Genomic DNA, 124761 nt, shown 5'->3' with positions numbered 1-124761 from the left:
GATGGATAAATCGTAGTCACGGAAAAAATGTCACAATTGTCCGAGGAGCTCAGAGAAGGCATTCATGGGCTCGTTCTCAAAAGTAGCCATTGGTTTTTAATGTCTTGGCTAAAAGCTGTGACACTCTGATTCCAGTCTGGAGAACAGCAGGCCATCTCGGATACATTGGCTTCTCAAACACCCAGCATGCAGAGGTACTTTTGACATTTTTAGTTTTCATCTATTTGTGTATCAGTTCTCCTATAACTGCTTGTAAGTCTTAATTCATGATTCATGTAAAGTATCATCACATGCTCAAATAGAAAGTTTTCTGAATGTGCAAAATATGTGTTTTATAAGCTAATGACTGCTTTTCTTTTGGTAGTTCCTACTCTTTCAGAGATAACCAGAAACACATTCTTTAGTTCTATCATAATGTTCAGTACTAAATGTCCTCTGCCGTTACTATGATTATTCAGTCTAGTAGAAGTAATTCATATACTTATACTTTGGAAATTATTTTCCTGAAGTGCATGGGGAAATTACTTGTGGAAATTACTTTTTTCAGGGTAATTTAATCTGCATTTGGTTTGTATTCATACATGATTTATTGTTGTACAGATGGTTTATATTTAGTGGGTTTCAATATTAAGAAATAAAAAGATTACATGATAAACTAAGATATTAATTCTACTTTTTGTGTAAGAAGGATGCTTACACTGTGCACCGTGCACTGCTTACACTGTGCATGATGAATGAATGGCATATAACCAAAAAAGTATTATCATGATGATGTTGCTAAATTATAAAATGTTTGATGTTTTATTAGCATATTTGGTAAAGAAATAAGATTTTGTTACAGAGAAGTTATGTGAGAAATGAATATCAAGAAAGATTTATTTTCAGAATATAGCAAGTCCTGTGTTTTGATTTACTGTAGGGTCCCAAACAAGAAGGAGGTTTTAAACTGCTCGAGGCAGGGATTAAGCAACTTCTTTCTTGCTTCTTTAATCTCTCTACAGGTAAAAGGATCTGGATTTATAATGCATCACTCATTCAACCAGTGGCTGGAGGGTAGACAGCACTAGTACGTGATTTTTCAAGTCATCGCAGGTCCATGGGTTGTCATTCTTAGGACCAAGGCTTATCTTTAACACACATAAAGGACAGAAGTTACTAGCACTTCAGTATATATATACACATAGATACCAACCAGCAATGAGGAAAGAGAAAATGAGTAAAGGCAGGGCTGATGGGCTTTAAAAACACCCTAACAGTATTTTGTATCAATGTTGTAAATGTGATATAAAAGTTTGAACGGCACAAACACCGTACCACCAGGCACTGAGGGAAGGAACAGAGGAGGACGTATCCCCGCAGAAGGACTCCTCCAGCGGGCTCTGCTGCCCCTTGGGCTTCCACCCTCACTGGCAGGTCGGACGTTTCAGCCGGTTTAGCTCTTACTGAAGCCCCAAAGTGATGACCCAAGTCGATGTTAAAACGCCCAGTGCAGCTTTGGGGAAGCATGCGTGTATGAGCTGCAGTTAACGGCGTGGCCCCAAGCTGGGTGGACAGGCAGCACCAGCCCTTGTGGGTGGTAGCTTTCTTCTTAAGACCACATGAAGATTGTCTGATGAATGTGTTAAATAAAAATGTCTCTTTGGGTAAATGGAATTTTTTCACCTTTTGTCAATATCTGGGAGGATTTCAACGAAAAAAGAAAACTCCTCAAACTCCAAAATAAAAAAGTGAAAATTGTTTTTTTTTTCTTTTAATGAAAATGTGAAAAATGTCAGAAAAATTAAAAATAATTCTGCTTTTATGTAAAGTTTTGATGAGAAATAAAACTATTTGAGCATGGGATTATTCTTGACATGTGAAAAATAACTGCATAATTTAAACTAATTATCTGGGCTTCCTTTAGAGTCAATGGAGAAAGAGAGCAACTCCAGAGGGCCTGTCCTCCCACCTACTTTCAATACCTACCTTAAAGAGAAAAATCACTCTTTGGAGATATCTCCTGCTTTCTTTTGGTTACGGACAGCCCAATTCCCTGGCTTAGACCAGATGACTGTATTTTAAGCAGCTAAAATGCAGTGAGATGAAACCCATCCATAAAAAAATAGCTAAAATCGTAAATAAAATCTAATGGTCTGTAAAGCAAAACCATCTTGCTACATTTCTGTCTTTTCCCTTTTGTTACTGCTCTCGTTTCTTCAAGCATATCTTATGTTCAGAATGCAATTTCTCAAAGGCAGAGAGTATGTATTTTTTGGTTTTCCATGAAGTGCGTACCACACATCACACAATGTAACACAGAATAATAACAGAATAAAGTATAAGTTCACAAACAGTAACAAAAGTATTTTGTTTGACAGATTTGATCAGGAAAGCACAAAGGACAGCACAAGAATATGGATTTTCATCTGCTTTGGAAAGCAATAATGATATAAGGCTAAATTTGTTCCCAAGACAAAAGAAGACAAAGATCTGAGTTTCAACAAAACACAATGAAAATCTACATTCATGGCCCACTGTCCCACAGCGTTTGTGCACACGAGTAAGGCTATAGTGCTGATGTCTCTGCAGCACCAGGTATTGGCGCTGGCATCAGGCTGTGGGAATGAACGGCATGAAGCTGCCTGTGCGTTAGTAGATGTCTGAAAGGCTAATTCTCTTTGCATCCCTGTACGTAACTCCCCTCTACCTTGAGTAATCCCAGCTGTTTAGTGCTAAATTCAGTGGCAGACACAAACAGTTTCTTGACAACTCCATGAGGTGTGTGCACGCAGATTGGGTGCATATCTTGGTGAAGGAGCCCAGGGCACAGACAAAAATAACGTTGTTATGATTAGGCACAGCGCAAGATGAAATGATTGACCAACAGGTAAGTTTAGCAATTCATGCTCTTAGCTTTGACACATCATGAGGAAAGCTGAGGAGATGCAAACAACTGCAGGGGCCAGTGCAGAAGGAAAGGGAATTCTGATCCCCAGACCTCCTCGCTTTTGTGCTACACCTGCCAGCTGCTCCTCGATACTTTGCATCTCATGCAACCTGGAGCAAATAGGTTATTTTTAAATTTTACTTAATCACTGCTTAAACCAGCTTTTCCATATTTAAAAAGGATGTAAATCATACTTACAATTTATGAGAAGGTTCTTCAATTTCTAACAGTCATGGCATCCATAGTGTCCTTCACCTTTTGCATGTGCAAGTCTGGTATTTGAAGTCTTTGGTTTCTCCACCACAAACAGGAATTCTAGATTTAACCTGAATGTTATCTTTTTGGCAAGCACAGTATTCATGATTGTTGTAATCAACACTACAGAGAAAAAAGACAGAGAGAAAGAGAGGATGATGAACTATATTCTTTTAAAATATCAGTGCAATTTTCAAGATGCTATTGAAGATGTAAAATTTCATGATATTTCCTAAGGTCTTGATGTTTCCAAGCTGAAAATAAGACTGTTGGCCAGGATGAGAAGTCTGGCACACACCTTATTATGAATCTTGTATTTGTTTATTCAGAATTGGTGAGTTTATGCAGTACAATTGGAAAATGATATTTCCAAGAACCTTCTAACATCAATAAACAAGTCCTGGAGATTTTTCACTGTTCTTTTCACTACTTCTTGACTTATAAGTCATAAAAAAGTATTCTCTCTACATGCAAGAGTAGAATTGATTATTACGTATGAAATCACAGCAGAGGGAATATGCAAAAAGAAAGGGAATATGCTCAATAATAAACAATTCAAGAAAGGTGTAACAGAAAGAAAGCAAAAAGCTTTTCCTACCTCCAAATGTTTAAGCTGTACAGGAAAATTTGACTAAATTGAAGTCTAATAATTCATCTTCTGTTGCAAGAAAAGCAAAGGCAGAAGCATCCAGAAGCCACAGCCACACAGTGAAGCTGAACTTCTATGGACCTTGAATTACCTCCTGAAGGGGCCTGTCCCCTGTCACAGTCCTTGTGAACATTGCTCCCTCTGTGGCAGTAACTGCGGCTTCTCAGGGCTTTAGATACAGCCCCGCTCTTCGTTTTGTACTTTGTTAGGATAGTTACTGTGAGTCTGTAGACACATTTTTCTAGTGAGGATTTATTATACGCAAATAATAAATAATAAAAGCCCATCCTGCATCCCCATAAAAGCTGCCCTCCATGTGGGGAAGGCAAAGAGCGATCCAGCTCATGAAGCTCCCCTCCCTCTGCCACAGCAGATTACAGCAAATAATTCTTCCCCCTTAATCTGCCTCTCTTTTTCCCTCCTCTTTTCTCTATTTACCTTGCATATCTCACTATTTTAGCTATACTGAAGGGGCTGATTTTCAGAGAACTGGTGCTCATTTCAAAACATCCAAGCCAAGGTGCTTCACAGTAGTCACACAAATTCCACTATTTTTAAAGACAATTTGACCATCTACTGAAAGGTATTTGTTAAACTGTTTTCTTACAGAAAACAAAAACTGCAAAACAACAAAAAAGTAAATGCAACAAAAAGGCCAGAGAGTAAGGTCCCTCCAACTTTGCCAACAAATTTACTGAGAATGCAGACTTGAGCACCGCGAAGAACAGTTATTGAACTAGATTTACGGATATGCTTTTAAAGAGTCAATCATACTTCATTTTAAAATGATCAACCCATATTTCAACAGAAACATGAAGGTTCAAAACCCCCTTAGTAAACCAGTGATTAAAATTCTATTATCCCTTTGAGTACTATCCATATGAGGACAATATACATAGAGCTAGAATGACAGCAAGTTTTTCACATAACTGCCACTGCCTTGTAACATAACGAAGCTCTCAGCGGAAAGCTGTTTCTATCACAGCATCTGTTAACAGGGCATAACAGGGCTCTTATTTTACTAACATTTGCTCTACCGTTGAAAGAGCTCTTCATTCTACCATTCTATTTTTATCCATCCAAATTTGCAGCAATGTTCTGTTTTAAATCTGTATTATTAGATTTTCCATACCTGTCAGCCTAAACTAGCCTAAGGTTTTTGTCTAGGTTAAAATAAGTCCTTTGGCAAAGGTTAAACCAATCATGTTTAGAAATTACAAACTACCCTAGGTTCAGAAAATGCGACTGGCACCTGAGGAGTCTTTGTGACCTACTGGCTTATAAAAGTTTTATTACCAACACAGGAAACTTTCCATTGTATAGTTTATTTGGAACTAAGGCATAGGGGTTTTGGGGGTGTGTGTGTGTGTGTGTGTGTGTGCGTGTGTGGAATAAACAAAATTGAAAACCTAGGAGCATAGTTTAGAGAAGAAACAATGGGAAACCAGTGGATTCACTGAGTTTTGGAAAAAAAATAAAAAGGAAATGTAGAACACTGGGAGCAGAACCTGACAGACAAAAAGCACAACAACTTTAATCTGAGGCAGAGAGAAAAGAGTAGAGAGAAAAATGAGTCAGCTACAGGACAACAGTAGCAGCAGCAGCAGCAAGATCACCCACTGGAGAACCACCAAAACCCGGCGGCTAGAGAGCTCTTCTGGGAGCTGCTGGCTCCAGTCCCTCAGTCAGGGGCAGAAAGGGAAACCAGCTCTTTCACAGTCCAGGGGTGTCTGAACTACTGGTCTCCAAAATGAAAGAGGAGTCTGTCCTCATAGTCCCCCTCCCATCCTTTTTTTTAAGAGCTGAAAAGTGAAGTATTTTGTTTTAGAGTGGCCTCGAATAAAAATGTTGATTTCAGTTAGTAAAAATGAAAGGGAATGAAAACTACTTTTCTCTGTCTTGCTGCTTTGTCAACTGGAAAAAAAAAAGGTTTCTTTCTCATACAGTCAGAATACAAAAGTAGCACTAAAGGACTAGAAAGCTGAAAGTACATTTAGATTGAAATGGATGACTTTGGACACTAAGTGCGCTTCAGAAAGCTAGGAGAATAGGATGGTCTGCATGGTGAAATAACTGGTAAATATGAAGTTTTCCATTTGTAGTTGCCAAAACAACACTATTCTGTCAAAATGGCCCCCATCTCCTGTAGTTACTGATAAGGTTGTTGGATCTCTCTCAGAACACTGCTTGCAAAGCAGACAGGAGTTAATTCAACCAGATCTCAGTCAAAAGCCTCTTACATATAAGCTACATGTAACTTATTTTGCCTAACTTGGCAATATAAACAGCTAAACTGACATTTTGGAGATTTTCCATTTTCAGTTCCAAGTGAAATGTAATATAAAGGTTTCTGGGGAGTATTTAAATCTATCAACATATACATGTTAATTACCTGAAAGTATGATAGAATGATGACTGGCTGACTATCAGTTGTTTAATTTTCTCTGTGACTATCCTGTAACATCTGGAACTTGTACAGACACAGGAAGCATCACACAAGTCATGCATGAAATAACTGAGGAGAATGAATAGATTTTTGTCGTGGTCCCTACATAACCCCTGTAGCAATAGCACATTGATAATACAACATGCTAACAGTTTGGGAACTGCGCATATATTTATATAATTTGCCCAGGATCATGAATAACAACCTCCACTTTATCTTTCTCTCAGGTACTTTAATTATACCAGATCAAAAAAGAAACAGAATTAATGTCTCCCTTCACTCTCCTGTTCTCCCCCTGTCATAGGGGAGCGTCGTCACTGCCAATCTGGAGCAGCCAAGCACAGAAAAAGCCAGCAGCAAACCTGGAGAGAAGAAAACACCTCTTGCTTTCAAATGCTATTGTTGAGGCAGTTTGTTTTTGGTGGAAAGAGATGGGAAGCAATCTTTGCCTTGCTGACCATCTGCGCAATCGCATTTCAACAGAAATTGCTTTGCTTGCACATTGCCTGCTCTTTCTCACCAGACAGTTTGTGAGCGTTACGCCAAGCTCCCTTCAGTGGAGTCAAGTGAGTAGGTGTCTACAAACACCTCGTCAGCTACCGCGAGTCTCTCTGCTACACCTTGCAGGGGAAGCAGCCTGCCTCAGAAAATGGGGGAGAGAAGGACTGACAGGAGCTTTCGGGAAGCCAGGGCCAATGAGAATGGATTTGAAGCTGGGGATCAAGGGGGTGGGAGAGACAAGCGAAGCTGTGGATCCAGGCACCCTGGCAGGGAAACGATTTAAGGTTTTGAGAAAGCCCACAGGTACTCATGGGGAAACAGACTGGGCAAGGAAGATGCGGAGAGAGCTGCTGGATAGGGGATTACAGAGGACGAGAGTTTGGAAGTAGTAGCTTAGTCAGATGGACATGAAAGAAGTGCCTTATGTCAGGAGTTAGGAAAAAATGTAGTATCAACTAGGAAGAGAGGCTGAAAAACAGGGCTATTCACAAGTGTGGCTATAGGGTCTCTCCTCACTGCCTGCACAGGCCTGTGCAGAAATACTGCATTGCTACAAAGCTTGGGCTATTAAAGAGACTGGATGCATCGGACCTATCGTGCATGTTGAGGTGCTGCCCTAAGAGTACTCTGACCTGCTCAGATTTGCCTTTCAGAGGGGCCCTGAGAGCTGGCGAAAAATTAACTGAAACCATGATCCTTGGTGACTGCCAGATTACACTCAGACTAGATCAAGCTTAATTAACATTTGTTATTTTTGCTAGGTTCAGCTCTCACCAATCATACTTAACTTGTTATAGAAAGCAATAGGCATAGGAAAGCAAAGAAGTTAATATTAATGGAGTTAATGTTCTTAATCATTGAAATCGAAACAGCATTCTTATAAAGCCAAACCATTCTAGCAATTTGTCATGATTTTGTTACTCACAACCTGTTTGGCCTGGCAGAACATCAAAGGAATAATTTTTGAGAAGTCTCTGAAGTATTATTTCTTAGGTATGCCCATTTAGAGTCCAAACAATCAAATGTACACACTTATCTATATAGATTTCACAATAAATTTGGGGAACCTTATCCTACTGGTTAAGCATCAATTTACTCACATTAATGCTATGAGGATATTTGTAGCACCACTAGGGTCACAACAACTTACAAATATTTTATCAAAATGTTTTAAAATTATGGCAAACATTAATATTTTATCAATATCCTAGAATCAATGTAAGCTCACATACAGCTTATCCACACTTTCCCCTGATCCCTGAAATAGACTTAATGCCTTTCATGTAATTAACAAATAGAAGTTCCTATATGAAAGGCAAACCATAGGTAGCCCTATAGAAACCCAAATTCTTCCTACCATCAAGAGAAAAGCTTTTAAGACTATGGATACTTTTCAAGACTAGATCTTTAGGCTGGGACACAGAAAACTTGTAGTAAATGAGAACCCCCCCCCCCACACACACACACACTGTTTGTCATGATTTGTGAATGCAATTTCAAAGAAACTTTGAGAAACCATATTTATTAATGGTCATGTGTTTATTCAGGAAAACCGCATTCCACAGAATGGAGAATGGAACATGAACATCAAAGAAATACTGAAGGTCATAATCTGCACTAGCATAAATATCTTTGTCTCCTAGATAGTTGCTGGCCTTGTGCTAAGTGTTTAGACAATTCAAGAAGCCTCTATACCAAAGGATTAATGTACTTCTGTAACATAATCAAATATCAAAATATTTCTCTTTTGTAATAATCATCTAATTACTAAAAATAGCCAAGCGGTGATGGATCAGGATTTATTACTAACCAGATAATCATCTCACTAACTGACATTTGTAACCCAGACAGGAATTCAGCTCAGTGACTTATGCTCCCTTCCCCTCTGCCACATGCCATACACTGTATCAACAATATATAGCAAATCTGTGCTGAATGAAAGACATAACTTTGAATTAGTTATCTGTCTACACCAAACAATTTAAATTCTTGGGAAAAGGAAAAAAACAAGATTACACAGCAACATCTTTAGCTACAGCTTCCACAGTACTTCACACAAGTATAGTATTTATCCCAGCTTTCGTGAGTGAAGTATGAGCCTCACTAAGCAGCTGTATTAAATTGCATTTAAAAATCTTGGCTAAATCACAGAAATATTCAAAAAGAAGTAGGATTGATTTTCCCTAAAAGGATTTGCAGTGATAAATAATTCTGTATTCCGAATTAAACTACTAAAACAGCAGTGATTTCATAGAACAGAGTTGTCCTATTTACACCATGAATGCATTTTAGCTGTGATATTTTCAGACAGCATAAGCAGCTATAACATTTTTCCCTTTGGTGAAGTGGATCCTTCTGCATTCTGAGATCATACGGAAAGAAGTTTCCATAAAGATCATTTAAAAAAGGACCTCCCAAAAGACCATGAGTGGGACCAAACTGAAAAATTAATGTAAAAGAATAAATACCATGGTCTCCTTCTTTAATTGCCGTTTTGTTTTTTATTTGGTTTTAAACTAGCTACAGATATCCCAGGTAAGTGGAAGACTTAGAAGACTATGAATAAATAACACTAAGATGATGGTAACTACCTGTATTACTGTATTGCAACAATCACAAGTCCTATTTATGAAGGGATGGTGATTCCCTCCAGGTTTCAGGCAAAGAAGCAGAGAGTGCTTCTGGCCATGGAACTCCAGAAGTGCCGCACCAGTGTGCTATACGTTTGCTACACTGGTTTAAGTAAAATGATCACATTATAGAATTGAGAATGCTGCACCCTAGTGAAAGAGGAGCATCCAGAAATCTTTCTTGACCCTCTCATTTGTAAGAAGAGACCTGCCCAGCAGTCAGCAGTGGACCAAAAACTTCAGCAGTCCCAAAAGCAGAACTGCCAATCAGAGGCCTATGGGGAACACAAGCCGAGGCCTTTGACGCGTGCTAAAAATGTCATCCTGAGATGTCCAACCGACAGCAACCATTTCCTCCCAGAGAGTAGTTTCAGGTATCTGGCAGACTGCTGTGTGTATCAGGAGCATGGTTTTGCAAGCTCTGAGCCTGTAATGGTTTCCCAGTATACGCGGGCACACATTTAATAAGTTTAAGAAGCAAAGTTGCCAGAGAAAGAGAACCAATTCCATGACTAAAAGAATTTGCATGGCCAGTTTCCTGTGGTTCTCTTCATGTGGCTTCCCTACTGCCTGAAGATACGGTTGAGCTCACACTGCTGCCTCCCCTGCAATGAAAGCACAGATGCACTACTCTGCTCTCCAGCTCACCACCCATTTTCACAAAACTTGAGGAACTAACTCCTAGAGCTCTGCACCTTCATCAAATTGACTTAAATGGCACAACTTCACAAGTTATTGAGAAGGGACTGTGTGACAGACTTGTAACAAACTGTGATTGCTAAACCTTATTCACTTGAGAAACCAGCAAAAAAATCCCAAATGCAATTACTTACAGAGACACAGAAAGGCACAAAAAATTGTCAGCTGCTGCCAAGACCCCTCTTGGTACTCCTTCCACTTTGGCTTTCCATGACATAGTTACACAAACACTACCCAGAAGCTCTCTTTCCTCTCTCTCCTTGCTTCCCAGCTCCTTTGCTCTCCCTGCCCTCTCCCACTCCCCAGCTAAGGCCCTGGTGCTGCTGACCCATGCTCCCCCCCTTACAGGGCTCAATAAAAGATACAGAGAAAACCCCACACATTTACTCCCTACGTATCACTTGGGCTCACCTTTCTGAGCACCAGCTAAAATGAGGACGTGTCACCTTTCCCGAAAGGAAAGCCGAGAGCCTCACGGGACCAAACGGCCTTAGGGACAGGGAGAAGCCACCCGACCCAACTGCCCCGAGGCCACGCACCGCGGCGCGGCCCCACCAGGGCAGCGCATAGCGCCGCTCCGGGAGGCCCCCCCTTGGCCCCGAGCCCCCGTGGGCAGCACCGCGGCCCCCCCGACAGAGGGAGCCGGGCCAGGACACCCGCAGGGCCGCGGCAGCGGCGCCGCCACGACGCGCCCAACCGGGGCCCGGCCGGCGGCTCGGTGTGGAAGGAGGACGGGGGACCATAGAGTCCAGGGTCCTCCCGCACCGCTCGAGAGCTAGAAAGGCACAGCTGCGACCCCCTCCAGCTGCTTTGTCTCTCTGGTTCCTGGAGGCGCGGCCTTTCGATTGGCCCGGGAGACCCTCCCGCTCGCGCTCGCGCCCCCGCCCGCTAGCGCCGCTCTGTGCCGCCCGGCGGCTGCCCCGTGGGTCTCGGTGCCGCCTCCCGCGGTCCTAGAGCCCCGTCGCGGTGCCCCCTCCCCCAGCCCTGGGGCTCCCGTGGCGCCGCCGCTTCCTGCCCCTCATCCCTCTGTAGCGCTCCCGCCCGTGACCACAGCCGCTGTGGCACCCGCCGCCCCTGCCTGCCCCGCGCGGTGCCCCCGGCCCCCCTGCCCGGCCCCAGGACTCATCTTCCTCCCCTCCGCCTCCTCTCCAGCCACTCCCAGCCCTCAGCTCCCTACTCGCGCCCTTGCACCTGTGTTCCCTCCCTCTCCTCCTCTCCAAATGCCACCTCGACCCTTCGGCGCTCCGGTAAACGCCTGCTCCCCCCGGGCTCCCCCCGGCCCCTCTGCCCCGCGTGCTGCCCGCGGCACCGGCTGCTCCTCTCGCTCCGCCGTTCCCAGCGGCGGCGACAAGCCGCTCCGCAGCGGCCGCGGACCCGGCGAGCGACGCGGGCGGGGGTTTGGCCTCCCCATGCTCCAGGCAGACTCTGAATCTCGTGTCTTTGCATCCTGGGGTACGGTTTGTACGGGTGCCAGCACACTAACGCCGAAGTGCGTGGGCGCGCAGGTGCGGAGTCTGCGCGTGTTTGCACGCGCTCCGTTTGTTTGATCTGCCGCCTGTCTCTGTTACTGTCTTTGGTATCGGATGTGCTCAATAGTACACTATGCTTGGGGAAGGGCTTTTTTTCCTGTCCTAGTTCATTTGCGGTTTGCTAACCTGTATAGATACGAGGCATCTTAGGTGGTTTTCCCCTCTTAAGGGACTTTGCAAATCACTAGTATTCGGTGCTGTTTGTTTGGCGAGGCAGATGAGGTGCATAATGACTGAACTCAGGTCTAGAAGTGCTTTGCGATCTTGTTAAATACTGTAGCGAAATACATTTGCACAGAACAGTAGCTAAGGAGCAGTCCTTTGCCCGGAGCATACTAAACCTGCGCGGTTTGCGTTTGACAGCCGGACTTCCTCTTCCTTCCCCGTTCCCTTGCGGGAACGGGCTCCTGAAGGTAATCTGGCAGGTGCTGATAGGCTGTCACCCTACAGACGCGTCATCAGGTAGGCATAAAATAAGCACACAGGTGCTTAAGGAAAGGAGTACTGTGATATGTCAGGAATGCAATATGGGCAGTGCTATGTTGAGTTAGCACAGCCGAATACTATAGTATTGGTATAATGCAACAAGTTATCATTATATAATTTTATCTGTTTTTCTTAAATTCTGAAAAATGTTTACCTCATTTTTTCCCTTAAAATCCTATAGAGACATCTGTAGTTAAAAATTTGACTATAATGGTGCAAAGCTGCAAGCTTGTCCCATGGTACTCCTTGCCTCTAAGAGACATCTCAATGTGGTGTTGAGCAGTAATGCCAAAACCCTTTTTTGGCTGTGAGCAGAATGCATCACTTTGCTTTATAGCGTGCGGGAACATCTGTTGAGCATCTCTGATGCACAGCTAATAACCAGACCTGCCAGTTGCTCTTTCCAGCCCTCAGCGTTGAAAGCATTTCAAGGGAAAAGAGAGCTTAGCTAGCAAAATCCCTGGCTGCAGAATGATGCTTTACAGCCATTGGCATGTGGACTTAAGAGCTTTAAGTGCTGTAGCTAAAGCTGCTTGGTGTTGTTTCTGAGTTGAGGGAACAAATGCACAGATAAACTTATTTTTGGCCCAGTTATTTGCCTCTTGTAGTATCGTTCTCCCACCCTCTTCTTCTTTCTGATCTAAAGCTGTCCAGTTATCCTAGTTGCCAAACTGATCAAAACAGACTAATCAGAAATGAAGGAGAACGTAAGTGTGTTGCTCTGTCTTTTCTTCTTCCGGACCCAATCTCTGCTTATCCCTAAAAAGCAAAAGTTGCTCCTTGCATCTGTTCATATTTCATATTCCTGTCTCATTTCTAGGTTCCTTTCTTTCTTAAATGCTGTAAATACCAAGACAAACTCGATTGTTTTCTGCAAATTGTACGTACTTTGGCATGCTGGTTGAGATTCTTTTGTCATGGATCTACTTTTTCCTTCTAAAACATTAAAAAGAACAAATCTGTGTTCAGGCTGTGAAGCTCATCTCTTTCTGTGTGTTTCTGAGGTTATGCATAGGTTGTATTTGTTTGTCCTGCTATAAGAAAATACTGGAGTCTTCAATCTTTCTCTGTTCTGCTCTATAGATGTTATAACCTTTGGTATAATGATTTTGATTTCTGTTGAACTCTTGCATACTGGACAATTCTTTGAAGCAATCTGAATGTTAGCATCTTCCAGAATCTGAGACCTCCCCTTTTGGCTGTAGAAGTTGTTAGATTGGCTCAGCTGCTCATGAACTTGCAGTCACTGACAGTAGGGTGAACCAGCTGTAACCACATTATAATTGACTTTGGAAGTCTGTTTTGGTAGCAGCAGAGTTGTAAATGAGTACAGAGGACACTGGAGTAGAGGAGAATGAATTGCTGTGACTGTGAGGAAAAATCTGGAGAAGGAAGAACATCTGGGCTTCTAAGGGGAAAAGGTTTGTGGTTGAGAGGTAGTATTTTTCTACTAGGTCAACCAATAGAATGAAAAAAACAGAGAAGCTTTCAGGCATAAATCAGCACTTTTTTCCCCCCTCAAGTCTGAAGACTGACTTGTGAGCCTCAAATCTTCTGTTTTTTTTTTTCCCCATTATTATTTTCCCCACCGTTAGTCTAATACAAGATATTACCTCTCTTCAAACCTTGCCTCTGTTTATATCTATAGACCCATAGTGTCCAAAACAGTATTACTACTTCAAGCCAGGTAATTAGTGCTTTTTCTAGTTCACTTTTAAAGATACTTGGCATGCATCCCTTTTTTCTAATGATAATTCATTGCAGTAATTCTCAGTTTGACAAAATTATTCTTGATACCTACTTTCTCCTCTCTGGATTACTATATTCCTTCTGTTTATATATAATTATTTTGGTGGCTTTTCATCCTAACACTGCAGGAAGCTACTTAGGCTCGAGAGCATAAGTAACCTGCAGGATTTAATGCTGAGCCGGTGCACGAAGTTTTTCGGAACGGGAGTCGTAAGCTGAAGCCTGTGTATGATATGGGATATGCCATGCGTTACGGTTTTTGGCAGGCTCGGCGCCCTCGACGCGCTGTTCCCTGAGACTCCCACACCCCGGCGCCATGCCGTGCTCCGGGCTGCAGGAGGGCCTGGCCGGCCACTTCGCATTTTGCGGGAATCACACTTAAATCCGAAGAGCGCTGGCGGGCAGAGAGGGGAGAAGATTCGCTTTTCCTCCTCTGCGTGTATTCCCGCCTGCTCTCCGCGGCGGGGAGGCCGCGCAGCGCTCGCGGGCGGCCCCTCCCCCGCGCGAGCCGCCCCTCAGCCGTTAGCTCGGGCACGCAGCGGCCCCGGCGCGCGGCCGCCTGCGCAGGCGCGGGGGGGGGGGGGATCTTGCGCATGCGCGGCGACGGGGCTGCGCGGCGGCGGGCGGGGCTCCCGTCGGCCCTGTGCCTGCCGGCGCCGGGGCGTCCGCGGCGGAGCGCGCCCGGCCGGCCGCCCGCGCGCTTGCTGCTGTGGGGCCACGCGCGCGGCCATGCTGAGCGGGGCGGGCGCCGAGCAGGGCGTTGCGGCTCCCGCCTCCTCGCAGGCCCGGCCCGCGGTGCTGAGGGACGGCGAGAGACGCGAGGGGTAGAGGTGAGGGAGGGCGCGCGGCGGCGGCGGCGGCGTGGCCTGTCCCCGCGCCGGGCCGCGGCCCCCTTCCCGGCCTCGCCGCGGCGGCCGTTGCCGGGGGCCGAGCGCGGTGCGTGGCCGCCGGCGGCCGGGCTGCGCTGCCGGGCCCGGAGCGGCAGCTGTACCGCCGCCCGGCGCAGGGAGGGCGGCCCGGGGCCCGCGGGGCAGGCGGAGCTGGCGGCTGCGTGTTGAACGGCACTTGCGCTGTGCTGGGCTCGCTTGCAGCGATAACTTTCCCTCCCGCGCGAGCATCGTGGGTTCATACTGCGTCGCTTCTCTAGCGATACCCTCCACACGCGGCGCCTGGTGTCTCCGAGGCACGTGTGCCGAGATGGGCAGGACGGGGGCGAGGCAGGGATGTCTCTCACTTTCTAACGGAAAGTGAATCTGTGTTTGGGAGTAAAGCAGCTCATGAATAAATGAGGGGTTTTTAGCTAAATCAGAAAAACCCACGTGCCCGCTAGCACAGAAAGCGCTCTCAAATTCTCTTAAGTTTAGAGAAGAAAACTTTCTCTAAATTACTTCTTTAAGTAGGTATGTTCCTATATGTGTAATTGCAGAGAAAACATGAAGAGTGCAAAACAGTGCTAAACTGATTCAGTCCTGTCTTGCTAGGATACGAAGCAACCACTTCCAGCATCTTTCCCTGCTTTTCTATAAACTTCTTTGAGTGGAGTTGGGAGGATTCTTTGAAACAGTTACATGGTGTAGTGAGGATAGGACCTTTTTTTTTTTTTTATGCTGTATAACCAAGCTTCTGTTACAGGACCCGTCTTCTCTGCTGACTTTAACTGCATTTTCTTTGATCTTGTGCAGCCTACACAATATTATTTTGTTTCTCCCTGCAGGCTGATTTGACTGTTACTGCCAAATAGCAGAACAAGTGAATGAAATATTTTAAAGAAAATTCTTTCTTCCTTTTATTTTTCATTTTTTAAACAAGTGCGAGGTCTGTATACTCTTACTGAGGTTTGAAGTAATTCTGTGTAGTGAGGAAACTGCAGACATAGATTGTGATTCTTCGTGTGTGAACTTTCATTTCCAGTAAAGCCTATTCCTTTGTTATTTTACAATAGCAAAGTCTGTTTAGCACCAGAGAGGGGCAGAAAAGGGAATACCTCTTGAATAATTTCTCTGGGCCGTTCTGGAGGGTTAACATGCTTCCAGAATGGAGGAGAATAATTAACAGACTTTTCTGCAAGATGCTGACGAGGAACTTCTCACATGTCAAGAGTGTAGATTAGCTTGCCTGCCTTGGTGTCATTAAATAGGGGATGATAATAAAACATATTCTCAGAATACAGTAAGTGTATGACGATCAAGTGGTTTTCTCTTGCTTCAGAATTCTGGGCAAAGTGCAGCGTTTCCTCAGAAGGAAAATAGCAATGCCAACTTGTTAAAACATGCAACATATTGGCAGGGCAAGGTTGTGAGCACATTTGCATGATTTGGAAACAGTTTAAGGCTGTATTTCCTGGACAGGCTCCTTCTCTTGGCATCATGCTGTTTAATGTATTAGTGACTTCTTCGAGTGAAACAGAGATCACTTCTGTGGACAAAAAAAAGGATTCTGAAGGCTGGAACTAGGATTTGATGCTTAATTTGCTTTGGGGAGTGTTTTTATATATCTATAAATTTATATATACATAATTTTATATATTAAAAAAACAAACAAAAACTAATATTATTATCATAAAATTCAAAAAATGTAAAAGTAAATGTTCAAAATATGTGGTTTTTCCTTTAGCATATAGTATATATTTTTCTTTAGCATATAGCCCACCTTGGCCGAATAAAGGATTGCAAAGCAGTTTGAAAACCTCCTGAGTTTATGCAACGTATTAGATATTCGTTACCAAGTCGGTGACTTTCATGCGTTGTCAGGTCTGTATAGCAAGCTTACTTCAGGACTCAGTTTGTTTTTTAAATTTAAAATTCAGTATATCCAATAGCAATAAGAATTTCATTGAGAAAGAAATGCATCATAGTAATTCAAGGTTGAATGTGCTGGATATGGCTGGAATGTAAGCAGCAGTGTACAGTCCAATTTTAACAGATTTTTGAAGCAAGAATAACTGTCTAGCATGTGTTCCCAGAAAACCCCTTTCTTAGGCTTTCATTTCCTTATTATTGTACTCTAAGCTGTGCGTTTTGAGCTTTATGATTATGGTTAGTTGGTTTTAGGTGTGAGCAATATTATTTGTAACTCTTAATCACAGCCACGTATTCTCTCATCAGAGGGAATATATGAAGGAAGAAGTGGAGGAGTGTGCTGAAGATGAGGCGACTGAATCGGAAGAAGACCCTGAATTTGATGAAAGAATTGGATGCCTTTCCAAAGGTTCCTGAAAGCTATGTAGAGACTTCAGCAAGCGGAGGCACAGGTAGGCCTTACTGAGTTGCTGGCATGATTCGTGTTGGCTCTTGACTCAGTCTAGCATGCTATTCTGGGAATAGAAACTTCATTAGGAAGAAGATGGGCATCTGTGTTTGTTTGAAAATAGCCAGGGTTGCTATCTTGATTACTTTTATGGTCTGACAGAGCTGGTTTCTTGCAGATGATGACATATTATCTTCTCCTCTTAGACAGAGTACATTCCTCTTAAGTGAGATTTTGTCTACAGCAATTAAGATTCAAACCAATGTAAATGTGCACTGTAAACATGTCTAAACAATTACAAGTGAAGTGCGCTGTGCTAAAGCCATAATAAAACTCCTTGTTTGTGGAGTTCCACTAAGTCTTATTCTTTTCACTGTACAAAGCTTCTGGGTGAGACACTAACAGCATGGCCTGAAATGCAGATTGCATTCAGCACTATACTTCATATAAGAGGGGAAGAAACTTCTGAGGTGTTTGAGAGCTGGCTGAGTTCAGCAGCAGGATGAAGAGCTGCTCTCCAACTTTTTATCTTCAAGATGCAGTAGACTTTCAAAGAGAATAAGGGAAGCCCTTTGAAGAACTAGACACTTCTTTACTCCAGGGTGTGGGCTTGTACTGTCCCTAGTAGTCACTTGAGCTTCTGTCAAACTCTGTAGCTGAAAGAAGTAACTTTTCAATTGTATCTGACCAGAAAATTGTGCCTCTAGTTTGGCTGGGTAAGAGCTGACTTGATCCAGAGATAGTGACTTCACCTGTTGTAGTGTTGCAATTGGTTGCAGTTAGGTATCTAACTGCTAGCTGTTAGTTTGAACAACAGAACAAAAATCTTTTTCTTATGTGCAATTAGGTTTGAAACTCAGTGGAATAAAAAGTACAAGAAGCAATTGCAATTGACAGATAAGCCTTTAAAGTCATTACGCTGTTTGTAATGTAGAAGTAAATATTGCAAGTATCTGTAATATTTTGCTATGTTTCCTGAATTGCACTATTAATATTTAAAGGCTTATTGTACATAAAATAACCTCTAAGAACTGATTAAATAACCTTTTATTAATGTTAACAAAAAAAAAAAGTTCCTGAGAAAGCCAGTGAGTTGTTTCTTATATTGTAATTCACAGAAAGAAAGAAATGCTTAAGAATTCTTTTGTAGTATGGCACTGTCCTTTGTGAGAGCTTCACTTTGGTGAATGGCGCCTTAAGGCTGTCTCAGCATCACAAGGTACTTTAGAGTTCTTTGTCCAGCTTATCCCAGTAGCATTATGAATGACAATATAGGATTCTCTTGTTCAAATTTTGTAATGGCATAGAATATAGTGTTCCCATTTCACTCGGAATTAAAGCATCAGGCTTATTTTTTGGCATGGTAGGGATGGAAACATACCAAGATTCTATTTTCAGACTGTGTCTTAAAACTCCACTGCAAAAGAAAAATCAGACTCTCACACTGATTTTTGTACTTTTAGATTTTTGACTTGTGCTGTCAAGCTGGCAAAGCCTTCACAAAAGGATGCAACTTCTGAATTCTACAGACTCTCTTTTCCTGCTCAAATTCACAAATACCTTTGCTTAGAATTACCCCAAAAGCAGCAACTACTCAAGTCATTTCCTGGTGACTTTTGATAGTGTGGCTCCAGCTGTCATATTGCTTAGCTGGGGTGAGTCTGACCTCCAGGGCTCCAAAAGTAAATTAATAGCCAGAAAAGTTAACAACTGATTAGTGCATCTGCTTTCTCGGTATAATGCGTTGACATGAAGGTTTTCATATATATATACGATCATTTATATAGCATTCAAGTGAATGCTTGAACTTAAAATGTTACTGGCTTGACCACAATCAGTGACTTCTTTTCTGATCCTATAGAACTGTAGCATTATTCCCCCTGCTATCACTTGTGGGTTGTAGACCACTGTATAAAGAATTGGAGCCTATCAACAGCAGGCTTGTTTTTCTCAAGTTGCCTTTCACAGAGTCCATAGAAATAATCCATGGAATGCAGGTGGAAAGCAACTGTTGTAAATAAGCTGTAAAAATCAATACAGTGCTGCATAACTGAAGTTTTTTTCAATTTAAAGCCAAGATTTAATAAAAGGTGCATAGCAAGTGCCTCTGTACAACTGTTAACTATGTTTCTGGCTCTAAGCGCGATGGGATGATCTTCCCTTCACGTGTACAACTTTGCAAGCATGATGAACAGGCTGCTTTGGAGATATGTAAGGCACATCTGACATTAGAATATACCATTTAATTTTCTTGAAGATAATTTCAAATTGGTTCTTTATTTCCTCAGGTGTTGGTAGAATGGATAGCTACACATATCTCCAGAGGGAATTGTTCCAGATATTGGGGTTGGCAGTTCTGACTGTGTTGCTATGCACAAGTAACTTAATAAGGGCACCTTTATAACTGAACAGTGAATATAATGCATATTATTTCTGTTTGCTATTTTCTTGTCTCTGAAACTAGATAAAAAAATTTTTGTTGTTAGAAACTCATATTGTTGAGATGTGGAGGCTTGAAGGGACTTCAAGATGCACCTACTCCTTTCTTCATGTTTGAAGTTAGAATTAAGTTTGCCTAGACCATCTCTGACAGTGATTTGTCTGCGTTTTGTTTTATATGCTCAGGAGGATCTGACCTGTTCTTAAAGCCTCCATGATGGGGATTTCACAACCTCCCCATCATTCCAGTATTTGACTGTACTTTATGTAAAAAGACTTTTCTTGATGCAAAGGTATTTCTTGAAATAGTCTTAAACTGGTGTAACTGGGGTGAAGGGGTTTTACTTTTATCTGAGCTATTTCTAGAATAGAACCTCTTAACTAAATACTGAAAACTGCAACAGACTTGCCATTTACTATGTGAGAGGTCTTGGTTTGATTCTTGAGAGCCGGTCCTCCACTTCTTTAATGAAATGTCATGTCTTTGCTACTGGCTATATAGTATGCCAAGTCTTTAGGAGAAGGCTAAACACCTGGGTAGCATATTTTCAGGGAATCTTTATGAATAAAATAGGTGGGAAGCTCACGTTATTCTATTTCAGTATTTGAAAGAGAAGCAGTACTGATGAAGTACACATCGTCTTGCCAGCTCTCTCCTACCAAGAAAAAAATCATTGTGCCCGGCAAGGGAAGAAGGTCTGTTAAGTTGTCTGAGAGCACAGCCGCTGTTATGTCAACGGCACTTGAGAAATTAGGACTTGTTCTTTTGCCCTCCTCTGTAAAAGTAAATACTGTAGATATGAGAACCTTTTTTTTAAGAGCAGCTTATGGATTTACAAGTGAATTAAAGATGCTGGTATTTTACCAGTAATACTCAGATGCTGGAATGTTAGAATTTTCTCCTGCTTATGCTTCTGAATAATATTTCTCATTTTCTAACCTTTGTTTTTTTTTAATTTTGACCCTCAGTTTCTCTAATAGCATTTACAACTATAGCTTTCCTGACTATAATGGAGTTTATGGTGTATCGGGACACATGGATGAAATATGAATATGAAGTAGACAAGGATTTTACTAGGTAATTTTTACTTACTGTATTTCCTTTGAAAGTTTCAGTTGTTGCCTTTAAGGAAAGAATAGCTTTTAAATGTTCCTATGAGTTGCAAGCAATTAGTGGTTGAAATTGAAAATGAAATAGTAAAGGAACTTAACTTTTCTTTTGTTGGTTGATTTGAGATTTTTCTGGAATCTCTGAAAAAGAAACAGATCCTTCCGCGGTATGGAAGTCATAATAGGGTGGGCATGTTGGCAAAGGAGACCTGTGAAGAATTATTTACTGACATCCAGAAGGCATTTTAGTATGTAACTCCACATCAAATGTGGGTTTTTTGACTCTTATCCTAGTTTATGCAGATAATATATTGGCATTATACCAGAGGTGAAACTTAAGCACTCAGAGCTTGGACTGGGTTATCCGGAGGTTGCGACTGATCTTATCTCCTCTTGTGGCCACCAAAATTGATACATTTGCTGTTGGTTTCAGTTGTGTTTGCCCTTCTTCCTGAGGTGAAGCCAGGTACCCATGATTCCACTGAAGTTAATGGAGATATTGTATACTGAGCACCTCTAAATATCACACTTCTTGCATTGAAATAATTTTAAAAGCTCTGGTTAGCTAGTTGCTATGGTAATAAGCTAAATATACGTATATTAATTGGCTGTCTTGTATACCAGAAAGACTAAAAATTCCTGCTGTGAAAAAAATACAGAATATGAGAATTTAAGGGAGAAGCATCACAAAAAAAAGTTTTGTGAAAAGACTTTTTTAAAGAAATGGTTCTGGCAAAAACAACAGTCTTTATTAGACGACAGTGTTTTCTGGGAACTGAATTCAGCTACTTCTCTGCGTGATCCTGAATGTCACTGCTCTTTTTGAGGATTCTGATTAGGAAATAGAATGGGCCGTCTTAAGGACATAGCAAGAGGAAGGTGCTCAGATATTTATAGTTTCAGATTTGTAACTTCTGCATTGTCCTGATCCACTGAATTCTGTGGAATTTAGTGCACTGTTATAGTTGCAAGAAAAAATTACATGTAAATTATTATTGAAAACCATATGCTCTTAATAAGAGACTGCCAAACTCTTGGACCAGTATTATTTCAACAAATCTGTTATTAACTTGAAAGTAAAATTCAACAGAGAAATCTGGAAATCCAGTGCTTTTAGCTCTTAACTCATGAGTGGTCATCACTGTTTTAATAATTAAAACTCTTTCTCAGTTCACCCAAATTTTAAATGGCTCATATTTGTATCTGTTGGTGTAAATTTTGTCCTTCAAATATATTTCTGTAAATCATCTGAGAATTTTAGTAACCTTGATATGTTTATTTGGTGTTATTTACTACCTTTTTGCCTTTTTCTCCTTTTCAGTAAATTAAGAATCAATATTGATATTACAGTTGCCATGAGGTGTCAATGTAAGTATTCCATCAGTGAAAGTTTAAAAAAGCTTTTGCTTGCAATATAATTGGATATTTTTTGAAGTATTTTAACAGTGAAATTTCTTCTGATCTTGATAACATGATGTATCTTTATATCTCTTATTGAAAGAATGAAATTGGTATGAGATTTGAAAAAAGTATTTATGCTGTCTTATACACAGCTCACAGAACTTTTGTTTGCCTCTCAGCAAGAAGATCATCTGTTGTTCCAGTTCCTTTCTAGCTGGAATATTCTTGTGAGACACAACTAATCCCCAGGCCAGAACTTATCACAGTCATGAATTTGGCAAATATTAATCTGGTCTGCTGCTTAACGGTATTTGAACTATCAAGTAATTTCATCCTCTGGATGAACATATGGGTGCCTTCCCAGTTAAAGGGAACACTTATTATGCTTTTGACAGAATTTAGTAATGAACCATTATTTGTATGCACTGGTTCTGGTTCTCTTGAGAGACTGAGAGAGGGAATACTGCTTTTATCAGGCATGAAAGCAAGATTTAAAGTGTCTCTCTTTTTGACTGTATTAAACCTTGTATTAATTGTACAGCACTTATGTTTGGCTCACGAGTATTAGTTCACAAGTCATCTTTTCTTTTAAAATTTATTTCTTTAAATTCTCTTCCAGTTAGCATCAAATAGTTTGAAAATTCTGTTTTGGATTTTTTTTTTTTTTTTAATTACGAGAAGTAAACAGAACTTTACCCTCTGTTTTGACTAGTCTTGGTTTAGATTCAGTGCTTGTGGAACAGGTAAAAAGTTATTTAACTGCATGTAACAGGTCATAGAAGTCTTGTATGTGTATGGATCATATAACATCTCTGAAAGTGTTACATCAGTGAGAAAATACTGTAACTAGTATAAATTTTTGTCTTGTGACTGTGCATCAGTCCATGATATTTTGAAGTTGGATATATTGTAAAGTAGGTTTGTGGGATTTTGGAGATGGATTTTTTTTTTCCTTCTTTTTAAATGGTAATCAACTTCTTGCCAGATTTGTTTCTCTGCTGGTTAGGACTTTGTTAACAGGGAAAATAGATTTTTCCACAGTAATTTATTTTGAAACTTTATTTTGGGGTTTAAAGAGTGCAGTGAAATTTAATTTCAATATAACATTCTTTTTGTTTATGATCATCATCTGCCTCTGAATATTTGTTTCCCTATTTGAAATAGATGTGGGGGCTGATGTTCTGGATTTAGCAGAAACAATGGTTGCCTCTGCAGATGGGCTCATCTATGAACCAGTAAGTTTATTCTGCCTCTGTTTGAAAGGAAATTGCTTTTTACTTGATGTGATGCACAGCTGGGTTGGTTTGCTTGTTTGTAGTTTTTTCCCACATTTGGGCTACGCAGAACCTCCCCAAGTTTTAATTTCTATATTACAAACTAAAGGCTATGGTTGTATGTAAGCCTATGCTCTTAAAGCAATACCATATGCTTTGAAATAGTTATACTGAATGAAAGTACTTTATCATTTGCAGGAAGAATAATAGAGAATGCAAGTTCAGCAGTAGTAACTGAACCTTATTGAGAAATAATTCTTACTAGTTCACCCCCCCCCCCATTCCTACTCGCATCGTGTGTATTTGTTAGCAAGAGGAGGTGGCTGAAGGGAAGGGGGTGTTTGGAATGGGGAAGGAGCTTGTTCGTTTTTTCTTCCTTGGAACATTTCCTCTTTCCTTCTGAACCTTCATCTCTACCGTGCTGTTGCTGCTGAATATTACCAGTTGCCCTGACAATTATAATCTTAGAAGGAGCTCCCTGTAATTAATCTCTTTTTGGCTGTAGCTCTGGGTAGGCTTGAGCATTCATTGTAACTGAATTAACTGTTCTGGAGAACATCGGTGTTAACGGATATATAGACTTGAATTCAGCACACAACGTGACTGGTGAGAATCTTGTGCTGACTCAAGTATAAGTGGTCTAGTAGCTTGTATTACTGAAATGCTTAAGGAGGGATGACCCTAGAAATTAACAGGCTGCACCTGGGCACTTGTTTCTCAAAGATTGCTCCTCTGCTCTTTTCATCATGGCTGCTTGCATCAAAACCATGTATATAAATTACATCCCTTAGAATTAAATTGTCACTCACTGCTTCTTCTAGTCCTTATTAGTCAAAGGCTAGAAAGGGAGAGACTGCTAATCCAAGTTACAAGAGCTTTAGCAAATATACTGAAGTCATAAATGTAAACAAGTGGAAGAAACTGGGGGGGTGACCAGAAATTTACATACTTTCAACACTAAATGTATTATTTGAAGTGCAAAGTCCTTTCCTGAGCTTGAGTATGTGGTACTAAATGCGATGTTGTTTATAATCCCTCCATGATTCTCTTCTGAGTTTCACAGGTGGGACTTTGATGCTTCCTGACAGTGTGTTTTATTAGATGTGTTACTTTTGTTTCAGGTAGTATTTGAACTCAGCCCCCAACAAAAAGAGTGGCAAAGGTAACAGATAACTCTAAAGCACTGATATGCTTATAGTTTGGGCAGTGGTTTGTTTGCATTTATTTATACTGGAAATGACCTTAAGGTACTCCAGAGTTACATGACAGAGCTATGTCTTGGGTTTGACAGCTCCTGCTTTTAATTTAAGAGTGTGAACCATTGTAAAGAAATTAGTTCACTTTTCTCATCATTTGAGATCTCTGCTGTAAATAAACTGTCTCACTGTAAATTTTTTAATAAACTGCCGTGTTCTTAGGCTTTTTTAATTAACCGATAGTAACATATTTGGGGCTTGGTTTAAACTTTGTGTGCAGTAACGTTTTTTTTCCCCCCTTTATAAATCTGTTCATTTGCTGTCATGAGATGAATATGAATTTTGTTTACCAGAAAAGCTCACCCTCTTCAACTGATAAATGTATTATTATTTGAACTATATTGTTCCAAAAAATTCTTGAAACATCTGAAAAAAAGGCTGTGAGAAATGCTTCATTATACTGTTTTACACAAGACTGGGCATATAAACGCCCACGTGCTTTTATGTGAGGCCTGTAGACTGCTCCAATAACTGAGTTTGATAAGAGTTCCTGCATTGGGTTTGGACTTATTTCCGGAATGAGGTCATGCAATTGCAAGCCAAGATGTATACATTGACTCATAAATACCAACTTCCGGTTCCAGACAAAGATTAGGTAACACAAGTTTTAATTGTGGGTTCAAATGTGTGATGGAGATAGCTTGACATCTAATCTCAAAGATGAACCATAGTAGCAAACCATGGCACCCTGATGCAAAAACAAGTAAGTTTCAATCTCTCTCATGTAACTCAGTTGACATGTTAACTCAATTTAATGAGTGACTTCATTAAAAACTCAGTTATGCGTTTGATCCCTATACTGATAGCCCTCTAACAAAACCTGAAGCTTATTTGGGAGTCTGTGTAGTTTTAGTAATACACTGTACTGAACACCAGAGCTTGAATTATATTTACATTAATATATTTTTGAATTGTATAGAATGTTCTCCAAGTTCAATGCAATGCTTCTGATGCTGACATGAGGTTTTGCAGACTTCGCTAGTTAAAAACTGTAACTGTAGCTGATAATTAATTGTCAAGTTATCTTCTGTTTCACTGTTGCATGCTTTCACACTTTTCTGTATAATCTTTAGGATGTTGCAGTTAATTCAGAACAGGCTGCAGGAAGAACACTCTCTTCAAGATGTGATATTCAAAAGTGCTTTTAAAAGTGCTTCGACAGCACTGCCACCACGGTAAGAAGAGGTTGGGGTATTTCCCTCTGCCCCGTTTAATTAGAGTTAACATTTTGTTATGGTTATGGGGTTTTTTCTGTTTTTTTTTTTCTCTGAAGAGAAGGTTATAAGAAAAAAAGACCTAACTGCTTTTTCATTGCTTCTGATATCCCGAATCCAAAATTCTTATCTTAAAGCTTTGCTTGCTTTTTGTAGATGTTGAAAAAGCCATGACATTTCTGAATTAGTTTTTATCAGTTGACAAATTTGAGTTGCTAATGTATTTCTGGACAAAAAGGTTACTTTTAGATTGACAATTTTTTTTTTCTGTATTTGTGTGATACTTAGGCATAATTTATTTTATATTGTTTATTTAAGCAGAAACTATACATTTTACAATAGTATTTTTCATACTTGTTTTGGAGAGCTCTTGTTTTATGAAAACCTTTTGGGGTTTCCAACCTGATGAGGGTTTACGGTTTTATTTATTTTATAAAATATATATGCCTGTTTTATCTGATACTTCCTTTCTAATGTGAATTAGTAATGCCAAAGCAATACTAAATAGTCTTCTTTAAATAAAAGAATATTATCTTCCAGCAGTTTTAAAAAAAATCCTCTTTTTAGCAGTGACTTAGTATTTCAGGCTTTTACAAGAATCAGTCTTTGAATAAAAATATATTTTATTGGTAAATGCCCTGTTCTGAGATAGCAGTGTTAAAACTGTGCTGAGAAATCTTGCTATTTTCACTTTGTTCCAACTATACACACACAAAATACTGAGAGACTAATGCATAGAAAGCTTGTTCTGCCTGAACCTAGATGCTATGTGATTTTTTCAGGGAAAAACGCTTTCCACATGGAAGCTGAAATTCCTTCATGCTTTAAAAAGCAAAACAAAATATAAGTAAAACAGAAAACCACTACCAAAAATGCTATATGTACTTTCCATGTTGTAATCTCCTTGTTTGAGGGCTAAATACAATCTTTCTTCCTAAGGCAAGGCTGAAGAGGGCTCAAAAATAGTTTGGTTTCCCCCTCCCCACCATTTAATTGATGTCTTCAGATTCATTAAATCCTCCTTCACTGCCTCTGTGACACTTGTTAGTGCAGAATTTGAGTTGCTATTTATACTTGAGGCATATTTAACAATTTTTTTTTTTCCTTTCTCTCTGAGGAGCAGATATGGAAATCTGTTGTGGGTTGTGGACACCCCAACAAGTGTGTGAAGAGGCGGGCTTCTTAAAAATTAAATGTTGAAAGCTATTTTTGCTAGTGTTATATGACTATATATTTTGTTCTTTTCATTTGATTTCATTTGACAATAAAACTTCACTGTCTGAACAAACCATTTTCTGTAGAAGTAATTCAAAATATCTCATAGGATAGCAAGATATTCTTAAAGTCGTATGTCTGCTTTGTAACCCTTCTAGTAATTGTCTGTTCAAATATTCAGATGTCAAAAGTTAGCTTTGTAGGCCAGATCGCTGTATACAGGTGTGAATGAAAGCTTATGGATTTCATCAGACAGACCTGGAAGGAAAGTCTTTATTTGTTCCCCTCCCTTCTACCATCCCTATAATTCAAGGAGAATATGTTGAGGAGAGGTGGATGGTAATGCTATACCTTTATGCCAGGAAAAAGAAATGTAGTTCTACTTCTGTTAGAAAATATTTTCTAAGTACACTTTTTTTGTTTCCATACAGGGAAGATAATTCATTACAGTCTCCAGATGCATGCAGAATTCATGGTCATCTCTATGTCAATAAAGTGGCAGGGAACTTTCACATAACTGTGGGCAAGTATGTTCTGTTCAATTCCTGGAAATAAAAAAAATTGACCATTACATAGTACATGCATGTATATGTGTATGCATTTACATTTTTCTATTAATGACTTTTTGTTGTTTTTATTCATCTTCCCACACACGTGATTAATATTATTTTTCATGCAGTTTCTCTTCTTTGTGAGTTATTAAAATGAGTTCTTTCTTCTTGCATGCAGTGTAGTCGTAATGAATTCCAATGTCTTATGAGATGAAAACCCTTGAAAACTGGTCCTTCGAAAATGTATGACATAGAGTAGACTGCTTGTACTTGCCTCTGTTCTTTGGGCCTGTCCAACTATCCACCTTTCTGTTAGGACACAGTTAACCAACACAGCTAAGGTGTAGATATGTCTCATTTCACTGCTGAGATATCATAGTTCCAGAACCATAGCTGGGGAGCTAAATGCCAGTTCATCTTGATTTGAGAGACTTTCTGATATGCTTCTACTATGGTATTGGCTTATGTACACAGCATACAAATTTGTATTAACTTTTTTTCTCTGGGCTCTCCAAATCTGCTGTCCTCGTTTGCCTTCCTGCCACCTCTTTCAGCATCAGTATATTTCTTTTATATTGTTCCTCATCATCCTGGCTGATGTCTCCCTTAGAGATCTTAGCATGCAATCTGTGCTCTCCAATCTGTCCACATGTAATTTCATCTGCTGTCTGTGTGGACATTTCTCCAAATATCCCTTTTGTCTGGGCTTGTACTACCTCTTGTATTTGCCCCTAGATGTCCAACTTCTTAAGCAGTTTTCAAACCTGATTACTTCAGCCTTACATCTGTATCACCATCACTTCTGTCTTCCTATCTCTAAGATCTGCAGTACTGAATAATCTCTTGGCTTCCTTTTGCTCATCTTCATATCTGTACTTTTACTAAACATGTTGCCCTTTCTCTTCTGGCATTTTTTGGAATGATGATATCGCTGACCACCTGATTAGGATGACTGCTTGGTAACTTATTGTTGGCCCCTCTTGACTGATGGTGTTTTTCTCCACCTTCCGTCTTCCTAAAACTTGCGTGCATTTGTTAACGATTTAACTTGAATAGGAAAAGTTTCTTGCATTATTGACTGGTGGGGATGAAGGGTGGCTGACGGACTGTTTTACTTTCCAGTTGCTCTTTTTTATTTTCCTCTTGCTCTTACCAGCCTCTGCATTGTACTTTCTATGCAGGACTGTAAACAAGTGTCCAGACCTGAAGTTAATTTGCTTAGTCATACAGCAAGTACAGAGCGTAGATAACGTGCTTAGTCCTAGAGCAAAGACAGTGAAGTTTACATTAATCACTTGAGCAGTTTTGCAGCTTTTCTTGTCATAGAGTTCAATAGCTCTTCTCCTTGTAGCCTCCTGGCTTCACATGTTTTTAGCATTTCTAAAAATACAAGATACTGGTTTTGTGTAAGAGGATTTTCATGAGTCTGATGTCTGTACCACGTCACTCAGGCTGTCTATACTCAGCAGTAATAAAAATGTCATGGTTTTATACATATAAAAGTATTTGGTGAAATAAATGGGGAGAGGAAATTTTTCCACCTAGTCCTCTTTATGAAAACTGTGTCTTTCTATGATGTGTTTCATAAAACATTTTGCTTTCTTCAGGGCAATACCACACCCTCGAGGCCATGCACACTTGGCAGCCCTTGTGAGCCATGAGTGTAAGTTCTTCTAGCATCTTCATATGAACCAGTATTGTTTCTTTCAGCCTGCTGTCTTCTGATTTGTATGTTAGTGTAGGTTGGACTTCTGCTGCAGAGATATTCTGGCTGGACAATTCCATTGCAGAAGACAGTGGAGAATATTTTTCAGGGTGTTAGAACTCAGCAGTGACTTAACCTTTTTCATACCTTGAACACTGTCAATATCTATCTTTTGGTTGGTTCTATGGTAGTGATAATATAATGATATCACAGGAATCTCAGATGTGTTTTGTTATAACACAGATACTGTGTGACATTCCTGTATTTCAGTCTATAGTACTTACTTTCTGCAAAATTTATTTTTTAGAAGGTTAAAAATGTCTGACCTGTGTCCCTAGGAACTTTATTTTTTAGGTTATGAGTCTAGATACTAAATCTGTGTTGCTGCAGTGCTTAATGTGTGGTTGAGGGTGGTTTACTGTGAAAAAAGAAACGTTGGTGTTCAGTTGGTTAAACTTCCAAATGTCTGCAGATAAATTTACGTTAACATAAGTGTATAATATTGTTGAACTTAAATATATCTTTGCAAAATAAGGAAATGTTATAACTTTGTAGTTGCCTCATGCTTCCTCTGTATGTTTAATTTATAAAATTTTAGTCTTTCTAATACCATTAGGTTATGAGAACCTGATTTGTAGAATAACTTCAGTATTTGGCCAGCTAGAATTTTTTAGTCATGAAACTTTAACTCTCTTCAGTTCCTGGGCTGGTTCAAATGTGGGTATATTTTGTTTTAGAATATCTTTTCTACAGAAGTTGAACTCTTCTGTTAAATATTCTTAATGTGACTTTTGCTTGAAACATGCCTGTGGATTTATGGATATATTCAAAGTGCAAATCTAATGAAATGCACTTCAGTGGTGTTTGAAGTATTCTAACTGATATTTCTTGATGTGAGAAGCAGTTTTGTTTTTTTTCCCCTCTGAGAAAGATAGAGTTTCATATTTTGTTTAAAAACTTTGTTTCATTCCTCTGTATTGTCTTTCAGCCTATAACTTCTCTCACAGAATAGATCATTTGTCATTTGGAGAGCTTATTCCAGGAATTATTAATCCTTTGGATGGAACAGAAAAAATTGCATCAGATCGTAAGTGTTGAGTATTTTTGTATTCTATAGTGTTCCATTTATTACCTTTAAAATATTGTCATGTTTCATGAATGCTGTGATTTACAAGTAGCATGCTTTGATAAATTTGGTAGTGAACAGTGCATTGTTCACTTACCTACATGGCATCTTGAATGGACGGTTTCTTTTTAATACTGGTACTGCTGTCCTTCACTGTTTTGCTGAAGTTGATTTGCAGTTTCTTCCAGACTTGTGTCGAAGTTGCAGTATGTTTGGAAAAAACTGAAGAATTTTGCAGCTCTGTATTAAAATGGAGATTCATAGATCCCATTATTGTCATAAGAGGAGCAAAAAATCTGGTGAATTGGTTACAAATCTAGCATCAGGAGTCAGATTCTGTGCCTGAATCTGGTTTGCCACTTCCCTGTTGCATGTTGTGAGAGGGCTACACGAAGGGTTTGTATATTGCTTTGCTTCCTCATGTATAAATAAAGGACTGTAGTAACCTGCTTTACATAGAAAGAGATACCTATGCCTCACCCCTGACTTTTTCCATTCCTCCTACAAGTGATTCCCAGAACCTTCGAAAGCTACTGCTGTTTCAAAGCCAGTTGGTCTGTTGGCTGTTCCAGCCAGAATGCAACTGAAATGCTTACAGATTCAACTCTGATTTTGTGTATTTGAAATAAATTGCTTCAGTTCATCGGTCTTTGTTCTCTTAGGGTGTTGAATGAAGAGGGAGTAATCATAAATGTATAAATATGCTTATTGCTTTAGAAGAATTCTCTAGAGATCTGTCTAATCAAGAGAGAAACTGTAACCAGTTTAGAAGGGCTTCCAGCATTGTCCACACAATTCAGTGGCTAAAATCTAATTAAACCACTGTCAAGATAGACCTGTCTTTGGCAGTATGTATTATTTCAGATATGACAGTGTGAAACTTGTTCGTTCTGATCCCCTGGAAGAATCTATCTGCAAATTTCATTTTAAGCACTGACTTCAGTGAACTTTTCTGTTACATGAGTAAAGTGTAAATGTCTGTCTGAGTAAAAATGTGATGTAGGTTTTGCCTATGGAAAGTAACCTTGTTCATGCAGATGAAGCTGAAGTAGTCGTGGCAGTTCCTTGAAGAATGTCTCTAGTGTAAAAGGATTAGTTGATTAACTTTATTTTAAACAGTATTTGTTTGACTTCTTTGCAAATATGTGTCTGATGGTCTTTTATCCTGTACTTAATTCAACAGTGAGATTTGTTTTATTTTAGACAACCAGATGTTCCAATATTTTATCACAGTTGTGCCAACCAAACTCCATACGTATAAAATTTCAGCAGAAACTCATCAGTTTTCAGTGACAGAAAGGGTGAGTAGAAATAAGAAAACAATGCACAGAAAAATCTAGTAGTGTTCTTAACAAAATCTCAGATTTGAAAACTGAGACTAAATTGTACCTTGCTTCTGAAAACTCCTCAGGCATGAACAGAGACTCCTTAGAATATTCCAGTGCACCAGATTTATTTGTAAACAGTGTAATACTGATGGTAAAATACCTATGCTTGGTGACACATGCTAACTTCTTGTATTAGTGTCTTGCATCCATAAATCTAGAGTCTGATATTAGAATTAATGATAGGTATCCAGTCATTACTGCTTCACTGGATGTTAAGGGGCGGAGGAATCCATAAATTATAGGTCTGTGCTCTTGTGCATAGCATTACAAATATTTAATCTGCTTCTAGCTTCTTATCCATTTGGGAAACAAAACAAAAAACCCCAGTTCACTTGAATGAGACACACTTGGTTGTGGAGTGTTTGAATGGTAGAAACAAAGGTAGCCTGTATGAAAAAAAACTAAACACACAGAAAGCTTTTTTTTTTTTTTTTTTTTTTGGTCACTTTCTCACCTGCCTTGTTTCGCCTTTGCTGTACTACTGACTTTAATTAGTCTCTAGGCTGGAGAGCTTCCACTTCTATGCTTGGAGAGACTTTTAATTCTGAATCTGTAAAGGAAGAATGTAGTTATTGCAGTGTAGTACATGGCCAAATCGTAAGGTACCAGTTTTAAAGACTGATGCAAATAAGAAAAAGGCCTTGTGTTACGTACCACTTATGTGCCTCATCATTTCTAGACGCTGAACTCTGTTTTGATCTTTTATTCGTAAGCCAAAGAAAAAACTTTGCAAAAAGCTTAATTAAAAAGAACAGCTAAAGAGAGAGGTAAGGAGGAAGCCTTGCTTGAAAGGATATTAATATATTAGGATGGCAGTTTACAGTAATACAGTTTATAGTGTTCTCAGAGGGATAAAAATCTGTATTTCCTCACAATTCCATGCTGCACTTAAAAATAGACTGCTAGGGGAAATAGAGAAGACAATGTCTTGATGTTCAAGCTGGGACATGCAGACTAATAAAGGGAAAGGTTTGCTCTCAGAGTTCATGTAAGCTGGAGTAAGGAGAGGAATGAACAGGGTTTTCATAAGGCAAGATATACGCCCTTCTCCTACTGGTCTAGCAGTGTGCTTCATCTGTTTGCTTTGCACAGTCTCTGTACCAGCTAAAGTACTCCTTGAATTTCTGTACATCTTCAACTGCTCGTCTCATTCCACATTGCATCTTTTCATCTGGTATTATGTTTTTCTCTCCTGCTGTAAAGATGGTTTTTGTAGATAAACTGTGCAGTTTTAGTTATCTCTTTAATTTTTTGGTAGGGATTCATTTTGTTTGAAAGATGCAACACAATCACAAGCTGCCTAGGGAAAAAGCTTGTGAGTAATGGAGGTAGAGTGGGATTATGCATTCACTTGCTCAGTAGGTAACCCTGGTAAAGGCTATTAAGACCAGTTATTCACTGAAGGTGTTTTAGCATTTATTTTATCAGAGTAGGCACATGTGCAGAGCTTGTAAAAAGGCAGTCAGCTAGCCATGGCTGAAACTTGATTGCAGTAAGGTTTAATTGCCAGTGGGCAACGTACGGGGAAGCAGAGCTTGGAAGGTGTGATCAGAATCATCTCAACTACTGTTGGTATTTGGGATACTGTGTTTAGCTATGTTTAAAAGATTTAATCCCAGCAAGGCTTCACTGACAACTAACCCTGTATCAAATACCTCAGATACTTTCAGCAACTTTTAGCAATTAAATCTGCAGCACTGGAATCTAGAAATAGACCAAAATGGTCTGAGGAGGAAGGATTATGCATCGTCTGAGGGTGGACTTCTGCGAGTTTTATTTAACTCAGTATTCTTTTTTTCATCTTTTAGCTCAAAAGACCAAGTAGGCTTAGGCCAACAGTAGCAGGGAAAAACCAACAAAAAGTCATTAAGGGTCCCTAGGCAAAGGCAAGAGTCTGTTTAACTAGCTTCAGTTTTCTCTTCCGTGTTAGTATGCCTGACCCTCCATCTTTTAATGCTGAATGCTGCCTTGCTCTTGAAATATAGAAAGCATTCTGTACTGTTTTTGGTGGATTTTTGGTGTGTGTGGGGGGGTTTGTTTGTTTGTTTTTTTAACCATTGCAAAGTTTGTGTGGCTGGTATCATAAATGATATATTATTTTGGCACCAAATTACTTTGATTAGGTAGCAACAGCAAAAATATGGTATATGTCCATGTTAGTTGACTGTGGAAAAGTTGCCCAGTCTGAAGTTCCTGAAGTGGTAGTCTGCTTGCTGCTTTTTTTTTTTTTTTTAACCTGTATTCTGCATATTTTTTGAGCACAGAATGTGTTAAATCTATAGATGAAATGGAACTGTGATATATTGCCTTTCTGTTCAGTTTTGCTCCCCTGTCTTCTGTATTCTTATTAGGCATGTCTTCAGGGAATTAGGTTCTTTGCTGCTGCCCTTACCTCAGCAAGCCTTACCTGGCAGTGTATTTATCAACAGCTCTCGCTAACAGCCAAACAATAGCAAACTTGAAAGAAACTAGGGATTGGATTTTTGTCCTGAAAATTTTTTTTAAAAGTACAAGTTTATAGCAGCCACATTCTCTACTTTTGGGGTCTTCTAGCTTTTTTTTTTTTTTTTGGCAAATTAGAAGAAACTGTAAAAGTGAGGATGGAAGGATTTCAAAGAACAGATTAGAACTAAAAAGTCTGATCTGTTTAGTTGTGGGAGTTAATCACTATTTTTATCTATATATTCTTTTCTCTGTAACTGTTACCAGTCAGGTCATTTCAGACAAAAATTTGGAAGGAGGTACTTGATAACTGGGCTGGTCATCACACCACAGAAATTTTAAAACTTAAGAATCTGATAAATTTTTTTTTTTGATAGTCATGGATTTTGGCACATGTGTAAGTATGCAGTGAGCAAAAAATTGCATTGGACTAATTTCACTTGAGCTTCTGACTGTGTAGTCTAGTTCAGGATCTTCCGTGATGGTTTTAAGAGGCAGCAACTGAATCCTCTGTGGTGGACGAATCCAGAGATAAGCTCCAAGGAGGGAGAAAGGATGAGGCCTAAGGAGTCTCAGATGCTTTATGTAGATATCTATGCTCCTTTTCAAAAACTGCCATAACTAAGGCTGTTCAACAACTTAAATGTGATTAGTAGCAATGCATTAAGTATGAAGACTTGGGATATTGTATTTACCAGTACACTTTACTTGAATTCATGGGCTAGACCCAGACCATAACCCTTATCTTTTTCCCCACTCCTCCCCCTGGACTCCCCCCCAACAACTACAGAATCCTAGGCAGGGAAGTCTTTGGTTTCTTAGGTGCAAGAACATCAGCTGTTCCTCGCTGGAGCTGGTGCGTAAGGTGGGGAGAGGGTGCTTATTTGTGCCGTGCTCAGCTTTGTAGATACCAAAAGTAACCTAGTTATAAACATGCTTGTTTAAAGGACCACATAGGTTAATCTTGAGAGGATAGTACCAGAGCATGTTTGAGAACAAAGATATGTAGTGCAGAAGACCAGTGACGAGGAAAGTGAGTTGCTATTTCGTGATGCTTGCTTTTTTGCTTTTTTGTTGTTGTTGTTGTTGTTTTGGGGGGGGGGTTGAAGGTATTAGCCAAAGTTATCTTGATGTTCCCTGTTCTTCTGTTGATTGCTAACTCTGATAAAGTAGCTGTTTGTCAACACATCTATTAAAATTGTTTTCCTTGTGATTACTATGATGTGAGTAATGTGTGTTTCTCTCCCATCTTCCTCCCAGGAAAGAGTAATTAACCATGCAGCTGGCAGCCATGGGGTGTCAGGAATATTCATGAAATATGACATCAGTTCACTTATGGTGACAGTGACAGAAGAACACATGCCTTTTTGGCAGTTTTTAGTGAGGCTTTGTGGCATTATTGGGGGGATTTTTTCAACTACAGGTAACTGTTGGTGCTTTCTCTCATATATCCTGTTAGAATTCTTTTGATCACTGCAATTATATTATGTATAAATTGACTTAATAAATTACTGGGAAGTACTAAACTTCTAGCAGATTATACGACAAACAAAGTTCTGGTTGCTGTATGAAACAATGAAGGTTCTTCGTTTTTGGTGTCCCAGTATGCTCTTTCCGGAGAGTGCTTGCTGTGTCCTTTTTGATAACTATAATATAATTTGGTTACTTCTGGAAGAGCAAGGATATATACTGCCTCTTGATATTCTGTGCATTTTCTATAGTTAGGATGCAGTTGTGCTAAACCAGGTCCAAAAGTTGAGATAAAATTTCAGACTGAATTCACTGTGAGGATTATCCTTGTGTAACTTGTGTAACCTGCAGAATTTGGTCCTCAGAGGACATAAACTAAGTTGAAAAGGCACGATTCACTTACTAGTTAAGGCACAATAGGGAATCTTGCTTACAAGTTATGTTTTCTTGATTTTTCACTTGAAAAGAATTCAAAGTAGGTGTTTTTGTCCCACAGAATGTATTTTCACCTGTAAAAGCCATGGAAAGGGTCTGATATTTGTTTGGATAGCTTTGTTTTCACTTTTATTGATGCACTTCAGAATATGTTAGATATTCTCTCTCCGATGCTTCCTTTTTTTCTATAGTTAATTTCTCAGTGTTTACATAGTGGTTTATTGCACTGTATCATGTTTAAGTATTGGATAGTTTTGCTGTCATCTTGCTGTAAGTGTTATGGTCTTGTGACAATTTAAATTTTGTTTGATAATACAGGAATTTTACATGGCTTTGGAAGATTTGTAGCAGAAGTTGTTTTTTGCCGTTTCAGACTGGGCTCTTACAGATCTACATCAGTAAGAAAAACTACATTTTATAAGTATTAAATAAATGGTACAGCTAGCTGAGGATGGATGATAAGATTTTGGAGTGTAGTTGTTGCAACTTAAGGACTCAGTCCCAGTCCAGTTTGATACTTGCAATAACTCCCCCCTTCACACGAGCAGAGATTCAGCAGCTTTTAAAAACAGTCAGGAAACCTAACACATAAGGAGGAAAGGTGTTCTTCTAAGAAGCTGAATTAATGAAATCAAGTCTCTTTCATCTTTCTTTGCTACGTTCCCTCCATTATCCTTGCAATATTCCTTTTGTTTTCATGTTGCTACAAAAATTCCTTGTTTTCTCAGACCTTGTCCCACTCCCTCACTTGCTCTTCTTCTGCTTGGCCTGCTGAGTGCAGAAGAGGCACTATGTACAGCAGCAGTTCAGTGTTGGGTTTGCTTCAGGCTACTTCAGGCCAAACAGAGTGAAAAAGCCAAGTAGTCTTTACCTTTCCCTCCTTTGGGCGTTATAGGATTACTCCTCTACCAATCACTTAATTTTATTTTACTTTTAATTTTTCCATGAAATGTCTTTAAGACTTCTGTCCATCTCTTCAAATTTGCTTGAAGTTTGCCAGCTGGCAAGGTTAAGGGAGTGAGAGGAGAGGAGGGAAGGCAAGCACATATATAATTTTTGTTTGGGACACCAGGCCAAAGGCATATAGGAAAAATGGAAGAATAAGGAAATGTGGTGGGGAGAGAGGGGGGGTGGAATTCACTTCCTGAACAAGCCATTAATAACACTTTATTTTTGTCTGACTAGGTCCCGCTGCCTGATGGCCACACAAGCAACCACTTACCTCTAATAACAGACAATAGTACACATTAGCGCCTCCTGAGGAAAATTTTCTTTCTTTCTGCCTGATACAGAAGACTTTTTTTTTAAATAAAGAAAACATTGTGCAATATGTTGAGACAGTGCTGATAGGCAGCAAAAAATCAAGCCTCTACAAAAACAAAACAAAACAAAAAACAACAAAACAATTTGTGTAACTTTTTGTCTTTTTAAGTGCAAATGGAGTTCATAGGAGGTTGTCAGACTGGTGAAGTGGACCATCTTCTGGAGATTAAAGGAGCATTCCTGCCAATACAGTATTCATGGTCAAGCTGAATATCTTTGCGATGACTGCCATCAACCACTGAAGCATCTGCTTAGTGATCTTGTTTCCGTGCCTCGGAAGGCTAGCAGACTCCAATGAGAACAAGAGTATATATGTGGGATGCGTGGAAGGGACAGGCAGCAGGCAAAGGGTGACAGTAATTAATAAAGCTGATGTTTTCTCTTAGATTTACAGTCTGAGGCCTGGGGTTGGTCGTCTTGTTCTTTGTAATGGTGGGGGGGTAGGCACTAAGATATTCTGACACATAGGGAGAGATTCTAGAAAATCCTGAAAGAGAGAGAGGAGGGAGAACTCAGGGAGTAAGATGGAGCCCAAGCCATAATGTTGGTTGCAGCTGCTGCCTCTCGAGTCCCACCATTGCCTAGTGGAGGAAATGGTGCAGAGCAGGGGCGTTCCTCTGTTTCCGCACAGCTGCGTAGCCAACAGAATATTACTTCTGGTGTTTCTTATGGAAGTGCCCGAAGCTTCTTTGAGAATGGACCGCACTGTGCCAGGTGCTATGCTTTTGGGTTGAAGTAAGTCTTTTGAAGAAGGCATTTGACCATAGTTTTGACATAGAGCAAGACTCCCTAGCAGAAGATCAGGACGTTTCTTTCTATGCCTCTTTCTTTAGTACAGAAGGTGCTTTGAGACAACCTTTGTTGTATCCCTGCTTTTAATATGTAAACCATGGTATGCAAATCCTGGAGATGGAAAGGAAAAAGATCAAGAAACTGCCTTGCTTTGCTTCAGCTAAATACTGTAGAAACAAAGAATTCAAGCCAGTGGAGAAGTCTGCTAGCCAAGGCAGGGAATGCTGGAGTTGATCTCCAGGCAGTAGGTGACTTCAGGGAATCTGAGTCATTTTGCTGCAGACAGATGTTGAGGGATCTGTAAAGTTAATCATTATTGTTCATGAAGGTTTTTGTAAAAATAAATGAAAAGAGCAATATCAGTTTTATATTGTAAATATGCTACTGAGAATGAATGCTATTAATACAGAAGGTGCTTTGAGAAACTGAAGAACATCCTTTTATTGCTGAACTACTGGCACACACCAGTGGTTAAACAGTTACTCCACCAGGGTCAAAATAAAAAAAAACTAGTATGATTCGTTCTCAACAAAACTGATTTAATAATATATATGTTAGGAGATTATGCTGACTCTGGCCTTATTCACCATGGAATGAATATTACAATTGAGAGGACTAACTATGGAAAAATAAAAGTTTCTGTGGCATTGTCAGATTTTGCTGACTTTTGTTAATATACTTTGTAAGGCACTTGAATCTTGGTGATGACCACAGCATAAGTAATTTAGCTGATTTGCTATGAAAAGCAAAGGGCTTTCTGAACTGAGAAGTTACATGAAATACCATTAAAGTGTGGGAAATGTGGAAGGACCTTTTTTTAGTTTGACTATTGAGAAAGACTGAAGTTCAAGGAAGCCAGGTCCTTGGGGTTGACGGTCAGATTTGGTGTTTTTCTATTCTAGAAGTCTGGATTTTTCTCCCAGTTTTTGCCTTTTTTTTTTTTTTTTTTTAACACTGATTAAACTCCAGCGACTTGGGAAACAGATTTTTGTCTTAAGTGAGCAAGAAAATCAGAAGCTGTAAATCTTTGGTTCCCCCTTCTCTTTGCGATTTCCAGCTGAAGTTTCTTTCCTACTTATGCCTAGACTGGATTTGCTTTAGGCTTTGCCCTAAAGCTTGTTTCTTATCTGTTTGGAACAGACTGTACTGGTGGGAGATTAGGGTGACAGAGCACTGGCACAGGTTGCCCAGAGAGGTGGTGGAGTCTCCTTCTCTGGAGATATTCAAAACCCGCCTGGACGCGATCCTGTGCAATGTGCTGTAGGTGACCCTGCTAGAGCAGGGGGATTGGGCTAGATGATCTCCAGAGGTCCCTTCCAACCTCAGCCATTCTGTGATTCTGTGAGATTTTGATCTCAGTTGACTTTCTGTACCAGAACTTAAATATTATTTTCTAATCTCACATAAAAGAGTTAAGTGGTTTGCTGTGTCTTAAATCCTCATGTAGTGTATTCATATTGTTCTATGTAGAGCAACGCTTGTGTGACAGCTGGTTGCTGATGGAAGAAACATGGGGTTAATTCCAGATGTGAGATGCCACATTGCGGAGTGAATACAGGATCATTTGAACCTTTGTTTGTTGTGCTGGCTGCTTTCTCTCCAGAGTTTAGTTGTTGTAGGTAGTACTACTCAGACTTGCACCACTGTTGTAATTAGCTTGACAAAGGTGTGCAAGGGAGTTCCACAGAAAATAGTTTATTGCAGTGATTTTTTTGTAATGTTACTTTTTGCTCGCAATGTAAAGAAAGAGCATAGTATGGAAAAATGAAAGGAATGGGCCTCCCAAGGGAAATAGAAATCTTGAAGGTGCTTTATGTGTATTTTCTCAAAGGGGGATTGCATGAATAGCTGATGAAGAGTATTGTTTTCTGGATCAGGAAAGATGGCCAAAATAACATTTTTATCTTTGACTCTAATATGATGCTGAAAAGAGAGAACACAGAGGAAGAAATTCTTAAACTTCCTAAGACGTGTTCATGATGGGTCATTTTGTAGACTTCTCTCATTCCCCTGCCCTCTACGCTGTCTTTCTGGGCACTAAGGTCTGTCTGTGTTTCAGCTGGAGCGGTTTGGGTTTGACTCTGCTGCTGTCCTTATATCTGATAGATTGTGTTAGTGAGAACAGTTTTCTTGACTGCCTGTCCAAGAACTTGAATGTTGTTTCTGGATGTAGGTGTTTCTCCAGGTCTCCCTCCGTTCGCTAAAAGCCAGCGTGCACCCGAAGGAGCTGCTTCTCCGAGTGCCCCTACGTGGAACCAGCCCTGTGTCCTGCGAGGTGAGGAGGAGAGAGAGGAATGGCAAACCTGTTATGGCTGTAAAACTGTGCCCCCCAAACTGCATTATGGGCCTATCTGCAGTCAGAAAAGGAACTAAGGCACTTCTTTCCATTTAGTTGTAGAAGAGGAGGTGGGAAATGGGAGCAGATATACCTCAAGTAACCCTGCTGGTTTTTAGGGCTCAAGATAAAACGGTGATCTGGGTTTTTTAACGGCAGAGCACTTCCAGGCCCTGTCGCCTGCGAGCCAGAGCTGTACAGCGCTGAAAAGAGCTCTGCGTAAGATCTCCGAAGCAGAGCACTTCATTACTGTATTTCTTAAAATGTTTGGCAACAGTTTGCTAAGTAAAGACAGACAAACAAAAACGATGATGTAGCCAGACCTATTATTTACAGAAATTCAGTCAGGGTGCTTGTTTGCTCTATTACATAAGTACAAGAAAAATGAATACTTGAATGGTGAGATAATTCAGTGGTCAGGGGAAGGTCATGCAAGATGTACCTGCTTTACTGAAGAGAACTGCAGAAGGAAGCTGGCAGGATAAAAGTTGAATGTGTAATCAAAATTCACAGTTGCGAGAGAATTCTCGGGGAAAAATGATCATGAGGTGGCATAAGAAATAAATCCAGGCTGACTGTAATAATGCTATCTTCTAGCTGAGTTATCGGCCGTTTGCTCCTCCTCTGCATCACGCGGGAACGCCAACAGAAGCAGGGTATGTTGTGGCACGCATGAGCAAACGGGCTGATGGGGGAGCCATGGAAGTTAGACTGTGAAAAGCTCTTACAGTACGTTGTGGCTGCTTCCTTGGTGCAGGGTTTTGCTCCATCTTTCTTACCACCTTCTTCAGTGTGTGTATGAGTACCTACTGCAGGGTGGACCATGAGAAGAGAGTAAAGTCAGTGTATGGACAGAAAAGGAAAATTGGACTCCTTCTACTCCGGCTTTTCTAGCAGATGACTGGGGGCTCTTGCTAGCATGGAATTGAGGAGGGCAGAAGATAAATTTGTGTTCTATAGCGGAAGAGGGTTTGGATTAACTGAAGTAGCAGACTCCTGGGAAGCTGTTCTGCGTCACTGAGGTGGTTCACAGCGGCCGCCCGGCCAGGGCTGTGCCAGGTTGGCTCTGCTTTTTGCTGCCCTGCTCGAGACGCTCTTAAGCTTTTCAGGGACTTCTTTGACAAACTGAGCTCTCAGCAGGCAGCAGAGTTGCTTGGGAACTGTCAGGGGCAGATACGCATTTTGTGTAAATTCAGCTGTGATTAACTGTACATGCAAAGCCAAGGTTGGGGAGTCCGAACTAAGTGGTAAAATGACAAGCTGCAAGCTGCATGAGAAGGTCCAGTACTAACGATGTCTTGTACAGTATATTACTTACACCACGTAAAGCAGGAGGGATGTAATCACGCTGATCACATCTCCAATCATTCTGATGTTACTAAAATTCCCTGCTCTGCTGCTTCTTTCCAGTACAACCAAATGCCACAACTTTTTCTGTGGAGGTGTGAAATTGTTTGGGGATGCTTTGAAGGATCTCAGTCCCTATCTTTAAAAGGTATTGCAGAAAGTGGAAATGTGGGAGGATACATCTACTATATGCATCTCTTCTTGGATTCATGCTTAATTGCAAAGTTGTTTTGCATAAAGACTTTTTTTTCCTCTGCCAACTCTCCGTTAATGCAAGTTGCATCTAGTATTTGGCCTTGGTGGTTGTGGGATTTCCCCCCACCACCACCACCTTCCTGCCTTCCCTGCTCTGTCGAAGGTCTGGCATGGCAGGTCTGCTGTGTGCCGTGTGCGCTCAGTGGGCCAAATTACAGTGATGAGAAGTGCTTCCTCTCTCCCACCGCGGCTTAGTGCCCTTTCTGAGCACTTCCAGTTCCGGCTGGCCCAGGAGCAAGTCAGTGTCGCCTTTTCCCGTCTTGCAAGTCTAAGGTACTTTGAGGCTACAGCAGCGTGTTCCTGTTCCTACACATTTGCGTGCACAGCTTCCTCTTTTCAGCTGCTATGAGATGGTCATTTTGCTGAGGGAGTTAATGTTCAGCCTTGGCACAGAGCATCTTCTCCACTGCCTTTTCCTTGGCAGCGCAGTGATGTAAGCTAATTCCAGCACGCTGGAAGAGGCAGCTCGGCACAGGTATCACGCTTTTCTGCAGGGCGTGCTGACCAGTTCTTCCCTTCAGGATGGGGAGATGAGCATATTTCTCTAAGACCTTCGTTCCTCTTGATGCGGGCTTTCTGCTTTGACCACTCATGTTTCGAGCACCCACTATCAGCAATTATTTTGTGTTGAGTACCAGATTCAGAAGCTGCTTGTTGCTGGCTAATAAGTTCTCCAGTGTAATCGTGTGACCAGGAGAATTTTTTTCTGGTCTGGTGTGACCAGAAGAAATTGTAAGCAATTTACTCTGTCCTCCAACTACAGGGTCCCTTTACATGGAGGAGGTATGATTTAAATCCCTCCCTCCGCCTTCCTCCTTGAAGCTCGCTGTGGGGACTATAAGGTGGAACTAAAGTACTAAGTATTATTCCTTTTTTTCTTTTTTTTTTTTCCACCTGATCAGTAGTCTTTTCTGCTTGTGGGTCTTTATCACTGAAAGTGGGCAAGACCCAGGCTTTGTAGTCACGTTTTTATTTACAAATGCATCCACAGTGATGGAGATTTCTCTCCATCTTATGCATGCACTCTGAATAAATAACAAGTTATGGTTTGTATAATGATGCTTTGTGCAGCATATTGCTGTCTGTCTTGTGATACCTGCAGCTGGACCTTTGAATTTCCTAAGTATTTGCTGAAATGTTGCTGTGCACAAGCGTCACGATCATTCCCGGTCTCCTGCGGGAATGGACAAGCATGTGAGGAAAAGTGCAAGAGCATCTTCAGGGCTGGTTACAGTCCCCACGTTGAGACCGATGCTCCCTGTTGCCCTTTAAGTCTGCACAATGTGGTCTCTCTTCTCTTGGGGTTAATGAGCCATACTTGGGATGGGATAGTAATTACACTTGGAAGGACAAGAGCCTGCCCATACTAGGGAGCTGTTTGATTTTGGGGCTGAGTAGAAGGGTGTCTGGGACCTATTTGTGCTCAGTTTCCCTCCAGGGATCTGGAAACGAGTCACCCCTTGGCCCTTGCTAGAAGTTACCAGACATTATCCGCTGATGCTTGTGCTGAGTTTTTGATGATATGACTGCTTTGAGTTCCACGGCATGTCCAAAGCAGAGGCTGTAAGCTGAAGATAGATGTTTGCACAGTGTTTTCAGACTGTTTTGAGTATTTCCAGCAGAATTCCTGCTCCCATGTTACATTCCCAGGAAAGTTTCTATTTTGTAACCCTCAGTAGTGCTATACCAGAACTTTGGGGTGTCACTTCAGGAAAACGAAGGTAGCAGGTGCACCAGCTTGTGTAAAAGTGCTCCTTTGGAGATGATGAAATAGCTCCCTTCCTAACTAGAGTTTAGCCAGCAGGCGCTGTTTGTGAAGTCTAATGGAAAAATTGCAGAAACTACAGGAATTTGAAAATAGAGGTGGTGGTGGTGGTGGTGGTTGTTTTTTAACACACACCACTAGGTGGCTGCAAGAGGGAGTTGTCTTCCAGCAACAGTTAAACTGAGGAGAAAGTCTCTCCTGCTTAGCTGGATATCGGGGGGAGGTTACGTGCGGCGCCAGTAGCAGCAGTTCGTGCTGCCTGGGCCCCAGTGCTGCCAGCGGTCCTCGCTCGGCGTGGATCGATGTCATTGTGCTGAATTCGGTGGAATGAGACCAATTTATCCCAAATACATGTTATGTTATATTTCTGTTCTGCTGGTCCCATTCCAAGGTCTTTAATTAAAACCCTGGCAAGGACAAAAATCAGTGGAAACATTGCTGTGTCAGGACTTCAGCTGAGGCGTAATTATCCGTGCTGAGTCTTTTCACTGTGAAAGTCCTGCCCTGGCTGCCAGGACACTCAAAACCACAAGTGTTCAGGAGCATTTGCTGTATGCGCATGCTGGGCTCTGGGCTGGCACCGGACAAAGCTGTTTCCTCCAGCTCTGCCTGCTCCATCCCGTACTGCCTACACGGGAAACCTGAAAGCCCTGGGGGTGGGCTTGGGTGATCTGCGGGCGCAGGAGCCTCCACGTGCCCAAAGCGAGGTGGGTGGGTGGGAGGCCGGATGCGCACACCTGCAGTGAGCACCAGCCCTGGCCCATGCCTTGAGGGAGCTCCTGCCTGAAGCAGTGACATCTTCCACTTTCACAGCGACATCCCATGGCTTTTCCCACAGTAGCAAATGGCAGACCTTGGGTGAAACCTGGGCACCGCAGTATTTTAATCTGAATTTAAGTGGCGATGGGGCAATCAAATAGCAGCAGCAATTTTGCACTTTGTTCTGCTGAGGTCTTTGAGGATGCCCCCATGGAGGAAAGCTGCATCCGTCAAAGTGGAGGCTCTTGAGGACCAAAGGGCTTTTAAACAAAAAAGCAAGGTTTGCCCAGGGTAAAGCCTTTAACTAGAGAGAAGTGCCTACATAAGACAGACCGGAGCTAATGGCAGGCTGTAATGAGCTTCCCCTGCCTGCCAGGTCTGTGCAGGGTTGGTCCTTGTTCGCAGGCCTGGTTTGGGGTGAGCGGGTGCCTCTGCAGTCCTGCTGGAAGCTCCCGGCCCCTTTCCAGGCTGTGGTGCTGGAGCTGGGATAAGCCTGGGCTCGTGCCCCTTCCCCAGCCACCTGCATGGCGTCGGGGCTGCCCCCTTCCCCTGTGCTGGCAGAGAAAGGCCTCGCCAGCAAACGCACTGGTCCAGCGAGCCCCCCAGGAGGAATCTGGCATGGGAGGATCTGGCGGAGCTGGCGGGGCCGCTCGGTCACCCAGGGCTCGGATTTGGCGCCCAGGGTCGCCTCAAGGCCGGGCAGTTGCTGCTTCAAGACCAGCCTGCTCCAGCGCCCGCGTCCCTCTGGGTGCAAGCGGCCAGCGCTGCGCTCCGAAGGTTGCCGATGGCTTTAAACACGCTGCTGGCAGTCGGCCCCACGGCCGCGTAGGCAGTGCTGCCGCCGCTTTGCTTCTGCCGACCGGGTCTGCGGCTCGTCCGGCACGTGGCCCTGCTGGCCGGGGCTGGCTGCCCGGCACAGCCCCGGCGGTGGTGCCTCTCGGCCAGGCCAGCTGCGTTTAGCTCTGATAACTGTAATGTCAGGGAACTGAATGCTGTTAATTTTTCCTTGCAAGCCTCTCTGTAATTAAAAATGATGAGGTGAGAGCTTGTTTCATCATGAGATTTTTCCAGTTGCAGTGTGTGTGCAGCACGTGCAATTATTTTGGAGAAAAAAACGATGGCGGTGAATTTTGACGCACAGAAAATATTTTGCAAATTATTGTTTACTGAAGATTAATTATCTGGCTAGGAGTTAGCACGTTTGCTTATACTTGTTTTTAATAACTATTTAAAAACGAATTCGCGTGGGGTGAAGGAAGGCAGTGTGGGCTGTGGGCCGCAGCCGGGAGGGAGGCGGCGGGGCCGGAGCCACCGAACCGATGGCTGCTCCCGGGGCCTTTGCCTCTTCGCCCGTTAGGTGATGCTGTTGCTCTACTGCGCTTCAGCTGGAAGCCTCTGCTCTAAAGAGGGATTTTTTTAAAAAAAAAATAAGTAAGTAAGTTTGGAAATTCACCCTTCAAATTTCCACTTCTCCTATGTAATAAGAAACTCATTTAAACCTCCAGTTGTTCACATGCAATTCAACAACATCCTTTTAATTTAAGCTGACTGCCAGGCACCAGGCACTGTCGGGATGAGACCGGGGGAAAAGGCTGTTGGCGCAGCGGGGAGAGGGGACGTCTGCCCCGGCGCTGCTGGCGAAAACACGGGTGGGCTTTCGGTCGGCCGTGCAGCACCGAGAGGGCCGGGGAGCAGGCCCGGGGGCGAGCGCCGGGCCCCGCCGTGGGGCGAGGGCACCCGGGCCTTGGGCTGCTCCGCGGCCTGCAGGCCATGGCCACGAGCCGAGGGGCCCGGGGCAGGCTAGGCTGGGCTGGGCTGGGCTGGGCCAGGGCAGGCCGGGCCCCCTTCGGAGCCAGGTGGTTGCCACCATGCTACGTTGCCATGACGACCTGCATTTTTCAGACCCTGAGCTAGCTCGGCCTGTGGCATCTGTCTGAGAAAGCCGGGGAAGGACACGGCAGGCAGAAACCGTGGGCCCGGGTGTCCCGCGGGTGGGTGCCGTGGGGCGGGCGCACGGGTGGGTCCCCAGGAAGCCGATTCTGCCCCGAGAAGCTGCGATGAGGAGGTGGGGTTTGATGCCCCTCAGCCCCCCCCCCCGCCCCACTGGATTTACTGAAAAAAATTTAAGCAGTTTTCTGATCCTTTTCACACTCTTTTGGGCTGCTGCAGCCTTGTGAGCAGATGAACTTCAATGAGCAGCGCCAGGGAGGGGGCGAATGGAGGAGCCACGAACAGCTTGGGATCGCCGTGGGGGGCTGTTGCTCTTATTGCAGAACTAATAAAATAATTCAGGCCGCTGCTTTGGGAGCGATAAATGCTCCCTCCGGTACTGGGAGAGGACGTAGCGCGGCGAGCAGCCCCGCCACCCGCCTCTGTTCACCGCGGCCGCCGACGCCAGCGGCACGAAGCCGATGTTTTCCTGGGTCCCAGCTGCGGCTCAGTCAGCCTAAAGACATTCAAACAGCGAAGCCAAGGCCAGCTTGTCAGTCCGGCAGGGATTGGTGGCTGTTTCTGCTGGTCCTGGGCACAGCTCAGCAGAGAGCAGATGGTTTCAAGGCTACCGAGGAGGATTCGAGGGAAAAAACAAAAAAAAGCAGCCAGGCCGAGACGAGCAGGAGCGGTAGTGGCCTGAAGTTGATGCACTGCTGCTGTGTGAAGGGCTCTCTGAGCTAAAACGTTCTCCTCCCTGTGGCACCTCGCGGGCCGCGAGGGCGGCGCTGCCGAAAGGCCAGGCAGGGACGCGGGGACATGGGGACGCAGGGCAGGTCAGTCCCTTGTGAGCAGGGGGCGCTGCTTGTCCCGGCCCTGTGCCCGGCTGCCCCGCGTCCCTCGGGGGTGTCCACAGCCTCCTGTTAGGTCCCCGGTTAGCTACAGGTCACCCTCTGCCTGTGAGCGCTCATTTAAATGGGGCGTTTGCCATGAACTGCGCTGGGTGTTGCACAGATGGCACGCCATGAGCTTTTTCCTTTTTATCCTCTTTTTTCTTCCTTTTTTCTCCCCCCCCCCCCCCCCAAACTGCAGAATGGTTCCTGCGCTTCTGCCCTGGCTATGGGCAGGGGGTCCAGTCTCCCCCCACCCGAGCAGAAGGCCGGCCCATGTCCCCAGCACACAGCTGCAAGGTTGGAGGGCTGCACCGCCAGGTGACATGGGCAACGCACAACAGCAGGCAGACAGGCGAGCGGTGCAGAAAACACTGTGCAAGGGAATTGCTACAGAAAGAATTCAGTTTCTTTCCCTCTTTCTTTCCCTTTTAACTTTCAGGTTGTTGACACTACAAAGTGAAGCAAATAAATAACCACGTATACCAGAGACATAACATTGACTTTAAATCTCATCTCTTTAATTAGTGACAGCCTTTCTAGGGGTTGTCTCTAGTGTTTAGCAAGCTGGACGTCTTCTCCTTTCACCTTCTCAGGCAGCAAGAAAAATCAAAGCTACACACACATGCATGCATGCCTTACTATGCCTTTACTTCTGTAATGGTTTTAGCAGTACAGTATTAGGACAATCTTAAGAAATTACTGTTTTCTATGAGGTGGTATATAGTATTTTCTGAAAACTATTTTTAAATAGTTACAGTTTACTACTCGGTTCAAATAAACTCCTCTGTAAACTGTACATACCAGTCATTATAAAGTCACTGCAGTGTGCTCTGCAGGGAAAAAAGTTGTCTCATGATTCAATAATTCTTGTACTTCTATTACTTAACCGAATGGGAAATAATAGTCTAAGTATTAAGGAGTCTCACAGATGTGCCAATGGATACAGACACTGGCATCTTCATACAGTACACATTTAGCCCATAAACACAGTGAAGAACATTCTTTAAGGTGAACTCAGGACATTTCACATGTATTCACTTCTACATTTTCTTTGGATTAGTTTTGGATTACATTTTGTTATATTTTTTCTCAAAAATCATCAATTTTAAAATATAGGTATGCAATAAATGTGATTCTCAGATTACATCCATAATCATCTTCACATTATTACTCCACTCCATATTAATAAACCAATAATATTGTTAGAAAGATACATGCCTATCTAACCAAATAAAATGATTCAGAAAAGTTAACAAAATGATAAAGCAATGGCCAGCCAATAAATATACTTATTTACACTTTTGAGAGGCTTTGAAAAAGCCTTAGGTAAGAAAATGTGCAAATAGGTACAGGTCTGAGATAAGTTCATAATACGGATGAGAAACTAATTCAGACAGAAAAAAACAGAGTAACTGCCAATTCTGATCAGAAAAATACCTCTTTAAACAGGTAATGGAGGCTGTCTTCAGATTTAAATGGATGACCTAAAGGCTAGAAAAAACTCAAGGTACATTTCAAAAACTCAAGGTACATAAATTGGTACAGTTAGTAAGTGACAGTAATGACAAATGCCCATGTTTGGGGATCAAGTTGTCCAGGAGGTCTTTTTCTCTCTTCCCCCTTATGACATGTCCCAGTCTTGCCCAGAAACTGTGCATCAAGAAATATTAGTATTCCCCACTTTTCAGATCACTGGGAGAGCCAGGTGTAAGGGACACAAGAGGAAGTTTGAGATATTAGTGTATGAGGAGTGTTGAGATAGAAGACAGAAAATATGTGAAATCAGGCTGCCATGGAATAACTTGTTTACAATGAGATTAACCTGGAAAAACTGCTTGTAAAAGAAATAAGGCAAAATTAATGTACCGATAAATCGGCTCTATGGAATTTGCCAGAGCAAGCAACGAATAAAAAGACTGGACCTAATTCAAAGCCAATAGCCTGGGAAGGGAAAGATATTAAAAAAAAATCAGTATCTAGTCAAGATCCAGTTCATTCTGTACAGTATGCCTGCTTGTAGTAAGTCTTTAAATATTTAGAATATTTAAGTATGTCTAAAACCCAGCATCAGTTAGCTGCAAAGTTCTGAGGAACATGGGGTTAATCACAAGTTTCAGTGCAGGTGTTAAATCACAGCCAAACCATACTGCTTGCTTCCCATGAGCAAACAGTTGCTTTTTTTTGGAAGCAAGGGTCATCCTTTGGTTTTCAGATGCTGGATGTTATCTCAAATACGGAGATAATAATAACAAAAGTATACAGGCACCATTGTACTTGATAGAGCTTATATTCTGATGAAATCACAGCCTACTGGTTTCACTTATCCAAACAGTTCCCCTAAAACCAGCAAGAACACAGAGTTTTTACAGTGAGAGAAGTCTGCAGCTTTTTTTTCTTTTTCCTTATAGTTTGTCAACAGAGATTTTTCTGGAAAATTAAGATGTATATTTTATTTCTAGAACATTATAAAAGAGTTACACTGTTCAGGTTGTTGTCGCAGGTGGAACATGGGTAGTTCTTATCATGGGAAAATGTTTCCTCATGAGGCCAGGCTTAAATTTTTGTGACACACAAATATTGTTGTTTGGAGCGCTCCTAAATTGGACCCACACACTTACTGTTTGCCAGGTCTTCGTTTCTGGCCAAACATTATTGCAGCCACCTCCTTCCACAGCTTCCCTACACTCGAGAAAGAGATGGATGCTGAGGGCTGTCCACTTCGTTTGATAGGATATCCCCTGTCACTGCTCTCTCCATGAAATACCAAACTCAGCAGGCAGGCAGTGGCACAGCATTAGCTGAATAGGGCACAGGACCGCCAGAGATGCACTTTTAGACTGTGTCAGATGGCAGAGAACGATGAGAAGTGCCAACACAAGGTCTTTTCCAAATCTCTTCCTACAGTACCAAAAAGCAGTTGTTTGGAGAGGATGTAGTAGGTTCATATTAACATGTACTGCCTTCCTTAGTGATAGTGGGTTACCGTGGTTAACAAAATTTTACCCTCTAAACACTGACAACTCAACAGCAGCCAACTTAGACAGCTTTGGTAATCACCTCCTCTGTTCAGTGGCTGCTATTCTCTCTTTCGTTCTTTGTCACCTCAGTAGTACTTACCATGTAGCTTGGCTGCTGACCTGCAGGAAAGATTCAGTCCATGAGTTGTTTTCATCCAGAGAATCTCAGAAGAGGTGAATAATTGACTGCAGGGACAACAATCCTGCTTACAGGTCACTTCCCGCGCCTAGGAACCGCCCTTCCCAGGACAGCTGCCCTCCTCCTTGTAGGAAACATGAAATGCAGCAGAAGCTGGGGAAAGCTGAACACATGCAGCATGTGACAGAAAGCAAGTGGGAATGCAGCTGTGTCAACAAAACTCACAAAACTAATCTTGGATCATCCTGATGGAAGCGATTAAACTCAACAAAAATTGCATGCCAAAGCTCCTCCTTGGAAATTCAGCAATGAGAAAGTGGACTATGTTATTAACAAAGCAGAGTTTTAATAAAAAGGAGTAAGGCTTACATTTCAAAACAACTTCTTATAAATAGACATCATCATATTACATATATTCTTATATATTTTTAAAATGTCTTCATTACAAACATAATATCTATTTTCTGAGTTATAAAATCCAATATAAATAGCAAATTATTCTCAATATGCAGAATACAAGAATACATAAAAAACTAGGGTGGATGTCTGAAAGGAATCCTGAGTACTCAACGCAATAAAAGGCAGAAAATTGAACAAAGTACAGTTGAATCTAACAAATACAGTTGAACGCAGTTCAGTAAATGCTGTTGTCCTACTACACAAATTCTTCAAAACTGCAAAAATGGGACAGAGAACTTTTTGGTTGCTGCACCTTATTCAGCTCCATAGGAAACAAACTCAGGAATGGCTTTGGATATTCCACTCCTTGACATTCCAGGAACATTTTACAGATTCTTTTGGTATCAGAAGAAGAAAATGACACCTGTCCTCTGATGGACAGAAATAAGGCACTTAATGCAGGTCAGTGCAGGCTATCAGAAGAAGCCTGGACTAACAACCAGAGAGCAGTAAAAGGCCTCTCTTGAATGAAGATATGTTGCAACAAATTCTGGTGGAGTTATACACAAGAGGTAGCCAGTTCTTAAACACCTCAAGGTGGCATTGCTTACCCCCCAAAATAATGATATAAATTAAAACAAGAATAACTGACAACTTTGTACATGCTCTAAATATCAAAATGAAAGTTCCCATTTTTTTCTTTCATACTGAGATAAGCAAACCAGCAGGCTATATTAAGAACTAGCAGTGTGATTACAGCAGCATGCTTCTTTCTTTGTGGTGCAAGTTATAGCAGCATTGAGATAGGAGTTTTCACCCTGTGTTTTTTCTTTGCTTTCCAGGGTCAGCTGTACAACACAGGTACGTGAATAGTAAAGTTCACAACTATGAGACTACATGGCCCAGAACAAGGCAGACTGCAGGGCTGCAAGAGGACACCAACTTGCAGAGGCCTGTCAGTGTATTTGAATTCTGAATTCTGAGATACTTTATTATTTTAGTACAATTTTTTTTTCTGATCATAATGAAAAATGTCAACTATTCATGGAAGAAATAAAGACTCTATTCTGCCTGTTGTTTTCAAGGAGTAATGTAGTCAGTTTATGCTCCTTTAAACAATGCTATTGTATAAAATATAATGTTTTCTTTCATATACTCAAGGTCATGAGCTCTGAATTACTACTGAAACATGAATCATCAGGGAAATCTCATACACACAAACTGCAATAAGCATACAGAGGTTGAAATTTTGCTTTTCTTTACAGCGTCAACTCAGTAGAGATAATGAAGTAAGTAAGAGTGATTTATTGTCTCCTGGTTTATTTCCAATTTAACTGGGATCAGAAACTGGATGAAAGAAGTTATCCTGAAGTTGAGCCAAAGTTGGTGAGAGCAGAACTTGGTCACAAGTACACAGACTCCGGATGGCACTTAACATCCTGAAATTCTCAGTAATTTTCAGTCCTTTCAAATTTACAAATAATATTCTTCTTTCTTCATGTTATCCCATGATTTGGGGAGTTGCTCTCTTAAGGCTTTCTCCTGGTTTTCTGTTAAAAACTCCAGTAACACAAAGTTGTAAATATTGCACAAAGTTAAGGTGATGGAAGACTAGAAAAGAGAATGACACTTGCAAGGTGACTCTTCAGTCTAAAGAAAAACTCTTCATTTTTTCTGCTAGTTCCTGTCTCATTTCTATATGTTTTTTCAGGTTTTGCACTTCATGAGGCAGATTAATGTCCCAGACTGACACACAGGATTTTAATTCTGAAAAAATTAATGTGAAAACATTGAAAACTGCTACAGTGAGAAGAATCACTGTATGTCAGAAATTATTTGCTTATTTGCTTAATTTTTAATTACTCTTAAGTTTTCTCTATGAAGTAACATGATGCTTAGGACCTGGAGGACAGAGTGTGACTCCTTCTGTGTGAGGTAATACAGTTTGGGCTAGAAGCTGCTTGTCCTTGCAAGAGGTTTGGCTTCCAGCTCCCAAACTTAAGAGTACACCATTTCAAAGCACTTCTAGTGCTTTTGGGCCATAAGGTGCTGACCCCTAAGCTACTAGCTGCTAATACTAGTACTGAGGTGCCTATATAAAAAACTCATCTTTATTTTCCTGAGCAGATATACCCTACATGCTTAGAAGACTCAAATCCCACTCACTGTAAACCAAAAATAAAAACTAATTTCCTATGCTACTGAGTATACCACAGAAAAGATCACTTCTTTAACTTTTACTCATGCAAACAACCCTTTCTTCAAGGAGAAGTCACGTTTTTTTAATGGAATAAGGCAAATTGGGAACGCTTGCATGAGTACGGCTCACAAAAAAGGCCCCAAGGCTTCTGAAACTCTGATTGCTCTCTGTATAATTACTGGCACTCTTAAATACAATAAAAAGGCAATAAGTGTTCTTATGATAAAAATCAGGGGATGTCAAAATGTAAAAACACTGCTGCCAGCTTGATTCTTATTTTATCCCAAACAATCAGCTCATCTTCACCTGCCACCTTTAACTTTAGATTGTCAGAGTCACATTTTTAGGAGTCACAAAAAGTGGGATGGGAGAAAAGTCAAGAAAGGCACCAGTCACAGCATCATCTGTAACTCTTCTTAGAAATCCCCAGGAATGGAGATTCGGATCTCTCCATTCCAGCACTTCACTATCTTTATTGTCAGGAAGCATTTCCTGATGTCTGACCAAAATCTCTCTTGCTGTAATATAAACCTGCACTTCTTTATCCTGCCCACAGGGGATATGTACAGGTGTTTACTCCCTTCCTCTCTATAGCTGTGTTTACATACTTGAAGCCCATTATCATGTCTTTCTTTACACTGAACTACTTAAATTCCTTCAGCATTTCCTCGTAGGTCACGTTTCTCTCCTCTGGACTATTCCTAATAGTCCAGATTAGGTCTCTGGATTGTTCCTAATAGTCTAGATCATTGAGCAGTGTCCTAAATGGACAGGCTGCTGCGGCAGAGGCCGTATCTGCACTCAGCCGAGTGAAAGAATTAGTTCACGTGTCTCACAGACACCACTTTTCAGTCGGTGTGAGAACAGCGTTTGCCTCTTCTGCCAGAGCATGACACTGTTGACTCATGTTTAGCCTGCAATCGATTATAACCCCTTTGCTGCAGCATTATTGTCCAAGCCAATCATTTCCTAATATTGGTACAACTGATAATTTCTAATTAAGTGAAAAGTCATGTATCTGTCCTTACTGAATTGCATCCTATTTCCTTCCAGACAACTTGTTCTATTTGTCAAGGTAATTTTGAATTCTAATACCGTCCCAGGGTGCTTGAGACTTCTCTTAGCTGAGTGCTGTCTGCAGATTTGAAAAGCATACTCACTATTCCCTCATACACATCACTAATGAAAACATTGAGTGTTCCTGGCCCAGCACAGACCCCTCTGGAAATCCATTTGATACATTCTCCAGCTAGACAATGACAATTACTCTCCAAATACAGTTTTCCAGCTAATTATATGCCCTACAAAGAGCAGCTACATCAGGTCCATTTCTGCAACTTACTGTTAGTTTGCATGGAATCCAGAAATGCAACAGACAACAAAAAATAATAATGGTGTTTCAATAAAATTATATCAAATGGTGATCATCAACTCTCCAAACATATCTCTGTGGGTATCCAAGCATAATACTGTCTACTCCATCAACAATACAAATTAATAAAACCCAGCTCACGTACCTTTGTGATATTTGTTGTCTTCAGTGTCACTTTTATAGCAATACCCCAAAACCAGCACCACATTCTTGAAAGACCCTTTTTCAAAGAAATAAAATGTCAAATTTTAATTTTAACGAGAACTTTGTAATTTAAGCTCATTAGAGTAGATTATGTGACGCTACTGACAGGACAGAAAGCAGAGTTCAGTAAACTGGACCCAATGTCCATGATCAGTAACCATGGGGAAAAAAAAAAAGACAGATATGAAAAACATACAGTTCAAATCTCCACTTAATGGAGGGGTTTATCAGAGCTCAGAGACACAACCACGGATCAGCCTGCCAGGTTGGCCAGCCTGTTGAACAAGCCGAAGAACAAAGCACCCTGTTACACACCACACGCAGAGGGGGTTAAGTCACAGAAAGCAGCTGCCACAGGGAAGGGATAGGCTGCAAATGAAGGCCCAGTGCACAACAAAAATGAGGTGACTGAGATAGTGCCAGTGATCAGTTTGGTAAAAAACAAAACAAAACAAAACCCAAATATGTTACAAGCTAATTAAAAGTATTCTGCATTATTCTGCATTAACAATGACATGTAAGCAGGGAAGGAGAGTTAGTAGGGAAATAGAAAAAAGGGATGGATCATAGTAAGGTACCGACTGAATAATGTAAAAAAAAAAAAAGAAAAAAAAAAAGAAAAGAAAAAGTAAGAAGACAAAGGTGGTCTGACTACAGAGGGATAAGTCTGATGTGCCAGTGTTTGAAAATCGACTTCCTGCTTATTCCCAATAAGCCATGTTTATACATTGTGCGAGATGGATGACAGCTGTTATACTGGCTTTCCAAATAACAAACCCCATTCCACCAGTGACATGAATTTTACCAACAACAACATGAATTTCACAAAGTTCTGCTTTGGTCAACACTGTCCTGCTTGAACAAAGTTAAAATACAGTGGAAATACGTTTAGAAAAGCTGTTTTATTAATGCATATGAGGTCAGGCGTGAGCCCTTTGCTTTATGCTGACTTTTCAAATTCTCCCTCCCTGCTCACCTGCCGCAGCAGCTCCGGGTCCCCCTGGCAGCATGATGAGCAGTGACCCCCCCCCCAGCTGTAGTGGCACATAGGACCCAGCGCAGCAGAGGCCATGTCCCTGCACCGCACACCTCTCCCGGTCCACAGGAGCTCTGCTAGGAATTGCCGGCACCCCCACTGCGGTACTGTGCTCCACACCTCCCCATGCCTCCTCAGACGCAAAGTCGTACGTACTCCCCCAGGGAAAAGATAAGGAAGGGGTCAGTTTTGGGAGTATAAATAGACTGGAGTATGGCTTACTGTGAAGGTCACAGTCTTGGAAGTTTTGTGGGCCCCCGCTGCAGTGTGCGTCCCAGGTCACGTTCCTTCTGAATCAGCAAACGTTTCTTGTGGGTTTTCCAGGGAACACAAAGCAGAGAGATTTTTCCTGCCCCATGGAAATTTGCATCTCCTGATGTATCTCCTAGATCTGTCTGTCTATGGGGGCTGAGGGTTGTTGGGAACCATGTGTGCCTTCCATGCTCACATTTATAATCACACTTCTTTTTTCTGCAACCAATCCTATCCCTACTTCTGAAGAAACTGATTGGAAATTAAGAACAATGTTTTCTATTCAGACCAGGGTCCTTTCTTCCTATTTAGAAGTATATATTTTCGTTTGCAGAATGAACTACAGGTTTACATGAGTTCTCTGTGATAGTCCCATGTCTATTATATGCCAATGTGTTAGCTGAGAGAATTAGAAACAGACTTATATTTACATATTCACATATGAATTACAGATAAAATTAATATCTCAAAGTGTGGCAAGCTCTTTTTCCCTGAAATGTTTACCTTTGATTAATGTTAATATAGTTTCAGTTTTAAGATTAAAATATTCAATACAAAAATACTTCCCTCTAGCCTCTTTCACTTCATACCAGCAATGTTTTACTATTGACAAATAGCTCATCAGCCCTGAGCCCATTTTTAGTGACTCTATGAAAATCTCAGTAGAAATGAAGTCTTTCTTTGAATTTAGGAAAAAGCCCACCATCTTATAAATAACCGCTGGGAAAAACTAATCAAAAGAAAAAAGTGCTTGTCAAAACTGCGCCTATCAATCTTACTTGCCATTCTTGAGATTTACAGACCTACTTGCAAGTATACTGTGTGGTGCAAACACAGCTGCTTTTTCTTTATATAAAATTTTGATTAAAAATGTCATGTTGATTGGAAAAAAAGAATTTGAGACTCAAGACTTTTTAAGTTACACTATACTACTCTATACAATACACCTTTTCTATCAATGACAATAACAAGACAGAAATCTTGTTTTCATAGAAACTGCTCTTTACAAAATGTTAAAATAAAACATTCCCTTTATGTATTTAATAATGTAGCCATCAGGACCAGGAGGACCGAAAATGCTGTGACAGTGAATCTGGACTCTATAGCTGGCACTCTTCACAACTGAGGACTGAACACACTCTACAGACTTGCTGTCCCAGGCAAAGGCAAGTGAGAGGAAGCTGGAGTTTGTTTCCACTCGTAAAACACTGTCAGCATTATGAGCTAACTGTACTCTGTGGATACTAGTGGTGCAGAAAAGAAAAAAAACAAAAAAACCAGTCCCCAGATTAAGTTCATGAGGGCAATGAGAAAACATTCACAGCCTGCAACTGTGAAATCTGCTAGCAGGATTACCAGCGTGTTTCTGACTCTACAACAGCAGCTTCAGAGTCTTCTTGACAGCAAACACTTCAATCCCACTGACATCGGAACTCCAGAAAAAAAGGCCAAGAGTTTTTTTCAAAACACAGTAGAAGGTGTTGGCAACCCATACGGTGTACCCCAGAGTATTTTTTGAAGTAATATATGTTTTGAAAGTATCCACCACTGCAGTAGAATGAACTTTTGAGTTGGTATGGCCTATATCAGTCTTGGGAGAGATACAGGAAAGAACACCCAAGAATTGCCCCATACTCATCTATGCTCCTGTGGCTGTTTGCAAACATCACTGAAACCCCACAACTACTGTTTGCCTACAGCAGCTCAAAACCACTGACCATCGTGACAAGAACAGCACCTATGTACAAGTCTGCACCCTGAGTCCAAGTGTGTAGCCCTTCCCCAGCTTTGCTGCAGCCTGTGTGTGACCCAAACCTCCCATTCCTGAATGGGGATGGGAGAAGAAAACCGCAGAATAAGCAAATAAGGAAGAATGATTAAAAACTAACAAGCTCCACAGAGAGAGAAGTCAGAAGCATAAAACTTTAAGAAGGAGAAAGAACACAGGTAGAGACAGATGAATAAGAAGAGTATCAGATGAGGACGGTGACAACTCAACTGGAGCATGGCAAAAAGGATGCAGCGAAGGCAGGGTGCGTTCATATGCTGATCAGTGGCAAGTCAGGGGAGAGCTGTTGTTTTATCTGGGCACAGATATGACAGCCTGCTGGCATTTAACTAACACCAGAGTGTCTGATGTTCATTGAAGGTGACAGCAGAAGAACAGAATGGATGAACAAAACAGGGAAAATGCCAATCCCTTTCAGGAACACCATGTCAAATAGGAGTCAGCGCTTCTAAGCTTAGCACTGACTTGGAAGTACTGGTCATCTGATGGTTTTACTTACCTAGTTGGGCTGTTATCATGACTCGAATAGAATCACAAAAGTTGTCTATAACTCGTACGGGGCGACGTGTTGACAAATCAAGCAGCAAGATATGTCCTCCCCCTGTCCCTATCCACAACGCAGTATTTTTCTGTAGGCAAATTGTCTTCACTCTTCCAGAATAAGCCACGTTATGTTTTGATTCTTTATTTAGTTTTGCACCTTCCTCCCTAAGAATATGGAGAGAATGTGAATTAAAATTTTTTGGTACACTCTATTCCATAACTGTTAAGATGATTCCCTCACAACCAGTCTTTTAAATGATCATTTGTCAAGACAAGCTACAAAACTCTCATGCTAAACAACTGACTGACTTTAAACAAACTGAGGTGAAAACTACTGGAGTTCTAAGAGCCAGCAAAAAGTTGGTCTGCTTGAACAGACCTCTAAATAGGAGGCAGGTACATCTCCCTGCTCTCTCCCAAGCTACAGGTGAACAATTTCACTGCGAAGGGGGAGGAGCACAACTACAGCAGCTTCTAACTTCACCATGAAAATGAAATGACATTGGACATTAAGTGAGAGGAAAAATAAAAATGTAAATGTAAATCACTGTGAAACTCTGATCTCCTACTGAATCAGCGCACTGGAGAAAGAAGGTATTCTTCATCAGGGGATGAGGAAAGTAATTGGAAAGAAAAACATTAATGCCTGATCACATCAGGCAAGGAGAACAGAAGACTTTATAGTTTTTTGAACAGTTAAAGGAATTCTCTAGAAATCATAGGCAAACTGTGAAATATAATAAAGGTCTCATAAAATTGAGATTCTGCATGGGATATTCCCAGGTTCTGGGCCAGAAGAGAGGAAAGAAATTTCACATTTGCCCAAAGAACTGGTTTCACCAACAATTCCCTTCTGTCCTGCAGGGTGAGGTACTATGCTAGAGAAGACAATCTGTTATTCAGCTTTATATATCACGTCATCTATGTAAAATAAAGTACTTACTTAAGAAAATGAGCACAGTCAATTAGTTCATGAAGTTTTTCTGTCTTCTTGTCCCAAATTTCCACAAAATGGCTGTTTTTCTTTGCCAAGTAGATAGATTTGTCCACTGCTATTGAAATAATATTTGCATCACTGTAGGCGTTATGACAGAACCTAGGAGAGAGAAGAGCTCCAGCTGGGTGCACAGAAAATTTCTAATGGGCAAACTTGAATGTTATCAGTGGCGTTAGCTTTTCTGTAACTGTTTCAGAATGATTCAGCCTTAAAACCAAAGCAGGCTGGGTTACAACTGAAAGAGTTTGCTGTAATCTTCCTGCAGTTTGATACAACTTCTTACAGTAAGCGGATTTATGTTGCTGATATCCCTGGAGGTGCATTAATGCCCAAAATCTCACTCGCACAACAGCAGGGCTAATTCCGCCTTTCTCCTATTGCTCTTTCAATGTTTGGAGACACTTGATAGCTCCTACAAGGACACACAGGACTGCAAAAGGTCACTCAATACAAAGATGACCAAGCCTAAAAAGCAACAGTGAGATTTAGTTCACCTTGCTCTGCTCCTGGTTTCACTTCTGCTGACAGCCTTTTCGATTATCTTCCTCTACCTGTGAATTTGTCTCATGCCAGACCAGTGACTGCACATATCAAAATTTTATTGCCCTGCAATTTAATGGCATTGGTTTACTTCACTGATTCTTCAACTCACATTGCAGAACAGCTCACAGTCTTAGACCCATCACGGTAGACACTCAGTAACACTGCTACTTCAGATAATGGTACTTGCTATTTTTGACAACTTTCATTTTCAAAACTGTATGCAGTTTTGCATCTACAAATCTCAGATCTTCCTGTGACATATTTTCATTTTGCCATCCACCTGCGTTTTACTTAAAGCTTTAGTCTCTTGCTTTATATTAACATTATTGTTATTTTCCAAAGCATATTTGTTTCCTGGAATAATGATCTCTATCAGCATAAAATCAAATACTGTAACCCCTATTTAGGAAAACTCCCCTTAACTTCAGTGCGGGATTTGTCCACGTGAGAACTGCAGCAAATACTCCAACAGTTTCAGTCTCATAACTTGGTATTTTTTTCATATCTTCTAAAGAATGAGAGGTCAGCAATCATGCATGATTTATGAACATAGGACAAAGATACACACTCATATCATAAACAAATATGTAAGGACAAATGCTGTGCTAAGTACGTGTGTATAGCTCTCAGTAAATGGGGACTGGACAAGTGCAACCAAGGGAGAAAAACTTCTCAGTAGCATTTGTACATTTCCTGAACATATCCTGACTTCATTAATCCTTTACATAGTAAAAATGCATACTTCTTGTTTAAAGCAGAAATGAATACTTTAAATATTATATAGTTTTCTGTCTATATTATGGAAGGAAAAGAATAAAAACAAAAAAAAATCAAAGAATAAGCTGTAGAACAAGACATTACATCAAAGTACTGTCAGAAATCTTTAATAAAAACAACCAAAAAGCCAAATAACATCATTTATAAAAAACTCACAGTTGACTTGTCTTTGTTTCAATGAGTTTTTGCACAGAGAAGTCACTGGATAAGGACATGATCTTTGTTCCACAGCCTCCCCAGATGATATTTTTTTCAGCTGAGTATGAGGATTCATTTAAGCACATCAGTGGCGTGTTAACATTCCCTATAGTTAGTATCTTCAAAGGTGTAGCACCCTTACACTGCAAGAAGAAATATATAGAAACAGGGAGTGTACACATGTGCAAAGTAGAAACTGTTCCAACCTGCAGAGTATTTACACAGCCAGATTTTCTGAACCATTACGGTCTCTTTGCAGAACATTAGTGACTGAAAAGGCACCATACATTCATCACAGATGCTCCAAAGAAAACAGTCTGCATGAGGGGAAACAGGCCAGAGCTGGGGCTGATACCTTCTGCAACCCCTGGCCCAGTTCAAGGATGGGGCAGAAAGCCACATCAACGTCCCAGGGAAATCTCACACCGGACCATATTCCGGTTGTGCAAAGCACTGCAGCCCCTAACTGCTCTAAGTTGCATCTGGTCTGGAGTTAACCCTCAGAAACCAGCTGATATAAACAGCTCCCAACATTTACCTGTATCTGCTCTGTGAGCAGAACCCTGGTCTACAAGGAATCTAAACAATATTCTCTTTTTAAAAGATGCTTTCCACCTATTTTACAGAGGGATATTGTAGTGTGATCAAAAAGAAAAAAGAAGACATAGCAGTAGTAAGTAATGAAAATTAAAACTGTTAGAATATTCTTCTTAATAATTATGTCCTGTTCTAGTCAGAATGCTATGCCCTTCAAAGACCTATGATGAGAGATAATTTTCCCCATTTAACTCTATTGGTTAAAACAGATATTGTAAGATGTGCAGTTCCTCTAAGATTACAACAGAAACTGATTTTTAGTTTTAGAGAAGAAATTTAAAAAAAATTGCATGAAACAAAGTTACAATTAGTAGCTGCTTTACATATTACCAATAATATTTTGTAGGACAGACAGTAAAGAACAAGTCTACCTTTACTGCTCTGTCTTCAAAAACTGCCAGTCTGCCATCAGCTGTACCCACCAGAAAGAAATTCTTCTGTTTGCTGAAATAAAAATAAAATAATGAATTCCAGAATTCTTACCCTGAATCGGTTAAGAAAAATTTAAATCAGTAGCATCTAGCATTTCCAGAGTTTCTTTGAACGCTAAAAGCAAATACAACCACTCGTGGTCAGGAATGTAGTCTCTGGTTATGCTGGGTGCAAAAGAAAGTAAACACATGGGCAAAATACGCATCTGTCTAAACAATACAACTGTCTGCATGAATGTACAGCTATCATTTTGTGAATATCACTGTTTAATCACATTTTCAAAATGTAACCCAAATATTTAAAAACTTATTTATACCTTTGCTTTGAAAGAGAATTACAGTATAAGCAGGTGATAGAATCGGACATCTTCTGCAGACGATGTCTTCTTGCTTCATCTTCTGTGTTAACTGCCCACAGAGAGCCAGACTGGGTTCCAGCCACAATCCAGTTTTCTTTTTCAGGAGAAAGGGTCACCAAGACCAAGCTTAAAATTTTACTATCTGCAATATCCTGAGTCAGGAAAAAAATAAAAACAACCTGGTTGTGTTTTCAGTAAGGGTAAATACTAGTAAATTGCTCATAATAAAAATGAAGTACAATTTTCCAAGACCCTGGGAAGACACAAAGTCTAACTTCTCCATTAAGAAATCTAATTTCCAAGCAGCAGAATATATCTTCAACTAAGCTAGCTATCCTCACCATGGTAGGAAGGACTCCTCAAATAGTACAGAAGAAAATCACTGTGCTGAATATTGAAAAAAAATATATTCTCTGCATATGTGCTAATGAAGTTTTGAAAGCCATCAGAGAATCAAACAAATGGAACTATATTGCAATATAAGTTCAGTTCAATTCATAACAACAGAAGTACTGGTCTAATAATTCCTTTGGCTTTTTTTCATTTAATTTTAGAAAATTAAGCCATATAATTTATAAGAAAGCTTTCAGTTGAAATATATCATGGTCAACAGATGGCAGATACCTTAGCTGTCATGATTGCTACAGTCAGCTGTGTCATGGAAATAGTAATTTAAACAACTTCAGTGGTGAGTCACACTCAGTTTTGGCAGACAAAGAGAAATGCATCACAGCATATCTAGCTGGGTAAAACATCTTCTCTTTTCTGATGGTACAGGACTCGGAAGTCCAAAAAGCAAATGAAGAGAGCTGGAGGGTACCACTCGCAGTGGCAAAAGGAGGTGACATCCCTGGGAAAAGAGGAACTGTAAGAGAGGAGCTGTACTGTCCGGTGAGGGAGTGATACAAAGGATTTTATAACTACTAGCCCGTGTTCTAGCCTCTATGCTAGAAATAGCTTCAATGTGAGTGGAAGAAAGGAATCCAGCAGTGGAAAGACAGCATTATGAGAAAGTTCAGGCTGGATGGCAGGAAGAGAGGAAAAAGAGACTGTGCTTCTGCTTCATTTCATGGATACAGGGATGACTCATTTATGAACTATATTTGTTCTATCAAAAATCTCTCAAAGCTGGGCTTTCCAGAAGGAACTCCCACAGTTCAAATGCAATTAATTCTTCTGAATTCTGTGTGGCAAAAAATTAGAATAAACGAAACTTTCCCACATACCTCACAAGTATGTCCATCTGTATTTAGGTTAACAAATGAAAGTTGTGCTTTTTCTGTGTTCCCATTGCCTATCCAGACTCCTGCCTTCTTGCAGCTTTGATTGCCAGCTACCATGCACTCTGCTGTGGAGGTACTGGGTATTGAAACGTATCTCATCAAACAGATAAGCTCTGCGGAATTCAGAATCTCATAAACCTGCAAAGAAAGCCACAGCATGCACAAGGTAATAACGATGGCCCGTGCAGTGATAAACAAAGAAGAAGCAAGGGGTAACAATGTTTTATGGAATACATACACAGTATCTCAGCAGGTTTGCTCATTTGTATACCACCATTAATGAACAATCATTATGCACTGAGCAACTTTACCTTGACTCTTTCATTTTTTAATTAAAATCTCAGGAAGTCAATGGTGTGTTTGAAAAAAGGCGTTTGAAAAAAGTCATCCATTTCCCAGACCGAAGTGATGTGTGACAACAGACGGTAGGTTTCAGATCTGCAGCATCGTTCATCCTTTCATATGCATGGAGCAGGGTAGGCTAACTGCACTGGTATTATAACAAAGGCCTTTCTGCATAACTCTAGTAAAAAACATCATGTAATTTAAATCCTGTTTCACTCTTATCCCTATACAGTAACACAGGGAAAACCAGTTGGCTACAAATAAAAGGTTGGTAGATTTGAACAGAACAGTTTACCCTGGATGGCAAGAGCAGGCAATATTCCACGGCTGTTTCAGTTCCACAAAAGAATGAAAAAACACACTGTACCTCTTAACTTAAATTGGCCATTTCTTTTTAGAAATCACAATAACTTTGTGGTGTCATCTAACACACAAATACATATAATAAATACACTAAATAATACCTGGGAAGATGTTGGTCGTTCCTGAGGGTTTTCTTTCAAACAGTTTCTAATTAAATTTTCTACTTCAGGCCAGGGGGCACACCCATATTCTTTGACAGGATCTAAAATATAAAAGTAGGTAATATCTTAACTAGCCTTTACCACAGTTCAGAACTGAGAGTTCTGAATAACTTTCTTTGTATTATAAGATTTTATCTAACTTCTTACAAAGCTACTATGAGAAATATCATTCCCTTAGGTAAAATGTCATCATGAACAGCTCAGAATTGCTCATCTGCCATTAATGAAAAATGGGAGTCACAGAGCCAGAGTCTTTTTCATTAACAGCAGTTACACCAAATGGATTCTGCAGAATATCCATATACTTTGGAATGTATCACGGATATGCATGAGCAGTGACTTGATTAATGCTGACCATTCAAGGCTTTCAGAAATCTCAGTCCTTAGTCTTTTAAATTCCTGTGCACACTGTTTTGAAAGATTACTCTTCTGTGTTTGGTCAGAGTATATGTAATACTGATGAATTTTCAATAGCAATTCAGAGAAGCAACTCCATATAATATTTATGAGATGTGGAAGTTAAATTCACACTCACTGCTTTGAATATGCATCTTATTGCTGTAAGTGCTGACATCTGTGGGAACAAGAGAGAATTCAGGGAGAAAGATAAGGGGGCACACGGGAAAAACAGTACGTGGCAGCCAAAGCACATCACCCTTTTGCAACATGAGTAACGAACTAGCTGGTGAAGGCCAGACAGTTTGTTCCAGCTGCACGGCGGAGGAGGGAGCGATACGGAGGTATCACGGTCCGCCCCTGACCACAAAGGGTTGCATCCCAAAAAATAATTGCTGCTCACAGATTAACTGTTGACCTATAGTACCCCCAGCCTCATTATCCCTGCTTACCATATTAAAAATCACGCCCTTTGCTGCATAACGATATGTAAATAAGGGGGGCATACCCCCAACAACCACGCAAATGGCAATCTGGCCAATGAAGTACGTCTGCCGCACTTCCACATCCCACCTTCAGCAACTATAAAACAGAGGATAGCTCACTAAAGTTTTTGGAAGGGAAGAAAATTGAACCGCTGACCTGTTCACTGGAGATTGCTGACGAGCGAGCCTCCTTCTCCCTACCCCAAACAGGGACGCCTCTTTGGTAAGACTTGCGCCTCCGACAAACGTCGGACGTTACCCGGGAAAATATATTATTATTGAAAGCGCTTATTTGTTAGTTTGAGCTCATAGAAATAAAATTTGTAGCAGCAAGTGCATTTATCAACGGCAATTCCGAACCTGTTGTATCTGTCGCTTTAATAAAATCTTATTCTTTTTTACTTTGCGAAACTGTCTCAGGGAAAGTCCTCAAACAGGGGGGCTCTGGCAGGCAAATGTAAATTACACAGATTCTTTTTACTTTGCGAAACTGTCTCAGGGAAAGTCCTCAAACAGGGGGGCTCTGGCAGGCAAACGTAAATTATAAAGATAAGGAAGGGCCTTCCGTCCCTCCCTTTCACGCGACAACATCTCTAAGACCAATTTAGTATTCAATAACAGTGCCTGTATTGCTTTCTTTTTGGTTCATCAAAATGCATAGCAGATATTCCAGTCTTAGACAGAGGTAACATTAAAGAAGGCTGAAGAAAACCCGCAAACGAACATATCCTGTTCAATAAATGATAGGCACCATTCACCTGTGAGCTCAGCTAGCCTTTTATTTGTTGGAAATACATAAATAATGAGCATGCACACAGATGGAGCTGTAGTATCTCCAGAAACTAATACTTCCCATTATTTCATAGGGCTCATAATATAGCAAACAGACAAATGGACAACTGCACTCAAAAGATACTTAGTCATTGGTTCGTGGGCCATCCTCCTTGGGGGTGTTTTTTAGACAATCTGAGCTATGAATTGGACTATTCTCCTTTAGAAGTAGGAAATGTAAGAACTCTCTCTCTTTTCTAATGGAGAGGCTGTACCGGAACAACGGGTACAGTTGCTGCCCTTTCCTCTTTCACAGTCTTAAAGAATACTTCATGAGCATATCCACTACTGCAGGGCAATAAATACGAATATCATGCATTAAGCTTGTAGTACTATTAATCTTCAGCATCTCTTTACAAAGAAGTTGCCAAATACTGAGTTACATTGTCCAGCTGACTACATCAGGTCCAGCTTCTCAGTCTGTCTAGTCTTACTTCTAGAAACCAACAACTACATATTGCAAAGCAGATGGAGAATGAAGAATGTTATGTAGCTAGGCAGGGAATTCACACTCTTGACAGGTAAAAGGGAACTCCCATTTCAGTCCTTTAGGAGTGGCTGCCCTTTAAAGTCACTGGCATCAAAAAGTTTTATGAACAGTTTCTTAAAAGTGTTTTTTTTTTCCTGTGATGTATCATGATCAAAGAACAGAAGTTGAATTGGTTGTATCTTACTATATGATATGCATAACCACAGTAGTAAGTACGGGTCAAGTTCAGACGTGGCATTAGAAAGCACACCCAGAAATACCCATTTCAGCCAGGTCTAGATGAAGATCCAAGTGTACGAAACCTCTGTTTCTTTATAAAATGAACAAACTAGATCCCTTGAACCTATATGAAATTATATCCAGTATGATGTTGAACAGCTACCTATTTCTCACTATTTGAAGACTCTATGAAATTAGGACAAGCTTCTGAAAACTGCTATTACTTAGCCTCTTCCTCTGATCACTATCAGAGATAACATTTTTGGAGTAAGGCAGGACAAACAGTCTCTTTCCATGTTAAAACTTGAAGAAACAAGGCATACCTGGTAACTTTCCCTGTATTGCTAACTCATCAAATTCATTTGGAAACTTCACGCCTTCCATTATTCTACCTCCTCCTGTTAAAATGTCATACAGAAGCAAGCCGAATGAATAAATATCAGCTTGCTGATTGTAAATAACATTTCCTCTGGCAACCTCCGGTGCTCGAAATCCTGCAAATAAATCATTTATTAATAGTTATGATTCATACCAAGCTGAAGTCATCTTTATCCTTTTAGAAGTAAATGCTTATTGATGAAAATGTCACAGGAAGTAAACCAAAAATGGCGCACTATTTCTGGGCTGGCAATAGTTTGCATGTGGCAGATTACCAAAATATCAGCAATCAGTCTTAAGGAAGGGGACAGTACATCAGTTAAGGAGGTACTGCACCATTACACATAAAAATAATTCATTTATCAATGAATGTTTAAAAAGAAGGGCAGGTCTGCAGTGTTTACTCAAGGCCTAATATTTAACACTACAAGTCACACCCTCATATTCTGTTTCCAAGACCAAAAGGCACTTTTCATAGTTCTTGCACTGTTCAGGGCTTTAAAATGGATGCTACTGTGTTCTCTCTAAAATCAGTGAATAGTGCCAGTAATCATTGCCTTTAAAAAAAATCAAGACCTACCTATGCAAACACAAGTGATTTTAGCAATATAATTTCAATATCATATCACAATAAGCATACTAAAACAAGATAAAAAAAATCAAGATGTTACATGCAGTTAGTGCATGTAATTTAATTTGTTCTCTTTTTAAAGCTTTAGTGTACTACTCAATTCTTATAAAAGGAGTTAAAGAATGACTAGGAAGAAAGGCCAAGAGGTCTAAATCTGCCATCACAACCTGCAACACAGTGATTCCCACTACAGTGTAGACTGGAGTTTGACCACACTCTTTCTCACAGAATCCAAATCCAAAAACATTTTATGTATTTTTTTGGCACAATACAATGTAAACCAAAGCATTTTTTCCATACCTGGTGTGCCTTCTGAGGTTTTTATTCCCATTCGGCAACAGTATTGGGCAATGCCATAGTCAGCAATTTTTGCAATGACAGCTGAATTGGGATACAGTGTAAAGAGCAACACATTGTGAGGCTTTAAATCACGGTAAATGATCATTGCTGAATGCAGGTACCTGTTAATCGGAAAAGTATATATAATGAAAAAATTTATAATTCAGGGATGTGTACCTACACACACACACACGCACACACACACACACACACACACACACTCTGAATATATTATTCACACAACAGGAAATCATGCTTTCGAATGTTAAACATTGTGTAAACAAAATGTCAAACATCACAAATATGGCACTGCCTTATTGGATAATGACTTTGGACGTGTTCTGATATGCTACTGACTGGAGCATGAACATCACAGTATTTTAGTTCTGAGCCTCATCTGAAGTGTCGCTGGCTGTTTGAAAACTGAATCTCAGAAATTTAAGCTACGTTTGTCCCAGGCTCCTTTGCAGGTTTTATGGTTTTATAGTTTTATAGTCACACTTCCAGAGCTCCTGAGGTATTAAAAGGACTTTAAAAATGCACCAAATTAATTACTTTGACATTTTGGTAAGGAGTCAACAGCCACACAGCAAGTTCCAATCAGAGTTCTAGCAATTTCTCTATTTATATAAGCCTCACTTGCTCCTAGAAAAAACAGGTGACAAAAGTCCATGTTCTGCATCAGCTAATCAACAACAGAAAGACAGGTATCTGTCTGAGCCAGGGAATATCCTGCCTGAGATATAAAAAATGATAAGCTTTCCCATTTTTAGTATGTCCTGTTTGCAGCTGTATCCTGTTATTACAGCAACATAAAATTTGCGTTTACCTTAAGCCATCGGCTACATGTAGAGCTATCCTGTGCTGAAGCGTTCTAGTTAAACTTGCATTGTCTTGTTGAAGCAAACGATCAAGAGATCCTTTAAGGGCTAATTCCATCACCAGCATCCGGGGACGGATTGCAGCGGCCAGCAAAGACACTAAACTGGGGTGATGGAGGTGACAAAGCACTGCAAGCTCCTGTAAATGGTAAAATCACGTGAAATAATGCAAGTAGCAAAACTTCTGTAGTTCTGAGGTGAACTCTGAGAAGAGTTTGGGAATGAAATCTTGCACTATATTTTAGCATTTTAAGCTCCTCATTAAGGTTGGTATTCCAAGAGCAGCAGAGAAAAAGGCAACATTTCTTACTTGTCTTAGGAGCCTGAGGGAAGTATGTTTATTGAAAATCTTTACGGCTACCTCTTCTCCACCATAAGATGCACGGTACACAGATCCAAACCCACCATCACCTTTTCAAAGATGAAATTGAAAATAATATTAAAAACAAAAGGCCATCAACCATTTCTCAAAAATAGCTGAAAAGGCCCAATTTAAAAACGTGTGGACCATCTACTGTGTTAAGCTTTAGGATAGTAATCTAAGCATATAAAAACCAGTGTCTTTGAATAGACATTAATGGAAAATTAAAAACTCAATAACCTGAAATTCAGAGCATGTTAAAAATATATATCTAGAGAAGAGAAATTTCTAAAATGTTTTCCATATATTGCAGAACTGATTTCCATAGATTTTTTTATATTAGCTTTTTGTAAAAGAAACTATAAAATAATATTTACCCAAGAGAAATTCAGGAGCTTTGTCAAATTCCAGTTCATCATTGTTCAACATGATATTTCTAGGCAAATCAGCCAATATGAGATCAGGAGCAATCTGAGCTATTGGAATGGCATGTCTTGGCTGATCTGGATTTACTAAAAGGTCACCTAAGAAAATTAAATGAGATGTTGAAAAAAAAGCATAGTCACTACTCAGAATGTACTGAAATGGATTTCTGTGAGTGCATATGATGAATGCATCTAAAATGAGCTTCATACACACACACACACACACACACACACACACATATATATACACACACATGTGATGGAGTACTAAATAAATATCTCATTCAATTTATACAGTATCTTACATCTTCAAATAATTTAAGGTCCTGTGTACAATCAAATGTGATCAGCAGTTGCTATTATATAGCAATGCCAAACTGAGAGATTATTTTTCTCTCTGTATAGAAAAAGAAAACATTTTATCAGTATGTGATATGTCTTCATCAACATTGCCTTTTAAATTTCTGTTGTACAGGGTCCAACTGCAAGATCTAGTATCAGTTTTACTATGTGCTGGATTCAATCCCATCAATGAAGTTCCATGATCGGTATCATGACAGAAAGATGCTTTTCACTATTGCAACTTTATATATGACTACACAGAGTAGCTGCAATCTGTCCCTTATTGTATAGTTATACAGAAAGTTCTAGCATAAAAAAAGAACAAACTGCTTTTGACTCATACTGTAATTATTTTTTATTGAAATGAAATGTTTTAAAATAACGTGAAGAGCCCAAAGGTTATAAAGCAGATGTTATATAATATTTATCGATATACCTCAAATGGCATAAGTACTTACCTTCTTCAGCTTTTTTAAGTAAGTCATCAAGCAGTATTTTTTGGTGTTCTTCACTATCCTCAAAGCTGTACAGAGCCCATTTCTTCAACAGTGTTTCCCCTTCACCACACACATCTATATCCAGCAAACCTGGAAACCATTCTTCCATAAGAGAATCTATGTGATCCACAACTTGTCCCAAAAGGATGCAACCTTTAAAAAGCCAAAACGGAAAAATTACAGCCTCTACCTGCCATACTTCTAATTACAAAAACAAACTCTACATTCCAAAAGGCAAAAGCACAACAAACCAAAGTGCCAAGCAGCAATCACACTGGAGCAAAAATCAGGCTTGGGAATAATTAACCTTTTCTGCAAGAAGGTGCTGTAATTTTCAAAAAACTGTCTGGATTGTTGTCAAATACTGCTGATTCCACTAGACAATAAGCTTCAGGAGACCAATTCAAGTAGATGCCTTGTCTCCAATACATTCTATTAGGACGAAGAGCTCGCTCTAGAAAAAAAAAAAAAGATTAAAAATCTGATCTCTAATACATGTGTCATATTCTCAAATATTCAGAACAATTCATACTACTTTAGATATTTAATTATGATTGTAGGTTTATGCATATCCATATAACAAACAAAACAAACACTACACCTCTGCAGGCAGAATATCTCCACAAAAGCTGAATACACGTATCAACTGGTGATCCGTTCTGTAAGGCATATCCACAAACACTAAATATTGAATCAGATGATATGTCAGTGCACAGGTAATGGATGTAGGGAATTAATTACATATGGGTTCAAATACAGGGTATTTTAGGCAATGTAAGGAAAAAACCTCCACGATTTACTTCTTCCCTCTATCACATACTCACGATATAGTGAGATGTGCTACCTCACATCTGAATTCTGGGTTCAGGAGGAGATCAAACACCACTGTGGCAGAGATGGTTATACTTCATATTTGCAGAGCATTAGCAATACATATTTTGCATACTTTACTTGTCACCTATATTCATAAATCACATATTAAAAAAACAAAGATGAATGTAATTACGAAGTTCAGGAGATAGATCCCATGTCAAAGCATGGAACTATTGGAAAAAAACTAAAGAAAATAACCCACTTTTGATAAAAGTAGAGTTTTTAGACTTTCATAAAGGGAGAATAGATGACCCTGAAGAAAAGCAATTTCTTGTTCTGTGAGGAAGACATTCTTTTCTGTATTCCTTGTAGAAGCGAATGCCAATCTTGCATAAATACAAGGATTTCCTCCATCTCTAGCCTGCAAAGGAGTGAAAGAGGCTGCTTATGCCTCCATTTTCTTTTGCACACTGTTGTAAAGATCAGGCACCATATGTTCCTGAATATTTCTAAGTTACAAAAACGGCCACTGTTTATTTTCTCGCATTTGTGAAGTGGTCAGAAATTAGCTAAAGCAAAACTATAACAGGAATCAGAGCTTGGACATGCAGGTGTTGGCATTTAAAGCAAATACGCTCACTGTTGTTTCTGAAATTAAAGATTTGTACCTCTTCCTGACAGCATATAAGGTGATATTTCAAGCAACCTGTTGATCAGTCTGGACCAAAATCCCATAGGAAAGTATGGCATCTCATAAAGCCTGATGATAATTTCTGAATTTTCACAGTGGGGAAGCTCTATAACAGGTCTGTGATCAGACAAACTGTAAGAATAAAAATATTAGACAGTATTTAGTGACGTACTTTATCAAAGCTGAGTGATGACATACATTATTCATTATGTAAAATATATTTATTAATGAATTAATGATTCAAATGATCATGAAGCAGCCTAATAATATATTTGCTTATTCTCTGTTTGTTTGTGCTAAAGTCAAGTTCTGCTCTAATCTGAACTCAACAGAACCTCACTGGAAATCATTATATATCAAAGAATGTAAGTGTGAGAACAACCTGCGGCATATATAAAGCAGATAAGAGGGATTCAAATAAAATCTTCCTGTCCCAGCACTTTGAACAGATTACAAACACTAATCAATACAACCATGTAACAATCTCTCCATTAAGCAAAATAAGCCATATTAAACATGTTAGGGAAATCTGTAACTGAAGCAGAGAAACTGTGTGACCTGCTTCAATCAAAGCAAAAGGACAGCATTCAAATTCAGAACTCTTCTTTGTCACCACACTTAATGACTAGACTGTTCAGAGGAGAAATTGCCTCTAAGTAACTTTATTACCTCACAGTAACTTGATTGAAGTTCTGATTTCAAGCAGACAGGTTATAGGAAATTATGGTTAAAATTTATATTGCAATAAATATCTGTAATGTTGGCACACTAGTGATGCAATATAAAGCTATATTATAATCTTCCTGCTGTAGCCTCAAAGTATGGTAATTGTAAAAGAAATATTACCCTCATAAAGCATTTTATCATTTACACATTCTATTTACCACTGTGCTAATATGATGTAAGCTTTATCTGCTACAAGAACAGTTTAACACATCTGTGAAGGCATTTACAAAAATATGGGGTAATAAGTACAAATCTTGCTTTCATATGTGAAATTGCCCTTATGATCAATTAAACTAAAATATCTTTACAGCCTAATGGGAGGGTTTTTTTCTGATTGATTTCTATAGCACATTTGTGGGCTTAGCTCTTTGCTTACCTGCTTGGGATTAGTAGTTGATCTTCGCCTAATGGCAAAGCAATTTGAAACTTTTCCAGAAGCTTGAAGTATTGTGACATGTAGATCTTAGGAAACTTGCTCTTCTTTAAAAGGAATTTTTCCACATCTGAACGCTTTACAATTCCCTTAGGATATTTAGAACAGCCTTCCACTTTCACAGTCAGAATCTTTAAAAAAAGTAGAACAATTTCAGATGTACAGTCATCAGTGGATTGCATTTTTCTGACAAACTTTGTTCCCCAAAATATTTGGTAGTCTATTATTTAGCAGAAAGAAAATGGACTCCCTATCACAGTGAAATCAAACATTTCATGCTAGTCAGCAAGAAGACACCAGTGAACAAATTTAACCCGTCCAAGCCACTAGTGTGCTGCCATTCTTCAGTAGCTTTCACTGTTTCATATTATATGGAAAATTATTCTAAACGTTAATTTGTGAAAGCATTGTCAGAAAGGAACCTATGTACAGTGATAGGTTGCTAGGTCTTCTCTCACTCCCAGTAGCTTTAAAGGCTCAAACTCATACTTTTGCAACCCCAATTCCTCCACTGAATGCAAGGTAAAGTTTCAGAAGCTGGGAAATCTGAATAAACATCTAAAAGTCTGAGAGTCTCTAAATTAACATATCAATGACGGATTCACTTAAGCAGGCAGTCTGCTGCTCTCCTGTCCCAATATGTGATTCTGTATCACTTTCAGCTACTGTCTGTACAAAGCACACAGTGACCCTTCCTCCCTCATTCTTACTACTTTGATCAAGACTTCCAGCTTTTACCTCAACCTATAGCAACATATTGCAGGATTATTTTGCATCCCTGGAATTTTTCTGCTATACATGAATTCTTGCATCCAGTGCAGTGTAAATGATATTGGACATTACAGCCTGAGAACATGAAAGTACTGAGTCAGACATTTGCCTAGAATGCAAAAGGCAAAGAAAGAGCCAGGTAAACCAGTCTGCGTGCTGAAAAAAGACTAGATCATGAAAATGTAAAGAAACAGTGAAAAAGGATGGCTGTAAAGTCACCATGGCTTGGGACAGAGGAGAGAGCTCCGTGAATGCAAATATAAAAAGTAATCAGAGGCTGACCTGTGCCATGATTTTACACAGCCACTTAGGATCTACAAAATACAGATCTCTCAGCTGTAGTGCTGGGTCTTGAAAATGAAGCAGTACACCTGTGCAAAGAATAACATCATCAGCGATGCACTTCTTAAGCTCCATATGAAGCAAAATAAACATCCAGCTTTGGGCTGTCTTTCTTGGATGACTTTATATGAGCAATTTGAAGAACAAATAATCATTGAATTTATGTCAATATCTCAAGAGGGTAGAATGCAATCACGGTCTGTTCAGCTTTACTTTTATTTCCAAATGTTTTGCTAGCTTTGTAATCTGACTTGTTTTTTTGCAGGTATTTTCAGTGTGATTTATTATTTATTATTATGAAGTCTGTATGGTACTAATACATGCTATTAAATATATTCACCTAACTGCTATTCTACTAAAGCTATTCTAGTGATTGCATCTTTCTTCAGAAGTTGTGTTGTCTAACCAGCAAGTGTGATGTTTTCAAAGAGGGGTAAGATGGATAAACTGTTAATGAAGTGGTTCTTTATATCATGAAATTCCCTTATGACATAAAGATATGGATTATCAAATTGCAATATTACCCAAAGTTAGCATTTCAGTTCCAACATACTGTGACAATCTTGTGCAAGACTGAAAAATGCATACAAGTGTCTGCTGCAGATTTGCAGCCAACCACTAACAACAAATATTATACATTGAACATAATACTTTACCTGATTCATTCAGAAAGTGAATTGCATGAGGGAGCTCATTCTCATCCAGCTGTAACTGGCTTTCTTGTACCAGTTTTAGTAATCGGTTCTGATCAATCACTGGAAATTCAACTGGGACATTTTTACGTTCCAACAAAATTCGCTTCTCCAGCTCCAGATAGCTGTCGGGAATCAGCTGACCAACCACAGGCTGATCTCTGATCTGTATAATCAGGAATAATCTCAAATTTATTAATTTATTCATGGAAAATGCAAACTATGATGTAACCAAGATGTAAGGTGGGAGTCTCTAGACAATAGTAATGGCAATAAAGAACAAAACCACTCATTTATTGACTAACATGGCTTCTGAAAGCTAAATGGAACTAATTTTTCTTTCAGAATTATAATATGAATGTCTTTCTATAAATGAATATTCATAGAAGAAAATATTTCCATAATATATGTATATAAAAAATAAAAAAAGACACATCTGAAAAGATCAAAGAGAAGCTTCTGTTTAAAATAAAAGGAAAGTATTCACTGTATGAACACACGATGTCATACATCTGAGGGTAACAGGATAACTGGCAAATAATAGAATAAGAAAAAAATACTGTACTCGTAACCTGTAATGTCTCCAGACATGTCTTTAGACAAGTGGAGGGAAAAGGGTAGTAGCTTAATTAAAAGTCTCTGCAGTTGAGTGATGATGCTCAGTGGATGGGAGGAGATGAAGGAGTAAGTCTGGCCAGGTTAGCAGCACTGAAGGGAAGCACAGTGGGGGACTCAGCCCTAGGCCTGTAGCCCGAATTCCTTCTTGAATACATCCTTTGACCTTTGGTATTAGCATCTGATCAGGTCTTTCATTCTCTATGGGTACTAAGGTAGTCATTTTCAGGGGGCGGGGGGACGACACAATATTCCCAACTTTTCCAGATTGGCTTCTTTCTCAGTTTATAATCTTTCTCTCAAAGAAGCTGCACCAGTGCACTGTGGCATTTTTTTTGTGTGTCAAAAATGCCAGTACTACCTTATGTAATCTTGAAATATTCAAAGCTCCTGAAAGATTCAAAGCACTTAATGACAATGTTTAGTACTTAAGTCACTTTGCCTAACTTCTAACCAGGTATCTTGTAATTCTCCTTTCACAAAATGTCTGCATTATATATGGAAATTATCACCTTTCCTTCTGGCTACCTCATTTTTATGTGGTAAAAGTTTAAACATCAGTGAATATCACAGTTGCAAGAGATGTGGATGTTAGAGGAGCAATTTTTAGGTATTTAGGAGGGAGGTGTTTTCAAAAAGCAGAATGTCTCCTGAGCGCTGAAAAAATATGGTGAGATGTAGGACTTCATATATCTTTACACATATCTACTCTGTTTGTGTCTTCTGGATGTATAAGAAGTGAAATTAATTCATTCCACCTCAATAAGCCACCTTGCTGCCACTTAGCAATGGTTCGCTATCCCTTGAACTATGGAATGAAGTTAGGCAGATTATGGATGTTGCTGAACTGGTGGTTTCTGAGATGAGAGAAAGAGGAGTCTGCACTCTCTCCCTCCTTTCTAACACAGCAGTGTGAGGTAGTCATAAATACAGCATTTGTCCTTTAAAATCTCCAGAGCAGTAATGCAGAATAAATTTGGGTTCTGCTGCAATTTATGAAGTTTTGCTATTGACTTCAGTAGCACAAGAGATCACCTTTTCTCTTTAATGTGTAATGGCATTGTATACATGTTTGGCATTGTACAAATATTAAAAATAAGAATATGTATACTCTTTTTTGCTATAAATTAGACCTTGTCTTTCTATAAGCTCCATGCCTGGGCTAGTTTCTTCATACTTGTCACTCACACTGACAGAGCTGGATGCTGTGGCTAAGGAGACAGCAGGGAACGAGTGGTAGGGACGGCTTTGGAGACAACAGAACTACAAGTGCAGATTCTCCAGTTTAGGAGGATCATTCAGTCTAGGGGGTCTTGTTTTCCTGTTTTCATTCACAAAACCTGATTCCTGACCCCTGAAATCTTGCAATGTTTATTACTGCAATTAGTTGCTGCCATTGAACAAAAATGAACTGTTTTTGATCAGATTTCTCCATGAGAAAAAGACTACCAATTTTCAATTAATATTCAATGAATGATCCTATTGTTCACAGACAAAACTTATCCTTAGCTGAGATTTTTACTAAGCTGATTTTTTTGATAGAAAAAGAAATGAAATCAAAGCTGGTGATTTTCCTTCATTTATATTGCTTTGTCTAAGGTTTTATGTAAGGTATGATGAGTTTGCTATCACACTACAAATTTATTTAATTATGTGTTTAATTAATGTGTTTAAAAATGCATTTAATTAAAACCAGGATGTTTTCAACGTTGCAAACAGTATCTAGCCTACCTTGAAGTGAAGGCTCTCCTTTATTATGATTTTCCGAAGTCTGATAATGGAATCAGATTCCTCTGTAGCATTCACGAAGTGATAGTCTTGGATCACTGGGAAGCCTCGCTTATTCAGCAGCTCTCTAGTAATTTTACTCATGCAGGCTGTACGTTGCTTTTCATCAGAAACATCCAAATGAGTGCCAACAAGAATGACAGGGGATGTTGAAGCTCGAGCCTGTTAGTAAGATCCATATAATTTATTAACTCAATGGTGAATTCTGATGTTATTTTTTGATATGCATGTAAAGTGTGAACAATTTAGTCAAATCATCCAATAAACTAAAAAAGCAACTGTTTCTTCCTCTTTCTTCTTAAATACAACTTTTTAAAATGAGTTTGAGTAACAGGTAGATCTAAATCTGAAATAAGTACTTCATGTCTTTTTTCAGAGTAATTTTAAACAACATACCCATACAAAACCCTTGACTGAATAAGATAATAAAATGCTATCAGTCTATAAACATGTACCATATTTTTTACATATAGAGGGCAGTCTAAATCAAAATAGGGATTCAAATAATTATTATTTTTAAAGGAAGCAGTTTAGATCTGGATCTCATTTTTGCAGATTAATAACATTGTCAGTAAGAGAGGTGGGCAACTGTACTTTTCATAAAAAAACCTGGAAAAGCAAAGTGTTAGTTATCACAGGAATAGTGCAGTTATGAAATACTAGCAAGCACTGTCTAGCAAAGGAGGGTATGTTGGAAATGGTCTTCATCAAAAGTGAACTGACTGTGACTCTCTGAACATCTCTGCTCAAGGTGAAAAGAGTGAAAACAACCAAGGTTAACAAAAAGGGTCAGTACACAAAATCTTGATGTAACTGCATTGCCCAGCCATGGCTAACATCAGACTGAAAGCAACACATGAGTAATGCTCACCCTTGGAGTGACTCCAGCAAATGAAAATAAAACATCTGTAGCAAAATTAAAATATATAGGCAGGTTCTAAACCCAGTTTCCCTATTGTAGCCCTAGAATCATTCCTGTTAAGATGCTAAGCAAAAACTTAACAGCATGATTTCAAGCCCACATCTAGTCAGTTTTGAATTAGTGAAATTCTGATTTCTTCAGAATTTACAACGGTGTAAAAGAAAAAGCAAGCCTAACTCTTGTCATCTCTTTAATACTAGCCCTTTCTTATCAGTCAATTCAAAATATTGCCAGAACATGCAAATTATTCTTCTGCGCATCATTTTGTGCCATTTCAAGTACAAAATGGTGCTGATCTTGCCTTTATATGTCTGCACATATTTTCCTATCCAATAATATGCATATGTCTTGTTTCATCTTACTGGTTTTATTTGCTGAAGCGCTCCTTTCCTCCTCCCCTCCCTCAGAAAAGTTTGCAGCGAATTCACTGTTTACCAACAGCTTCCTGGAAAGTGGAAATCCATTCTGTAAAACATTTATTGATTAATACCTTGATATTAAAAAGCCATGGCTTCATAGCATCCACCTCTGCTTGTCCTTTGCTGAGATCATATACAGCAAGATATAAAGCTCTTTGGGTCATAAAGTGAGGATGGGTGCTGTAGAACTCCTCTTGTCCTAATGATAAAAAATACCCATGGTTTAGGACTTCTCTTATGAACATCTTCAGATCACAAAAAGGCAGCAGAACATCACATGTTCTCAGATCACTACTCCACAAATGAAATTAATGCTTACAAAAATTTATCTAAATGGACAGTAAATCTATAATAACAATGAATTTAGGTAGGTACTCTGAGGTATCTCTCTGATTGAATTGTAGTGCTGAAACAAGCAAGCTACTTTCAAATCAAGAGGTGTAAGTTCCAATAACTGGATAAACACGGTCACTGCAAAGAGAAATTGGAAGGTCACGATTCTTTTAAAAATCCACTACTGAATTTCTAAATACCAAAATTTTAATTCCCTCTTTTTTAAGTTCCTCCCTCCCTTCCTCCTGGCCTTCCAGCAACTTCAAAATAACAGAGAACTAAATTCACATGATTAAGTACTTAAAATCACAACATGTCACAAATGAAGTTGGACATTTAACTTGAATGCTGCTCCTCTGTGCCTATGCATTGTGGTATAGGCTGTATTTACATGATCACACAGCAAGTTTCTTACTATTCTGAAATCACAGTTCTAGAGCACCATGGTTGAAATGAGGGATCAGACCACATTTGGTGATGAGAAATTCCTAAGACTTTAAATGAAATTTGAGGAATTAACTGAAAATTTCCAGAATTCACTAATTTATAATTGGTCATTTGACTTCCAGTATAAGTTTGCATGATTCTATTGTCTACAATTGGAAATTTTACACTCTGATTCTAAGAATAAGCAATGCATTAACGTATTAGAAAAGACCAGATTAAAGGGCAATAAGCTCTTGAAATACCTGCAAAATCCCAGACATTTAATATAAGCTCTTTCTTCATTTTGCCTTTCCCTTGAATGATCCAGTCTTTCACATCAATGCCTACTGTAGCTTTTGGAGACCCCAGTTCTGTTCGTCTACATTTCATTAGTTGTTGTAGCAGTGTTGTTTTCCCACTGCCAGTATTTCCAACAATCATGAGTTTCATTCTGTTATAAGGTACAGCCTTCTTCAGTCTTTGTTGAAGAAATCTGGCATAAGAGATAGTTTGCAGAACTCACATAAGTGTTTAATAATGAAAACACCAAAAGAACTCAAGACCAGCCAAAAATCCTGACAGACACCATTTACTTCAAATTTTAAATATCTGTTTGATACTACTGAGATTTTTGCAGCCTATTCTAATTTCTGATTCAAAAGTCAAGGCTTAATTCATAACGTGTCTTTTTGTTTTGTAATTACTCCAGAATGTGCTCTGTGCAATGCTCTCAGGAACACAAAAAACATGTAAGAAACAATTCATTGCACGGTTTATAGAAGCATCAACAAATTCATGAAATAATATGATTATATTTTTATATGGTTATAATCTATTTTATGTGTGTGTGTATGGTAAAGCCTACACTAAACAGAGTTGCAGCTAAGCTGGGTATCATTTAACATATCAGCAGTTCTTTTCAAAAGGATGTGGTGGTTCCTTACTGCTGACTACATATCGCAAGAAAGCAAAACAAAAATGCTCAAGAACAATATGGCAACAAACCTGATAATGTCTCTGGCTTTGTATCCCACATGTTTGAAGTCTAAATTAAGATGTAGTCCATCCAAAGGAAGATCCCAGATTTTGGACAGCTTTCCCATTTCATCTGGAAAGAATCTCAAATCGGGATTATGACTTACGTCCAGAGAAGTCAAGTTCTCTAGGAAACCAATCTCAGGAGGAATCTAGATAAAAGAACATTTAATGGACAGCTAAACATTAAAAAAAAGCCTTTATTTTTATGAGCATAAATTCCTTAAATATTTAATAAAACTAAGTGTTATTTTTACAGTTGTACATTTTTTTTAAATAGACAGGGTTAACATTCCTGACTAATAGACAAAGGAGCTCATAATGAATTCACTTACGAAAACTGATTATATGACATATTCAAGACAGAAAAGTTTAATATGGTGATATACATTTACCATTTTATTAACAGCATTTTCAGTGATATGAGGGGGGTGACATGAAAGTCAAATGAACATTGAAAAACTGCATTAAATTGAAAAGTGATTTCATTTTCTGAGACAGAATCTCATACTTTACCTCCTTTAACTTGTTATGAGACAGGTGTAATTTCTCTAGCCTAGACCATGCAGATGCCTTTTCACTCAAGTCCAAGATGCCTATTTGATTGTGATTAAATAACAGCTCTCTTAAGTTTAATGATTTCCAGTGCACTGGCCCAGGAAGGCTTATGATCTCATTTTGGCTTAAGTCTACTGATCGCAAACTAAAAACATGAAAATACAAAAGAAAAAAGTTAGCAAATGAAATAAATAAAACTGAGATTAACTGGGACTATATGAAGTTCTAATAAATAAATAAATGGAGTAGATATCAGAGCAGATAGTCTTCTGAGAGGAATGTAGATGGGAAAATAGAGAATTACTACTACAAACAAAAGTAATTAAGATGATATAAGTAGATTTTCATTATCTCGGATTAAAAAAAAAAGAAAATGTAAATATATATGACTGCTCAGTATAATACACTCTCAATGTATCTACCTATGAATGAAATTGCCTGGTTATGAAAACAAACACTCAGATTGTACTAGGTTATATGTTTCAGATAGAAAATTAATGAATCAATTTAAATTAGTGCACACATATGATTCTGGAATAACAGTATACTTTTTTCCTCTTCCTACAATACATAGATATGCGTGGCTTTGTTCAGATTAGTAGACAGACACAGATAAATTTTGTTCACACTTTTATAGTGCAAACATTCAGTAATTCAACTGTGAACAACAGCGGCCACAAGTCTACGCCCAGGTATCAGAGAACAGAATTTGGCTCATGGTTCCAGTTACATGTGAGCACAGGACCATGAAGCACACTGTTATGTGCAACATCAAACTTACTAGGGTAAATGTATTTAAAAGGTTAATTTCAATTTAATATAACAGTAATACGTATTTTCATGTGCTTTATACGTTTCATTTTTTAAAAAAAGCAATAGGGAAGCTCCTGATATTATCAAGATTCCCTTTATAGTCTATGGATCCTCACTTAACTTAAGTGATCTGAACCAATCTCTTGCTCCTAACTTAGAAAATTAACATCAGACAGTATGAATATCTCACTGTGCTTTTCTCAGAATGTTTCTATGAATATATGTTTTTATATATGTATATGCATAAATTATATAGTTCAACTATATGCATATTTAAGAACCACATAATAAAGTACTTGGATTACAAACATTTCTTTTTAATAAGCCATCTGTTGGACAAATATGTTGTGTTTATTTCACTGTGGCATGAACCATGCCAAGAAATTAATGCAATTCCTTATTGACTTGTCTAGGCTGGGAGATGCGGAACCTGAAAGCTGCATCTTTTTCAACATATCCACTGGATTTACTCCTGCGAGTTTAAATATCAGCATGCTAGCATAGCGTAACGTTCTTGACAGCATTTGGTTAGTCACGTTAATAATGACATACTCTATTTAAATTTGATTAATATAAGTCCACAAGTCTTTTTTTAAAGTACTGGAACTGTTACATATACAGCCTAATAATACTATCCAGATCTGATTGTTTCTGCGCTCAGAAGAATTTGGTTATTCTTTCCTCCCACTCTCTCCATCTCAGCTTTATCAGACCCACTTTCTTCAGTTACCTTGTAGGCACCAGTCCTCTTTCTTGACCTGCTGCCCCTCATGGTGCCATCAGCACCCACATCTGCCCACATCTATCAGACAACCAATCATCCCTTCCAGTCACTCCTCCTACCATCTGATTCCAGTGACCTGTTGAGGTCAGCAACTTCTATAAAAAAAGTGGAAGTTCTGATTTCCACAAGTAATGCTTTGAAGGTATAGAAAAAGAAATGTCACATGCATCTCTATCACAATTCTATCTAGGGGAAGTGTCATTTGTTGAGAATAAATATCCTGTTATATTTGGGAAGTGAAACACTAATCTCAGTAGCCTTGGGAAAAAATCTGAAGCTGCAGAACTTGTTGAAAAGGAAAAATCACCAGTATCTTTTTACTGTGTTGGTATCAAGAAAAAGATAAATTCATTCTGGTCTTCTAAGCAAGAACTGTCAGCTTCGGCAGTCAAGGAAGGTATTTTTAACAAAAATGATCTGTGTAGTCTCGACTTATCTGAGGAGTAATATTTCTCCAAATAATGAAGAAAATGTGACTGTTTGGTTTCAGTTAAAAGCTGTTAAGTTTTGGATTTAACCTTTTAAAGAGGATTTCCTGAAAATGAGTAAAACATGCTGAATTTTCTGCTTAACAAAAGTCTTGCCATTAGATTTTATTCATCGAGAACATGACTAACTTCAGTAAGTAAAATAACAACTTACTGCGGTAGAAGAAGAATCGTTTCTGGAACACTAATAAAATGATTTTGAGATAATTTCAAACTTGTTATGCTGGATGACAAATCAGGTATTGTCTCTAGAACAGAAAAAGGGGTTAATTCCACTATTTTTCAGCACTGCTTTAATTACTTTTAAGACTGGAATTTTCTAAAATCAGAGGCGATTAAAAGGTCAGTCTATCATCTTATATACGCAGGTCCTTACACAAGCTGCCAAAGGCAGAATCTGAACCTTATTTTTAAGCTCATTTAAAACTGAACTCTCAACATGAAAGAAGTGTAGAACAGAGTTAAAGTATGGGCTTTTATCACATTGCATCCTATTATACTTAGTGTCATACGGGCACTAAACACTGAGGTAATCTTATTCACACTTTACTGTATTGCCAGTATATGTAACATTCCTATCATTCACCCAGTGTGTGGTAGGTCATAAGAACGTAAAAATGACTTTAACGGTTCAGCTGTGTTTATACACTGCACATATAAGACCTACCTTCCAAAACACTGTGACAATAAAAGATTTCAAAATAGAAAATTTTATATCCTGAAGAGGGAAATAAATTCTAAAAATAACTTACAAACTCCCACAATATCATTAAAATTTCATTTATATCAGCTGTGTTTTTCATCAGTAAATTAACTTTGAAACTTTTGCGCAACGTAAGTTAAGCTACTGAAACACATTCTGGGCTCAATTCAATTGCTTAAATACGGGAGTCTAGTGAAATGGTGAGCTGCTCAGTGGTACCTGAGCTATCTGGACACAGCGTGGAAATACAGCACAGGATCCATGATCCATGCAGACCTGCATCTCCTGGACCAGCAGCCATAGGCCAAGTGGACTACTTCAAGGCATCTCAACTGACACATTTACGCAACTAAATGAAACACCTTATCTTATTCAAAAGTCAATGCTGGATACAGTGTGATAACAGTTGATATGTATTTCAGTACAGTATTAGACTTTTTTTTTCAAGCTAACTTTAAACAATTTCACTCTGTCTTGAACCTTACACAATGGTATGTATCATCCCAACTACACTCAACTGTTTTTAGAGCATTCACTATGAAGACAGTAACAAGAGCAGTTACGCAGAGTCTCACCAAAGGTCCATCTAGCCCTATATACTGTTTCCAACAGTGATCAAAAGCTGATGCCTAGGGAAGAGTTTAAATAAGGACAAGCATAGGTTTCCCTTGACTGCCTCCCAGAAGGCAACTGCTGGTGGCTGAGGAATTCTGTGACATGGAAAGGTTTCTACAAGGTGGATTCTGCTTCTTAGGTGCTTACCAAGGGCATTCATCCTGGCATTGAACAGCTCCAGCTTCATACAGCCCGTGAAGAAATTCTCAGCAAGGGCTGAAATATTGTTCTTACTAATGTTTAAAATTTTCAGCTCTTTCAAGTGTATGGGTGAACATAAGCAGGAAATCTTGTTTCTATAATAATGAGAAGAAAAAGAAATCCATGTATTACCCAGAAACTATTAGCTAAAAAGGAAAATTTAAAGAGCATTGACCTGACATTGCTATCCTTACACACATAAACCAAAATTAAGAATTTCATCTAAATAAAGACTGACCAGTCAGCAAAAATATTGGCATATGCAGCAGCATGAAATAACCCAAATATCAGTCATTGTTATTTTAATTAATCTGTAGAGCAAATGTCAGAAAGTACAATAAGGTGTCACTTCCTGATTATATAGCGCCATTCAAACCTACAGAAAGGGGAGTGATACATTTGTGAGTAGATCTGTCTACTAAAGATGTTTTTCTGCAGGATTATGATCACAGAATGACAGTCAATTTAAAAAAAATAAAAAGAATGAAAATTCCAGAGGGGGAATTTAGGATTCATATGTCATGCTACAAACAATGTATTCTAGAAAGAACAACATCGGAAAGAGGCTGGAAAAATGCAGGGATAAAAAGGACCATGCAGCATGCTTTTGCAAGAGTAATATTGCTAAAATAATATTAAAAATAAATGTAATGAGGAATTGCAATAAAATTGCAAATTTAAAATCTTCGCTTTAGAGAATTTGATTCGATTCTTTAATACTGTTTGGTTTAGTTACATATCTTGCTATCTTTATTCTGCGTGGTAAAAAATATCACACCCTTATTTAAAATAACAGACTATGGGAGATATATGAGACAGTGTCCGTAGTTTACAGAACTATCAATAATAGTATTTGTAAGAATTCCCTATATAGTATGAATTATTCCACTCACTAACAAATATGATAAGTAGTGCTGGTAAACCAAAAATTATGTATTTTCTCTACTTTTGTCATTTAAAATATACCCCTATCTGTCATTTGAAATATACCCATATCAATAAATATAATTTCATGAATCATAGTTCCGAATAACCCTTGGTTTCGAAATAAAGTCAAAATAATTTACATAACAGAAAAAGTAGCTAAATATGTTAGATAACACAAAGAATTCTTTGAATGAGTAGTATGACAGTAGAAAAATGCTGTTATATGATGTTTTCAGTATGTTACTGAAATTGTCTTGTTTTGCCATGCTATTAAATTCTATCAAAGCTAACAGATAACCTAATACACTTTGTAATTTAACAATTAAAATTATAGTAATTTACACATTTAGAAAATAACAACAATGCTTAATTACTGATTAAATGATCTTTTCTGTGCAATAATAGTATTATTCAAGATGACAAATATATTATTTTCTGTTATGTTTGTTATACTACTATCCATTTATTGGTACTATTCTTACCCTTCTAGCAATAGTTGTTCCAGGTTTTCTGCAACATTTGCAAGAAATTCAGGAGTGCACACCAGCTGATTGTATGATAGATTAAGCTGCTTTAGAGTTGGACATTTGATGCAAGGATCCAAAGCAAAGGAAGGTCCAATGTCATTTCGAGAGATATCAAGGTTTGCAATACAATTCATTTTCAGTAAATAAATAGGAAAAGATGTAAATCGGTTACTGTGCAAATCCAAATATGTCAAAGATTTCAAGTTCTGAAAGAAAAAGAGAACTTGTTTTTAAAAAATGAAAAAATATGAATTTGTAAGTTCTAAAATGAGTTATATGTTATGCAATTTATTAATTTAATTATATTTGCCTGACCAGGAAAAATAGTAGAGAACAGCAGTTATACTAAAAGGAATCCATAATACTTCTATTTAAAAATAAAACATAAAGCACTCTATAAAATTATTTAACTCAGTTTCATAAAATTTGACATGAATTGCTTGCAGTTCTCAGTTCCATTTACTTAATTACATTACTCACTATAACGCACACATCCTAGAGCAGTCCTTTGCAGTAAATGGTTTTAAAAAGTTCCATGAACGTGTCTATACCTCTAGTTGCATATAAATCCACTGAATGAAAACTGAGTGCAAAATTAAATATGCAAAAATATACACCCATATTCATGAGTAGTATTGGTATGAGTATATTGTTGGAGACAATGTATTGTAGATAATCTCAACTCATATTACATAAAATTATGCAGAATTACTTCACAAAGTTGTTGTGGAATGTTTGTAAGAGCATTTTGGTGGAGCTCCAGTTTCTCAAGATGTTCCAGATGACTAGTTAAACAGCTATTCTGGCTGATGGCATCAATGTTCTCCAGCTCATTAGATGAAAGATCTAATGATTTAATATATTCTTTCTCTGAGATCAGTGAAGAAAGACTGTCTGATGGCCTTAAACGTGGTGAGAATTTTGAGATTCCTCCTATTAAAACAAAAGCATAGGAAAATATGCAATCATTTAGTCGTATTATTTCATTTATCAAGTAATTAAAATTAAGATCAATCATCTTGGGATCAAAAAGCATATGAAACAGTGAATTTCTGGATATTGGTTAACATACAATTCAATGAAGATTTCTACTAAGAGACAAATTTGTAAGACTAGGGAAGAGTGACTATAGTCACTTTTGTGCTGTACAACAGAAGTAGCAGCTTTCCAAAGCTAATAAGGGGACTCATGAAATTACATTGTCTGTAATTCACAAATTATTTGTGAAGCCCAGGAAGAAGATATTTGACTGTATATGCATTATTTGTACTCTACTGTAGTATTTCAAAATATATCCTTCTCTTATAAGCAAATATATAACCTATATAATCTTTGCATGTTATACTTGTATAAGTATACTCGTATATAATTATAAGGCTAAAAAAATCTGTTATAAGTGTTAAATTGTATAATTTACTTACTGGGAGATTCATCTGAAAGCAGTAATTTTCTTTTTTGTTTCACTAATGGTTCATAATCTGAGCCAGGTCCCTGGAAAATCCCAGAACAGAACAAAAAAAGAACAGATACAGATATATACGGATATCTGAAATAATTTCTTTTGATTGTCATTTCTTTTTGTGAGAACTTCCATGGGTAACAACAACAGACTCAAAAAATAACAACAGGTAACATCTTCATAAAAATTGCTGATACATGCAGTATGAAACAATAGTAGATTTAAAATGTAATGGAAGTAGTGCATTTTGGGCAACCTAAAATGACTCTCAGTAGGGTACGGTGATAGGATGGAGACAGATATTTACAGAAACTAACTTTATTCTGAGGAAGTTACTCTCTCTAGTTTCCTTTTACAGTCAATGGAAATAGATGAGCTCCTTCAAATGAAGATGACTTTTTTTTCACCAATTTGTCCTCTGGTGAAATCTCTCTTCATCATCAAGTGGTAGATTAGCTTTACTAGAGGATAGTTAGCGTTTCTGAATAGGCCCTCAGCTTTTGTATTTGCATTTGTACAGTATTAAAACATCAGACTGGAAATTTCAGCAATTCACAGAAACATGTATATTTTTATTGATCATAAATTTTGCTGGTATAAACTCTCATCTATACAGTGACTTGAATTAGAGGACAGTAGTTGCACAGCAGTAGAAGGGAATACTAAACGCTAACAGTGAGACAAGGACCTGTATGGTTACAAGACCTTTTCTAACACTTAATTATTAACAGTTTTACAGTACACAACACATATGGATTTAATGGGAGCCTGGAATGAATAAGGATCTGACTTACCACAGAGTAGGAATGGCGTGGCAAAGTAGGAGAACCTCTTTGTAAGGCCATTTCCCTACAGTATAAATCAGCAGCTGCAATGGAATTGGACTTCTTTTTTGTAAAAAATGAACCTTCACTTCCTAGCACAATGCAGTAACACAGGATGACAGAAAAATAAGAAAGTGTATTTAAAGCTGAGACTTAGAATTCAACTGTAATGTAGATGCTGACATACAAAGAAGAGAGACATTTCAAACACATCTATCTTAGCAGGAGCTCAGTGGTTAATTCTGTGTGCAATATGCTGAGAATGTTAACATGCCCTATAATAACTTGACATGCTCCAAATATGAACCGCAGCTTGTTATATTGATGCTTTATCATTAAAATTTCCAACAAGCTGGTATTATTGTATATGTTTACATGACACATTTTTGTGCTACTGCAGTGTAAAGTAAATTTTTATTTAAATTTTATTTAAAAACACATTTACACTCCTATGTTTATTGAGACTGAAACATCAAGTACTGCTCTGGCTTTGGCAATCTGGGGTCATCTGGATGCACTTAGTATTCCTCCCTTCAAAGCTATCACAAAGAAATCATTCCTAATTCCTAGGTAATTCCTAAAATCATTTCTGATAGTAAAGTCGATACTTTTTGCCATAATTTACCCATAACTTAACAACTTTTCTATGCGGGACAACAAATAGTACCTATCAGTATCACTTGTCTGTGCTATAGTACTACAGAAATGAAAAATGGTGCTGAATGATGCAAAGGAAGAGAACAAAAGAGAGAACCAAAAAAAAAAAAAACCCTTAGGATTCTGATTCCAAAACTCAAATCCTTCAACTGTGATGATTTCACGTAGCCAGCACTTTTAAAACACAACATCTGAATAAACAAAAGCCATGATAAGACCCCTTCCTGTTTTTAATCAAAATACTGATTTTATAGACAGAAATGCTGTTTTTTTACAAGTTAAAGGCATGCAGATTTCTTGACAGGCCTGCCAAGAATGACATTGGATTGAATATAGACTCATCATTTATACTTTCTGATCAGTTAAATATCCCTGGGATAGGGCTTATTTCACCTAATTTGTATGTTTACAATATAGTCCTCTATATCAGATGTAGTTGGGTGCTCTTCATTTACAGACAGTCCAGGGAACATGACATTTCTAGACCACAATTTATCTGGCTTATTTATGATGAGATGAATTATGGTCTTAAAGCACTTATTTTTTTTGCCATTGAATAAAAAGAGAGTCTACAAGACTAGCTCAGAAGTAGACATCAAAACAGTCGATGTCTAAATTTGTTTGGATGAATCCCACCCTCTCTCTCTACAGGAAAGCAACTCAACACATGAAGAACTGATTTGAAGTTGATAATCTAATAAAATGTTTTAAGGTCCTAATTTTGCAGATAAAGACGCATACTTACACACTGTAACCTATTTTTCAAAGGTACCATAAACAAAATTTTAGATAAAAGTATTTTTTCATGGGAAGTGTTTTTAATCTCAAATACAAACAAAAAACTGATTTATGTTTTTTTTTACATCCTATTTATTCCTCAGATGATAGTCTCACAGTTGCCTAATTACTTTAAAGGAATTTGTAGCTACGGTCTAGTCCTGGCATGCTAGACTGGGATTATAAAAAGACAAAACTACAAGAAAACAATTACCTTCACTATCAATATCATCATTTAAAGGGAAAACGCTGTCCACTAATGGGTCAGAAATTAAATTCCACTCATAGTTTTTATCCACTCCATCTTCAGAGAAGTGTCTTGATTTATCCTCTGAAATATTCTTCATTTGGTATCTTAGTACCATTCTTGCCAGTGCAGAACCTGCATCTAGAAACCAAGAAGATAACATATTCTCCAAGAAATTCACATTGCATTAAAAATAATAACAGAAATACCTGATTGATTTTATTTTCAAGGTTTAACAGTCATTCAACAACCAACTGAGCACTAGAAGAAATCCTCAACTGTAGATCTTGACCTAAAACACTAATATAATACCATCAAGAGTTACTAACACATTTAGCGTAGCAAGTTCTATGTATACTCACTTTGTTTTCTTAAAGAAGTAAGTTTTTCCGGGAACAAAGGAATGAGCCAGGAAGGTTCAAGTCTTCCAATACCAAATCCTCCAAGACATATACTGCTGTTGGCTACATCAAGGCTAAGCTTCTTTAAGAGCAAGCTGATGATTTGGCTATCTCCTTTCTTTATACTGATGGTTAAAGCACACCGAACATCCTGCTCTCGAGCACCATTGGCTAAGAGCAATTCCACCAATTTAGGATTATTTCCTTTCTCACAAACCTAAAATAGAAAAACAATTAAAAAAATTTATGTGAGGGACTTGAACAACAGCTTAGATTGCAGTAAAAAATTTGACTCAAATTCACATTCATTGTATTTTTAAAATCATGGCTATTTTTCAATTACACGAATCCCTACACCTCAGTGTGTATACCTGTCTAGGGGATTTGAGCACCAACTCCTACTTTCCAAAGTCTTTGACGAAAATATGGCAAATGCCTGAGATACGTAATTGTAATTTCTGCCATGTGTGTACACAGCTACTCAGCCAAAATGAAGAGTAATGTGTGTAAGTTCGATCAGTGCATGTTTTCTATGGCATCTGCATATCAGTTCAATGGACAAAACACACTCGGTTGTTATTTTGCTATGTTATTTCGATATCAGATGAAAGGGCAATAACAGTGAGACTCACCACCCCTTGCCTAATACTAGGGAGCTGCCAGGTCCACTGGCTTATTTGGGTTTGGTCAGCTCTACCCCTTCCAGTCTCTCAACCTGTATTGCCTCAGATAGCAATGTTGACTGTGAATATTATAAATATTTTTTAGAAATACTATCAGTTACTTTGATATCTCCACTGTGGTTCACTAACTCTGATTTGCCTCTCTCAGACCCTGTGGATGGATGGTCTGTTCCAGATCCGGCCGTGCTTTTTCACCCAAACAGCTCTGCTGGCAGAACTCTTTATGGGAACACTTCCTAATTCACTTCAGGCAATATTGCTGGGGTTATCTCAGACCGAGCATTTTAACTTTTGACACTGAAGCAGAATTAAGAAGCGCTCACACAAACTGTAAAGGCAGTCACATTTAGCAGGGAGCACTTATAAGCAGATGTGAACAACAGCCTCATCTGTTGGCATGGCTGAATCCAGATGGGGTGTTTGCCCTCAGACTTAGTTTAGACACCAATGCATTTCAAATAGTTCAAGCTCTGGATATAGCCACTGTCCGGATACAGTTTCTTCCTGCCAGTGCAACCACAGTCAATCTAAGATTTTATATTTCTTTAGCTATATTGATAGAAAGTCACAACTCCAACCAGAACAGTTAAATCAGCGCAAAAACCTATGACTGTATTGATCCTGAAGTGCTGCACAAAATGTGCAGGAATTTTGAGGCAAAGCCTTCATTGCAGGTCTAAGACAGAGTGTAAGAGTGGGACTAAACACACTGAAACCTATCTCACCACAGTGTTGCCTGACGGTCTACCTGTACATGGCCTCACAGTGCTTGGGAAGAGCTGAATTCAGAGTATCAGTTCACGGACTGGGCTCTAATGGGCTTGACACCATCTATGCCTGATCTGTTCAAACTAAATGACTGGGAGTTTGGAAAGATTTGGCTCAAGCTTTCTTCCTCAAAAATACTCTAAAGCTAAGGCTAAGTTAGTACCGGAGTGAACCTGGTTTCGGATGTGCACAATGTGAACAGTCAGAAAGCCTGGACTTTACAATGAACTTGCATCAGAACTGAACTAGCAGTGCAGGCACACTGTAGGTGACAGGATCTCTGTGAGCCTCAGTACAAGGTGAAGGGTGTTTCAGTGAATGCCACACTGGGCCTGAAGTCATCAGGAGCAGCAATGGTTAACAACACTCAGGACACTGGCTGCACTAGCAATTGCCACCTGTGTCTTGACATATACAGGTACATGCAAAAAGAGAAAGGAACCCAAAAGCACAATTTTAAAGCAATAAAACTACATATATTTTTATAGACTACCTGATAGATCAAAGAGTTCGTCTTTGTCTTCTTATTAATATCAGCTCCCAGCAAGAGTAAGCATTCAGCCATAATGTTGTTGTACTCAATACATGCTTTTTCCAGCATTGTATTTTTTAAATCATCATTCTCAGCTATTTTAGCAAAGCATTTACAACACAGGCTTTGAAACTGAATGGGAAGACAAACAATCAAAGTTAGGATTAAAAAGCATCAGAATTTTTCAGATATGAAGCAGTCAAATGAGACAAGATACCTGCCGATCTCGCTGATCAGTGAAACACACAGACATCTGGTAGAAAATGACTGTGTCAAATGATTCATGTACCAGCAGCTTTGCAAAACAAGGTGACAAACCAAGGATTGACAAGATTGTATGAAATCCCTACAAACACAATGAAAAGACATGAAGAGCAGTAAAGTGCACTGTCAAAAATGTCATTTTGAAACAAGTCATGTAGCAAAATCAAATTCCAATCAAAAATATGCTCCTACATTTTTTTTGTCTGGCTTTTAAACCCACAATAATTCACAAATTGGAGAAGATCAGAACAGAAGGCAGGAACACCTGGTGTTTCTGTGTTTATAAGGCTGTAGTTTCATGCTTGTTTAGCTGACCCACTTACGCAGACATTAACTGACATTTTGAAAAGCCAAACTGTGCACAGTAATATCTGGCAACATCCTGCCTGGCAGTGACACACGCACTTGTGATTTCCTGATAACGTACAGAGGGAACAATCTCCTCCTAAGGATGTGGGATGAAGATGCATCCCCTATCCCAGTGTGTTGCTCCACAACTCTTGAATTTGAAAAGAAAAATAGCTAGGCTAAATGAAAAACTGAAAGAGTACATCTAGAAACTAAAAAGAAATACAAAATTATCTTGTTATTCTACAAGTAAAATTCACCCAGGAAGGGGTGAATGGGGTAAATTATGGGACTCTTTGTCCAAATCTGATTCAGTCTAAACGACTTTATGTAACTTCCTTATTCCTGCACGTTATTTTGATCTAGCTCTACACTGGCTGCTAAGCTAAACTTGAAAGTGTTGGGGGGAAAAACAGAAGTAAAGAAGGGAGGCTATATTGTGATATTTCCAGACTGGTCTGAAACAGAAGCACTGGAACTCTGACAAGAAGCTGATCTCACTAAACAAATGAAACTGGCACCAAACAGGGAAAGCTCTGGAAGCAGGGTAAACAGAGCACAAGTAAGGAGAACTGCTCCTACACATTCAAAAGCAGATGCAAAATCCATCCCTCTGACATAGTATTCCAATAATATCCTTCTCAAAGACAACATTCACACACTTATATATTTATATGGCTCTAAATTTATTAATCTCAGGTGTAACATTAAGCTTATTGCTGCTGACAGACCTTGGAAGTAAGATATTTTTTATTATTTTTTACAAAAGGTGATCAAAACTATAATGATTGTTACCTCAAAAATGATTACAGATTGAGTGAATGACAGACTGTGACTGAGAAATTTGTTCTAGTTTGCAGATCTCAGAAGTCTTAGATAAACAACCAAACCAATGCTTATGTATTCTGGACTGAATATACGCCTCTGAGAAACTCACTACAACCCTATTGGTTCAATTTTACAGGCTTATAGCAATCTAGTAATTGTAATAAAATCAGGAAGAAGTAATTCAAATAAAGAATTATACTTCAAATATAACTACATTAAAATAATTTTCCAAAGTATTGCCTTCTTTCACTTTTATCTTTGTACCAAGAAATAACACATACGTGCATCTGGATTTCAGTGACCTCTTTAAATCGTCGCAGAGTGGACACCAGAACCGCTGACAGAACGTGCATAGTTGCAATACACAAACTCTTTCTTGTAATCAAAGAGCCTAGAAGACTCAAACCCAAACACTGTATGTCTAGAAGAAAAAAGAAAGATTAAGAATGTTGATTACTCAGATATTCTGAGTGGCATAAACACATAAACTGAGTTTACATTGCTAATATTCTAGAAAGTTATTTGCATAAGCTATGAGAGGACCAGACATAGCTACGAAGTGGATGAACCTAGGGACTATGCAGTACTGCAGCCTCTTTTGGCTGTGTAACCTACAGCACATCCAGTACTAAAGAGGGTGATAGGTAGGTACAGCTCCTACGGTGAATCAGCCCCTCCTATTATCATTCACATTCAAGTAACAAAATATCTTCTGTACCTTGCTCATCTGGATACATCTGTAGGGTGTGAAGCACAGTGTCAGTAGCTCCTTGCTGGGTTAAAATTTCTAGTGCACCACTGCACTCAGCTACAGAAGTAAGTAGTTTCAATCCACACTTCTGAATGCTGGGGTTTCCAATAAACTAACAGAGGAATCAATATAAAATGAGATCAACAGTCTATTCTGCTACAATCACAACAGGAAAGTTGTGTTTATTGTTCCTAAAGTACGTGAAATTACAGCTTATGTGACATTAAATCACAGTAATTGCAATTTCATACAGGTTCCCTTTTCAACCTTCAGTTTCAGTGGCTCATAACCTCCCCAGATTTTCATCTTTGATTCTGAAATATTCCCTGGCTAGTGTTCTACCAGACAGTGTGATTTTGTTTTTCTTAAATTTTCATTAAAATCATTCACAAGTTTACATCATTTTGCCAGAATAAGGAAAGTGAAAAAATGCACTTCTTTTCTGCTTAAAGAAATTGAACAAAAATGGGGTTCTCTGAAGACTGGGACAAGTGGCCTGAAAACACGGTGACCATTGAAAAAACTTCCCCTTTACCAGTTCAGGAGCCAGCCCCATATGGGTAGCGAGGTATGCCTTTGGGGGAGAGGCAGAAACAACATACCGATTAAGCTCCCTTTCCCAAGTATTTCTTTATTTAGTTAGTTATATAGCAATTCAATAGCTTATTTGCGTCTATTTTCCCCAATTTTCCCCATTTCTAGATGGAGAAAACCTAGATGAGGTCTAAATCTGAAAAGGGGATGTGGATGTCACAGCATCTGACAAAGCTGCAACGATATTTCAGTGAAGTCATGTCCATCTCTCTCCTTATCCCTTCCCTCCTTTTTCAGTAAAGCATGTTCATTTTTTGCCCTTCTGCTTGATATTACAGTACCCCAAAACAAGAACAAGCTGGGTCAGAAAAAGCAATCCAAATGGTCACAAAACACTAAAGACTGTAATACAACCTGAAGTTAAACAACATCTTGCCTCCCTTGTCAACATATTCCTATATCTCTAGGTCAGGAAATGTCCTACAGACACATTAGCATTAATTTGCTGATACATTATTTACTCTGACATTTATAACAATTGTGAGAAAGACATAAATTTCCTTAACTGAAGATGTTCGCCAAATCTAAAATAGATGAGAGACTGCTAAAAAATATGAATTATCACATCCATTTCAGTTGTGGTCCTGTGAACCTTGTAATCCTTGTAGCAGTGGGATTTGTCTGAAGGCCATGAAGTTAAACACTTCCTATCATTAGGATTCAAGGTTAATTTGCTGTGCAAGGTGCCCATTACTTTCTCATTATGTTAGGCCTGCTGGAAGTGATGCCTTTCACTTTTCAGACTCCCCTTCAAGGCACTATGATCATTCTGTTTTCCAGTGGCTGGAAAATCATATGGAATTGAACAGTGCAAAGAACGGAAACAACTGAAAAACACTGTTCTATTGAAACCAAAGAAATACATATGCCTGAAGGCCATATTAGGGAACTACTCAGTTCAATGGGTAGTTGAGGCAAAGGTATGAGGATATCTTTCTTGTATAAACTAGTCCATAAAAAAATCAAAAATACACTATATGCTTGAAAAAAAAATCAGCACTGCTTTCATAAATATCCTCTAGAATCACTGTATAAAAGATGATCTAATATACTCCAGAGCAGAAAGTAAGAAAAGAAATTCCAAATAATAAATGAAACTGGAGGGTTTGGCTAAGATTAATTCTATCAAATCAATAGCAAAATTACTGTGGAAGTTATAAATCATTGCAAATGTAAAATAGTGGCAAAATTTATTAGGATAAAGTTTTAACTATACCCTGTTCAAAGCATGAAGCACCAACGCATGAGTTCCCTCCAGCAAACATTGGCTTTTAATGACTTTTAATGTAAGTGCAAAAGCAGCATCTCCCACATCTCTGGAAGAACCATTCTGGTGTTCGTTCTTTGTACCTGAAACAACGAAAAACAAGTTTCTTCAGAAGAGCGGATTTAGTATTCTCGCTACTAACTCAGTATTGTAATCAAATCGACACACAGGTTTTTACAAATTACTCAGAAGGCCTATTTCTGATCTTATGACTTTTTCAAAACACAGTAGTAACAGACTGGAGTCCCTCCAGATTTACACTGCTGTGTGAGTACATTGCATTTGAAATGATGATTTCACCATATGTTTGCTCACTGCTTGCTGTGAAAATGTAAGATCATGCCAAAGAATTTCGCTTAAGGTACACTGCAATAAATTACTTTCTTGAGCTACAGGGTTTCTTGGTGTTCCTGATACCACTTCAGAATGCCCCTTCCTTCTGAAAAGGAGACACTGTAAAGGAGCCATAAACTAATTGCCCTTTTTCCCTTGGCAGCACATCAGAGGCCAACTTTTACCCACAAATGACATAAGTGGAAGGCAAGTACACATAAAAGAGCACAGAACGTTTTTGCAGATTTAACTTTCTTGTAGCTATCAGCACTTACAGGCAAGTAGCACTACAGATAGTGGTATACAGAAATCCTTTAAAAGTCATGTCAGCATCCAACCTGATTACTATTTTTCTTATGAATGTTTATTCCCTAATTAACCTTCAAATTCCAACAAATATTTTGTGCTTTTTGTTTCATTATGCTGTAGAAGGATCACACATGTAGGATTTTGGCAAAAAATCCTCATGTACCTGTTAAAAAGTACATATCAAGTCTTAATTCTTCTCTTTATTGAAAGAATTGGAAAGTATTCTGATTATAACTCAAAGAACAGAATGAAACTGAAAACCTGAAATCATTCTGCATGCTAGTCAAGTTACTGGTTTTGTAATTATCAACTAAAACTCCTAACAGACACTTGCAAAAAGTTGTTCTGAAAAAAATTTAGTACCTCCATGTCTGTACTCTCACACTTAAGATCTCTAACAAGATATTGGGCAAAAAGCAACATATACAGCAGTAAACTGATAAAGAAGAGTTAAAGCTTTCCCCAAACTCTATTAATGGCATAAAAGAAAAAAAGAATACATTTTTCCCTTTGTAGATTGCCTTTAAAGAGTTTTTTTGAAAAGGATTTCCTAAACTAGGCAGTCTGGGCTCTGTTTTGCTGTGGAAAATATTCAATTTCATATCTTTGAACTACTGTCTGTATTTTTTGGTGTCAGAGGTCCAATTCCTATGTTCCTTCTGAGAGATACTATTAGAACAATTGCACTTTGCAGTACAATCATGTTGATGGAGAAATCATCATCATTACCGTTTGCTCTCACTTAAGTTTATGTTGAAGGTACTCTATCTCACCAAAGGCTCCACACTCACTCCCTGGATTCCTTAGCAGTGATGGAGCCAAATCATCACTGATTGAATCAATGGAATTATCAGCAGTGATAATTTTGGTCCATTACCTTCAATGCCTCAGAAGTTTTCCTCCATCTTGTATGTTCTTAAAGAGTTATAGAAGCTCTGTGTTAAATACAGAACTTCAGTTAATTTTCTGAAGTACCACAAAAGATTGTCTGACTAGGTAGGAAAGATTAAAACCCAGCTATCAAATTACGTTCTCTGATTTAGTGTATGGTCTCACACCAATTATGTTTTTAGATGACTCACCAGGCATCATAAAGTGTAAAAGGACTCGAAGTGCTTCTAGTTGTACAGAGAGTGATTTTTCATGTTTCTTCATGGCTTTTACAACTTCTGATGCAGCTACTGTCATTACATCCAGATGAGGGAAGCTGAAAATATTATTTATAAAATAAATAAAAAGAATGCATTTGTAAATTTTAATGTGTTTGCTTCCTTAATTAGCACTGTGTGATACCCCTTTAGAACACTGTAAATTTGATTTTAGCTATGAAATATAAACTAAACTATGGTAATTTTCCTCTTCATAGCAAATATTTTATTTTCATGCTCTTCCACCAGTGCAGTATATGTAATTATTTCCATTCTAAACCACTGAGAATTAAACCTTCAACTCAATCCAGAAAAATAACATACAGAGAGTATATTATTTCATTCTGGGTACTTGAACAGTGGATTCATATGTTTCACTTTGATTCTAGTACAGATACATGAAAAGATACATGTCCTCCTTAACTTACTGCTTCACAATTGTCATAAAATACTGATGAATTGACAGATACTCATAGAATAAACAGAAAAATACCAGTCACATTAGGTTCTAATCTTGAAGAAAAAGAAAAAAGCTAAAATAATGTAGCTCAATGACACTAGCTTTCCTAGAAATCAGTAGCCAAAGGCCACTAATTTACAGTTAAGATAATGTTCTTCTTTCATTTTATAATACTTTTTATTCCTGTGAACGTCTATGGAAGCTTTGAGATTTTCTTCATTATAATATAAAATTAAATATAAAATTATTCAAAAAAATTTCTGTGACTAAATCTTGAGCCTGTCATTTTTTCACAGGCAGCTTAGCATATACAGAGGTTTTAAGAAAAAGGCTGATGAAACTTGGCAAGACACTCGGAATCACATTTCCAGCCTGTATACTGATATTTACGAGTCACAAGTTAGTTCTCAATTAATTTGCTAGAATATTTGCAAAAGCCAATACAAAAGTAAGAGTAACACAATGTTATTTCCACAACTGGCATTAATATTGGGGGAAATTGCTTAGCTCTAAATAGAATTCAGCGCGGCTGACAGGAGGGGCTAGAGAGTCTGTTTAAACCTCCTTGTTCAGGAATCACAAATGGCAGAACACAGAGCTCCCTCCACGCGTCCATCCAGGCGTGTGACTACAGGGCTTACAAAATTCAGTAGCCTGAGCAGGGCCATCAGCCTAGGGTCAATTTTACTCAAGTGAAATGGTCAGTAATTTAAATGTAATCGATTACAGCACTGAATCTCATGCACTTTCACTCCTTCCTGGGGAGGAATAACCCCATGCAGCAGTACAGGTTGGGGGTTGACCTGCTGGAAAGCAGCTCTGCTGAGAAGGACCTGGGAGTGCTGGTGGACACCAAGTTGATCATGAGGCAGCAATGTGCCCTTGTGGCCAAGAAGGCCAATGGTATCCTGGGCTGCATCAGGAAGAGTGTTGCCAGCAGGTCGAGGGAGGTGATCCTCCCCCTCTACTCAGCCCTGGTGAGGCCACATCTGGAGTACTGCGTCCAGTTCTGGGCTCCCCAGTACAAGAGGGATGTGGCACTACTGGAGCAAGTCCAGCGAAGGGCCACAAAGATGATTAGGGGACTGGAGCATCTCTCTTATGAGGAAAGGCTGAGAGAGCTGGGCCTGTTTAGCTTGGAGAAGAGAAGGCTGAGAGGAGATCTTATCAATGTGTACAAGTATCTGAAGGGAGGGTGTCGAGAGGATGGGGCCAGACTCTTTTCAGTGGTGACGAGCGACAGGACGCGAGGCAATGGGCACAAACTGAAACACAGACACTTCCATCTTAACATGAGGAAAAACTTTTTCACTGTGAGGGTGACAGAGCACTGGAACAGGTTGCCCCGAGAGGTGGTGGAGTCTCCTTCTCTGGAGATATTCAAAATGCGCCTGGATGCAATCCTGTGCAATGTGCTCTAGGTGACCCTGCTTGAGCAGGGGGGTTGGACTAGATGATCTCCAGAGGTCCCTTCCAACCTCAGTGATTCTGTGATTCTGTGAAAGAAGTCATATATTTTTAAGTGTGTATTACCTTCCTTCAAAAACATGGTTCAGTATTCTGCAGGCACTTTCAGCCACCTCAGGAGAATGTGGATATTTCCTCATTATGTCCAAAACATTCATGTGTATTCCTTTTGCCAAAAGTGTCTTCCTAATATTTACTACAACACAAAATTGCAAGCATCATATAAGCTAAAGTACATATGTATAAATATACATATACATACTTATATAAAAAAAATTGGCCTAACAATAAACAAAAATTTGCTCCAGTTGTTCATTTTATCTCTGTTCTCAAAAACAACAGAACCGCTAATTTCTCTTCTGTTGATTCTTTTTCCACCAAACATATATGTTATGAAAGTGTATATTAGAATGGGAAAAGGTTTCAGCAGAAGCTGACCTGTGTTTGTATAGTTTAACTCAAAGCATTAAAAAGCCCAAAGTGTCTAATAAGTTTAAATGCATCTAATGTTTTTAACTTACACAAAGTTAACTTGAAGGAGAATGTACTGCTCTATTTTATTTTAAAAAATATTTTATTCTTATAATTTTTTTTCTGAATTGCACTCTATTATCATGTAGGATATCTAGAACTTTATAAGTTTCAGAAACCTCCTATCTTCCAAAATAAGGCTTCAAAAATGAAAGTGAATATTATCTTCCTCATATGGCCAGATGATATTAACCCACTCTATTCATTTTGTTAACCCATTTCATTTTAATTCAAACACCAAGCAGTAGCACATGTTGCAGCTATAACTGTAACCAATAGAGCTCCAAATACTATACAAATATTCTATATTATCATGGTAACTACCACCAATTCTTGTCATTCCCAGTTCAGTACATCCACCTCAAATGGCTATTCAAGCAATATTATATCGTGCCAGAGGGTTTTACTACGCTTCTTTGTGTCTACTGTTTCTGGTGCAACAACATTTATTAAAAAAAAGAAAGGAAGAAAAAAAGACAAAATAACAATTTGCTTCCGATTTCCAACGGGAATTGAGGCCCCCTTGCCAGTTTCTTTTTGAAATTCCAGTCCTTACATTCACTAGAGGTCAATCCAAACGTTGTTATAAAGGTACCTGGTATAATATATTATTACACTATGCATACATTTATGAGATCTATTTCTCCACATAGGTACATTTTTTTCTCACAAATAACCGTAAAAAAAAGTATTCATTGTTTCATTTTATTTTTATATACTTGGATGGCTCAGTAACCTAGTAATAAAATAATGCTTTCTCACCTAAAGAATGGTATTTAACTGCTAGTCTTTATCTTCCTATCTAGCCAGTGGTTTTCAATTTGCAGTCTACAAACCACTTGAGGTCCATAACCATTTCAAAGGGCTCTGGGAAAGGTATTTAAGAAAAGAAGGCCAACTGTCAGTAGGTTTAAATAGTCTACACAAGGGTCCACATGTCCACTGAAAAACTTTGAGGGGTCTGCAAATTGAAAAAAGTTAGGAAACCAGGTTAAGGACACAATCAGGACTAAAGCAGTCTTGAAAACTGTTATGCACATGCCTAACTTTCTACACATGATTTGATCCCCTGAAGTCAACAGGACTGTTCAAATCTCCTATGTTAAGCAAGAAAGTAATATTTGTCAGGCTGTAATCCTCACTCATGTGAGTTTCAACAAATTCTGCTCTTGATGCAATTCAAACATAGTGATAAATATTTAAACAAGCATACAAAGAGAACACTCTCTTTTCATGTCTCCTGCTCCAAAAAATAGCAATTGCGACACGAGCTGGTAAAGAGCTCTTTACTTCCAGATACTCTCTTTGATACTTGCTAACAATACCTTTTTCTGAGCACGGAACAGACTTCCTATTAAATACAACTGCATAATATTTTAATCACAGAGAACACTGTGCTCACACAACAGCATACTTTTAATAGTCTCTAATATTACAGCAATAACATTCTGCTGAATTGGAAAGCGAAGATAATTAAATTCCCTTACCATTTTGTTGTGACAAAATTGCTAAGGTACTAGCAGCTGCCTGAAACACTTCTTTTGAAGAGGAATGCATCAGCATGGACAGCATCACTTCTCTGTCTATTGGGAACCTTTCATAAAGAGAAACAAATCACTGCACAGTGACCGTATGATGGCAGTTACTTCATACCCGTAGTTCAGTTTCCCAAAAAGGTACTAACATAATTAAATAAGCAACATAATTCAATTTTCAGATGATTGTACTTGGCTTCTAGCATTTTTCCATAGCATGACCTGATAGAAAGCCCTTTGCAAACTATGAGTATTAGCCTGTTCCCAATCCACTTGGAATCACGCCTCCCGAGTGACTTGAGGTCCAGAAAAGCATACAGAACAGACTGATTAAGCTCTGAGAAAGAGTTCAAGTGAAATGAAATTCTGTTTTATTCATGTCTAGATTTTCCCTGATGAGGCAGCACTCCTCCTACTATATCCTGCCATCTGGTTTGTGGGGAAACAAGCACCGCTTTTCCATACATCCTACTAGATGTCTTAATCTTCACTATTTTCCCTACTCTTACGCCCTATCTTTGTTGCAACTGAAGAGGAAACTCTTTGTGAACTGTATCTATTAGACTGTGTCCTGACTCCATATTAAAACACTCAGAATTTTGTCTGAGTCCAGGTTAGCATGTTTTTCATGGAAGATACTTTTTTTAAGTGTTGTTGATGGCCATGCCCTTCTTGATGTATTAGAAAAGAAGAAAGAGAAACAAAAATAATTGAAACATGAGACCCCATATGGCCTAATAATAGGCTTTCATTTTTTTCTCATTTCTAAAAATACAGTTCAACGTATCAATACTGACTGATTATCTCCATCTCCAATCTTCTCATGAAGGTTGCGTTGATACATAAACAGATTTTTCAAAGCCCAGCATGCAGCCTCCTAAATTTAAAACAAGAGGAAACAAAAGGATTAAGAAAATATACCTTTAGGATATAAAAATATTGTTAAAAAGTTTTGAATAGTTTCATTATTTTTCAGCCCATGACAGAGGTATCAAAACAGATTCAAAATTCTGATTCCATCACAATTACTCAAGTTGCTTCACGCAGGAATAGAATGAGCTGCAGTGTGTCATATTCTTTATATCTGGGATAGGCCTGAGTTATGAGCATGTGCCACATTCTCATTATTTGATTTTCACTTTGATACCTATTTTAGGCTGAGATTAATTCTTCCATGCATGGGCCTGTGTTTTGCTGCTCTGTACAGAGAGATGAGTAGACAACAAGCTTTTAGATGGCTAAAGTTACAGGTAATAAGTCTCAGCTAACTAAATATACTTGATCCAGAGGAGTAACTGAAACCAGTGAAGGTGAATAAACGTGGGAATGACAAACATTGATTCTAAATCTAATCCAGCCTTGTCTGTATGAAGACATTTGAGAGAAAATTATGTTGCTAAACATTTTTAACACATAATGTAGTCTTTCCATATCCATTGAGAAATTCTCACCAGTACATCGGTGTTTTTTCGGTGCTGTTCTAATGCTTTGTAACAGGCTTCCAACCAGCATAATTTTTCTTCCTCCTCCTCTTCTTTTTTTTCCTCTAAGTCTCGGTTTAAGAATATTGTTTCAGCTTGAAATATAACATATTTACAAAAAATTCTTAATGTGAAAATAAAACACTTATGATTTAACCTTCCCCTAGTCATGGAGGTGATCACACTGGCTATGTGGGAAAGTCTTTTCTGGGAAGGGAGAAGCCTTTTCATATACTCTGTGACAGATCTGAATAATTTCTTTAAGGTTATGAAGGGATTAAAAAACTCCATTATAGTGCAGTAAATTAGGTAGTTACAGATCAGTCAATACTTACCCTCTGAAAAGGCCCCCACATATTTTTCTCTGTTACGTATTTACATACAGAATACCAGCGACATAAAATATAACTGTGAATCATTTATACAAAACACTCACTACAGCGCCATCTTCACTCTTAAGCAGTGCCATTAAAAAAGGATATGCAAGTTGCAGTTGCTAACAGAGAAATATTTGGCCCCAGGAAGTACAGTTACTGAATTACTATTCAGAAGAAATCATTTCATACTTGTGATTTTCAGCACTTAAGAAAAAAATAAGGTATCAACAGTAACATGTTATCTGAAATTTACCAGAATGTATGCCAATTTCTAACATCTGCTATTTTTTGGAACCTTATGTAACATTTCTACTGACTTCAGTCTGAAACAATTTCCCAGACTCTAAGAGAATCAGTTTTTTGCCACTGGCTAATTAACTTCTCTTTCAAAATAGTGCATGGAGGATACGCAAGGAAAAGTTTAAACCTTAAAACTGACTACAGAACTCAAACACAAGCATTGCTTTGCAATTGCTACAAACTGCCACAGCATAATAAGTACTGTTATACATGGCAATCCCAGCAAGAAACTAGCATTGCTATCTCTAGAGATATTATATTAAGAAGGGATTATTCAGTATTTGCCTACGAACAAACAGGTTGCTTTGTTAGGATCCATCAACATAATGCACCAACTCTGAACACTGTGAAGTTGATGTTGGGTATGCGGTATGAGCAGAGGCATGTCACAGCAAAACAACGAATGGTAAGCATGTGGGAAATCACCAGTATGAAAACATTTATTAGTAACACAATTTGTTTACGCATTTAGGAAGGAATTTACTCACTGAGAAGAGCTAAACAAGTGAGAGCTGCAGCCTGTAACTTCGCATTTTCAGAGTATGTTTTAACAGCCTTCACAATGACTTCTGGAACCTTATGCAATACTAGGATATTGAAAAAATTTCCTGAAAATAGAGGAAAATATTAGATTAATATAAACATATATCTCGACCTTTATACACTTATCTTTATCAAATTTCTTAGCACACAACGCACCAACTTTATCTGCAGTAGATATTAGATTTGTTATTACATGGCCCAAAAATATTCTATTTGTGGAAAAAAAGAGGTCAAGGAAAAAAAAATTGGGATTTAAGTTTTCTGGTTTTTTTTTCCTAATATGCACAAAAGAACCCTGGAGAAGATGGTACAGAAGATGGAGGTTTAGTGCAAAATGAAGTGCTCGCTGCTATCAAAATAACAAGGATACAGTTAGTGTATCGTTTGCACACTTCCTGCCAGGAAGTAAATGGAGTTCTGATCTTGAATTCCTGCAAGGATTTGACTGATCCTGTCAAGGAAATGGTTTAAACCTGTTCTGCCCTCTGGTTTTGTGCTTCTCACTAATTAGATCAAGGTCAGCACTATAAATATGGAGCACATAGACTCTGGAACAGTAGAAAGAATTACCTTTTGATGATGAATATATTTAAAGCACAATTTTTACCATAGCCTGTGCAGTATTTTATATTGTAGGTTGAATATAAGGAATATTGCAAAAAGCAAGCAAATGAAAATAACTTCCCCATTTGTTGTGAAAACAAATGTCATGCATAAAATAACACAGCAGCACACACTTTGTAAAATATAGTTTGATAGCTATGTTTTCTATTTTGATACTCAATTTTGTTTAATTCTTAATTAGTAAAAGTGAGAATCACATTAGCAACATAAAAGGTCAAGTTAAAATCTGTATCAATGTTTCTCAAACCCTTCAGATAAGGTGAGAAATTAAAATGTCTAAAGTCTATTACATTTAGGCACCAAAAATACAATTTCATGCATGAGAAAAGCTAATTTCATTTCTTTCCCTCAGTTCTGGTCTTGAGCCTTACAGGTGCTGACTACATTGAATGCCTAGATCTTTCACTGAGAGGTAAGTACCTCTCCCAATGTTAAACAATTTAGTCCTATTAGCCCAACTCAACAGAGCTCTTAAGAACATGCTTTAAGGCAAGTCCTTTCCAGATTCATCATTCATCTAAAATCTTGGCCTTAACACCATTACAAATGCAACTGGACATAATATTTTTTCTCCTTACCCCGTAGCAGAATGGTCATGTTAGCAGCATCATTGTTTCTTGCTGTATTTTCTTGGAAATTATATGTTTGTGTAAACATGTTGCTTATCTCACAGAAATTAAGATTCTTAGGCTATGTGATGAATAATTATGCTGGATATGTGGCTGGTCAAAAAGGTATCAGTCAGTCAAAATTCTGTTGACAGTCAAATCTAGGATAGTCATTACCAGATTAGCAAGAATACATGACTAGCATCTACACACTAGCAGATGCTGACTTTACCATTTCACTACCAGTTAACTCAGGTTTAGGAAGACAGTGGTTGTCAGAATAATTTGAGAAGCCACACTGGCTACATGGAAGTCTTCCAGACTATTCCACTCATATGATTGACAGGAAGGAGTTCATAGCAATTTCACACCTGTTTCCCTATCTGTGTGGTGCAGTGGACAGCGTACACAGTCTCTCTCCTCTTCCCATACCCCTCCTGAAGAGGGGCTACACAGTCTCTCTCCTGTTCCCATACCCCTCCTGAAGTTCTTGATAAAGTGGAAGAGCATCTGTTATGCTGAAAGAAGAAACAGATCTTGTTGATGCTATACTGCCACTAGTGCTTGCTGATCAGTAAGCATGTATGACAAACGCATGTTTCACTGCCCAGCCTGACTGAGGCCATGAAACCAGGCTGGTATGCACGTAGGACAAAATCAAGGCATGTCAGCATAGCCATTGTGTCCCCACAAGTGGTTGGTAATCCTGCCTATCTTCAGTTGACCCTGCTAATGAAACTATTCATGGGTAACATCACCTCTTACCAAAAAAATGCAAATACCACCTCAGCAGCCACATTTTCTTGAAATATTTATTTGGCTTTCTGAAGGGGAACAGGAAGTTGCTCTGGGTTGCACTCAAGTTTGATTTGTATCCTCTACAACATTTGCATGAAGAAGAGAAACGGATAGTGACAGAATGGGACTGATTTGATTAAGGAGAGTCATGCACCAGTACCAGCATCTGTAACTGCTTTGGGCCATGATCTACAAGAGCTGGGAAGCCTAACTCAAGAGAGAGGCCTTGGTGGATTCCCTGAGGAAGAAGTTGCCACAGAGCGTGGGCTGCTCTGGCTGCTACATACAATCTTTTTGTGTGCAGCAGGGGAAGAAGCATATTTATTTTTGTCTGCACTTCCTTTAATGTGCTCCTGGGCAACTGCCCAGATCATCTTATTATACTGGCAAGAGACAGCATAGAGTAGGACAGAGGCACAACAAAGTCATTTTGACATTGCCATCATTTCTCTTAGTGTGACACTAGCCCATGTCATCCCAGATGGCCAAAGTCCTTTTGCCCAAGTCAAGGGAAGTCCAGGAACCAGTGGTTCTTTCACTGCTACAGCACAGGGGGCCCAAGACAAGCATCGTAGCTGGGCAGGAATGCAATGTAGGTCTTTGAAGGTAAATGCATCGCAAGGAGGAAAAACACAGTCTTGGAGAACACTTTCTCCCAGATAATTCAGGAGCACCAATTGTTTCTCACATATGCAGCATTATCACTTCAAAAAAGAAATCCCAGAAGGAATTTTCTTCCATTCTATAGTAACTTTAGGAAGCAAACTTTGCGGATTGATTGATCTCCCATTCTAATCTTGTGCTTCTTTTATCTGTTTTTTTTCTCGTTTTTTTTTTTTTCCTTTTTTTCCACTGTAGGCTTTTATGGCAGTTTCTGCCATTGGTATTACTGCTTCACACAAAAGTATTTCATACCGACTGTGGCCAAGTGTTACCTCAATATGCTTACATCATTAGAAACATGGAGCTGTATACTACACCGACAATCAACTGGAATAGTAATGCTCTTGTTGCCAGTAATTCTAACTCCTATACAGTTAAAGTAAGCTGACTACAAACAACTTTGTGAACTTACCCAGTGTAAGTTTCTGCAACAAACAGCAACTCACTTCCTGAACTGTTTCACTATTGGGGAAATTTTTCATCATTTCCACTATAACATTGTAGCAGCGAACATTTCCAGACATGAGCACTTCCACATTGCTGGCTAAAGAAAGAAACAGAAACAAAAACTGCTATTAAGAAAAAAATACATGGTGCTTGGGTTCTAATACATGACTTATTTAAATACATTTATGTAGAAAACTGGGCCTATGTTTCAGTTTTATCTTTGTGCCTTGTAAGAAAGGTGACTTTTTTTTCTCAGTACTGCCACAAAAGACATTCATGACTACCAATATGTGGAAATAACTCACCAAGTTCAGAGTCCGTACTAATATTTATGGATTTGTTCCACTCTATACCATGCCATGTAACATGAACCTCCTCACAGATCATTGTTATGTAACATTTTTCTTAAAGGTGAACAAAGTGTTTTACAAATATTAATTCAATCTTATAAATAGTGTTTCTAACACCATTGTGATCAAGTAAATATTTCAGGTATTCCAGTAATACTTCAGTAAATCAAGCATTTCCTTAACATTCCCGGGGCATACAGCTAAGAAAAAAATTAGACATGTTGACCTATATTTATTTGTTTTAACTAGGTTTGCTTCTCTGAGTTTTCCTACTTTTTGAGGGGACAAGTTAGCAAGTTATTCTTCTGGCTCAAATTAGTTCTGCCATATGTCTATTGTATAGTGAGGGTATAGAAATATTCATCTAATGCTCCTGCAGTATTCTGCAAGTCATTACAGATTCTGTATTTACTTCTTACTATGCAGGCTAGATACAGAAGCCAACAAAACATTCACATGAACTAGTAAAAAGAGAGAATGCATCATTTCCTACTGAGCTCAGAGACCCTGCATATAGTAATTTAAGACAAAACAGCATCATGGTAGTTAAAAACACAGTCAATAAAACTATCTTAATCCTTGTAGTATGTCTATTCAGGGTATCATATAAAATATGAACCAAAATATCTTGGAAGAAATCCTGGCCCCAATGCATGAATGGAGTCTCCAAGGGAATCAGGATTACTATTTGAGATCTATTCTGATCTTTGCTACAAACTTTCTTAATTGCTTTTTCAACAGCTTGGCTTTTCTGTTATACAAAGTAAGGGGAACAGTTACAACTGTATTATTAAAGATAATCAGTCCTTTTAATGCAGCATAAGATCTTCAAAGTTATATACCTCTGAACACTAAATAAAAATAATGATACCCAGTAAGTTGAAAAAGTTAGTTCTGAGTGGGAAGGATATCTGAAGCATTCTATTTGTTAGTGAAGGAAGGTACTTCTTTTTCCAGTGTTTTAAGATGCCAGTGAATTATTAATGTCATTCTCAATGGAACATCTTTTACCTTAAAGGTATGTTTCATAAAATAATTTTGCATCACTTCACAGTAAGTTATCACTTCACAGTGATAATTATAAACATATTCAAACATTCAGAAGACACTAAAATAGTTTACTACAGAGAGAACATGATTAAGTGTATGCTTAAATTCTGCAGGAACTGAGCAGTGTTAGGTTTGCAAGGAGCCACCATTTCCTAGGACTAGCTAGCAAAAAGGAGATGGAATGGGTCTCTCTTATTCTTAACCACCAAAAGCCGGTCATTGCAGCTGTCTCGCACTAATCAATGAAAAGATCTGAGTGCTCCACTGGTGAATCATCCCACCCTCTCTTAGGGCAAGGTGAAATTTCCTCTGGTGGTACCTGTTTCTCCCCATTAAATACAGAAGAATCCTGGATGACTGCGTAGGACTAACCACTTAGATGGCTAACGTTAGATGACTCATCACCCGCCCATAGCCTCTGAAGGACAGCTAGGCAGCAAACAATTTTCTTATTCCATCAAAACTTCTCAGATTTAAAAAGTGTTCTTGTACTCCATGGAGATAAACTCTCACCCTTCAAGTTTCTCATGACATACAAGCTAGAACAAAGCCTAGGTATGTCTTAGTGAAAGAAGGCATACTGAGGTATAAATCCCTGGTGTGACTCATTCGGAAAAGAAATTTGCACTTCAGGATATGGGGAGACAAATGTTTTACTACTGGATAAGCTACAGTGTGAACTTACAGTGAATGACTTCCCCATGGCGGCTTTAAAGAAATAAATTTTCTTGTGTGTATTGTGGGATGCCACAGAGCAAGAATACAAACACTGACAAGAGTAGCCTACCTTTGCACATTCATGCACAAGCTATCTTTGTTTCTCTGACTATTTTCAAACTTCCATATCAGAAATGAGAGTACTAACTCCCAAGCAAATTCCTACTCTGGATACAAATACTGACAAGTCTTTGTCATGTTCTCCTCTTGGAGCTGTTACACATCGTATTAGTAACTACTTTTTAAAAAAACATTTAAAATCTGGCATCCTTTTCCTTAGAAAATGGCAGCAACTTCTGGGTTAAGGTCAATTTATTTCTGGCTTGAGGATTATTTGTTTACAACAACTGGAACAGCTGGAAGTTTGAGAAACTGAAAAACTTTGAGTCTGACAGAAAGTGGGAAATTGCAGTTCAGTTCCTGTTCTGTGGCATGAACCGAACCAGCACAATTCCTATGGAGTTGACGGGATGTACGAGTCAAGCTTTATGAGGATTTGCTTCTGCCAAGACCGTAACAACAATATGTAACTCACAGAAGAGAATGAGAGTAGGATTCTGCTTGCCAAAATTGTGATTAGCAGCAAGAAGCTGACCACAGATGCCTTTATGTCAGCAGGATCACACAGCAAGTCAACAAATTGACACAGATCATCAAGGACATATCTCAGGATCTGACTTTTGCCCAGACATAATGAAGAGGTGTTCTTCCAGCCTTACTGCACAGGACGTGAGGACATCATGAGGCTCTGTAACGTGTGCAATGCTGTCAGTGCCCTTTCTTGCCGCCACCACTGAATGGACAGGGAGCGGTGTCTTGAGTCCAGACACCTTTCTATAGCCCTGGCCATCGGATTTGCCTTGACTATTTTCCCTTGTGGAACAGCCTCTGCCAACAATGTGCACCTTTACCTCTTTTTTTGCCTTTTTCAAGCAAAAGAACCCCAAAAAGCAGAGCAGGGATTTGAACTTTGACCTCTATAACCATTATGAAGATCTTAGTCACATAACACTTTGAGGAAGAAGAAAGTCTCTCTCTCTGTTTCTTATGACAGATTTCATCCTCATCAGAATAGCAGAATATGAAAATTTCCCATGAAAAATTACAAAACAGTATTTCCCAAAGAAAACAGGCAGGTGATTTGTCTGCAACTCCCAACCAGTCTCATTGCAAGGCTGCTCCCTCTGTCAAAATGTATCTCTACATTTTGCAGCATTGCCTACAGCTTATCTTTAGAGAGGCTTGGAAATTTTTTCATAATCATAGAAAGGTTATCACAGACTGAGTAAGTTGATGCGAGCTATGGGAAGTGAGCAATTGAAAATGACTTCCAATAATGCACTTACATGGACCAGCTAAGGAATGTAACGAATAAAGTGCAGGAAGAATCACCTCTTCTTTCTCTGGAAACTCTTTAAATACTTTCAATATGATTGTATGATCTTTGCTTTCTATAAATTCAGTCAGCTGCTCTTCTGGAACTAAATCGAAAAGCAAGAGAGATACAGTATGATTTGAGGAAATAATTCATATTCTTGCACCATCTAAGAAAAGACAATAGTTTTCATAAAGTCTCCTTATATTTATTTTCTGTTTCACAGAAAGTAAGGTACTATCCATACATATCTCTTTCCACAGTTAAGACTCTTTCTTAAAAACTGAGTTACTCTATAGAAGCCTTTCTCTAGCCTACATTTTATGTAGCTAAATTCTGATTTTTAAATGCTTCCTTGTGAACCAATACTTAAAAAGATGTAATTTGGTCTTCTTCACAGAATGAAGATCAGATATTCCTCATCAAGAGGGTGTATAAATGAAGGATAGGCTAAGCATACAGTGAAAACAATTTGATGGAATTCTGTTCTGTATATTCCAATATTTTATTTTATTTTTCACGTTCTTTTGATATGGAGCTCTTTCCATAAAGACTACAGTCATGCTTTAATAATATTTTACCTTTACCGTAATAATAGCTTAAGGTTTTTCCATCCCTGCTTCCTGTCATTTGGGCTGTTATAACTGTCTGTGTGGCTGTGCAGTGAACCAGATAAGGGAAATGATCCAGGTTAAAAAGGAGGCCCCATTTTTTTTTTTTTTTAAAGCAGAATCATTTCCTGAATCTAGTTCATGGAAAGGCTAGGTAAACATTCATGTTAGTATAACTGAGAAGGTGGCTTAGAGTCAGGAAAAAATCACGAGGTGCAGCCTAGAAATTTGTTACATTAGCACGACCATCGAGAAGGTATGCAGGTCTCTATCCTGAACAGTCTACAGATCTGTAAAAAGTATGCACAGAAAATCTAAGAAGCTCATACCCTTGTGGAGACTGAAGAGAAAATACAGCAGGACAAAAGTATTTAGGGAGAGTGGAATAGGGGAAGCAAAGCAGAAGATAATTCCAGGCACAGATGTGTGTGAGGAAGACTTAGAAAAGAAGCTGTAGAAAATGGTGCCAGGCAGAATAAATCTGAAGAATTGGAGGCTATCTTTGAAGCAAAGGAGGACAGTTGGCTTGGTGGGAGTGCTAGCATTTCTCAATATTTATTTTGAAACAAGAAACTCCAATGCAAAGGAGGGCTACTACAACAGGATTTCTGCCCATCACACATACAGTTCCTGGAAATTCTGCAGAAATTCAATATATAGTGACTTCATTCTTCAGAAGAAACACAAGAATATTGTACAGATACATACTTGCATGTTTCAACAGTGTCAGGACCAAAAGCTGAATCATACATTTTTCTAAAGTGCAAATGTTTTGGTTGATCTTAGACTTGCTTATACCTTACTGGCAATAGTAAAATTTACTAGACTCTAAATTACAACATTTTTTTTCCAAGAACTAAAATCAAACATTACTACTCTGCTGCAGTGTTATTGACTAACTTTGAATCCCATCTTTCTGGGTAACTCTGGAGACAGAAATGAAGATACCTTTCGATTTTTTTAAATTTCATATTCATTGCTCTAATTTAGATAATTTCTGATATGACTTGGAAAACCTATTTTATGCTAACTTATTTGAAGACCGAGATATACAAAACAGAATTTGGAATGCAAAGTATTCATTCTTTGCAGTTAGACATCTGCAGTCCCCTCCCAACCTACACATTTTTCTAACTGAATAACCACAAAATACAAATACCTTTCTCAAAAAGCTTGTGTAATGCTTTACATCCATGTTGCTGGATGTCTTCATTTGTAGGGAAGGTCTGCATGGCATTAAATACCAAGGAAAACACATCCACCTCGTCCTCCAGTAGCAGGAAAACAATTACATCTGAATAGCAGAAGAGATTACACGTTGCAGTGATTTGTTCTCAACATTTATAGTGAAACACTGTACTTAAATCATTAAGATTTTAAATTCTTTAATACTGTCTTTAAAATTTATTACTGTCTTTAAAAAATTATTATCAAAGCATGTGTAGGCTAGAAAATTTCATCAACGTTCATGATAATTTTTCAAACTTATATCAATGGTATATAGTATTCATAATGCCTGCTCCAGTGTTTCAGCTGCAGTGTTTCAGACTATAATTAAAGTTAATGGACAAATAGAAAAAAAGAATACTTGGGGGGGGGGTCATCTGATAAGGTACAATTTCAAACATTTTTCTTAAGATACCGGAAATGAGAGTTTGAGTGTGGTTAATCAGTCACTGTGAAGAACAGCAGTCAGGAATAAATTATAATGGAATATCCAGTCAACAGCTTAGGACCCTTATGATGCCTGACAATGAAAAGAAAGAAGCTGCTGCTTACAGTCACTCACTAATAGCATATTTTGCTATTATTGATATTCACACAGTGCAATGTCTTATGAGACCTGTATTACCCAGCTTCAGCTGATAAAGTTAGCCCTAAAGTCTAAGCTAGTCCTCTAGGATCTCTACAGCTGAAAAGGAGAGGAAGGCTGGTTCAAGAGATAATTGATCTTATCATAAAATAGACAAATAAATAGCATGAACCATCCTCTGAACGTCACTGTCCCACTCTACTGCCTATAGCAGAAGCTTGGACAGCCAGCTTAGCTTTAACTACCTAAAGTCAAGTCTAATCCTTAGTTAGCAAATAAGGCTGATTCCAAAGCCTGTTAGAGTCAATGGAATACATTCCTAATTTAACAGTAATATCTTGCTATATTATATGCTAGCTAGAATCAAACTATCAGAATATCTCCCTTCTAATTTCAACAGAAGATCAAGAAACTCAGTACCCTGCAAAACATTCTCAGTACCTGGTAAGATCTGGTCTCTGCAGAGCAGAATAACAGAAATATGTCAGACACAATTAGTGTTTTCAGAAGTACTAAGCAGTAATAAAAGAAGCAAGTCAGAATGTCACCGAGTTTACATTTCAATAAGAAAAAATAAGGCCTTAATTATTTTATTTAACTATGGAGCAAGTATTTGTGTCTATGTTAATAACAAGTTGGCATAAATAATGGGTCATGTTCTTCACAGCCTTGCAGTTTGGGAAATCATTTCTACCTGGGCAAAAGAGGTGCAAAACAGTAGTTATGACTTTGTATACAGGTTCAAATGACCTTACGAGTAAAAGAGAGAGAAAAATCAGGTCCAATATGTACAATCACACACTTCACATCACAATTCTGTGTTTTAAAACCTTAGACAAAGTATGAAAGTAAAACACACCATACCTGACATGAGGAGTAGATTTAATGCTTTCAGTCCTATTGCTGAGAGATTTACATTTCCTTTGTGGATTGTAAGCATTTTAAGAATCTGCCTAAAATAAAAATTAAAAAAAAAAAAAGGAAAAAGGTATTGTGGCTAAAGAAGTGGTTACATTTATAAAATTTTATCAAATATTTACTTAAAAAATAGAAATATTTAAAGAAATCAGCAAAAACTTTTTAAAGTCATTTTTGTTCTTACTCTTGATTCATTTTCTCAAACTTTTCTTACAGATTGTGTTTTTTCAAATTATTAATGAAATAACTTCTGGTATTTTAACAATTTTATATTTCATAAAAATAATGATGTATAATTTATCTTACTTTTAATCTTACTTTTATTTAACTTTTAATTATGTATATATATATTTAATTCTACAGGAGGCGAGTCTCATTCAGGATGGAAGGACTGTGCAGAGAGGGCGGGTGCAGAATGCAGCTGCCTGTGGACGGTATGGGATTGCTTTGCTTGTTGCAGGAGTTAGGTTACAGTCAATGATCAAGGGCTTGCTGGAACAGAAGAGGAAGTTTCCCAGTTAAAGAACTTGAATAGCATCTTGTAGGACTCTACCCTACCGAAGTTTCTGCCATAGAGCCTTATGTGATGCTGGACAAATCAGCTAAAAGAAACTTTTCCCAGACTGTCAATTTAATACTCCTTATTTTCTGGATGGCCCAGCTTGAGACCCACGGATATTGCCCTATGAAATGCTGCAACCAGTGTCAATTTTTAAACTTAAAAAGAGCCACATAATGCTAAAATACTCTGAAAAATCCAGCACATTTATCAAACTGGACTCCCAGAAGCAGTTGATAATTTTAATATCACTCTCTTTTTCTTCAAACTACCATCTGTAAAACAGTGGCCACATATCCATAACATCTTCTCATTAAACAAAATTTTTGAAAGCTCTAGACAATACTGATGATCACTGAGAAAAGCTGAGAAGAAAATTAACAGGCCAGGTTTCAGATAGCATATGGATAATGTGCAGTAAATAAGACAGTGGGTCACACACTGAATGATGAAGATGACACAGAAAATAAATGAGCACTGGTTTTGCACTGAATGAAGCATGGGCCCCAAAATGGGGAAAAAACATGGTCACGTAATTAAAAATTTAATAAAAATGCATAGGTCCCCTCAAAAGATGACAAGAAATCTTCATTTTTGATTTTCATTACTTTGGAGAACTTAACTTTGCAATCTTAGCATCTTCAAATGCAGGGGTCTTTGTATGCATAATATCAAATAAAAATGGATTGTGCAACAGTTTGCAATTAATACATATTCATGACCTTTCTTAAAAAATGAAAAGCAGCATTCAAAGTTTCATCCAGATTTCACTCCCCAGCTCTGGCAATGACGTTGTGTATCACTGTGCAATTTCTTTTGTCTTCCTACTTTTAATCTCTCCTCTGTTGTAGCACTAGTGTCGAAGCTGTGACGATCAAAGTACACAAGAGGCAAAGTCAGATGGGAGATATAATAACCTTTATCTTTTGCAAGACAGGAGATTGCCAATTTGTTTCTAACTGTATCAGTCTAATAAAAGACATATCTTCTGTTCATATAAACTATGCCTTGCTTACATCCTTCACTGCTTATGTCTGCAAAACTGCTACTGAAATCTAAGGGTTAGGCAGACTGTTGTATGTGGGGTGATCTTTAGAAGGGAAAATAACATTCAGTTAAATACTTTTTTTTTTTTTTAAACTAAGAATAGATACTTCACTGAACCCTCTGCATACACACTTTGGACTTACTATATATACGTCTGCATACAAGGATGGATGCTGGCATTTGAATTCTTTGTCCTGAGGCAAATTCCTGGCCCAGCATACAGCTCAGATGCATGGACTAAGTAGCAGGGTGATGAATCAAAGAAATCAAAAAGCCATGCTAACCAAGCTGGTAGAGCAGCTAAACAGACACTCATAAATGTGCTTTAACTTCCTGATTAAAGTGTTGCAGTCTTAAGTATTCCTAACGTAATGTAATCCTTATTGTGTGGGTGCAGGGGTGAGTGTGCAAGCACACACGTGCAGAACTGTGCACTGGATCAAGATTCCTTCACTTCTTCACCCCTTAAGGAGCAGTGGCTTTGACATGCTTATTCCTTACACCCTTTGTGGATGAAAAAAACTAGAGTTGGCCAATGCTCTGAAGCCATTAAATGTCTCTCCTCTGTCCACTAAGAAATCACCATTTCTGCTATGGGGACGGGCCATTTGTGGGGAGGGGGCATTGCATCTGCTTTGAGCATACAGCATTTTATAGAGGGTGAAGTGCCAATATATGAACGACATCAGCTGGCTTAGTACACTACAGGGTGAATAATCACATACTAAGGCACGTATAATATAAAGAGGAAATTCCCTGCATATGCCCTCCCATTTCAAGCATAATCAAGAGTGAGGAAGTGAAACATTTAAAACCTCATCTACTGTATGAGAGTTTAACATAACAGATTACAAAACGTCTAATGAAATCTCTCTGAGCTGTAGAAAGAATGCAAATACGCCGGGGGAATTTCCTTCCCTTCCCCTCAAAGTGACAGTGGCTTTTAAAATTATTTACTACACTCTCAGTCAAGAACACCTAGATCAATACCAAACTACTGTTTGTAAGCATGACTAATGTGGTGAAGCTGTCTCATATTTGAGAGCAAAAAGACAAATGCTTATTTCTAGCTTAAGATTTCTGTTCTCCTAAAATGTACAGTTATATCATACAACAAAAGTAGAAATCTCTTGTAAATAAAATGACATTTTCTTCTCTACCATAACCATTTGCTGCCTGGCTACAAACACAGTATGTGTTCAATACGGTGTAGATGCACTGCAGTACTTGTTCCACCCACCTACAAGGAACTTGAGATACAGTTTAGCTGCCTTGCTCTGTCTTTGGCACTGACAGTAATGTTGGAGCCTACTCAACCACTAAGAACAAGTTTCCCCCCAGCAAAGAACTGTCGAGATGTCAGACAGGCATACACGGTTGGCTACAATATTAGTAGTGGGAAGGAACGGCATACAGCAATTTTAGCATCTGATCTGCTCATTCACTCCCTGTAGCAAAGGTTGAGTTTGAAAAGGATGTTCTGCTCAACTGCTCACACTGCACGGGCTCTGGGGAGGCTATGGGAAAGCTCATCACAATGTAGTTTTCCTGGGACCCTCTATAGTCAATGGAGAGAGACGTGCATGTCCAGATTGCAGTTTGTCCCAGGATAAACTAAGAAAGAGATGGAATGAAACACCCTCTGGAGGTAATTGTGTCCACTGACTTCAGAGGTAGTTGAGGTGACCAGTTTAAACATTTAACTTTTAGACAACTAAAATTAGGTACGATGAATAATCCTCCTGTGGATTTACACTATTTTTAGGCTTATGGATATAATGCACCAGATCTGGAATGAAAGCACAGAAGAAACTCCATGCAATACTGCATCTGTCTATTAAAATACAACACCTTGATAATCACAGAATCACTGAGGTTGTCAGGGATCTCTGGAGATCATCTCATCCAACCTCCCTGCTCAAAGTAGGGTCAACTAGAGCAGGTTGCTCAGAGCCATGTCCAGTCAGGTTTTTAATATCTCCAAAGACTGAGATTTCACAACCTCTCTGGCAACCTGTTCAAGTGTTTGACCAACCTCACAGTAAAAAAGTTTTTTTTTTTTTTTTAATGTTTAAATGTAATTTCCTGTATTTCAGTTTATGCTTATTGGTGCCCAGTGACAGGACAACAGACAATGAGAAGAGTTGAGCTCCATTTTCTTTATACTTTCTTTACTCATTTACTAAAGTAAATACTTTACTATTTACTACATATTTCATCAGGTATTTATACATATTGATAAGATCCCTGCTTGCATGAGTCCTCTCTTCTCAAGGCTGAAGAAACCCACAAAAATCTTTAACCATTTAGAAGCTGATGTAATAACTTTCTATACTATCTTTCATTGCATATATATATGCTGTCATGATACCCAAGCATTCTGGAAGACTCTTTACATACAATATACTTACTGGTGAACACCCAGTACTTCCCAGTCCTTTCCAACATCCTTAGGAGCTATGTTCTGTAGAGTACTTGGACAAATTTCTATTAATTTACAAAGAAGTGACCAACTCGCCTGTAAAATAAAAATATAGCTATTTTAGTTCTATTTGGAACTTAAATGCTGTCTTCTAATGTTCTTGCCTTTTGGAAGATACGTTCTAAAATCATCTAGCTAAATAAGGGATAATGAGTTAACACTAGACAACACAAAGGACATAAAAAGTTAAAAGACAGATAAAACAGATGTGTTAATGATCCTCAGTGCATTGCTTGTAGGAACACATCACCTTCAACATACTTCAGCATTGCTTGAGGCTACAGGACACAGTTAACACAGTCAGAAGAGATGTTGACAGAGAGAAAAGTATAATGTGATCCATAGTATCTCATCATGGGCCAGGGAACACCACAGATCACTGTACTATTACACCTGCTCCAGCTTTATTGAAGTACAGCTGCCTCCACAAGAATTTGCAGTTTAACTGCAAATTATAAGGGGAAAGGATAGATTTTTAAGGGTGTCCAATGATTTAACAGGCATGATGTAATTAAACAATACTATATATTTCATATTCTGGCCATCGATCCTCAATTCCATGTGCTTTCAAAACTTAATGAAAACAGTGAAAGTCTTGAGATTACAAGGAATGAAAGATAAACTACTGTCAACAAAAACAATATATGTTTTCTTAATAACTACCTGCTCTAGCCTATGCAACTGCCTTTATTTTCAAATATGCGTAAATAATTCCAAAACTGGAAAAGGCTCCTTGGTCTTTCATGCTGGAGAAATCTGTTTCCCCTAGTCCTTTCTCCCTGCTTCCCCTGCTCTCCCTCCCTAATGCTGGAGCAATGCTCTTTATTATTAAGAAAGCCTGCTGGGTCTTTGATGTGAAGGCTGGCAAAAATGAATGAGCTTTAGTGATGATGATCATAGTAAGCAAAACCTGTACAAAGAATTAACTGATGAGCAAAAAACCCCACTGTCTTGAAAGACAGGAAGTGAACTGAGAAATGCCAAAAGTCAAGACAAAGCAGATTTTACAAAAAGGAATTAAAACAAAGCACAAAAGTTTCCCTGGCCACATAAATAAAAAGAGAACAAATGAAGTGGAAGTTGGCCAGTGTGCTGTAAGAATGGGGTCAGGACAGAAGGTAACCTAGGTATGACTCAAAAGCTAAATGTGTAATTATATCAGTTTTCAGAAGAAGAGTTAGGTAAAGCAAAGGGGTCATGACAGGACAGCCAGCAACAACAAGAATGTAAATGGCTACCTCCAAAGCACTTAACTGCAAGTTCATAGAAACTGCATGACCTCTAATCCTGCACTCTGAAAGACTAGATACATGAAATTGCAAGTCTGCTAGTGTAGAGGCTCCCACAGGAACAGCACAGACTAGTAACTTGACATCTTTCATGATAACTTTGTTGAGTCTATGTAAAAGGTGATGCAGCTGCCTGGGGACTGGAATTCTGCTTCTATATTTCACATACTTGGTCACAGGGGCTATGTTCACACTATCTTCAGCAGCTCTCCTTAAATTTGCAGAGTCGAATGTTTTAAGCCAATTATACCCTTAATGTTTGCAGAAGCAGAGCTTGACCATAAGGTAGTTTCCATGCTCTTCCTTTGCCTGGACAGCAAGTTGTCTTGCTCCAGATGAGACTGCAAACCAATAAACAGATACTATGGACATTTGGGGAGGTTAGGCTGGACTGTGTACTCGAGTCCTACCAAACAGTTGCAAAGAATAGTCTTAGAGACCACCAATCCTCCCCAAGATGGGGGTATAGAGTTGCCTTATTTTCCATATTCTAAGCAAACCACAATTTATTAGTGACAGGCAAAGAGGTATAAATTTCAAATCTGCATAGCAAAGACATTGCAGAGGTGACCATTCATACACTACGTATATTACTTAGCAAAGGTTGTATTCTAAAAGTCCCACTGTTGTTCCCTAACTGCTCTTGTAAAATTTAGAAACTGATGAAAATTAGCTTAATGGCTTTAGAAAAGTCATTTTTTAACTAAAAATATGCCTTACAAAATTTTTATTTTTATTATACATTTTTATCTGGGTTGTCATAACTCCAAGTATTGACAAACATTTACAAGAACTGTGGATGCAGAGAAGACCAAAGCAAACACATGACCTGCTGACATGAGGTCTATTTTACAATATTAAAATCACAGCCTGAGATTACAGACAGCTTATTACCTCTTTAATAATAATACAAGAAAGTAAGGGTCTGTTAAATACAAGAGAGCCTAAAGCCTAAAGGGAAAGCGAAAAAAAGACAGAAAAAGATGTTCTTACAAACACTTAAAGCCAGCCCCTATACACAGGAACAGTTGGTGGCAGCACTGAAACCCTGTGGCTGCTAAATCAGCTCCTTCTCATTTCTGGCATGCAGTGAATTTAGATTGAATTAGCTCACACCTTCTGCGTGAGACAATAAAACTCTGCTGACTGCTCTTTACTGAAGTGTAAACATGTTTTGCTTTACGCTCTCTAAGCTGCTCCAATCACTGCCAGGCAGTAACTGCAAAAAGAAACTACCACATTTACTTAAAAGATATCTATTTTACTTTAAGGTACTATTGACTTTCCAGTCTGGTACCTTCCTACTTGTAAAGGAGTTTGCAAGGTTTGTATCTGTAGTTTGACTTGCACTGATACTTGCAATATTGATCTATGAAGCTCAGTGGAACAGCAGCACAAGATGCTTTGTAACCAGCCAAGCAGAGGAGGGAAAGACAATTCTCAGTTCAGCTACAGCTCTTACTGTGTTGATCTTCTTACATGAGTCAATTTTATTACAATGCCAAAAGCAAAAGAGGCTACTGGCTGATTATCCAATTTGTTCAACAAAAATTACTTAGTAGTATAAAGGGACTGCACTGAAATCAGGACTACATTACTCCCCTCGCGCCAAAGAGTGAAACTTATTTATTCATAAGGACTGTAAATGACTCACAGCAGATGAAGCAAGGAAGACAGAGTTCTACTCATATACTGTGGATTTTTGTAAATAGCGAAACAGAAAGTGAAGGAATAGCTGCCTATGGCATTTAACGAGGAACAGGATTTGAGCTTTGCACTGGTTATGAATTTGACACTCATATACAATGTAGTAACATAAAGGTGCTCCAAAACTTCTAAATTGAAGCACTGGGAGATCGCAAAGGTAGGCAGAGAGAAGATTAAAACTTGTTTTAAAATTCTGCATTAAATCATGTAAGAGGAGTATTAACATGGCTAAATGAAAATTAAACAATCACTATCTTCCTTATGCGCTTCTGAAAGTTCCTCACAGTCATTTCAGACTTACTCCTGGTTGCGGTTGGATTTCACATGTGGTACCTCCTAGTCTAAACTTCTGGGCAGTAATTTTGTAAATTGTTACATACATAATATGTTTTATCCCCCCAAAACTGATGATGCATCCTTCTGTATTTCTTAACGACCTGACAATTGAATAGTAAAATAAGTTAAAACTTCAGACTCTGCGCAAATATTTTACTGTTCAAAAGAAATTTGAGAAGATTATTACCAGTATAATCATTACACACTACAGGCAGGAGTACAATTTAATATTTTAATCTGAATTGTTTGTTTGTGACCTCTAGCTAACATCTATTAGCTAAAGAAAGATGATCTCAATACTACTATTTAGGAGGCTTTCATGATATAATCTATGGTTTGCTTTCTAGCAAATAGATAAAAGATATAATAGATAAGAGATGCCAAAAATGCTGTAATCATACAAATTTGTTTAATAAAAAAGCAAGCCAGTTGCACAGAGATCTGCAGTTTATAAACATCCTTTGAGCATAACACAGTCATAAATTTAATATACGCCTGCCAGGAAGGAGCTGTTTCATATGACAAATCTGGCAACCGCACCACAAGTACAGCATCGAATTGCAGATGTGCCACACCTAATCTAAATGGGCCAAAGCTAAGTTAGGGGAGCAGCCAAGCAGAACCTCCTCTTAGCCAAAAGAAAAATTATTCTCCCCTAAAAAAACAGGCACTGGTCTAACTCTCTCTTAGGATAGGGCTACACATACCCAAGTTCATATTATATCATCCTGCCTTCCAAAAGTCAGTTCAACCTCGCCAAAGTTTCATACCATCACATCGAGAGTATATTAGTTAATATTATTTGTAATTCAGAACCTACGCAATACTGTATTCGCTTTGCTTGATTTCTATTTTCTACGTTACCTTATTTTATTGTTTAAATAGAGAGACAGAGCCGGAGGTGTCACCCCTTTGAAAAGTAACACCGCGCCCTTGTACGCACCAACGGCGTTTCAAACAGCGGCGCCAAAGAGGGCAACCTTCCTAAAAACACCGAAATTAAAAAACGGGGGGGGGGGGAAGGCCTAGCGCTAACTTTGACTCCAGGAAAGGACGGAGCAGCTCGGCTTATCCGGAGAGCACCGGCGTGGCCCAGAGGCGCTTTAATCCGCTGTTTCCCTCCGGCCCCGGCCCCGGCCCCGGCCCCGGCCCCGGCCCGGCCGGCGAGGGCCGCCCCGCCGCCGCCGCCTCGCGCCGGGCCTGGGGCCGCGCCGGGCCGGGCCCTCCCGGCCGCGCAGCCCCTCCCGGCCCGGCGCGGTTACCTGCTGCACGCCCGCCGCTCCCGCGTACAGGTCGGCCACGAGCAGCACCGGCACATGGACGTTTTTGCCGTCGAAGAGCTTCGGGGCTGCGGGGGGAGAGGCCGCGTTAGCGCTCGCCGCCGCCGCCGCCGCCGCGGGGGGGGGGGGGGGGCGCCGCGCCTTACCGCTCTGCCGGGCCGCCAGCTCCAGCAGGTCGCTCAGGGTCTGCACCAGCGTCTCCAGCCGCTTCCTCTCCTGCACGTTCTGGAGCCGCACCACCAGCTTGCTCAGGGCTTGTTCCTCCCGCTCCGCGGGGCCGCCGCTGGCCATGGCCGCCCCGCTGCCCCTCCTCGGCGGCGGCTCACCCATGCGCGGCCGCGGGAGGAGGGCCGGGGCCGGGGCCGCGCGTCCCCGCTGCGCTGCGCTGTCGCCACCGCCCCCCGCGCTCGCAGCGCCGCCCGGCCGGCGCCACCGGCTATCCCGAGCCCCCTGCCCGCCGCACCGCACCGCACCGCGCCGCGCCGCGCCGCCCCACCCCGCCCCTCCCCTCTCTCCCTCCGCCTCGCACCGCACCGCCCCGCGCCGCTCCAGGACCGCGACCGCGACCGCGACCGGCGCTGCGCGCTGCCCGGCCCAGGCGGGCGGACGAGCGACGCCCGCTGCCCCCAGGGGGCGCCCGCGGCGCCTTGGCAGGAGCCACGCGGAGGGGAGGGGAGGGGAGGGGAGGGGAGGGGAGGGGAGGGGAGGGGAGGGGAGGGGCCGGGCCGGGCCGGGCCCCTGGCGGCAGGCCCGTTTCCACT

The 124761-nt window shown here is 39.2% G+C and overlaps 2 protein-coding genes across 7 annotated transcripts; one reads left to right on the top strand and one right to left on the bottom strand.

Annotated features, from left to right (window-relative positions):
- The first annotated feature begins 11269 nt into the window (after positions 1–11269).
- ERGIC2 (ERGIC and golgi 2) lies at positions 11270–38910 on the top strand. Of its 6 annotated transcripts, XM_013946549.2 has the most exons (15): positions 17041–17120; positions 18235–18335; positions 19742–19848; positions 20525–20633; positions 21987–22033; positions 23231–23301; positions 24462–24502; positions 25670–25771; positions 27457–27552; positions 29184–29239; positions 30270–30368; positions 31611–31708; positions 35498–35660; positions 36461–36540; positions 37328–38910. In XM_013946549.2, the coding sequence occupies exons 4-15, from the start codon at positions 20566–20568 to the stop codon at positions 37391–37393; spliced, it is 987 nt and encodes a 328-aa protein (XP_013802003.2). In that variant the 5' UTR covers positions 17041–17120; positions 18235–18335; positions 19742–19848; positions 20525–20565; the 3' UTR covers positions 37394–38910. The 6 variants fall into 6 exon arrangements, with proteins under 6 accessions (XP_067172209.1, XP_067172204.1, XP_067172216.1 ...); XM_067316108.1 differs by lacking the exons at positions 18235–18335; positions 19742–19848 and adding an exon at positions 11270–11353 and having other exon boundaries at positions 16975–17120; XM_067316103.1 differs by lacking the exons at positions 18235–18335; positions 19742–19848 and adding an exon at positions 14533–14700 and having other exon boundaries at positions 16975–17120.
- Positions 38911–51040: 12130 nt separating this feature from the next.
- LRRK2 (leucine rich repeat kinase 2) lies at positions 51041–124362 on the bottom strand. The gene is made up of 50 exons (XM_067316091.1): positions 123983–124362; positions 119318–119424; positions 115247–115335; positions 113729–113863; positions 111930–112064; positions 108432–108563; positions 105272–105391; positions 104077–104201; positions 103423–103502; positions 102578–102684; positions 100626–100755; positions 98567–98691; positions 96792–96925; positions 94949–95093; positions 94512–94651; positions 93008–93136; positions 92752–92922; positions 90769–91024; positions 90374–90547; positions 88696–88817; positions 87864–87933; positions 87155–87375; positions 86398–86648; positions 84935–85083; positions 83624–83717; positions 81343–81529; positions 80797–80978; positions 80055–80284; positions 79104–79231; positions 77635–77853; positions 75253–75454; positions 74537–74625; positions 73427–73614; positions 72302–72456; positions 71128–71274; positions 70782–70973; positions 69934–70080; positions 69506–69606; positions 69144–69334; positions 68276–68436; positions 67290–67460; positions 64486–64586; positions 63620–63814; positions 62352–62545; positions 61975–62047; positions 60965–61149; positions 59435–59587; positions 58448–58656; positions 54813–54887; positions 51041–52862 (listed from the first exon to the last, which is right to left on the bottom strand). The coding sequence occupies exons 1-50, from the start codon at positions 124328–124330 to the stop codon at positions 52741–52743; spliced, it is 7686 nt and encodes a 2561-aa protein (XP_067172192.1). The 5' UTR covers positions 124331–124362; the 3' UTR covers positions 51041–52740.
- Positions 124363–124761: the final 399 nt, after the last annotated feature.

The sequence above is a fragment of the Apteryx mantelli genome, chromosome 1 (genome assembly GCF_036417845.1).
Source record: "Apteryx mantelli isolate bAptMan1 chromosome 1, bAptMan1.hap1, whole genome shotgun sequence".
NCBI classification, from domain to species: domain Eukaryota; kingdom Metazoa; phylum Chordata; class Aves; order Apterygiformes; family Apterygidae; genus Apteryx; species Apteryx mantelli.
Note: the sequence above shows the minus strand (reverse complement) of the source record. Positions and strands in the feature narration are given on the sequence as shown.

Coding starts and splice junctions, on each gene's coding strand:
- ERGIC2 (XM_067316108.1), top strand. CDS start 17,015: ATGAGGCGACTGAATCGGAAGAAGACCCTGAATTTGATGAAAGAATTG. Junction 23,302..24,461: donor ATGGGCTCATCTATGAACCA/GTAAGTTTATTC, acceptor CTTTTGTTTCAG/GTAGTATTTGAACTCAGCCC. Junction 29,240..30,269: donor AGCCCTTGTGAGCCATGAGT/GTAAGTTCTTCT, acceptor ATTGTCTTTCAG/CCTATAACTTCTCTCACAGA.
- LRRK2 (XM_067316091.1), bottom strand. CDS start 124,330: ATGGGTGAGCCGCCGCCGAGGAGGGGCAGCGGGGCGGCCATGGCCAGC. Junction 94,652..94,948: donor GATGTATCCAGATGAGCAAG/GTACAGAAGATA, acceptor TTTTTCTTCTAG/ACATACAGTGTTTGGGTTTG. Junction 64,587..67,289: donor AATACAGGGAAAGTTACCAG/GTATGCCTTGTT, acceptor TTTATATTTTAG/ATCCTGTCAAAGAATATGGG.